The following is a 121,896-nucleotide window of genomic DNA, read 5'->3' on the forward strand; positions in this document are numbered from 1 at the left end:
TGGAGGCCGTCTTGGGCTTAGTGACCATGATATGATAGAGTTCTTGATTCGTGGCAAAGTAAGGAGGGAGGTGAGCAAAACCACTACCATGGACTTCCAGAGGGCAGACTTTGACCTGTTCAGGACACTGGTTGAGAGAGTCCCTTGGGAGACAGTCCTGAAGGGCAAAGGGGTCCAGGAAGGCTGGGCATTCTTCAAGAAGGAAGTCTTAAAGGCGCAGGAGCAGGCTGTCCCCATGTGCCATAAGACGAACTGGCGGGAAAGATGACCGGCCTGGCTGAACAGGGAGCTTTTGCTGGAACTCAGGAAAAAAGGAGAGTTTACCACTTTTGGAAGAAGGGGCAGGCAACTCAAGAAGAGTACAGGGACCTCGTCAAGTCATGCAGGGAGAAAATTAGAAAGGCAAAAGCCCAGCTAGAACTCAATCTGGCCACTGTTGTAAGAGATAATAAAAAATGTTTTTACAAATACATTAACAACAAAAAGAGAGAACAGGAGAATCTCCCTCCTTTACTGGATGCGGGGGGGGAACATTGCCACCAAGGATGAGGAAAAGGCTGAGGTACTTAATGCCATCTTTACCTCAGTCTTTAATAGCAAGACCAGTTATGCCCAGGGAATTCAGCCCCCTGAGCTGGAGGACAGGGACAGAGAGCAGAATAAACCCCCCATAATTGAGGAGGAAGCAGTTAATGACCTGCTACACCATCTGGACACTCACAAGTCTGTGGGGCTGGATGGGATCCACCTGAGAGTACTGAGGGAGCTGGAGGAGGAGCTTGCCAAGCCACTCTCCATCATTTATCAGCAGCCCTGGTTAACAGGGGAGGTCCCAGATGACTGGAGGCTTGCCAATGTGATGCCCATCCACAAGAAGGGCTGGAAGAAGGATCTGGGGAACTACAGGCCTGTCAGCCTGACCTCAGTACTGGGGAAAATTATGGAGTGGTTCATCTTGAGTCTGCTCAAGAGGCATGTGCAGGCCAACCAGGAGATCAGGCCCAGTCAGCATGTGTTCCTGAAAGGCAGGTCCCGCTTGACCAACCTGATCTTCTTCTATGACAAAGTGACCCGCCTAGTGGATGAGGGAAAGGCCGTAGATGTTATCTACCTGGACTTTAGTAAAGCCTTTGATACTGTCTCCCACAGCATTCTCCTAGAGAAGCTGGTGGCTCATGGCTTAGGCAGGTATACTCTTCGTTGGGTAAAGAACTGGCTGGATGACCAAGCCCAGAGAGTTGTGGTGAATGGAGTTAAATCCAGTTGGCAGCCAGTCACAAACGGTGTTCCCCAGGGCTCAGTTTTGGGGCCAGTTCTGTTTCATATCTTTATCAATGATCTGGACAAGGGGATTGAGTGCGCCCTCAGTAAGTTTGCAGATGACACCAAATTGGGTGGAAGTGTTGATCTGCTTGAGGGTAGGAAGGCTCTGCAGAGGGACCTGGATAGGCTGGATTGATGGGCTGAGGTCAATTGTATGGGGTTTAACAAAGCCAAGTGCCAGGTCCTGCACTTGGGTCACAGCAACCCCATGCAACGCTACAGGCTTGGGGAAGAGTGGCTGGAAAGCTGCCAGGCAGAAAAGGACCTGGGGGTGCTGATTGACAGCTGGCTGAACATGAGCTGGCAGTGTGCCCAAGTGGCCAAGAAAACCAACAGCTTCCTGGCCTGTATCAGAAATAGTGTGGCCAGCAGGACTAGGGAAGTGATCGTGCCCCTGTACTCAGCACTGGTGAGGCCACACCTCGAATACTGTGTTCAGTTTTGGGCCCTCCAGTACAAGAAAGACATTGAGGTGCTGGAGCGTGTCCAGAGAAGGGCAACGAAGCTGGTGAAGGGTCTGGAGCAGAAGTCTTATGAGGATTGGCTGAGGGAACTGGGGTCGTTTAGCCTGGAGAAAAGGAGGCTGAGGGGAGACCTTATTGCTCTCTACAACTACGTGAAAGGAGGTTGTAGTGAGGTGGGTGTCAGTCTCTTCTCCCAAGTAACAAGCGATAGGACGAGAGGAAATGGCTTCAAGTTGCATCAGGAGAGGTTTAGATTGGATGTTAGGAAAAATTTCTTTACTGAAAGGGTGGTGAAGCATTGGAATAGGCTGTCCCAAGAGGTGGTGGAGTCACCATCCCTGGAGGAGTTAAAAAAACATGTAGACGTGGCACTTCAGGACATGATTTAGTAGGCGTGGAGGTGTTGGGTTGATGGTTGGACTAGATGATCTTAAAGGTCTTTTCCAACCTTAATGATTCTATGATTCTATGAAGAAGAGAGTGGTGCAACAGGTACAGTGTTTCCAGCGACTGTTACGCGTGGATAGGGGGAAGCTAGCTGGTATCATTCTGGATGATGTTGAGTCCCTGAGGTGTGGTCTCCCCATGGACGTGGTGCACGCAGTCCAGGTGGGAGTCACCTGGTACTTTCAGAGGCCTGGGTGCTTTCAAGACCGTTGGCCTCGCAGACAATTCAGCATTTGACTCCATGATTACAGCAAAGGAAATACCTAAGAACATCAGAACAATGAGCAAGAGGTCAGTGCCAGGCCCTGACCACCTAAATCTGAGGGATTTGATTGAAACAGATCCCCAGCATGTCCAACTAATGGAACTTTTTAACCTGTGGCTGGTGTCCAGTATCATTTCAGATGTGATGAAAGAGTGCTGTACAGTATTAATATCAAAATCATCAATAATTGGCAGCCCATTATGATCAGATTGACTATCCTGAGGCTGTTCTCAAGAAGTCTTGCAGCCTGGCTGAACACCAGCTCCGCAGTATAGTCTTTGTAGACTTGGCTAAGGCGTTCAACTCAGTGAGCCATTCTGGGTATTAATATCAAAATCTGCATTGCCAGAATGACAAAATAACATCAATAACTGGTGGCCATTATGATTGGGTTGCTTATCCTGAGGCTGTTCTCAAGAACCTTTACAGCCCTGTTGATCAAGGTATGCCCAATCAATTTGTGACAGCGGGGCTTTATAAGATCACCTGGGTGTTCCAAAAAGCTAAAACTATTACAACTACTCATTCATTGTGCCAAGAGGGAACACTAGGCCCTCTGTGTAGCCTCTGTGGACTTGGCTAAGGCCTTCAACTCAGTGAGCCACTCTCGTATTCTAATGTCTCTTGGCTTGATGTCTATCAAGCCAAGTAAAGGTTCTTATATGATCATCAACTGTCCAGCATGGACACTCAATGGCACACCCCTCAATATCAATCCTGGCAGTTCAGAGAAATACCTGGTTATATTGGGTCTGGCTGAGATGGAGTTAATTTTCCCCATAACAGCCCTCATAGTGCTGTGCTTTGTATTGGTAGCTACAAAGGTGTTGATAACACAGCAGTGTTTTGGCTACTGCTGAGCAGTGCTCACACAGCATCAAGGCTGTCACTCCAACATTCCCCCCCTCAACAGTAGGCTGGGAGTGGGCAAGATCTTAGGAGGAGACATAGCCAGGACAGCTGACCCAAACTGACCAAAGGGATATTCCACACCATATGACATCCACTCGGCAATAAAAGCTAAGGGAAAGGAGAAGGAAGGGGCAGCATTTGTTATTTACAACATTTGTCTTCCAGAGCAACTGCTACGCGTACTGAAGCCCTGCTTCCCAGGAAGTGGCTGGACATCGCCTGCTGATGGGAAGTAGAGAATAAATCTTTTGTTTTCCTTTTGCTTCTGCACGTGGCCTTTGCTTTTGCCTTTATTAATCTGCCTTTATCCTGACCCACAAGCCTTTCATTGTATTTTCTCTCCCCTGTCCAGCTGAGGAAGAAGAGTGATAGAGTGGCTTTGGTGGGCACCTGACTTCCAGCCAGGGTCAACCCACTATACTGGGCTGTGCTGGTTTTGGCTGGGATAGAGTTAATTTTCTTTATAGTAACTAGTATGGGGCTATGTTTTGGATTTGTGCTGAGGGCAATGTTGATAATACAGAGATGTTTTGGTTGTTGCTAAGTAGTGCTCATACTAAATCAAGGACTTTTCAGCTTCCCATGCTCTGCCAGGTACACAAGAAGTTGGGAGGGGACACAGCTGGGACAGCTGACCCCAACTGACCAAAGGGCTATTCCATACCATATGATGTCATGCTCAGCATATAAAGCTGGGGGAAGAAGAAGGAAGGAGGGGACATTTGGAGTGATGGCGTTTGTCTTCCCAAGTAACTGTTACGTGTGATGGAGCCCTGCTTTCCTGGAGATGGCTGAACTCCCGCCTGCCTATGGGAAGTAGGGAATGAATTCCTTGCTTTGCTTTGCTTGCATGCGCAGCTTTTGCTTTATCTATTAAACTGTCTTTATCTCAACCCACGAGTTTTCTCACTTTTACCCTTCCGATTCTCTCCCCCATCCCACTGTGGGGGGAGTGAGTGAGCGGCTGTGTGGTGCTTAGTTGCCAGCTGGGGTTAAACCATGGCATGGGCCTACATGTAGACCGATGGGTTGGACTATCAAAACTTGAACTGTCAGAGAAACTACAAGAATGGCTGAGGCAGATTGAGTAGGTTTTACTGAAGTCTTTTGAGAAAGTAAGTATCTTGAAAGGATTTACCATGCCACTGTTGATTTATCTGGTAGACCATGCCAACATGAAGGCCTTGTACCTCCAAACCCTTCACTTGGCTATTTGATCTGCTGTCAAGGAGTGGTTACATCTTCCTGCCTGTACCTGCGATGCCATCCTATATTCCAGCATGCAGGATGGCAGTACTATCCAGCATGCGGGATTAATCCCAAGTGTGCAAGCCAGTTGGCTGCATCAGCTCTCCCACTCCCATGATGATGTTATAAAATCAGTAGTTCATCAAGAGGGTATTGAAGGTGGATTCAGAAAGTTATGGATTGCTGTGGAAGGAAGGGAAGAGAAAGTACCATAAATTTGGGATGTTAATGCAGTCATGGTAATCCTAGAAGTTGCAAGCAGTGAGGCCCCAGCCTCTGAAGGGGAGATCCCCTCTCCAGTGGTCAACTTTCTGAGACCTAGTAATTGGAGGAAAGAGGATTTTTTGAACTGGACCAGGCTGCCATGCCAGGGCTGTGGTATTGTCAGCTTTAAGAAGGATAAAATCAGCAACAACTGGATTGAGTGCTATAGGGTCATTCCCAATAAGAAACTTACCATAGCACTACAACTAAGACCAAATGTTAACACCACAAGTGAATTTTTAGCACGGGATAGACAAGAATCTCAAGTTAAAACCTGCTGGCATTGTCAGGCTGAAAGTGAGACTTGCTCACCTATTATTGGGTACTTCCCTACCTTTTAATCCTGACTCCAGGATTAAAAGACATGATCAACTTTGTTCCTGCTGGCAGAGGAAGCTCAAAAAAACCCAGTAACGAGTGGTGTGCCTCAAGGGGGTCCAATACTGTTTAATGTCTTCATCAATGACATAGATAGCAGGATTGAGTGCACCCTCAGCAAGTTTGCAGATGACACCAAGCTGAGTGGTGCCGCTGATTTGCTAGAGGGAAGGGATGCCATCCAGAGGAACCTTGGCAGGCTTGAGGAGTCCTGCACCTGAGTTGGGGCAAACCCCAGTATCAATACAGACTGGGGGATAAATGGATTGAGAGCAGCCCTGTGGAGAAGGACCTGGGAATGCTAGTGGATGAAAAATTGGACAGGAACCGGCAGTGTGTGCTTGCAGCCCAGAAAGCCAACCGTATCCTGGGCTGCCTCAAAAGAAGCATGGCCAGCAGGTCGAGGGAGGTGATTCTGCCCCTCTACTCTGCTCTGGTGAGACCCCACCTGCAGTACTGCATACAGCCCTGGGGTCCACAGCACAGGAAAGACATGGACCTGTTGGAGCGGGTCCAGAGGAGGGCCATGAAAATGATCAAAGGGCTGGAACACCTCTCCTATGAAGAAAGGTTGAGAGAGTTGGGGTTGTTGAGCCTGGAGAAGAGAAGGCTCCGGGGAGACCTTGTTGCTGCCTTAAGAGTCCCTTCCAACCCAAACTGTTCTGTGATTCTATGATTCTTCCACCCCGCCAGCCCCAATGCATTCATATTTGTCCGTTCATTCCTGGGATAATGGGGCGGGTTTCCATGAATTAGGGTTACCCCTGCCCTGCTGCCTGGCAGAGCCATAACCTGTTGCTTATTTTGCCAGCCCCAGTGTATTACGAGTGGTCCCCACCGTGTGCGCCGTGCAGGAAGGGGCCTCCTGGGCCCGGCTGGCAGGCGATGGGGCACTGAGGGAAGGCGCGTTGGCCTGGCGGCGGTGGAGTGCGGGCCCCCTTCGCCCCTTCCCCTCGCCCTGGCAGTCACCGGTGGCCGGACCTCCTACCCCTCCATCCCCTCCTTGTCCGCAGAGCCCCGAGGCCTCCGTCCCACCAGCCCCGCCATGCCAGACGTCCTGTGCCTGCACGGTGCCCTCCCTGCCCCGTCACTCGCTGCCCGCCGGCTGCGGGGCTGTCCGGGGAGGCACAAGCAAGCACAGCGCCCGCTTTTCCCGGCTTTCCCTTTCCCTGCCCCATGATTTCTGAGACACACCAGTGCTTCAGCTGGGGTGAGGCGTCCAGGCACTCCCTCCCCGCTTTCCCAAGCCACTGTGGGAGCCACCGGGGCTACCCGCCTTGCAGGTCCCCGCACCCACAGCCAGGCAGGCACCCGGTCTCCCTCTCCCTCAGTATCCTTCCTCCAGAAAGGCGTTTCTTGCTGGGACCTGCCGACTGCAATAAATGTTTTGCACCAAGAGGTTATGATTCCAGTGAGAAAGGCACCCAGATTCTGTAAAGTATCATTTAAAATACTACTTATTAGAGCTAGCAGTATAAAGAAAGAGAATAGTATAGTAAACTTTACGTCCCTTTAGATGCTGGGAACCCCGAGTTGTGTAGCACAGACGGGCCTCCCATCTACGCGCAGCGTACCGTGCAGACCCCATCGGTGGGAAGGATTAGCCCATTTTGGTCATCCGAGCTCTTACAGGCTTTCTTACAAGAAAACAACTCTATTCATCATTTCTACTGTCAAACAGAGAGGATGTTCACATGAGAACTTGTTGCTGCCCTGTTAGATGAAGGCAAGGCCTCGCAGGTGTGTAATCGCTGGTGCCGGGTGGGAGCTGCCTGCAGGCTCCTCCGTGACCATCGCCCGGCTGAGTCTGTCCTGCACTGAGGGAGATGTGGGGCACGGCACGGGCCTGAAGATGATGCTGTACGTGCAGCACAGCACAGCACAGACCTGGGTCTACGCAGGTTCACTGTTACATGGATCACTGACTCCTCAATGTGCAATGGTCTTCCGGTTAGGATCACTGCAGGAACCCATAAAAGTAGTCTGAGATCTCCATCAGTCTGGATACATTTTGAAAGAGCCTCACATTAAGAGCAGTTGTTCTCTGTAGCGGAGGATTTCGGATATTAGTATGGAGTATGTTGCTCATGCTGCTAAGGTAAAAGTCTGTAAGGAGTCCCTACGCTGACATTTTGACAGTATAGATGGATGGATCAATCAAAGTTTTATTATCTAAGAGAAGGGGATTGTACGGAGACAGGTTAAATGAAAACCAGTCAGCAAGTTTTAATGTTCAAAACGTCAGTTGGAGCTCAGCTGGAACATGATCGATACCTGCCATGAAGGAGTCTTTGGCCTACCAGGCTGCATCCAGCTTCAAAATGAAAGAATCGCTAAGATTTATCTGTCATGCACAGTATCTTCTTCCAGAGGTTCTTAGTTACAAGACATCCTTTGATAACAAGATTGCTATAGTCTGACTACTAATTCCACTAACGTCTATTATAAACTTCAGAATGATGCTGAAGTTTATTGAAATTCTCCACTGGCTACATAATAATTGTCTTCATTTATCAACAACAAAAACGTCTCTGTCTTTTAATTTTCTCGTCCATGGATATTCCTCATCTTAGTGTCCTTGCCATTTCACTAGTTGCTTTGTAAAAGTTAATTTCTCTAATGAATGGAGCTGTAGCAAAGAGTCACTTGTGTAGTGTTTGGGCTAATTTAAAGCTCCACTGAGATGGTCAGGGGTCAACTCACAGGCCTCACTGCAGAGCAGACCTCTCTCAGCACTACCCTTATGTCCCTCACCTCCTCCTGTCCCACAGGACCTTGGGATGCTAGCATTGGCTTACACAAAGCTCTTCTGCAAACATAGCAAGCAAGTTAATGTCTTCAGAAAAGAGGAGAAATAAACAAGGAAAGCCAAGAAAAACTTTTCATGGAAAGTTCATGAATCATGCTTACTCCATATAGCAACATTCAAAGCCATTGCTTTCTGAGGAGAGCAAACATGACCTCTTACTTCATCAGCGCTGTGCTCTAAGAAGGATCTTTTTGACTGTTCTGCTACCCTTGAAGTAAACATGACAGAAATTGTCATTCCCCTTGTCAGTCAGAAGAACCATCTGGCACTACATTAGAACAGTCTTCTATTAAATTCACCAGCATGCTAATTATAGGATGACTAGCGAATGGTTAAACTGCCAGATGCTATGAAGATATATCACTGTCTTTTTACATGGTTAGGCAACATTTAATTAAACCTGCAGCTGCTGTGTCTGCTTTACCTATGAACATATCTAAATTGCATTCACCTGTGGGAAAGATGGAGCTGCTGTTGTCTTTCAAGAAGAAAAGCAGCTTAAACGCAACTTTGCTGAAACATACAGCATGTATACACGTGATTTAATTACACAGGCTGGTAATTTCATCAAAACCAGTTCCAGACTCTTCCACTTCAGTTCTCTGGATTGTGCTCCCTGATCCTTGAATAATCTTTTAGCACTCTTGCAAGCTTTGCAAGCTGAGTTGTTTTAGAGGCTTCAACAAAGCCACATTAGAAATGGCAAGATACAGCCACAGTTAGTAGGATGTCTAACAGATGATCCTGCTACTGCTTCTTATTTTGAAATCCCTGAATATGTGGAAACAGTCTACAGCCTTTTACTTTTCCTCATTCTAAGGAGTCTTTCATTCAGAAGATACCAAAGAGGCTAAGTGACCTTCCAACATGACACAATAACCAATACTGATCCCAGAGTGTTTAGCATTCCCATGAGGCTGCTTCTTTACTGAAATGCTGAAAGGCAGGACCCCACAGTTCTCCTCATTTGGGATGTGGCCTTGGCTGAAGCCTGCAGAGGATGATTTTCAGAGAGAGTGTAATTCCTTTATTTCTGAAAGTGTTTGCACTTGGCTCTACTTGGTATTGTAAGATCTAGAGATTACATCTGGAAAAATGGTATTTAGGGATCTAGCTAAAGTCCAGCCTCCATTCAGTCAGGTTTCGATTACCCTTCCCTTTTTAGTGTTTAGGAACCAGATTTCAGAAGGGTGTTTTGTTCCCATTTAATACTGGGCCCGTTGTCTGCTTGGACTCTTCTTAGAGTCCATCCCAAGGCACAGCCATCGAGGTGACCAAAGATGCAGATGGGCAACAAGCCCAGATTCAGCTGCAGAGCTCGAGACCCCTCCATCAGGAGCTGTGTTGGATGGGCAGCACCCTTGGCTGGACATGGCCTGTTGCTCTGTGTTGATTGCAGAAGGTGCTTCATGCAACTGAAATTTCCTAATGTGCTGAATTTTTGCAGACTCCTTGGCATGGTTTTGGCCTGGGCCCACAAGCACTTTTCCAGACAATTAGTGAGCACGGGAGTTACTAAACTTCAAAGAGCAGTGCCAATAGGCAGACTGGACACGGCCATGTGTTTTGGAGGGTAAAGGATTTGAACAGTATGAGCGTAGGTCATTTTGTGCCAGTTGACCATTTTGCCACAGCACTGTCAAGAGTAGAAAGAAATTGGATACTGGGAGGTTATTTAGGAGGTACCAGGGACATGGGCTTTAGGGGACAAAGCGGGAGTTTAGAGCTTCTACAGAGGAAGTCATAGTTTAAATAATTTCTCTGGTTTTAAAATCTGCTTTATTTGTAGCTTTCTTCTTCCTTTGCTAGCATCCTCTTTAGCCAGTTTTCATCATATGTGTCTCATTAGGCACATATGGCCTTCCTTCTTGGGCACAAACACTGACAATGTCATCTACATGATGGTTACCTCAGGGTTAGATGCTGGTAACACACCTCATGTAGCTAACAGCTGAAATCCGTGCAGAATATTTGGGAGTATAAGATATTGGTGTCTCAGGAGCTGTGTTCAGTGCCTCAGAATCTGCTTGGAGTTTATGGTGTTTGCCTGGGAAAGCAGAGAGACTATATCTGTGGTCTTCCTTTGCAGTTTTACTTATTCTCTGTGTTTGATAATTTGGATTAAGAGTGTCCTGTCCTCTCACATACTCAGTTTTGTGTGCACAGTAAAGTCCTCTGTGGACTGGGCCTGAAACACCAAGAAATGGCCTCTCTTCAGAAGCTCTAGGACCTAGAAACTAGGAAAAGCACAGCACTTGCAAAGTGTTATATTTGATGGCTCTGGGAATTGTTCCTCTTTTCCTTTTGAAGGCAACAAATTTGCTGACTTTCCAGGCACACTGCAAAAGACATTTATGTGAGAGGGTTTTCAGAGGCAGTAGAGACATGCTTTCCAGCTGACAATGGAGGTATATAGCTGGCTGACTGAACAGCTGAGGTTTAACTTAATGGTATTTTTGCATAATTTATTATGGCAGGTCCATAGAGCCTTGGGAACCTATCTTGATTATTTTAATTTTAAATAAATAAATAAATGATGGATCATTGAACAAAGTGGCACTCCATTTCAGGAGATGAACCTGAGGCACATCAAAGGCAGGCTCTCAGTGCCAGAATCAACTGCAGTTTTACAACTATGCTAAGCTATGCAATTATCTTAAACCGCAGCAATCCTGTTGGATTTGCAGGGGGAAATTTAGCATCAATCTCCTTACGCAAAACAAACAAACAAAATCAGCACTGCATTTTCATATTAACACAGCACAAGGCAGTGCCAGAAGTGAATTATCATCTATGTTTAGAAGCGCCACTGCTGTGCTGGTTGCCTCACAGATAAATAAAAATGTATATTTGTTGGTCTGAGGAGTTGGGTCTACGCAGCACAACAATGACCTGTAGAGATTGTGACCAGTAAGGTAACTCGGAAGAAACTTTGTCTAAAGCAGTGCTGGTTAAGTCAGCATTTTACCCTGCTGCGGTATGCAGCCCTCCTGCTTTCATTCGTTGTTGGCCCCAGTTTTCCGTCCATTTACCTACCCCTAAGGAAAAAGGACTGGAAGAGCTAACCCTAAGACAGATAAAGGATGATGAAGGCAGAAAACTGTCCCCAGGGCTAGAAGACAGGAGACAGCAACAACAACAAAAAAAGAGGTGGGTGGCAAAAGCACTGGGAGGAAAAATTAAACCAACCCAAAGTGTAACATTCCTTTTAAACCAATGGGGAGACACAGAAGGCAGCAATGCAACAGAGATTAACGATGGCAAATCAATCAATAAATAAATAATGATATTGCCATTACACATCACTCAACAGCATTGATCATTGTCAGAGAGAGCAGAACTTCTCTGGAGTTTCCTTCTCTCTTAGCTGGGCTGGAATCCAGTGGGAGAACAGAGTTAGAGGCAGCTTTCATTTGAAAGGCATTTTATTTATTAGCCAGGCAGAAAATCCTATTAAAAAGAGAGGAATTTCCATGATTGTACTGCAGTATTCATTTTCAAGTATTCTGCCAAAAAATTAGTGCGTAAGATGAAACTATAGTTTTGGATGGGACCTTGAGCAGGAGGTGGGGCATACGCTGAGTTCCCCGGGAGAAGTCCCAGGAGGCACTTTGACTTGAGAGACATAAGATTCCTTCCTTGCCAGATATATGTATATATATAATATTTTTTTTCTGGATTAAACTAACAGCATCTGATGGGAATGTCTGCTTCCTGGCAGGGAGCGAGTGTGTGCAGTGTTGGATATGATTTGTGTTACTCCCTTTCTGCTCATTTGGTGACACTGTTCTGGCTCAAATAAGGTGCTGACTCCTGGTATGCCAGTACTGCTAAATAAACATGGGGCAGGGAGTGAGCCTGAGCACTGGACTGAATTTTTTGTTTGGTCACAGGCTGGCCTGACCACTCCAATGAGGTTTTTCCAAGACAAAGCCCAGGCATGCTTCTGGGGAGAGTTTTTCCCAGCAACTCCTCCCAGAAGGCACCACAGATGGACTTGACCCTCCAACATTGACGTATGTCCTCATGCCACACACTGGTGTGAATAAAACAACCACTCGCAAGTTCATGGTGTTCAAGAGCTGAAGAGCAAAGTTTGGATTATTTCAGACATTTTAAATGAGCAAAAAGAAAAGAAGGAAAAGACACACACACACCCCACACCCCCCCCAAATCATGATTCTGTCACTGGAGGGGCACCAGCAGGGTCCCAAAGGACATCCAGGGAGAGGATGGGGTGGATGTGCTACAGAAGGGACATGCCCTGGGCAGAGTGGATGTGAGACAGTCTGTGTCACTCAGGGAGAGGGACCAAAACCTCTGTTGGTTTTGTTATTTTTAACAGTGTGGACATAGCCTTTGCCGTCTAGCCTTTCAAGCTGAGATAGTGGAATTCAGACCCTCCTCCAGATGCCCAAAGGAAAAAGCAAATATTGTTTTCCCATGGAGAGCATCAGACAGGTATAAATCAGGGCAGCTGCCAGGAGCTGCACATCCCAGGTCAGCACCGTCTCGCAGGCAGAGGCACGCTGCCCTGCCTGCCCCTAGCCACGTCTGGCAGGAGGGTTTTGCAAGAAAAATAGCTGACAGATCTATTAGACCCTTGCCGGCACAACGTGGTAGATGAGAGATCTCATCTGGAAGCTCTCCCCATGGAGAGGCTTTCTGTGTTGCAACACGCAGCATTCACCTGAGCAGGAGGGCTCAGTTTTGCAATGTAAATGGACCAAACTTTTTCACCTTGAGCACCTTGCAGGGCCACAGCATGGCAGAACCCCTACAAATGTGTACCTCCATGATCTGTTAGCCTCTCCCATTTTGATTTGTACCTTCCTTTGCACCAGACGTGCTGTCAGTTACTGCTTCTCAGCTGCAGGGTGGAAAATTCCAGCCAAAGGGGACATATCTTCTATAAATTGCTTCATTCAATCATAAAGCACTCATATGACCATCTCACAAGATATTTTAACTGGAACAAACCCAGCAAGAATAGTCATGTAGAGATGATGAGGTTTTAACTCTGTAGTGCCATGACCTTTTAGCCAATGGGAAAATGCTCAGAAAGATTTCCTTGGGAATTTATTTTCCTCTTTAATGTTGCTAATAGCAGATGTTGATAATAAAGATTAACCTAGGTATCTCTAAATAAAAATGGCATGCCCCTACTTGCGATTGACTTGCAGGAAAACTGGTCCAAATACCTTTCTAGATCTAAGGACTAAAAGAGAAATACAATATGCAAAATAATTATTATAATCCATCAATTTCACTGAAACAAAGGAGAACAACAAACTATTATGATAGTAAATTGAATCATAAAATGGCAATATGCCAAACTGTATATCAGCTGTGTCTTTTTACTTGTCTGTTGGCAAAATAAAGAGGATTAGGGGAATGACTCATCTGTTGATTGGAAAAATCTACTTTAAAGTTGCAATGAAATTCGAACAACAACATTTAATAAGCAATAACTCACTGTGCAAAAGCTTCTGTTCGCTTACAGCTCCGCTCCCCAGCTTGTAAACTGTGGATGCTCTGGAGCAGCAGAACCAACCCAGTTCTGATGCCAATTGCTCGTCACCAGGTTGTGTCTGCTTGTGTTTGCCACGGTCCTAGTAAGTGGGGTCATATTAGCAACAACAAATAAGTGTGGTGTATTTGCATAGGGGCAAATCCTGTTTCTGCTGTAGCTGTCAGTGACAATTTTATTCCTGGCTGCAGTGCAGTCAGGGTTTTAATCTTTCCTACAAGTGTTTTCTCCCCCTATATGAAGTCTGGATTCCTCCTATACTGAGCTTGGATTCATAACGCATCCGAAGTTGTGGTTTTAAAACTATCCGTGGCCACCAAAGTGATGCCTGAGCTGTAGCAAAGGCGGTGGGAAAGATCGTGCTGTTCAAACTCAGACTTCAAAACCCCTGTTATCGGAGCAGCCAGCAGGTCCCTGCCTCACAGGTGCTGGTGGGGGCTTCCAAACCGTGCAGCAGTTCTGGGCAAAGCCATCAGTGCCAGGGAGCTCCTGGCAAACTGCCCTTCCATCATCTCATCTCTACCCTGGGCTCATTCAGCCCAAGCTGCTGCTTTGTCTTCATCTTGCAAAACCCTGATGTCACCAGACACCTTAGCAAAGCTCAAACTTCACTCTGCTCAGCAGTCTGGTGAGGATCTAGGTAACAGGTTTGTATACGTGCTATGTGGTTCTGCCTCCAGTATGCATAATTGCCCTGTGTTGGTGTTTGGCAAGTGCCATCTGGTTTTCATTTTCTTTCACAGAATAATTCATCACCTCCACCCCCACAGATTTACAGTGCAACTGCCTTTCTGCTTTCAAGACAATTTCAGCTACACTGAGTGTGTTTTGATTTATTTTAACTGAACCCAGCAGACACTACCATCAAATCATTCTCCTTTGAATTAAAAGGAATTTGATTTGCAAATTTTAGCAAGATAGGACTACTCATAAAATCTTAACTGATAAAGTAATAAGAAGCTAAGGAGATGAAAGGACCAACCATAAAATAACTCTGCTCACCAGAATCTAGGAAAATACTCTGGAGAAACATCTTAAGCACAGTAAAACCCATCAAAGCTGTATAAGCAATAAGAATAATAGTGAGTGATTAGAAGAGGTGTAGAGAGGAGAACACCTATTGTAGCTCAGTACAGGAAATTATTTGTTTAATACTTCTTGTTGTGACTCAGATTACTATTTCTGTTTGCAAAAGACTGGAAGCATCTTTCATTAAAAGCTATTTTTTGAATCTGACACTGTGAGGGGACACTGACCCATTCTGTATGTGTATCTGTGTACAGGCAAGGCAAGAAAAAGAAACTTTAAAGCTAAGAAGGAGCAAAAGATAGAGCTGATTACAGGAGTAACAAAACCGAGTAACTGACAAACCAGGAAGAATGTTTTTATTGTAGGTTCTTGAGACTTCCAGTGAACAGTTTTCTCCCCGCCACTTAAGCACATACACTGGAAATACCATCGGACATAGCTATAAGGAAAACTGTAAAGAGAGAATAAGATCCAAAGAAGCAGCCCACCTCTGGTGACACTGATTATTTTCTTTCTCAGTAACACCAAAAGCCCACTCTGCATTGTAATTTTATGTGCTCCTCAGCTCTGTCTTAGGGTTCACTTTGCACAACAGTTATTTTCATTGCGTGATATTGTGTGCCGAGGTATTATGAATTATGAACAGGATTACCAGGTTGAAGGGACATTGTCAAAAAACATTACTTTGCATGCACATACACACATTAAAAACCTTATTAAGTCTACTAACTTAAGCAGGCAAAAACCTAGGAAGTGTCAGAATTAATGCTGTGTTACCCTAAATCTGTCCTTTCCCCACATGCATCATGGCTACAATCTTTAATAACATGATTGCCAATTTATTGTCTCCCCAGGGGCTCCTGTCCTATTCAGTGTCCTCTGCTGGATGCTCCTCCTCCAGCTCCCCATTCCTCGGACATCTGCAGGCTCACTGCACTGCCAAATATCCACATATTTTCCACAGGAACAACAAGTGGAAATTATCTCATGCAGAGGACATGCCCTTTGCTGAATTTAAAGCCATATTTAGTAGGAAGGCATTACAGCTTCTCCATGTTTTACAATTCTTCTAAATAAGTGGAAAACAGTATACTTTCTTAGAAGTCACTGATTCCAGCAGAATATAAAACAAATCCATTGCATGGATGACCTCAGCCTGGATAGTTCAACTTCAGAGGTCGAAAGCAAACAAAAAGAGCATCTAATAAAGGCACATGTTGGAAACTTTCAGCTTGGTGACACGATTGGCTTTACCTGTCACACAGCTCGTATTTTCATAAGCCCACCGTAGTCCCTGGGAGTTTCTTCAGCAGCCTTTTTGAAGAAGAGGAACAGGACACCAGAGGCTAGGGCCTAACACTTGTCCCCAAATAAGACACCTGCATAAAACTGGGAGTAGAAGTTGTCCAGGGTTGGTGCTGTCCCCTTGGGGTAGTCCGTGGGTGAGTGGGGTTGCTGCAAAGCAAAACCACCTGTGTTGAGCACCTGGAGACCTCTCCAACAACTCCAATGTACCTCTTGGCAGGTACAGGAGCAGTGGCCAGCTTCCCATTTTGTTTCATTCCCTTCCTTTGTGGAGTGAGCAGGAAAACAAAAAGTAAAGGACCAACACAAGGCTCCAAGTTTGCTTTCACCCACTTAAAAAACTAAGGCCAGGCACTTAAACCAACTGCAGCAGATAAAATAGTCTTATCCCATAACAAGAATGAAACAACCCAATCCTATTTGTCCCTCAGTTTCTGGGTTGCCAGCGTTGCTTCAATTTTACCCTTCATCCCTCCCCCACTGCCTTTGATTATATATATAAAAGGTTAATAAATTCTCTGCTGAATTTAAAAAAGCGGCAGCATTTGCATTTTGAACACTCAACCGTTCAGGATTCAGCCCATTTAATTATTACGCTTCAGAGGATGTATCCAGTTTTGCCACTTGCCCTCGCCTAGGAGGCACGGGCTGGCGAGGGATGAGCAGTGGGATTACCGGCCACTCAGCCTGCTGGCGTTTATTTAAATATCACCAATTGCCATTCCTGCTTTGGAGCCTAATCTACACTTCAGATTTGAAACCGCTATCCCAGGGATAGCTCTATCCCGGCACTGGCTCTTTAAATATAAGCACTGGTAATCACATTTAATTTGACTAGGCTTGCATAAAGCTTTGTCTAAGAAAAAGGATACGTTTCCAGCCTGTCTCATGGACTCATAATTTCATTAAATGCCACCGTGGTCTACTTAAATTTTCAATGTTTTGTTTACTTGGATTCACCTCTAACCACATTACAGTGAAAAATAAATCCTTCCACAGGCTAACAAGTATGTTTATAATAAAACTTTTTGGAAGGTGCTCAGAATTTCCTATCTCTTAATTTTTCCAGTGTTTCCATTATCTGTAATGTGCTTATGTCAAGCTCTCTTGGCAAAGCACAGGCTTTCATCTCATGTATTGTATAGTGACAAGCATTTTTTTTTCTTTTGAAATAATTATGGGGTTTGAGATTTTTAGATCAAGCTGCAAATGCTTCTTCTCCGATAAAGATTTTGGGTCAAGCAGCTATTATTCCTGTCTTATCCCAGATGAAATTTCCCCCAAGCAAAACAGTGAGAACTGAGGATGTCATAAAATCCATTAAAACTCATACACTGGAATTAATGCGGTGAGTTAGATGGATGCAATAGCATCTCTTGGGACACCTGAGCTGATCTAATGGATCCCTCACACCAAAGTGAACCTCCGTTTGAAAGCGCGGAGGTTTCAGGTTGGCTCATTTGTCTTACCGAATCATGTATTGCTTTTCTTTTACACCAGCCCATTTCATTGGCAATGGCCTCCAGGGCAAGGGCTGTCTTTGTTGCCTGTATGTACAGTGCAAACACCACAGGGAACTACTGCTGATATTGGGTGGCTTAGGCAGTTTCATTGCAGAAGCATTTGTTACCACTCTTCTCTCCCAGCATGCCTGTGACCCAGACTACATCAATAAAAATTAAATAAAAATAATATACACGTATATGAATGTTAGATTATATACATATATTGCATCTGCTACATATACCTCTCCTGATATGTCTATCTATATACATAAGTGTATGTGTTCGCGTTTAGGAGATGCAATACATACAATCTAGAATTTGTAACAAGACTTCTGTTTCTTGAGCAAGTCGAGATTTGCTGGGGCAGATGATATCCTTTATTATACCTAGTGAGATAGCTGTTAAAAAAAAAAAAAATTACACAAGACTTGCATACCCAAAAGCTCATCTCCCATTTTAAACTGCCACAACTGCGCTAACGAGAGATACTATTTTTTCCTTGCAAATGTTGCCGTGCTTGTGTCTGCAGATCATTATGGGTTTTACAATGGCAACGTGATTGCTTCCTCTGTTGGAGAAGGAAGGTGGTGCTCAGAGAGCAGCCGTCATGACTGAAGGGCCCTCGGGTTCGGGGCAGAACAGGAAGGGCACAGGGAGAAGCAGACGTGATGCACGAGACCTTACACAACTGCTCCACGGGGCTGCACGGGTTTCAAAGCATCTGGCAGCCTTCCTAGGACAGCCTGGTGGCCAGCTCTGCTTTAGAGGTGGCCTCTCCAAGAGTGCCAGCGAGTCCACCTTTTCGGGAAAGCTGCAACTTTCTTTGCAATGGTTGGTTAGGAAAAGAGACTTTTTTAACATGAGTCACTCCAGTGCTGTCAGGGTTTCCTGACTTAAGATCTGTCCTCCTCTCCCATGCACTGCCAAGGAGCTGTGTGCAGGGATGAAGACTTGTGCATTGCTAAAAACTGCATGGGGATGGAGAAACAGTGACCAGAAAGCAGCAGGCCAGAGAGAAGGTACGTACATGCTGGGGGCTGTGTGTGGCAGCCCTCTGCAGCTGGCTGAGCTCCAGAGGTAGATCCACACGGGGTGGCTGGGCACAGGGCTGGCTGGCCATGCTGGCCAAAAGCAGCGGCCATGCAATTTGGCCGCGTCCAGGGAGGCAGCGGCTGCCACGTGCGCACAGAGACCACAGGGTTATGTAGGCACTGCATGAAGCACTGGACCCCCTGAGGGGCTTCCTCCTCACCAGCAGCCAGGGTGACCCTCTGGCTCCTGGGAGAGCTGGGGTGGGCTTCCCAAATGGTGCGCCGGCAGGGCAGCTGCATGCCTGAGCGCTTGGAGCAGGGAGGTGGAGGCACTGTGAAAGAGTTATCTGCTATTAAGAACAGCAGCTTGACTCTATTAATAGCAACAGCTTAATTAATAAAAGGTGTTTAATAAATATTGGCTGTGACCTGTGTTTCCTCCTGACTCAATTGTGCATAAGAAAGAAGGAAATTTACAACAAGGAGATTGGGCAAAATGAAAATCAGGAGCTCCCTGCTGGGCCATGCATCCCCATAAGAACATAGGCCAGCATTTCAAAGGTGCCACCTTAAAAGTTACCCCAAATATTTTTAATTCCTCCACCTTGTTATCTGTCTTGCTTCAGATTCAAACTGTCTTTCTCCTGTTTTTGTCTGGTAGCATCATCCATCAAAAAGCCCTGTTAAGGCACCACCCTGGAGGCATGTCATGGTAACCCTTAGGTATAGTATAATCTCCCACTCTTATAACATTTTTCTATAGTTTTTATTCCTAAAAGCTCTGAAATTAGACTGGGCATGAAGTAAGATGCTGCAAGCCTTAGTAGAGAGCTAGTGTGGAACACACTAGGTAGAACTACTCCCCCCTCTTCCTCCTGACCTCCACGTCTCCTTCTTAATTGATTAAATACACATTTCCCCTATAAGATTGATACACATGTTGAAGCACATGCCCCTAACATGATGATATCTTCCTTCCTTTCTCTTTTACAGCATCCCTGTAGAGATGAATATGGGTATTTGCTTGCAGACCAATCACCCACTGCTATGAACGTTGCAGCTGGGACATATAAGGAGGCCCAATTTGGGAGCTAACAGTCCTCTTCTGCCTGCTGGTTCTAGCTACACCCATGCACATGAGAAAGAACCAGCACAGCCGTCAGCATTGTGTCTTGGCTGGAAGTTAGTAAGATGTTTGAAGGAGCACCTTCATTTTAATTCCAAGATTTTTCAAGTGCTCTGATCTTTGAACAAAAATTAGCCTACACTTGTGCTACCTCACATTTATGTCAGACCATGGGTGATGATGTGTTACAGAAAAATCCAATATTTTTTGCAATTTTGTTACCTGATCCAGCAAGTATAGTGCTTTTCATCTCTGGGACAGTAGAACAGACAGTAGGTCCCACAGGCAGCCAGGGCATATACCTTGGGGAGAACATCAAAGCTGTCCAAACTGAAGCAAGGGCAACTCCGGCCTCCTTTGTCAAAACTTTTGATTTTTGGTAAGACCAATGAACTGACTTTGGGACTGTATGTTCTATTAAAAAGTACCTTCAACACTAAAACCTTAGGATATTTGCAAACTCTTACCTTCCTTTCAAGCTAACTTGTCCTGCATAATGGACACCACACCTTTATTCTCCACCCCACCTTTGCACACCAGCAGATTGTATGTCCTCACCAAGTTCTGAAGCCAAACTAGTTCAGAGCAGCAGTTATAGGGAAAAAGGCACGTTCATGCAGATGCCTTAAATGATGAAATGCTGATGATACCAAAGATGGTAGCTGGATAGAGCCAAGGACATTTAACAGACTCTTCTTCCCCTTCTCTCTACTATTTCTAGTTCCACTGTAGCCTTCCTGAGATTAGAAGGGGGAAGAAGAGCCAGAATTGCCTGCAGTTTTCAAAATGAGCATGCACCAGGAATTCACATAATTACATTGCAATGCTTTCTGTTTGATCATCTGATACTTTCCTAGTACGTCCCATTATTCTTTGTTTTCTGACTGCTGCTGTGAGTTTGGAAGCTGATATTTTCATAGAACCATCTTTTACGAGCCTGGTATCATTTCCTAAAGGGCAATACATATCAAAGCTATCGCATACATAAAATTAGATTTCTTTGTACTAATTGTACCTGATTTTGTATTTATCAATGTTATATTCCATTTGCCATTTTATTGCCCAGTCATTCAATCTCATGATACCCTTCTGCAGCTCTTTGCAGCTTTTGTTTTTACTAGCCTGAGTAGCTCGGTGTTGTCAGTAAATTCTGTCCCTGGCTTCTCAAGTCCCTTTCCCGATCATGTATCAATATATTGAGCAGCACAGAACTAGTTTTTAATATAATTCATTTATAATCTTTTAATTAATAATCCATAATTATCCCTTCTTTCTTATTCCACACAATTTCTTTATGGACACTTGGCAAGAGACGCTGTTGAAAATTTAAGCAAACTTTATTAGTCAGATCATCCTGACATATATGCTCAGAGATTCTTCCAAAGACCTGTAACAGATTTCATGGTTGTGTATCCAATATATATATTTTTTCATTATGTCAATTGACAAGGTACAGCCATCAGTTCTATTGGATCTCTCCAGAATCCTCACACACAGGTGTGGGTTTAGCTTTTTTTCTTTCTTTAAACCATATTTGCCATTTTTTCTTTCCTCTGGTACTGACAAGAGGAAATGGCCTCAAATTGCACCAGGGAAGGTTTAGATTGGGTATTAGGAACAATTTCGCCACCGAAAAGGTTGTCAAGCATTGGAACAGGCTGCCCAGGGAAGTCCTTGAGTCACCATTGCTGGAGGTATTTAAAAGACATGTCGATGTGGTGTTTAGGGACATGGTTTAGTGGTGGACTTGCTAGTGCTAGGTTAACAATTGGACTCAATGATCTTAAAGGTCTTTTCCAACCTAAACAATTCTATGATTCTAAGGCAGGTCTAAGCAAAAGTTAGTATTTCAGAAGTCTTCTGAAAATACTGAATAATCTTAATGAAATGAACACCTGCTAGCAACTTACCAGTTTGGTTTAATAAGCCATTTACTGACCTTTCAATTTCAGCCAGATCTTTTGATTAAGACACTGTCAAAAAATGTTAACAGCATGGAAAGTTTCCTAAGGACTTCAACAGCAAGCACAGATAAAAACCCCAATATCTATTCTGGTCTGTTCTTCCAGGAGGGTTCCTTTACACCTTGGCCACTTAGTCACCCAAATCCTTTGAAAACTGTCACAGTACTGTACTGAGAGGTAGGAGCAGAAACAAATTCAGCCACATCAAGTCATGGGGAGATAGTATTATTCCTGTACAGCACATAGATAGGTTTAGTGCTGGTAGTTCTGATATCCAGACTTCCTGTCACGCGGTGAACATTCTTTTGGATTTGTTTGTTTTTAATAATAAATGCTATGAAAACATTTTGAAATTAAAGCCTTACCAGTTTTCCACTGCAAGGCAAGTTTTCTGATCTCTACGGTTTAGACAAGGAGTGGAGCAAGAGATGACTCAGTCATCATCTGTAAATGACTCCATGGGGGATACGAAAAAAAAATTCCCACATTAGACAGATCTCTAAGCTAGCTGAAAACAGAAAACATGAGGTTGAAGACAAACGAATCCAAACTAAACGTAAAGCCTTCCCTTTATCATTATGTTTATTGACTACTAGGAAGGATTAAAATATATAGAACTTAGTTATTCAGGAGTTAGATTTCTTAAGTCGTAATTTGTTTGTAAGAGATCCCATCATAGCTCAGACAGAATTAATAGGTTCATTCCTGATGTAACTGGGCGAAGTTTTTAACCTCTGTTTTGCAGATCCAATTACACAATCATATTTGGTTTCCTCAGCCTCAAAATGTGATCTTATGATAAAGTATGTCTATTCATATCTCATTTGTATCAGTGTTACTTTGGCTTTAATGCAGTAACAAATCATCCTGTATGCATAAATTAATATGCTCCTACTTTCACATTTCATACAAGCAACATGACTTTGATGCTTTATAAACAAAGACTCAAATATTTTGAATCATTTACCTGAAGAAAAGTCCGTGTTCAAACTTTTTGATGACAACTGCTGGCAAATACAATTTTTGCAGATGCAATCCCCAAAAAAGTAGAATAAAATAATAATATGAAATCAGAGCAAGGTTTTTAGACAAAGGCTGAGAAAGGAGAGGTAGAATAAAACTGGTGAATCAGATTCAGTAAACTTAGATCTAATCTCACTCAGGGTCACCTCTGTAGGAAAATATAATGACATTACTCTTTTGGTATAATTATGCTGCTGCAGTTATACTATTACAGATTATTATGTTTCCAAAGCAACATATCAGGAGTAATTCCATTGAAATCAATGACATAAGGAATAGAAGAATCAATTCACCATACCCAGTTGTCTCTGGACACCGAATTACTGATTTTTTTCCTAGGAAAAACAATGGAAATAAATAAAAGATGGTCATAAATCTAGTAGTAATAAGCCAAAATGACTATAATACAATTATCTGCTTATGTTTAAAGCAATCTATTTTGAAAAGAGAAAGGAAATCCGGAGCATTTAATTATCTTTGTTGACTTACTCCAAATGCGCAGAAATTACCAGCTGTTTACATTTGCTAGTATATAGCCACACTGCGTGTGCCAAGCATCAGCAAGGGTTTGGTGCCCTCTTACGTTTTATACAGGCAACTTCAGTGATTGCAAACACTTCTTGGCGATCGATCACTTGTAAAAGCTTCTCAGGTTACAAATTGTTAAGAAAGTGTCAACTAAGATAACTAACTACTTAATGCTTCAACAAGGTTAATAACCACTTCAAGGTGGTGAACTTACTAACAGTAATGAGCAGACCCACAGACATACCGGTGCACCTTCCCCCTCAGCTTTTATTGAGACAGCTCAGCGTCACTAAACTCATCTTGCATGGCACAAACCTCATTCAGGCTTCTTTGGTTTTGGCCATACAGATATTGTTAATCAATTGCTGACTACGATAACACAAAAAAAAGGCTGGTTAGCATCACAGAAAAATCAAGATGAACTGTATTAACAGACCTGGTCTTACCTCCTGGGAATGTAATCCAGTTAACAATCGAGGTACTTACCCAAAGAAAAGGATCAATTAAAACAAAAACAAAACAAAGAGGTTTGCAAAGTTGGAGACATCAAAACATGGAATATTCCTATTTCCTTTACTTGGATACTCCAGTGATTACTTCTCACACTTTAAAAGTTGACACCTATTAAGTAAAATTAGATTTTTGGGGGGTTCTAGCAATCACCTTACTTTTTCTTTCTTGTCTCGTTAACACTCTTAGTATGTTATTTTTCTTCTTGTGCAAGTGTTTCTAACCCACAGAGAAGTCCCTTCTTGATCTTCTAAAAACTAAACAGATTGCTTGGTAAATCTTTACTGGAAATAAAACCTGATTCTATATCAAGAATTGTTTTGTTAGTTTGTTTTTAATTTCCCTATTAGCATCAAAAGGGTATACAGTTTGGTTTTTTTTTTATACTTGGCACTTATGTAACTCATCATCCCATTTTACTAATTACTCAGAGGAAAACATCTGGGAGAGATTTATGTGCCTTTTTTTATATATAAATTAGAATGCATAAGAGATGGGCCACAGAAATAGTAATGTATAAAGATAACATGAAATTTTAGATTACGTTTGAATGTTGGTATCAGAAATTATTAAATCCTTATTAAAGTGATGAAGACCCCATATTTAGAAAAATAATCCATTGCAACGGAATGCATTGATATTAGTACAGAAATAAAGCACCCAAGTCTTCCATAATGGGAAAGTCTCAATTTATTTTATCAAATTATCCTAGTATGCAATTTTTCAGAAATCAGTTTCAAGATGATACATAAGAAAACCTTCAGAGAATTAGCAAGTTAGTGCACAAATCAATCATCATCTCAGTCTGGTCACAGACGCAGAGGTAAAAAGGAGTCTAAGCATCTCATATTAGTTAATAATGAGCATCCCTTCTTATCACAGATACCCAAATGCCTAGAGGAGGCAAGGCACATTTTGGCACCATGGCCTACTTCAGTAAAGCCAGACAAAACTGGATGAATGCTTCCTATTTCCAGAGGCTGCAAAATCCCATGTAAAAAGAGAGTTGAGAGCAGATCCATGCAGCAAACAGAACCTTGTAGAAATAACTTATTCATCAACATCCAAAAGTGCACTACTCCTTTACTGACCACAGAAGCATGCTCCCAGAGAGCTTCAAGTCCAGTTTCAAATGGATGTGACAAAGGAAAAATAAATAAGGAGAGGATGTGCTGAGGAAGGATGGATATGCCTGGACCCCTTACACCACCAAAATACTACAATATTATTAACTATATTTGAATGTAATATTTTTAAAAAGAAATCCACCTTGTGTAGGTGAGAAATAGCTAAATTGCACACAGAGCAGAGATCCCTGAGCTAGTGGAGACCTAGTTAGAAACACACTGCAAAGCAATGTGGACGTATCCATCTAGGTCTAGAAGAAGTACTGCTACTTTTTCAGCTAATAAATATTGCTTACTAGCTCCATTCAAGACCATGTGAATGATGGATCATATTTACTAGTGTATAACCCTGAAGTTCTGGTTCTAAGGCTTGCATGAGGGCAGCCAGGTTCGATCTGTTGTTATTTGGATGTAGCCAACAACAAAGCATTCATATTTAGTACATTAATCTCACATAGTACTGAAATCAGGCCATCAGGCCCCACAGCTGAGTTACTTTCTACAGAACATATGAATCTGACTTTTCTGGACAGTTTTCCCATCTGCTGACCCAGAAATTTGTGATCCTAGGTTGAAACCTGCCAAATAAAAATGCATTTGCTTTTGATAACAATTACTGAAGTGGATATTTCCCATCAGAATAATTCCATTTCCCATATTCCCTTTCTAAGGAAGTTGAAAAAAAATTGCCTCTCTTAGCTGGTAATTAGCTTTAAAATAGTCCACACAGTAGATTAAGTGTGTGGAAACAGCAAAAATCCTCCCAAATGTTTTGAAGAGCTAGTAGATAAATATGAAATGTGGGTCCACAGCTTTACAGAGGTAATCAGTTATTCACGGTCTCATTTCTGCCATGCCATTTTCCCCATCCTATTTTCCTACACCCATTTCCCTCTGTGCTATGAAGTGAACTAACTTCAAATCTTGTAGCAACATGTAAAGAAAACGGAACCACTCTGGATTAGGAATGGAGAGAGAGAGCATTTTTTAGGACAGAGCTTGGAGACATCTGCTAGATTATAGTGTAAGAAATTTAACTCTAGACATTAATGGAGTTGATGAAGTCTAAGTGCTGGATATAAAACAGTTAAAAATCCCTCAATCAAAACAGATGCACTGCTATTAACTGACAGAGCTTCAACAAAATTGGGAGAAAATAATGTGTCTCCCAGTCCCTAATGCTGATTAAGACTTTCCAATTTGTTTATCTTGAGGAACTTAAATGAGCTGAACTTCAATATGTTCCACTATGAAATCTTATGGAACAGAAAACTCATGCTGATATAAATGAAATCAGGTTAAGAATTGATTTAGTTAAGAATCAGTACTCGGCTGCTGTGCACATACTTTTGATTTAGTCTGAAGTGCCTGATATCAATTTCTCTTAAGCTTATTACAGACTTTACCACTTAAGCACTGAAATCTAAGTTTTCAGCTCTAGCTAATGTCATTAACCACCTAAGGCAGATGCCAGTATCAGCACCGACACCAGTATCCAGCAGCATCTTATTCAACATCATAATGCATCTCTGTATTCAGTGTTGGGCAGCATAAGCACAATGATTCCAAAAAATAAATGAAGAAACATTAAAATAAGGTGCTCGCTTCCCAGGAAATCATTTCTACACTTCTTTCAGACAGTTCTGACCTTCATTTAACAACACACACAGGCTAAGTAGAGGAGTCCCAAGATGACACTAAACATTTAAGAACAGCAGCTGTGTTTGTAAAGTTTTATATAATAAAATTAAGATGTTTATCAAAGTCATTTTACAATTGCCAGCAACAAAAGCAAAAGCCACCATAGCATTACTAAAAAGAGTAAAAGCTCGAGACCGAGTATTTCTCCAGGACTGCAGAACAGCTAGGACAGATTCTTAGCTCTACAGTTCTGCAAGCACTATGTTGTGTGCTTGTCTAAAGAAACACAAGCTACAGAAAACTCAAAGAAATGTGGTCATAGGTCTTGTATGTCACACAGCTTGTGCCATGGCAGTTGTGGGAAACCATCAGCTTAGGGGTATGTATTTTTGTACTTGCTGGGCTCCAATCTCTGCAACATAGACTGCTCCACTCTTCATGTCTACATCCACAAGGTGTGGTTTGGTTTCATCTGCCAGCTGGACTGTGTTGACCATAACACAGTCCCCAATAGAGCCAACCGGTGGTGCCGCCAAGATTGCTAATCGGTTGATATTCAGCTGAGCTACAATCAGGTATTTGTAATTGGCAGTAAATCTGTGAAAGACAGAAACATATCTTTGAATTATGAACTCCATATGACATCTCATTTTAACACAACCATGCACTGTAAAACAAACAAAACCTCCTTAATAGTCAAGGTTTTAAACTAAATGCAGTGAAACATTGAGAATTAACTTGTAAACCTTACTCTACATGTTGCTGCTCCTTGAGATAGATTATGCTACAGAAAACTCATTCAAGACAATCTCTCTTCCTGTAAAAGCTGCAACAGTAAGGTCAACAACACACAACTTGAAAATGAAGTTCCCAATCCTGCACTCAAATCCATGGGGCTTCTTATAAAGCCAAGATTTCCCTGTCAAGATACAACTATGCAAGATCTTTGCACATGCTTAGGGCCCAGCACCCTGTTAGTTAAACTGGTTAACTCCTTGTCATCAGGCGTTAAATATCAACATTTTAATTCACCAGTAAGAGTACACCTTATTTATGTAATTGCATGCTTCTAGAAGAACTGTTCAACAATACCTGACAGAATAGGGTCCATCTTCTGAAAAACAGCTGCTCCAAGACCCAAGCCATTCCCCTGTGACTTTATCAAAAACCTGTATTCTTTTGTTGCCTCTGTCTGCAACCCATACCTGTTAAGAACAAATATCATGGCTGTTCACAAGTAGAACAAATCAAATGCATTAGTTTCTTACATTAGAAAAGTATCCTGTAGTAAAAAAGAAGTACACCTTGGAAGAACGTTGTTGCAGAGGTGCACAAATGTACCTCCACATTCAAAACTAAAGTAGATGAATTCCACATATAAAACAAAACCACCACATAGTTAAGATACACAAATTATATTATACTACTTTAACAGAGAAAGCAGTGCCTTCTCTTCATTTTTGTGGCTATGCTATGGATATATTTAGTAGGATTCTGCCCCCCCCCCGGTGAGGACATATTCCCACCTCTTTAATTCTGAAGATACTGGTCTGTCACCCGCTAACAATTTGTTTTTCAACAGTAGTCTCATTTCATGATCTAGGCCTATGATGACTGCATCTGCAAACACTCTGATATGCCTAATACTACAATAAATATTGAGCAACTTAAACACTAAGAGCATTTTCAGCATGTTTTGTCTAATCAGTTTTGTGGAGCTTATCTCTGTTCCATCCTGTGCTAACTGGGTTCACAAACACTACAAGCCAGCAATACCATTAGACAGTTCCAGTGAAGGCCTCTCTTGTACTACAATCATTGCAATTTTAGCTGTTGACAGCTCGTCAGTCTGATAAGTAAACTTCATGACTTTTCTGGGATATCACCCGAAAGAGAGCAATAAACAAGTTGACCCGAGATCTTTCATCACTATTTTTAAATGAAAGACTACTACAGCAATCTCTTAGATTTCTTAGGAATTGACAATTATTTCTAACCTAGGCTGATGATCAATACCACATTGGCAATAAAATTGTAGCCCATCACAGTTGCTGTCTTTGAAGGTATACATTCATGGTTACCCTTCAACAGAATGTGGCCATGTTCCTCCTCTTCTCCCTCCCACCTTGCCAGTTTTGGCAGAGAAGTGATTTTTATATATGCTTCTTATTCTGGTTCAGACAGCATCAGCAGAATTAGCTCAAACCAGTTATTTAAGATGTTTTAGTCAAGCAATCTTATTTTCCCTGAAACAGATTAAGGAGCGACCACATAATTCCTCTACAAGAGCAGCAGAGCAAAAGCCAGACTATGATTAACACCTGGCAGAAGCAGACTCTTGAATGCCTTGAGCTGCATGTAGAAAAGGACTGATGTCCACAACCTAGCTAGCGCCTTACTGCCATCTTAAGCTTATTTGGAATTTCCAAATGTGAAATTAAAGTCCCCTGAAGAAATGTAAGTGCTTGGGTAGATATTTATTACAGAACATAATTCTCCTGTACTCTCACAATGGCAAACTGTTAGAGACTGCAGGAGGAACAGTTTGCTGTTACATGGACATTGACAATGTAACTGGTCAGAACCCTTGTGTTAACCTTGCAGCCAACTACTTCAGTAGGATGTGCAGTGCGAAACGTCAGCTTATGACTACTATCACACTGAAAACTGTAACCCACATAAAATGACCCAGATCACAACAGTTCAATTAAAAAAGAAATAAATTTTTTTTTGTTCAAATACATGTAAACAAGTATGTCAGAAGATGGGAAAAAAAAAAAATTCTCCCTTTATTTTTTACCCGTCCAAAAGGATCCACTGTTACACTGTGAGGAATCTTGAACTGACCAATGCCGGTCCCATTTGTTCCAGTCATCCATATCTCTTTGTAATCTAAACAGTGAGCACCAGCAAAAATAAAAGTAAAAAAGTCACAGTAAGAAAACAACAAGGAAAATAGCTTTAAGTCATTCCCTTGCAAACTTACTTTGATTAATTTTTAAAAGGTGGAATTTCTAAACCCAGGCTTTTTAAAAACAGTACTCCCGATACATAAACCCAAGAAATACTGGAACTACTACAGGAACTACTGGATTGTTATTAGTGGTTTCAGGATTATGGTTACAGAAATGTAGCCACTAGTACACAAAAGCCATAGTCCAATGCTCTGTTAAGCACTGTGTTAAAAAAAGAAAAAAAAAAAAATATATAGAAGCAGTTGGCTGATTATGATACTCGTTTGTTTACTATATTGATTTTTTGCATTTGTTACCTGGCAGTTTTGAGTCAGTTTTGGGTTTTAACAATTTACCATTTTGCAAACCAGATATTAGCAAACCAACCGTTTTATGATGATAGCGCAAAGGAGAAATAGTAGCTCCTCCACTTTTCCCCAACTGCAGATACGCACAGACTCCTCACTCACAGCTCTAACCAACACTGACCACCTAACTGGGGAATATGAGCAAGCTAATTAGAATCATGGAATAATTTAAGTATAAAAGATCTCCAGACACTATTGGGTCCAACCTGCTTCTCAAAGCAGGACTAGCCTTGATAACAAATCCAGCTCTGAGGTTAGATCAGGTTGTTCATAACTCATCAAGTTTTGAGCATCTCCAAGAGTGGAGACTGCACACCCTCTCTGGGCAAACTAGTTACTGTCTGATCACCCTCACTGTGAATCTTTCCCTCCAAAAACTGAACTGGAATTCCCCCCTCTTGCATCTTTTGATCAATGTTCCTCATTCTTCACCGTGCATCTCCAAGAAATGTGTGGCTCTGTCTTCTCTATACCCTCCCATTACTGACTTGAAGACAGAGATAAGAATCCTCCTTAGCCTTCTCTCCTGAAGACTGAACAAACTCATTCTCTCAGCCTCTTGTCATAAAAAATTTCTTCTGAAGTGACAAGCAGTAAAACAGCACCTGATCTGACAAAGTCTTCAAACTAATGTTAAATGACAGCTCTACCTAGTCCTCGCTTAAAAGTATTCTCAAGTTGTGTTATTTAAAATTCAATTTTCAATGGTCAACTACTGCGGAAGTTCATTTTTCCATACCGTTGGATAGTTTGAGCAATCTGTTATTCATTCCTCCATCTCCATCCACAACATAGATATCTCCGCTTTCCTCTACAAAGATCTCTGCTGGTTGGTCAAATTGTAGGGGAATCAAACTTGAACCAGCATTACCTGGTGTGCCCAAGATCTGCATTAGTTTACCCGAAGGGCTATACTGTTTCACGGTGTGCCCATATTTATCTGAATTAAGAAAAAAAAGTACAAAAATATCTTAAAGCAAAATGTAAGTATTACAACTGATTACAAAGATTAAAAAAGAAAATCTCCTGATACTCACAAGTGATATTAATAAATCAAACAGACAAAATTCTATAGTGAGAATATGACTGCGGGTTAGTAAATCCATAGGCTACAACAATATTCATCCATTGTATTAGGGCCACCAAACCTAGGACAGAACATAAGTCTAGCAAGAAGATTTTTTTTTCCCCCAATACTTCTCCTGGGGAAAAAAACCCGACAAAACAAACCAAAAGAACAAAACAAACAAACCCCCCCTTGCTTACTAAGTTCAGAAGCTATAAGCAGACACACAGCACAAATCATGAGCCTTCAGAGTATTTTGTGCAGCACCTGAGAAGTTTGTTCATGGCAAGAAAAGCACAAATCTATCTCAGAATTGTTTGAGAGACTTAAATAAATGAGTTGTTTAAAGTAGTATCTGCAACATTAGCATTTTCTTCCCCACCTAATACTTCTCATATCACCACCATGCATACCTTTTCCAACATCTGTGATCCATACTGAACTATCTGTTGCGGTGTTCAATACAAAGATACCATGAGGCATTTCAACTGTATTATTCCAGGAGTAAAGAAAATAGCCTTCCTCTGAGAATACAAGTACCTTTGGTACATTATCTCCCCTCTGAAAAGGCAAAAACCAGTCTATTAAGAAAACATGTTAAGCAAGTAATCATATTTTTGAAAATTCCTCTTTGTAAGATTTTTTCAATGTTTCATGAATCATGAGAGTCTCCTAAGACTGTCTGCTAGATCTCATTTTTTCCAGCTAGAACTGAGAGAGAGAAGGGTCTAAGTTTAGCATGCAAAACCTTCCACTCATTCTAGACTTCCAACTTAAATCACAGAGTCCAATTTTCAGAGCAGCCAAGCTCCTGCAGCTATCTTGGTCTTCATTTTCAATCATGTTTTCGTGTTCTTGCTGAAAAATATGCCAAGTGTAACACAGGTATGAAAAACTGTAACTGTATGTATTAGCTGCATGGCACACAAGTACTCATACCGTGCTTTATAATTAAATCCCACCACTTTCCATGGAGAGAATGTCTTAGCCCTGACTTAGGGATACCAATGCATGGAACTGGGTAAAGCAAATAATTGAACTCCAATTACTGTAACTGGCTGAAAGAGCTCCGTGGTTTTTATTTCATGGGACAAAGACTGAAAGAGTGGAAGGGGACTAGTCAGTTGCCCTAGAAGCACAGTTTACCTTACAGTTAGAGAAGAAGCTACTGTAAGTCAGTTAAGTTGGATCATGCATTCATACCACAGAAATTTAATGCTTTTAAAAGTACGGTCCCAGAACTGCTTTAAAAATGAATAGAGCAGAGAGAACTATACTTATATTTTCACTAATTTTGATACAATAATTATTCATATAGATGTACACACACACATATATATCTTAATCTAAACCAGATACTTTAAAGGCAAAAATACACTAGGTTAACAAGGAGAGAAATATATATTCTCACTCACTTGTCCCACATAGACCAAACCATGAAGAGAATCAACAGCAACACAAAATGTTTGACCAGTGAAGTATTCTGGAATTTTAGGCCAGCCTATGTCCAGCTTGTACATCTGTTGCTGTCCCTTCCAAAGAAAGGAGTAATCAAATGCTTTTAAAACCTGAAAATACAAAAATAAATATCCATTAGCAGTTAAATCCCATGATGGTGGGATCAGAAGAACCAGCAGTAGAAAGTAACTTTGTACTGAAGCATCATAAATTGATTTGTTCAATTTAAATTAAGAAGATAGATAAACAGAAATAGGCTTGTAGCTAGGGTTTTGGACTGCAAATAGGAAAATTTCGACAAACTGGAAATGAGCTAATGAAGTCCTTTGGACTGGGGAGCTCTGGAATTAGAAGGCAAAAAACGCACCCTGAAATTTCTTACATCGAAGTTGCTATTACTATCTGTAAATCACACTCCAAAATGAGGAAAATAGTAGAGAAGGTTCCAAATGCAACAGAATCAATAATCACTTCAAGAAGATATGAAAATAAGAAAAATCAGAATAAAGAAAATACAGGTCAAGAAAGAAAACTACATCTTAGAAATGGGGAATTGCAAGATACCAGGAAGAGCAAAACTCAGGTCAACGTATGCAGTTTAACAGATAATGGAAAAAAATAGTCTTCCACCTTTTTGTTCTATTTTTCCAGCAGAAGAATGGAAGCTAAGCACAGCTGAACTGCGGCAAGTACTGGATGGAGACCTAAGCACTGAAACGGAAAGATCAGGCTAGAACTAAGAAGTAACAAGTGGTGACCCTTAAGGACCAGGGCCATTTAACACTTCTGTTAATTGCCTTGCCAGAAGTAGGGGTAAGTTGATAACAGGGAACTACGAACAGCTTAAGAAAGATTAGACTGCCATGAAGGAAAACCGAGAGTAATTAAGCAGGCAGAAAACCCGACAGTAAGAAGTGCAAAGCTATTCACCCACAGATTATGAAGTTTTTCCTCGTCTAAGCAGAGCATACTGCTTGGAACCCCCTGAAAAAGAATCACCCAGCCTACGCGTTTATCTCAGAAGGGCTGTAAAGTCACATAAACAAGCCTCCCCCTAAAACGACGTAAGCCAGAAGAGGCGCGGGAAGGCACCAGGACAAACCGGGGCCCTGCCCGCACCCCTGCGGGTCCCCGCGCAGACCGAGACCGAGACCGGGGCCGGGGCCACGGCCACGGCCCCGGCCCCGTCCCCGCCGCCCCCGGGCGCGCTCCTCCCGGCCGGCCGCCGGACCCCTCCCCCGGTATTTGTCTTCAGGCAAGAAGCCGTAACCGGAGGGCTTGCACGCAGCTCGGCCACCGGGCTGGCCGATACCGCGGCCCGGGCCGGCTCTCACGCTCCGCCCCCTCCCTCAGGCTGCTCGCCCCGGCCGCCGCCCACCTGCGAGCCCCACAGCAGGGCCAGCAGGGCCAGCACAGCACTAGCCATCACTAGCCACGGCCCCGGCGGCCGCTTCCGCCTCATGGAGGCAGGGACGGGGAGGGGCCGCCGCGCCGCGTTGCCATGGCAGCCACGTGACCGACCCGTCTCCCGCCGCCGGCTGGCCCAGGAGAGGCGGGACTCGCTCCCGTCGCTGCTTCTCCCCGCGCCGGGCTGCCCGCAACCGTGCCGGCTCCGAAGCGAGCGGCGGCAGTGGAGAGGCAGGCCGGAGAGGGCGCGGCGGCGCCCCGCGGAAGCGCTCAGCGTTTCGGCGCGACGCCCGGGGGCTGGAAAGGAGAGACTGCGGCTCGGGCTTCCGCCACTTCTGCGCAGGCATCGTTGTTGTCGACAGGCATGGAACGGGGCCTTCGGCCCGCGCTGTGATGTCATAGGAGCGCGACCGGCCGAGAGCCAGGGCCGGCGGAGCGGGGTGCCCTGTCGGTGGCTGCGGGCTCGGTGCCGCGCCCTCGCTTCCCGGGCCGCCTCGGCCCACTGCCCCGCGTTCCTCGGCAGCCGCTCGGGAGCACCTCGGCCTCTGGCCGCCGGCATCAAGGGGTGGCGACGCGGCGAGCTATGGGGCGCGGGGGAGCCCCGCAGGCGGGCGCGGGCCGGCCGGGCCTCGGCGCCGCGTGCTGAGGGGAGCGGCGCTGCGGGGTCCTTGCGCGGCCGCTCCGAGGGGCCGCGGCTGCCGCCCCCTCCTGCTGCTGCCTCGGCCTCCCTGCCCTTCCTCTTCCTTCGCCGGCGAGAGCAGCCTCGAAACGGGCAGTGAGCGGGCGCGGGTCTCCTCCGAGGCGGCGAGCAGCAGCCGGACGTCTGCCTTTGTCTCTTGCGCTGTGTCCAGCATCGCAAAAGGCGTCAGCGCTGAATTCGCAGGGGCGAAGAAGATCCCAGGCTGCCTTTCTTGCCCTGCTGCTTTTTTTTTTTTTTAAATATTTTTTTGTCCTGCATGCTTAAAGACTGTCAGTAAAGTCTTTGGCCTGGATATTTTCTTTTTTTTTTTTGTTTCCATGTTTAAGTAGCTGCATTGAATGAACTAATAAAGATGGATAAGAAATCATTTGAAACCGTGCTGGATGAAATTAGAAAGGTAACTTCTCGTTTTGCATGTTAGCTTAACCATTTCATGGTAGAATATTCCTCTTGGCGAACACACCAGGTTCGGTGTTTGTGTTCTTTAATAATGACTTCAGGATTCAATAAAGGCTAAATTTCGCCTCAGTGTGAAGAGCTATAATGGGGTGTTGCTGGTGTATCCCAGTTTTTGTATGTCAGATATAACAGTGTAAAGCCGCTGTGACATGATTGCTCTTTTTGAGGTATTTTTATTTTCTCAGAAAACTGAGATTGAATGTCCAGACTCCTGCCACTGAGCTAACAACATGTACTTGAAGGGCGTTCATTTGAAATAAGCATTTGAATAAATTTATCACAGCGTTTTCACTGTCAAGGAAGATGAGGAAGAAAAGCCAGAATACCCAAATATCTCTTATTTGAGGGGAGAGGCTGCGTTTTCTTGGCCTGCCAGGGATGAGGACTTACACTGTGAGGTATCCACCCTTTATATGATGGTTTAGGAGATACAGCACACAAATATGACATGAGAGGGCTGATTTCTAAGCTGCACTCTGCTGTCCTTGCTCAAAGCCACCTCTTGCACAGCTCAGCAGTGTGTGCGCACCTTCATCCGGGATGGGAAATCCTGGGTTTTGATGCGTGCTCTGAACTGTGCTTGTGCATCTCTTGTTAAAAACTCACTGAGCAAAATGCCTACTGGTTGTGGGAAACAGAGGTACAAACCTGGGCTTCCCGATGTCTGTCAGGTGTCTCGTTTCTTAGTGCAGAGAGGCCTGTTTTTAACAAGAAGGCTAGAGGTTAGTGGTTGGGGCAGTTCCCCAAATGCTGGAAGTGGAAAAGGAGATGGAAAGAATCAGAACCTCTGAGATTGATGGTTCCTGTCTTGCGTGGGAAGTAGAAACCTGGGATGACATATTTTGCTGTAGTTAAGCAGAGGTGATTTAAGTGTCACAGTAGAACAGTTATGTGTCCTGCTAAAGCTGTCTTGGTGTGAAACTGAAGGGCTTGTTTCGGATAAGATTGCCCTATGGCAGGAAAGGAATCCTTAGCGTTTTTGTAATAGTTGTGTTTGTTACGATGGGTTGTCTAGGAGAGGTCATTTCCTTTATTTGGACTTGGGTGCTACAGAGCTGAGTTTCAGTTCAGCTTCTCTTCAGTGTGAGATGCAGTGATGGCTGCAGTTGTAGTATTATTATTTTGGAACATATTGAGGTATAAACCGCTGTGCACAAAAGCCCCAGTGATGAGTCTTTGTTATCACAACTGCACTTACTAGAATTTTTGCATAAGGTCATGGTCATAAATTCTCATTTATAAAAGAGATATGTTCCATGCTGTGTAACCAGCTAAAAATGTGACAGCCTAAGATATTTCAGGGTGTGGACTTCCCTCCCAACCTAAGAATTTTTATGGAAAATCTGGGGAAAAAATCAAGGAACAATTTGCACATGAATACTTTCTCTGAGAATTGATGGTGGGAGGGAGTAATGTTTCAAATATTACTACTGCAGTGCGGCCCTTCAGAATACGCTCAGTGATTACTAAAGACTTCAAACAAAAGGGGTTTTGACATGTGATTTTAGGCAATTATGTTTCCTGCGTGCTATCTGCCTGTATTCCTGTAAGCCTAACTTACTGTTGATCTAAGGATCAGTGTTCCGCTGTGTTAATAATAGCTGTGCTGTTCCAGTGTAATGTTCATTTTCCAAATGCTTATTTTGTATCTGTGTTGCTAGGTCCTTGTTTAAACTTCATTTCTAGCTCTGTGGTAGAACCTTCTTTATTATGTGATTCACAAGTCAGTTCTGTTGGTCTGTTCCGTTTTCAGTTCTACAGGTAGCAGGAGCAATTATTTAAATGTCTTAATGTGTAGCTTAGTTGTCTTTCCCCATATATATTTATTATTATTAACAAAATAAAGGTGGGGTTTTTTTTCATAAGTATACATAGCAGTGCTTTCTGTTTGTGTTATTATTATGAAGTCATTCAGTTGTTGATTTAAGGAGGAAGAGTGACATTTGTTTTCGTAAAGAAGTTGCTATGTGACATACCAGGCTTTTTTCCAAAATCTGTGAAGGGAAGGAAGGGAGAGAAGAAAAAATGAGCATGAAGAGAGAAGTTCTTTTTCCTCTGTGACTTCAGCGTGTCTGGTAGTGTTGGTCTCTTCATGAGGTACAGAAAGGAAGGGGGTTGCGTTGAACAGTATGCGAGTGGGTTTCTGTGCACCTGTGGTACTCACAGTCAGGTTGCAGTGATAGAGAACTTCATGACTGTCTCTGTGGAGGGACAAGGACAAAAAAAGAAGGAATAGGGGTAGGTTTTAGGGCTGTTAGGAAGAAGATAGAAATGGGTGTGTGGGTGAAGCTGGAGGTGATTTGAGAATAAGCATGAGAGCTAACAATAGATGGGGGCCTTGGAAACTGGGGAAGAAAGGTGTGTGCACCAGTTTGGGGCAGGAATTCAGCTGTTACCTGTCTTCTTTACATCTTGTACCCTGTATCAGTGAGCTGGGTATAAGGAGGGGGAGAAGCCCTGGCTATTAGTTAGCCCACGTGGTTATCAACAAAAATGTCTTGCCACTTAAGTAAAAAATGGTGGCCAGTAGTGTGTTAAACTACTCTGCTTCCTTTGTTTTGTATGATTGCATATCAATGTTTGGCCTATGGGAAGGTAATGCTAAGACAACATCACCTCTGGAGCAGTCTTTCTTGTAAATTCACTGAAGTAAGATGCTTTGCTAATTATTTTACATGCAACATATGAAGAGATTATATGAATAATGAAGTGTATCATCTTGTTTAACATAAAGTTGATGTAAACCTTAGAGGCAAAAGGAAGAGAGATGATGATGTTCTCTCACTACAGTTTCAAACAGCAAAAAAAAAAGGCAAAATGAAATAAATAAACAAGTAAGTAATTTTTTTTAACAGAAGAATTAAATTACATCTCTGCTTTTCATTGTTCTCTCAATTATCTAAGGAGTATTCTGTTTCTTAGAAATATTGCAGTGTAATTGATGCAAATGTCACTTGGTAAGGTCAGGTTTTTTTAGATTAATAGATTATTCTAGCAGATGATTGTGCTATAATTATAATTTTTGAGGGACTAATTATGCGTCTTTTTTTCTGTATCTTCTAGGCTGTATTGACTGAGTACAAATTAAAAGCTATTGAATATGTTCATGGATACTTTTCTAGTGAACAGGTAAAAGTCAACACTGTCATGGGTTTAATGGGAGCTATTGGTTTTGTGTATTTAGTAATACAGAAAGACAGTGTCTCCAGTCATACTGAAGCTGATCATATTAGCGTTTTTATTTATTAACTGAGGAGATTTAATTTCTCATTATTATATCAAAATTAATCTGTTAAAAATAGTTCCAAGTTATTTTGTTATCAAAATAATTACATTTTTGTTCCTGTTGTGTGGGGAAAATTGGAGAAATTGATCGTCATGGAATTCAGGGTTATTTTGCATGTATTTTCTAAACTGGCATGTAGTAATGAGTATCCAACTTATTTTGGTATTACGTAGATTTCTTTTCTTGTTTCTTTTTCTTCTGTTTTTTTTTTGTGTTTGGTGAATATGCTGTTTGCAATACTGAAGGTTTATAAGCTTTTTCAGAAAGACTTAATTTTTTTATTCTAATATTGTGGCAATTGTGCTATATGCAAATATATAGAGAGGAGTAAGTATCTATTTTAAATATTTCCATAGAAAAACTTAATCTTATAGAATTTTTAGGTGCCTACTTAGAAATAAAAAGAACATTACATGCTGGTAGATACTGATGTAATCAAACATCACAGACACACGCATGTTTTTTAGCAGTGTACCACTATACTCCAAAAATGGAAAGATCATATTGATGCTGTTAGCAAAATTTTTTAATATATATAAAAGATTAATTGAAGGCCTTTCTGTTGCAGGTTGTTGAGTTACTGAGATACTTTTCCTGGGCTGAACCACAGCTCAAGGCAATAAAGGCTTTACAACATGTAAGTTCTTGTGGCATAATCTTGTAGAGTAAGTTTGCCCTCTTAATCTTCTTTTCATTTTGTGATGTGTACTTTTGCAACTGATGGATTGGTCTACCCTTTAATCTTCAAAGTTACCTCTTCATCTCTTTCTTTTTCAATGGTATCAAAATACAAAATGTCATACTTTTAACCAGGGTATCTTTTACCTTCCTGTGTATCACAAGAATAGATGTAGCCGTTTTTAACTGTTAACTTTCCTAATTTCTCTGCATTTGGCAAGTGCTTTTTGCAGTTCCTTGTTCAGCATTTAGCGCATAGAGTCTCCTTCCCAGTGGGAGGGAGAGAATATTAAACGTTTACTGAAATACGTGATATGAAGCTGTAACTGAGTAGCATTCTGGGTTTAAAATAATTGTAGTGTCTTATTTTATATACACTTTTTTCTTTCTTGCTTACTTGTCAGAAAATAGTGGCAGTTCCAGCATCAAAAATGGTTAATATTCTCAACTGCTTCACGTTCAGCAAAGATAAACTTATTGCCCTTGAAATCTTAGCTTCGTAAGTATCTCTTGTGTTGTATTTCCTTAAGCTGTATTGTTTTTACTAATGTTGCAGTATATAAAACTTAAGATAATTGTAGAAGGAAACGCTGTGGCCAGTTAAGGTAAAGCACAAATCCATTATTGATAGGGCTGTAAAAAGAAGAATTGTAAGTAGACATTGTGCAAAATTCTGTAGTTCGTCTGAGTCTTGAGCATGCTGCTATGTGGGCTTCTGCCTGTTGGAAAACTGCCACTTTGCCAATATTTTCACAGTGGTCTTCAGATCTTGTAGAGAATGAAGAGGGCCTTAAGCTTATTTCTGCTCACTGAAATGTAAAAGACTTGAGACCAGAGTGTTCTGGGAATTGACCCTTTTGCATTTGAAAAGCCCTCTGAATATTACATATGTAAAGATGAGTTAAGTAAATACATCTCTTAAATTGACACATTTGATTTACAGATCTAATGTCTATAAAAGATATATAGATATTCTAAATGTATGTTTACACGGAAAGTTGCCTTTTTTTACTGAACGCAGCTGCTTCAAAGGATCTACCTTTTACCTATGTTTATATTGGAACTCTTCTGCCTGGTTTAGGGGATTTATTGTATGAAGTGTTGTTCTGTTTTGGGTTGGGGGTTTTTTTGCATTAAGTGTGTCTGCCTTACATATGAATGCTATGTATTACAGCTAGCTTGAACATTTTGGGGTATATAAATTCATTATATAAATATCCATAAAACAAATAAGACTGGGGATATAGACATGATCCTGCTTTCAGAGTTGAGCATTAAGAAGCTGTATGGATGCTCCTAGTCTCTTTCAGACCAAAACAAAATGGTAGCCTAAAGGAATTTCAGTGGCACATTAAACTAACTTGTTTTGCTTCTTCAAATCAGATTGGAACTCCTAGACTCTTTAGTTGCTACACTTCAACTGATGTGGGGGGAAAGCGTGGTAACTTCTTTAGCTGTTGAATTTCTGCAGTACAAGAGCATAATAAGAGAGTCATGATATAGAAAACCTAACCCAAATCTATGTACTATTTACTTCGCTAACCAAAACTAGAGAACAAAGCTGAAAGTTCATTCACATTTTGATACCATTCTTTGTGGTGTTTTTCATGTCTTTGTTCAACATTCTGCTGGTTCCATTTCTTCTAATATGCTCCTTTGAGAAATCCTCCTTTTTGGGGCTGTGTTGTATTTCCAGTAGTTTGGATGGAGCAGGTAGTGTTTGACAGCAGTAAAGGTGCTGTGATCAGGGTTTTGAAAAAGGCAGGCAGAATCAGGCATTAGGTTCCTTGTACTTGCACATTTTGTTTTTGGTGTGTCCAGTGTTATTTTTGGGAGAGGAGCAAGGAGAAAGGAAGTGTACTTTCTGGAACTGTGTGAGGGGTTTCACTAGCTCTGCAGAACATGAGAGAATTGCCAGGAGTTTGATCTTTTTCACTCTGGAGTAAATAAGATGATAATTTGTTTCTCTACCAGTCTAGCAAGAAACAGCAGCGAACTGAGTAGCTGCTGATTTTCTGCTGTGCTGGGAACTATGTACTAGTAGCAATTAAAGCTTTCTAATAAACTGTTGTGATGCAAAATTCATTTTGTCAACATAGTTATTTTTGCCATAAAGTTTAGCCATTGTTGTCCATTGTTCCATATTTATCTTTAATTATAATATTCCGTATTTATATTTAATTCTAATACCATGTTTCACTTACAGGTATGAAGTCCATATTTAAGCCTGGGGTTTTAACTTTAATATTAATAGTAATATTATCATCTGAACTAATTATGGTTTTTTAATGTACTGTTGGGTACTGGCTGAATAAGTGTTGATCACTTTTCAGTAGTGCATTATTTCTGATAAGCATATGGAATGGCAGTAATCGTCTGTCGATGCCTTTATTTATAGCAACATTGTTGATGCTCAGAATTATCGCCTTATTGAAGATCTGTTCAGGATTAATATGTCAGAGAAGAAAAGATGCAGAAGAATTCTTGAACAGGTAGTCAAGATACTCTAGTATCCTTGATTCTGTCAAATACAGTATTGTTTCCATCCTTATGATCATTGTGGGGTCAGGACTTACCATGAAGACTGCTGGGAACTACTGGTGGAAGACAAGCTGAAAGAAGCAGCTGCAAAAAGATAAGAGCTATGTAATACATGTGCAAAAAAAGGGGAAGTTTCTGTCAGACATTAGGATCATATGGAAGAAGGGGCAGAATTGCAACCAATGCTGAAGGAAACAGTCTGCATTTGTTTTAGAGAACATCAAGTGCTTAACCCCAAGTTCTGTAGAGGCAGAGGTGATTTGAGTACAGTTATTCAAAACAAACGGGACTTTGGCAGAACCTCACACTATTTGGGCTATTTAGGAAGAAGATTTGAGACAAAGCTTTGAATCGTTCCATGTAGGTTGAGTCATGCAGTCTAAATGTCATGAAATAGTAATTAATTTCTTTAAAGCATTGAATTTGATAGCAAATAATGTCCTTTCTTGATTATCTTGCAGGCTTCAAAAACGGGTTGTAAGGCTCCTCATGCTATGATATCATCCTGTGGCATGATTCCTGGCAACCCTTATCCCAAGGGCAAACCAAGCCGCATAAATGGAATTTTCCCAGTAAGCATGATTCTATGCTCTTTTTTTTCACAGCATCCTTGATTTAGGATTCATTATAGTATAACCAAAACCAGTATTCATGTACATGGAAGGAGTGGAATCAAAAGAAATGTGGGCTTTTTTTGTATTACCCCATTACACATTTATAGGGAACTTGCATTATTTTTATTTGCCCATTCTTTCTATGCTGCTTCAGGTAACGATTACTGCATAAATAAGACATTGTTCATAGAAGGGAAACACTGTAATCTCCAGCAATATTTGGCAGAATTGGGAGAGGTGTAAAGAGCCTTACTTGTAGGTTGATAACATGACCTGATATGGTCACTATAGTACTACTGCTAATCTTAGTGTAGTTCTTGAACAACCATGTTAAGTATTTCCTGTGAACACTTAAGGGACTGCAAAATATAAGTTATCGTGTCCACAAATCAAAATGCTGAATTCTAATTACATCAGAAACATGGACTATTTAATATGCGTCTCTTTACAAAAGCTCAGTGTTATAAACCAAGCTATTGGAATGCTCTTACTTATCATTTTACAAGCCTAGAACGCAGTTTCTTTTTCCTAACAAACATGGCTAAGTATCACTTTTGGAATATTCAAAAACTCAAATGTAGTTTAGAAAATCAAATATGGCAGAAATTCTATAGCAAGATTTACTTCTAAATTAATACTGAATAGTTTAATTTTCTTTTGTTTCAGGGAACCCCTATCAAAAAGGACACAGAAGAATGTACTAATGAAGGAAAGGGAATAGCAGCCCGTATACTTGGACCATCCAAACCAGTACGTCTAATAAATGAGTAAATAAATTAAACTTTAAGAAAAACAAAATCCAACCGCCAGCCAATTCAATGAGGCTTTTGTATAAAATGCTGTTATGTTGCAGGAAGGCTGTAGAGCAGCAATTTAAACAAAGCTAAACTTCTATAATAAAGATAATATGACCTAGTATTTTTTTTTATTTAACGTGAAAAGAAGCTCTGGTTTATATCTGTGGGGGATAAGATTCTCTAGCAGATACAATGTATGTGCATTTCAAGGTAGAATTTAAATTACAGTAGCAGAAGACAAACCTAAAAGCATTTTTAGTAGTTCATCATGAGCTAGTGGAAGTTTTAGATACAAATATATGCATTTTTTTATTACAATCTCTGAGGGTTTCCCGCATGAACATAAAAATGCCTGCATCTTGGAAACTTGAATTACAGCAGTACCTTAGAAGTAGGTTCCTGTTTCTTAACAACACAGCTGATCTGTATTTCAAAATTTTTACACATGTGGGACAAACTTTCAGTGAACCTGGTACTATTTTGAAGTATTGTCCAAATGTTTTATTTTTACTTTTATTATGAGATGTTTCCCACTAAGCTGTATTATTTTAAAGGGACAGGTAACTGCATAAGTATTTGTTAGTTTTAAATGTGCTAAATCTTTAAAATGAGAAGTCAGTCCAAGACTGCAGAGTATGAAACCTACAAGGCAGGAAGGAGTTCCCTTACCCACCTCTGTTCAGTGTTATTTTAAAATCTAAAGGTATACTAGTGATGTTTGTTTCATTCTTTTCAGAAAGAGTGAAATATTTGCAGTCACTATGGATATTATGAAGAAATTTGCTATCAGATATTTTTCCAGTGAAGAACAGCTGTCTGTAGTAGTATCTGAATGTTAGCTATTTGTCTGAGAAACATTAGGTAATGCTTTCACTATTGCTTTTTCCGTTTGTTTTTTGTTTATGTAGGCTCCATCAACCTACAATCCACACAAACCAGTTCCATACCCCATCCCACCATGTCGGCCACATGCAACTATTGCACCAAGTAAGGCTTCTATGTGTTTTAGCTTGATGCTATTGTTTCATCCATTTACCTTTTAAGTAATGTGTCAAGTGTCAGTTTCTCTGACCACGATCATATCTGAAATTGGCTTGTGCTCCCTAAGCATGCTCTGGGTACTGGTTTCTACCTCTTCCTGTCATGACTGCAGAGTTGACAGAAAGAGGAATATATTGACTTCTTTTTCCAACATCCACATCATAAGGAAAATTCACAGTCCTGTTCTGATGACAAAATATTTCATTTATGAGAGGCATTGTGCATGTTAGACAAGACTAGGGCTGTGTCTGTTGTAATGTTTGACCAAGGTTTGGGCTTTGGCTTGACAAGTCTGTTGACTTGTTGCTGTTGTACCAAATTTAGGATATGGTCAGGCACAGCCCTGAATTGGGTGGAAAGATAATCTGTTTTTCAGTTGAAGGGGTAATCTGTTTCTCAGTTGCCTTCAGCTTTACTTTCTCTCCATCACAATGGGGAGAAAATGGTTTCCTAAAAGAAAAGTTTAGGCATGTAGATTTCAGTCTCAGAAGGGACATAGTGCTTGCCTTTTCCTGTGTTTGGTCTGACTATTCCTAGCCTTGTGCCTCAGGTAAGACTGAGTCTTTCTTCATAAGCTCCTCTCTCTTTGCTGCATTAGTTGTTTGATTCCAGACATTTTTGGAAGGGAGCAAGGCAATTGCCATTTCTTCGGAAGGAGAGCTTGGAGTACTTATGTAGTCAGACTCTGGTCTTTTTGAGCAGCAGCTGAAACCTTTTCCTAATCTTGCCATTCTGTACTGCAAAACAAGGAATGCTCTGGCTAGGAAGCTGGCTTTTCACTGATGTTAGGGATTTCAGGGAGTTTTTAAGGTATTTGATAAGAAAGTGTGGTAGAGCTCTTAGCATGCATGTTGAAGGGTGAGTCATCTAACCAACTTGATGTCTGCAAGTCTCTTTATAGTCAGTTTGAAAAAATGGGCACTACTAGTAGCTAAAGTAAGTCTGATGGTTTGTGCCCTAGAAGTGATTTGCTCCCCAGAAAGCATACAGGAAACTTGCAGACTAGCTCAAATTTATATTAAATAAATCCCATCCAAAGTAAGTTAGGGCACAAAATTTGGGCTGTGACTGGATGTAAGTGTTGGTACATTTTAGGATATGAAACAGCTTTTGAGGTTGTGGGGCCTTATTAGGCTGCAACGTGGTTTTTAAAAAAAACTCTTGTGACAATGGAACTCATAACTGATGCTATATTTATAGATATTAAAAATGTGTTTAACGAGATTGCAGATGCTGACCTGAAACTACTGAATGTGACTGTTTTCAAGCAATAGGCAGAATGGTCAGAATGATGTTTTGTTTTCTGCCTCTCATATATATTGGTTTAACGTTTCCTTCCTGAGTGATGCAATGATTGTTAGTTACTTTTCTGATTTTCAGCCAAGAGTTGTCATGCAAGAAATCTTAACGTTAGGTAGAACTATTATGAAAGTGTGAAATCAGAAAGGATTGTGTATGACAAATTACTGCACTTTGAGTATTGTTCAAGTGCTACCTTTTCCCATGAAGCATAAGTTCTTATGCTTTTATGAGCCTAAAATATTAATTCAGGACCACTGTGAAGTGTATTTATAGTCCTGTGATTTAAATTCTGATGTTCTTCATCAGAACTGTATACCACAACTATGTAACAGTTTGAGTTGCTCCAAAGAATAAGAGAGGAAAAAAGGTGGTTTTTTTATATGTTAAGTACAGTAAGCATTTTATATTAAAATAATTTTCTAACCCACTTGAATGTCTTAACATTTAAAGAAATATTGAAGAATGATAGATTAAGTATTTGAGAAGGGACATTTTTCTCTGAATTTTCTGACTAGTGTTGGAGGGCTGGTCATGGTCACTGGTGTATGTTTGGCTCTTTTGTTTGTCAAGGCTTTAATGTTAAAGGAAGAGTTGCAACAGCCTTTAAGTTAGGAATAGAAAAAGGACAAATGATGCTGCAGACACTCTGAATCACTCCTGCCCTTTGAGTTTTTCAGGCAAAATGGAACTGAAAGGAATTGAAACCTGACTTTTTCAGGCTCTTTCAAGAGAACTGCCCTTACTAAAATTTGGATCACAATGCATGGCACTCAGGCAGACATTGGCAAAAGCCAGCATCCAGCCTGGATGATTAACTGGTCTGGCTTTTTGGTGAAAGAATGTCTTACAATCTTGAAAATGTTCTTTTAAAGGAAAAAACACTTACTGGTTCATTTAGATATGGGTTCTTCTGACAACTGAGATGTGTATTGCATTTGTTTTTGTAGGTGCTTACAACAATGCTGGCTTAGTTCCAATGGCTAATGTCATAGCTCCAGGCTTAGCAGCTCCTCCGCCATACACTGCTAATCAAGTGGTATCAGGTAAAGCATGCATACCTTTAAAAATGTTGATGGTATTTTTTCTAATTCATTGTCGTAAATGGATCATTCACTGCTGGAGTTTCATTTGCTTTTAAATAACAAGCTGTTCTCTGTTTAGAAAATGAGGACCTTTCCAGCCAGGCAAAACCTTCCCAAAATCAAGGTAAATTGCAAATCCACAGGGGGATTTTTGTGTTGATTGTATCTTTGTTATTTGTTCAGAAAATGTAAACAACTTACTTGTTTAGTGGGGTTTTCATAAGCTTCTAAGTATTTAACTACTGTTGGAATAGGATCCCTTGAGAGTTGAGAAAAAAAATCATCTCAGGCCTTTGGTATTTCGAAGCATTGAAACATTAAAATTCAGTCTTTTGTTTTAGCTCATTAAAGTTTTATATTCTTCAGCATATAAGTATGTGAGAAATCATGTAGAAAACTAAATCAAAATATTCTTTGGAATGTAGTGCACTTCATTAATATCTTTGCAGTTGTAAAACTTGGGACATCTATTTGAAAACTCATTCACATTTTAATTTCATATATTAGTTGCAATGGGAAGCTAGGAATACAAGAGAGGCAGATTCTTTGTTTATAGTTTGTTGAAATCCATGTGTAGAATGTCTTATCCTAGACTGATACATCCAACTATGTCTACCTGCACTTTTGTCTTATCCTTTAAATTCCAATTGTTTTTGCAGAAGAGAGAGTTGGGCTTTTTTTTTTTTTTTTTTTTTGTCTCTATTTGTGTGGTACTTTGTACACTTTTGATAATACTTTGTTAGGTTTGACAAATAGAAACTGAGAATCTACTGACTATTGAGTCAGGCATATTAACAAATACCTGAAATAGATAAGAGGGCCATGATAAATTTAGCTCCTGTAAATATTTCTAGAAAAAAAAAGTTATGTTTTTTCTTTTCTCCTCTATGGCCAGGGATGGTTCCACAGAAATGTTTCAAAGAATCACTTTATTCATGTATACCCCTTTAAGTGTGCATGTATTTACAAGGTAGTTTGTACAGCTAAATTAATACAGTGTGAGGAATAAAATCTTCTCTTAGGAGGAGAAATTCAGTAACAGCTCTGGCTTCTATTGCAGCAGTATTTCTCTGGTGATTATCTTGGCTGTCAGGATTAACAACTGTGATCTTTAGGAGAGTCTTCAGCTTGGAAACAGGATAAGGAAAGGACAGAATCCAGAGCCGAGCAATCTGGGTCTAGGATTTTGGAAAAGAATAACGTAAAAGGAAATAGTTTGTTTGCAAACTTGCTAGTTTTAGAGTTTCAAGATACATAAAACAGGAGTTTGTCATATCAACTTAGGTCCAAGATTTTAAAGATTCCGTTTTTGGGTTTGTGTGTGTATATGTAGAATTCGGGCAAGAGAGAAATCTAAGCTGTTACAGAGTTATGGGTGATGAGTTTGACTGGTTGGATCAGTAATTTGCTTACAGTTGAACAGATTATTTTAAAAGTAAAATAAAGTATGAGGGTTGTTTGAGAGGAGTTATTAATTAACACATTCACATTCCACAAGTAACTAGACAGAGTCATATCAAGGCTCTTGACATGCCAGCGTTCATAAATGCAGCTTCTTTCCATTAAACCTCACATCACCATTTGCAATGTGCCTGCCTGTTTTCCTCCAGCTTGACTCATATCTCTTTGACTTACTTTGTAGGGTTGATATAAGCTGATATTCCTAGTGGCAGGGGCTTGCTTCAATTATAGACACCTGACTTCAGACTTACAGAAATATTTGTTGATAAGGTCAAGTGCCAATGTTAGTTTAATACTGTAGTGTGATACATGAATTTAAGTGTACCTTCTTAGAATCAAAATCTGAAGGAAACACAGTGAAGAGAATGACCTGATTTTGAAGGAAAGAAAAATACCAGCACCTGAAATCAGCTTTCTTCAGTTGTTGACTAAACTTCTCTGAAATCATGATACATTGAATTAACTGGTTCTGAAGGAAATTCTGACCTTCAGTGAGAGTGGATGCAGAGGAGCCCAGGTGATTTGATGCCAAGGGAATATTAGATCTGGTTTGGGTACTGCCAGATGTTAGGGACCAGAGGGAGGGTGTTTACCTGTATCACTTAGACATTCTTATGGAGTGTATTTGAGTGTCTAACTGTCTTGCATGAGATCATGAAGAGGTAGCAGATATCATTTTAAAGAGGAGTGGTAGCCTACATGATGTACAGCTTGTGATGTGTTTGTACGTACCTTTTTGTTTTGTTTTCATAGGCTCCAGTGTTAATTGTTTATATACAGACATTGTATGTTAGCTATTGCCTGTGTATCATATTTTGAAATGCTGTATAAAATGTGTTTGTGTTGATTTCAAACATTTCTGACAGTTTCAAGTATTCTTACCAGTTTTGTTTCTTTGCAGCTTTTTCTGCACAAGCGAATCAGCTCTTTACTCCTCATGGTTCTAATCCTTCAACACCTGCTGCTACTCCAGTCCCTACCCCATCACCTGTCAAGGCAATAAGCCATCCATTAGCACCTGCAACTCCACTCATATCTGGGATGAACATGTCTACCCCTGTCCTTCCTGTTTTCCCAGGACAGGTCTCCTCTTCCATCCATACATCTCAGCCATCCACCCCAACCCCTACTGTCATCAAATCCCTTTCATTGCCTGGTGTTCCTGTCACATCTGTTCACAGTGCAACCTCTACCCCTATCCCTGCAGTTTTTTCTGGGCTGGCTTCTATACCCACTGCTACGCCAGCTCCGCAAGGTTCTTCCACGCCATGTGCCACACCTGCACCTAGTGAAGCTTTCGCATCTGCTACTGCACCATTTGCTGGCCTCCCGTTCTCTGCAACCTCTTCAATTGCTTCCGCTAATAATCCCACTCCATTGTCATCAGTTTTCGCTGGCCTCCCTTTGTCCTTGCCTCCCAACGCCCAAGGGATTTCTAGTCCTGTTCCATCTACAATTGCTAATTCTCCTGCCACTACCATTCCTGGTTCGCTTAGCTTACCTAACCCAATTTTGTCTGTCTTAAAGGGATTTCTGACATCAAATGACACTTCATTAATCAATTCATCTGCTTTACCTTCTGCTATGACAAGTGAGCTTGCTTCTTTATCTGCTCTTGCTAATCAAAGCTCTGACCCTCCCACTTCCTCTGTCAACAAATGTTATACTTCATCATCCACCCCCACCCCACAGCGTTCCTCCACACCTGGGCTGGCCATTTTTCCAGGTCTTCCATCCCCATCTGTGGCCAATTCTAGTTCCACTCCTCCAACATTGCCTGCACAGTCACCTTTAACCACTTCACCATCAATTATGCCAGTCAACTGTGGCTCATCAGCCTCCCTCTTGCATGGCACAAGCCCTACTAATCCTGATCAGCAGCTCTCATCAGCCCCAGCTGCCACAAGTATCCCAGTTCTGGTCAAAACAGAACCCATGAGTCCTACCCTCTCGGCCTTCAAAGGTCCTTCTCATTCAGCTGGCCCTTCTCATGGCACTATAGGACTGTCGGCGCTTGGGCGTGCATACACCTCAGCAGCTTCAGTGCCAGTCAGTTTACCCAGTTCCCTGAATCCAGCGCTATCAGGTCTCTCCTCTTTGAGTGCTCCTCTAAACAATTCCAGTTCTCTGGCCTCCATTTCCCTCGCCCCACATGGCTCCTCTGCTTCCATTGCCCCTGTGTTCAATGGACTTCCTCCTTTTACATCTCTAACCAGTAACTTTGCTTTTACTGGTAATCCAGCACTTACGCCACCTGTCACTCTCCCAGGGTCTTTGTTAGCTACTCCGTCTACAACCGCTTCAGCCGTGTCTGCCCCTCATGTGAGTTCCACCGCCGCCGTACTCTCAGGACTCGCCGCCTCAGCAACAGTCTCTGCTCCACCCTTCTCGCTTAACTTGTCCAGTGCTGTCCCTTCCCTTTTTTCTGTTGCCCAGGGACCTCTGGGATCATCAAACCCATCCTTCCCTGGTTTTCCTGTCTCTAACACACCCTCTGTCACTCCTGCTCTCCCTTCTTTCCCTGGCCTCCAGGCATCTTCTGCAGTAGCAGCAGTTGCACCGTTGCCGGCAGCTGCCACAGCCCCATCTCCGGCTCCGGTCCTGCCAGGGTTTGCCTCGGCCTTTAGCTCAAACTTCAACTCTGCACTTGTTGCACAGGCTGGGTATGTTTCTGTTTCTGAAGGAGGTCACAACCATTTCTTTTTCTCTTGAGTAAAACACTGATTTTACTTTAGACGTAGAGATTATTTTCACTCATAGTTAGTAATTACAGTTAATTTTTAAAGTTAGTTCACCAGTAGATTTCCACCTGTCTTTAGAAACTGATAGAGTAGTTACTAAATAGGTTGTCCTCGGTAGTCCCCATTATGACAGTCTAATCCAGTGAGGTGCTGAGTGATCTTATTTCCCAGATGAGGATACTTGGCACCTCCTAGGCTTGTACAAGAATGGATTCCACGTGGGCATCCATTGACACATCCAGGTAATAGCAGACAGTACCTTAGAAGTTCCTATGTTTTAAGGAAGTACTGAGCATTAACTTCAGTCCATAAAGTTTTTTTGTGTGCAAACTGTAGGCACAGCCGAGGTACAAAAATTTCTGAGTTCCCCTCTTAGGTGTGCTCCAGACAGTCTTGGTTTGTGTGTGCATGAATAATTTGTAGGTGGGTAGAGACTGGGCTTCTGTTTGGAAATTCTGGCCTTTATGAGGTTTAGAAAAAGAGGTGCTTTTCTAATTTATATAGACATAAGCTTAGAGAGAGAGAGAAACATAGGATATAACACGATGTAGATGTTCCTAATAATAGCCGCATCTTGACATTCTTTCAGCTTGACTTCTGGACTACAGACACCGGGAAATGCAGTTTTTCCTGGTCTTTTATCTCTCCCTGGTATCCCTGGCTTTCCCCAAAGTGCCACACAGTCTTCCTTACAGGAATTGCAGCATAGTGCGGCTGCACAGTCAGCACTACTACAGGTAACGTGCCTATTTGTTAATACTGTTTTGCTTCCAGTAATCGTTTGAGCGTGTACTTGCGTGTTAACTTCTTGGGATTAGTTTAAGTCAGTAAATTATTAAAACCCCTAACCTGTTTGAGAACTGATTACAAGGATGATGATAAAGAACAACTCATATTAACTTCTTACTCAAGGCCAATGTACAATGCTTCTGGATGTTATGAATGTGATTAAACCCTTTTTGAAAACTCTTTGTAAAATGGGGAGGAGTGAAAGAAAAAAGACATTATAGTGAAATTTTTGCTAGGTTTGTGTTAAATCTAATGAGCTGGCCATGTAGTTGCAAAATTTGTGCTCAGTTCCAGTCATTTTAATATGTAAAGATTTCTGTGGAAAACCACTTTGTTGTGAGTTATGTGCCTCTCTACACAGACAATCATGTTGTCCTGAATTTGTGTCTGCTGTGGTTGTGCCTTTCTCTTGATAGGTCCCACAAATACAATTGTTGTAATAGAAGCGTGAGGTGGCTTTAGGTAATGTGTAGTTTCATTGTCTCTCTTGTCCATGAAACAACTTGTTTCAGTCATCAACCTACATAAGTTAACTAAAATTATCATCAGAGTTTGTATTCAGAAGTTTAGTTTGCCTGTTGTTAAAAACGGCCTCTGTAGATTAAGGATTCTGGTAAGAAATTTGTCCTTCTCTACAGAACACTAGAAGAGGCAGTTGAGTGTCTTGAATTAATGTTTTCTCTCTTCTGTGACACATCAGTTTTTGAAATGCAGCATGTGTCTAAGTACTGTTCCATATGCAGAATGTTGTCAGATATCTTTTGAGTATCAGGGGAAATAGATTGGAAGAAGCGAATTACTTAATCTAGGCCATGCTGCTTTTGCAGCTCAGGAATTTATTTATTCTGTAGAAATCTATATACGCAGATTGCATTGAGGAAACATCAGTTTTATTGTTTACAAGTTCCAGTCACTAAAATTAACACTTAGCTCCTCGAGCAATGAAGATAAAGAAAGTTCAAAGTCAGTAAAATACTACAGCTCCTGATTAAGCTATGCCTTCCAAATCAGCTGTGGCTTACTCCACTGGAAAGTAAATGCCATTAACGCGTCTTCATTTTTCCTCTTAATCCAACTGCTTTCCTCATTCTCTGGTATTTCAGAGCAGTAGTTGCACTACAGTTTAACATCTGCGTATAGGTGCATTGCTTGTCTCTGTTCTTTGCACACTTCAGATTATACTTTGGTTTTTTTGGCTTGAGTAGGACTGGTACTGTGCCTGAAATTTTGCTTGATTTAGATTTTGTTTGTTTCTTTGTTTTTATCAGTGCTGTTTCCTAACTTCTTCTCTTCCTTGAAGGCACATTCTGCTTCTGCTCTGGAGAACTATACAGCTCAGCCTGAAGGTTTTGCTAACTATCCGTCAACACCAGGAACACCATTTTCATTGCAGACAAGTCTGCCCCAGAGTGGATGGCAATAAATACCAGACATTTTTAAAGACTGCAGTGGTTGCTTGACAGAGCCTGATCCTTTTCACTTTGAAGGCTGTCTCCACATTAGTGGGAGTGTGGTCTGAATTGGGGAAGGAGGAGGAAAACATGAGGGTAAAATGATTCCAGGAGGCTGTGTCAGATGTCAAACCTAATTTGTGATTGCGTTTAATTGATTCAGGGTCTGAGCCTGTAAATTGCTGAGCATCCTTGACTCTCCTTTTAGCTTATGAGTTGAATGTTTGGTGTCTTTCAGGATCAGGAACATTCAAACAGATGCTTATGTAAATAGAGCAATTGGCTGTCAAAATGAATGGGGAGAACAAGTATACTTAATAGTGTGTATAAACACCTATCCTTCTGTTATGTTTTGTATGGTATATGTGGTTAATATAGAATGAGATCTAGACTGAAACTAGATGCTTAAAGCTGTAGATGATCTTTCATCTAGACGCACACTTCCTGTGTGTGTGTAGATCAAGGTCAGTTTATGGTTCTTTGGATCTTTTCTTCATATGTGTGAGGATCTCCTGTTAGCATCAGCAGTATGTTAAGGGGAGGCTAGATCAGAGGGGTGTGGGGGGTTTCTTATGCTTTGAAATACTGTCATGGGCTTGCTGCTGAATTGAGTACTCCTTTGTCTGAATCTGAACAGGAGAGCTAGGAAATGATGCTGTACTGTATTTGGGTAGAAGTGGACTATGTTTTACTGGAGTATGGTTTAGCTAGCTGAGAATATGTCTTTCCAGAGTACAGAAAAGCATTTTAATTTGCCTCTAAAATAATGTTCCATAACATTCTCCCTGCCCCCACACCTCTCTGTGAATGAAATAATTGTACTGCGGATAGGCTGCCTATCCGGCACTTTTGACTGCAGACTTTTGTGAATGTTTACAGACATGGGTCAAGTTCTTCTCTCCCTTATATTCATAAACTCACTGGTTCTCTATACGCTTTTCAGCTATAAACCACAACTTGATGGTGCTTATGTTATGAATGTAAGTGGGAGCAGAATTTGGACCATGGATTTTTTAGTATTTTTCCTTGGAAAATGTACATGATTTTAAAGGCATATAGCTAAATTAACTGTATTGGTTAGGAAGGGTTATGATGCAGCATATAGAAAGGTCTTGCTTTGTTAGTGAAATTCAGTTGTGCACTCTTATAATAACATTAGTACCTGTGGCAATGTGTAACACATTATTGAATACCATCTATTTAAGATAAACTCTTGATCATGTTCTAGAGACAATAGAGATGAATGATATTCAATCCTGTGATTGAATTAAAACGTAGAGGATACTATACTACTACTATACTGTAGAAAAGCTCTGCACCTAGAGTTCTACTTTTTTAAAGATGAATTCTGCTGGGAGATGTTGCTAATGTATTTTCTTTCAAGATGTGAACAAACTTTTTTAGAACATTAATGGAAATTCCTGTATTGGTTTTTAACACAGTTTTTTTAAATAAAAAGTTTACAGTCATGGCAAAAAGTCTTTGCTGACTATTTACATATTTGCCTAAAATACAGATGAATAAACTTGTTTTTACTAAGACACTTCCTAATGTTTGATCTTGCTTATGCTGTTTCTTTATCATGCAGAATTATATACTGAATTATATAATTGGTTTCCTAAAGAGTGGCAATAGAAATATCCTATGAAGTGCTTAGATAAAGAATTTAAATAGTATCCTCGATACTTTGTCAGCAGTTGGGTAGTCTTGCATTTTAATAATCAAATTTACATATTACTTTAAAGATCAAGCATAGTGCACTTTTACATTTTTAAATTTTGTGAAATCTGTTGAATTCTAATGATTCTCCACTCTGAACGGCTTTTAAAATCAGTGCCTTGTATCTTGACTCAAGAAATCTGTGGAAAAAATCTCTGCCATCTTTCATGATACTTTCCTTCTCATTATTTTCATGACTTGTTCTTTGTAGATTTGTAGAGCAATTGGAGAAGGAGAAAATAAAAATATAGGTATCTTCTCGAGCAAATTGGCTTTTGTCCCAGAGATATGAATATAAAACAGTTGAAAGTCAGTACGCATTTTGTAACCTTACTGAGGTGCTGAGTTTGATCTCTGATTTGAGTCCTAGTTTCCCCATCAAGCAATCAAAGTTTAAACTAATCCACATTGCCTTGTAGTCAAAAACAAGTACCAGATATCAGCTGTTACGCAGTGTTTCATCAAAAAGTAAGCAGTTCGTACCTCTGTTTCTGAAAACATCTATTGAATGGTCATGGGGTGTAGGTTGTTTTTTTCTGTCTGAACATTAGACAACTCAAAGATACGTAAGAGACTGTGAAGCCCTGTTTCTCCAAATGAAAATAGGTGAGAAGTAGTGAATATCCACTGTATTAAATGCTATTCTCCTGAAACAAGGTACTTGCTAAGTGGTGTCTAGCCACTTTACCTTTACCCAGAAAAGAGTATTTCATGCACAGATAGTGTAGTTTTACATAGAAGCTCATCATCAGTGTTAGACAAGTGAACAAATAGGCTAAGAAGCGTTAAACTGTCAAGTTTTTTTGTTTAGAATGGGCTCTCTGGTTCTTAGCGAATCATATTGAACAGGATTTTGTAAATTGAACTTTCCAGTGGTTAGGATTAAGGTGAGTTTCAATTTCTTAACTATTTCTCCTGATGTAAAACTGTTTTTTATTAATTTTTTTCTCTTCAGGAATAAAGTCTGTGTTCTGCATTGCAGCAAACTCCTGTGACCCAGCCTTGGAATTTCTGAAGGGGGTGACTTGTCCTGAGCTCTTCAATGCTTACTTGAGCACCATTTTTAAAAAGCCAAGGAGAAGTCTGCTCCTGAGGCAAACCATGCTGGATCTTACACTGAGCCTGTGCTGGGAAAGGGCTGTTGCTGTATGACTTAATTCTGGACTAACTATGATTTTTTCATTGATCAAGTTGCCTGTTACTGCTATATTTCAGCTATGTTGACAGACTGCAAAGATAAGGTACAGTGAAATGTTCTTTGAAATAAAATTTTATTTGGAACAACTAAGAACATATTGGGATTGTGTTTGCAAATACAAGTTTCAATATTTCTTTCAAGTGCTTTAATTGCAGCTGTACTGAATATGAGAGAGCAATTTTCTGTCCTCTTCTTCCTCTGATTTGCAAGTGAGTGTTGTGAGCTTGGCTGGGCCTGGAAGGCAACTTGCCATGGTATGAATGTTCTTACTTCTTGCAAATTGCCTTCTTTTCGGGATTGAGATGGGAGTGATCCTGTTTGATTGACTGTCTGCCTGATGACTGTCTCTAATATTTACTCATGCTCTAGTGAAGTGTAACCAAAGGGGTGCCTCCTGTCATCTCCCCACCTTCAGCTATTGAAAGCTGATGCCATCTTCGCGAGGAGGAGGAGCAGTATGGGGATGCTCCTACAAGCAATAGGATGGTACTGTTAATCTTCTCTGTGTCCTGTCCCTTCTAAATTTAGATCTGGGGGAGAGGAATGACGAGCCTGAAGCAAATAGGCTAGTGTCTATTCTGGGGGCAGAATTCAGGGGCAGGAAAGGACTAGACTGAGAAATCTTTAGGGAGTGGCCAAAGCCCAGTGTATGGGAAGGAAAATAGTATGGGCCTAAAAAGGTCAGAAAAAGACAAACTGAAACCTACAACTTTGTTATATGCAAATCTCATGTGAGGACTGCCTGATGACTTCTTTGATACCTTTGGGACTGGTATTGTTTAGAAATGTCTGTGTGTAAGAATTCCATTTCTGGTTTTAACAAACATTGAAGTGGGTGCTGGGTCTGCAGGATTAAGTCTCTGCAATTGGATACTTTAGGGAAATTGTAAAGAACTGGTGCCATTTGCAGATGTAGCAGTGGGTGCAGAGAACTGTCGGAGAATGGACTCCTTACAGGTAAGCACCTAATCATCATGCCTGACCTGAGCCTTTGTGCTGCTTTTGGAACAGAAGTTGAAGGCTTTAGCTACATCAGCACACTGTGGAAATAGCTGAACTGCCACCGACCCGAACCACGTTCATCTAATGTTGCTTCTGCGTCAATAAGGCCTGCTAATGTGGCTTTGGACTCTAACTGGTTTTCTTTGTGGTACTGCCCCATGGCACAGGGCTGTGCCAGGCTGTTCAGCACCAGTGAACTTGCAGCTTGTAAACTGCTTTGCTCCAGAGCCCTCATGTATTTTCTTCTCTGAGTGTTTTGTAGCACTTCAGGACACCAGTTATCCACATGCCCCAGTATAGCCCCAAGGAGAAAGGATTAAGATTGCCCTGCCTTTGACTTCAAAATTTGAAATGGGGAATAAAAGTGCAGCTGAAGTTAACATGGAGAAACTAATACAGTGATGTTCCTGAACATAAAAGAAAAACACCATCTGCTTTAGTCACCTTTCAAGGGATATATTTACAAGCACCTCAGGGAATTATCAATAAACAGCAGGGAGCAATTATTTCTCTTAGATTTTAATATGTTTTGCTCATCTATCTGATGGTATAAGCAGCTGTGTAGATTGTGGCATTCAAATGGCTTGGAATAAAGTTTTCAATAAAACTGAGTTGCTCTAAAATTAAAAAAAAAGATGTTGGGGTAGTGTTACATGTTATGTTTTTGCTTCTGAAATAATTAAAGCACATTTTTCTAACTGCTCACCTTTGCGACCCTACTAGTAGGCATCTGTCCTGAACGGGTTTGATCTTACAGTTCAGTGTGAGAAGCCAAATAATTAGGAAAATGCTACAAATGACTTCAAATGGATATTGTCACATATTTGGGAGGGTATTGCAATAAGCATGTCAATCCCAGTTTTGCAAGCTGTTCGTGCTTATGGTTTTCACTGTGATTTAAAACAGCCATTCAACGGTGTAGTTTCCTCTCTCTGAAGCTGAAAGAGGGTTCTCTGGGAAGCAGTCAGCTTTGAATGACCCGTCTGGGGCCAATGTGATTACTGGCAGGGATGAAGACTTAAGTGAATTGAAGCTGGAGCCAGATCTTCAGCGATAGTCTAGATGATGGATGCCCACAGAAAACAGCCATATAATTAATGCAGCTATGTGTCAACCCCAAATTACATACGAAAAGCCACCTCTCATGTTTTCTCAAATAACAAGCAACAGATTTGTGTCCTTTGAGAAGGCTGCTCTCCGCTGCTGCAGCCTTCAGAAATGGCTTAGGCTGAAATGCTATGCTTGGTTTGATTGTCAATATTGAAAAGTGTTTTGTGAAAAATATTCTTGTTGGGGAAAATTTTAAGACTTTGGAGCTGAAATGCTTCTGCTGTGGTTTTTAGGTTATCTAGCATAACAGTGTTCAACCTATTGTGATGTACAGTATCAAGAAGTGTGTAATGAGCTATTCTACACAGCACAGGGACCTCACTTGGAAAATTATTTATGTTTCTAGTGTTTGAGATCTGAACAGTAGCTGAGCCCCATAATATTAAGAGGTGTACAGCAGAGGAGCAGTCCTCAATCTGTACCCCCTGGTTTTATAGAATCATTTAGGTTGGAAAAGACCCTTAAGATCATCGAGTCCAACCCTAAACCTAACACTGCCAAGTCCACCACTAAACCATGTCCCTAAGTGCCATGTCTACATGGCTATGTCTTTTAAATATCCCCAGGGATGGTGACTCAAGGACTTGCCTGGGCAGCCTGTTCCAATGCTTGACACCCTTTTGGTGAAGAAATTGTTCCTAATATCCAGTCTAAACCTCTCCTGACGCAACTGGAGGCCATTTCCTCTCGTCCTATCGCTTGTTACTTGGGAGAACAGACCGACCCCCACCTCACTACAGCCTCCTTTCAGGTAGCTGTAGAGAGCGATAAGGTCTCCCCTCAGCCTCCTTTTCTCCAGGCTAAACAACCCCAGTTCCCTCAGCCGCTCCTCACAAGACTTGTTTTCTCTTCTCTTTCTGTCTTGTCTTGTTCTTGTTTTTTCTCTCTGGTGACAGATATTACTGATTCATAGAAATAATTTCCAGCTTGGATTTTGTGGGGTGTAAAACCAGCTGGGCCCTTGCCCTTGCATCCCCAGCCAGAAGGCAGCCACAGAAGACCATGGAGTTACATCAGAGACAACCGTGATCCACAAGTCTTTGTTTTTGTAAACATCCCCTCCTCACCAGGGTTACTGACTCCCCGAGGGCTCTCGTGCAAGTGGGGATTTCTCCTCTCGCCCTGCCTCTCTCTTCAGCGCCTCGCATGAGCGCTGTGCTGTTTCAAGGTATGCTGCTGTCTCGTCTGTGAGGGTATCGGAGCTTCCCTCGAATGGGATGGGTCCCCAGAGAGAGACGCCCAAGAAAAACAACACAGAGCATCTAATTGGTAAGCCTTGCTTTGTGTGTGTGTGTTTTTCTCAATAAAAAGGAGCAAAACTAACCGAACAAAAAAAGTACATTTGAATCCAGGCATTCATCATGTCTCCCACATGGGCTGGAGATGAAAATTCAGCATCTGCCACTGTGAGTGACAGAGCAAATTACCTCATACTGCCCTGCCAGCACGCCCCAGCATCTACCTTCCGGCAAAAGCACCCCACGGGCTAAAATGGCTGATTCAGCTGTTGATACACTCCTGTATGTAGGAGTGGGGTGGAAAGGGAAAAATACGAGTTAGCTAGGGAAGACAGAAGAATTTTTCAGCCCCAAAAGTGCACTTGGTGTGCTTGGACTTGTGTGATGAGCACCCAGTGTTCTCTGCAAGCAAGGGAACTGCTGCCAAACCAAAGTTGTTACTGGCGATGTGTGCTGTTTTCACCATTGTGTCTGGCCGTTAGCGTGGATAGTACAGTGGGACAAGCATGAGTCTCGGCAGGATTGATTTGGGGTGCTTGTAGAAAGCAGGAGGGTACACAGTGGTTACAAAAGGCTGAGGCTGCTCCATCTCTCTTTGTTGCTGCAGGAGACCTGGGAGATTTTGCCCACCGTTCTTTATATTCTTCACAAGACAGCTTGAACATGAGCTTTTCATTTGCTTTTCAAGTTTGACAACCACGTCATGGTTTTGTGTATCAAGTGTGCTCATGATCATAGAATTGTAGAATCATTTAGGTTGGAAAAGACCTTTAAGATCATTGAGTCCAACCGCAAATGAGTGTGTCAAGAAAAAAAGAAGTGAATCTTACGAGTGTCCTGGAGCTTTTCCACAACTGCTGATTGATGAGCTCACATTTAGCAGTGCATTGCAGCTCTTGGTTTGCTCTAGACTGTAGACCCAAGTGAGGTTTTTGGTGGTTGTGACTACTGTAATCCGTATACAGGCATGGCAAAACCAGGTCACTGATATGTTGGGTTGTGACTGATCCTCGTTCTTCACTATTGTGTTTTTCTGAAGTCTTCCATTTGTCTTGTGGTTAAATGGTTTGAAACTTTGGGGTAATCTGAAAATATTTGTGGTGGTTTTTTGAGGTCTAGGTCTGGATTCACTATTAAAAAGGCATACTGTCATATCCTGCTTTTCTCATTGGAATCTACATTGGCAACAGGATCTGTAGGGCAGTTCTCATGGAGAAGGATTCAGTTGTACTTTGTCAAGTTTTGGATGTGTGCTTCTTGTCCACAGTGGTGATAAGGGATATCTTAACCTATCTCTTCTGAGCTGCTTGAATATCAGTCTGAAGGGTGCAGGCATTTGTTCCCAGCCATTCCCTACCATCTGTGGATTGTGTCATTCCTACCGGGTATCTTCACAGTGGTCTCGGGTGAATGATGGCAGGTGAAGTTACAATCCAAAATTGCTTTTGAAGAGGTTCTTCATGACCAAGTTTGGCACTGGAGAAAAATATCTTCAACTATTTTTATGTAAGCTAATAATTTAGGTGAAATAAAGAGAGAGGAGAACATTGAGTTCTGCTGAACAGAACATCCCTTCGTGATTAATTTCCCCAGGCTTCAGATAAGGAATTCTGAATGATGCCCATTCCACAAGTTTCCTTGATCTCTTTCCACTGAAAAGCCACCTGACTGCTGGTACTTCATGTACCTGTTGTAGCCTGACACACCACTAGTGTAACGTGAAGAACACTGTGTGGCAAACAAGCAGCAGTGAAAGCGTTAAAGGTTTTCACATTAAATCTTAGAAGTCCTGTCTTCAAACACATGGCCTTAAGGTTTGCATGGTAATTTACTCAGGGGAGCTCCTCAAATCTTTCCTACCGCTGATTGCAGCATGGTGATGATACCTCATTAAACAACCAGGGATTTAAAATTACTGTTTGTTGGAAAGGGTCAGGAAGAAAGCCAGGCTCCTGGTGCAGCAATTCTGTGCCCAGCTCTCGGGGCAAACAGTCAAAGGGAGTCCTGAAAGTTGGCCCCCTCTTGGACACAAACGATTGTATGTGTGAGTGATGAAATCTGCAGCGGGGACCTCAGAAGCAGGAAGGGAAAAACTGCAAGCAGCAAAGGGCTTGGTTGTAACATCCAGGTTTGCAGTTAACCTGGCTTCGTTGCCAGGATGTGTAGTGCAGCTATGCACCCAAGAGAAGAAAGAGCTGCAGGAGGGCTGTGTTGTGTCTCCTACGCCCGGGTGGCTGCGGGTTTTCTGACAAACCTGTCAGTCCCGCTCTGCTGGTCTGTTGGCTTGTGCCTTACAGATCAGGTAGCCTTACGCCGTTTTGCTGTGGTGACAAGTGTTTTCTCACAATGTATGAAATGAATTGTTTTATTTTCTATTTATCAGTTTCTATCTGCCTATGAATTTTATTTGATGTCAGAAATTCCCAGTGCTGCCCTGTACCTTTGAGGTAACATATCCAAAACACGCTGCATCAGCATGGGGGAGGTTCTCTGAGGAGACCTCTGAGCCTTCGTCCCTGTCTTCTGCCTCTTCCCCTTGCAATGGGAAACGTAGGCTGTGGCAGTCAGCTTTACATCTGCTGATTGATGCTCATGCCTGCAAAAATCCCCTTCTGGTCCAAACCTAGCAGCCAGGCAGCCCTTAGGACTAGCCCACCCTGATGCTTCTGCTTTTCTTGTGACTCTCCTGATCCAAGGCATTTCTGCATTTAGCAAAATTCAGTCAACCTTGCGGTGCTCTGTCCTGGTGGCAGGACTGGCCTGTTTCACTCCTCGCCCTCTTCCATGCCTCTTCTGTGAGGACCTCAGCAGTTCCAGCTGCTCTTCAAAGAGCAACAGCCCCTTGATCACCTTTCCCTTACAAAGATCCTCCCAAACTTTTAGTCCTTGAACATCTCACCACTGCTTTCCCTTCAGGCTGTACAATAACGAAATTATTTTGATATATTTTGATTTCATTATAATGAAATAATGAAATTTCATTATAATGAAATTTTTGGATGAGAAGAGCTGAAAACAGTGAGAGAACTGCTCAAAATGCACGGGCGTGCATGTTGACAAACACTGATTTTGAAGCTTGTGGTCCAGAGGATGAACTGGTCCATCAATATTCCTCAAAACTTTCATCTAAAGACAGTAGGAGTTCCCCTCATTTTCCTTATCACCTGTTTCATACAAACTAAATCTTTTGCCCCAGCTGTGGCATGCTGGCAGAGATTCATATCCATGGATACTCCACCCAATGATGTATTTGTCCTTCACAGCTGCTAGCTTTGGCAACGTTTTTCATTTTCCTTCTTTCTTTCCTGTTGCAAAATGTACTTTCTGAACCTTTTAACCTTTGGGGCAGAAGGGACATAAGGTTGGATGTTTGATCAGGTGTTTTACAGCTTTCAGTGAGCGATGGGAAGGAGGTAAGAGGGAACGAGTCTCTGTGGACTTTGCAGTCCCTCATGATTGCACTGGGCTAGATCTGTATCCCTCAGAGAACTGTCTTCAAAATTTGCATTCACTGCTTTTCTTCCTTATTTTTTTTCTTATAGCTGACAGGCGGGAAGGAATTGGTGTGTGTGGCTGGATCCTGATTTCTCTTTCTTTCCTCCTGGTGCTTATTACATTTCCTATTTCCATCTGGGCATGTATCAAGGTAAGCTAGTGAGATTTGGGGGACATAAAGAATGCTCTATGATCATTGTTGTTACTTATGTTTATTGATTTGTTGATTTTGTTAAAACAAGGCACTTTACATTCACTTTTTGGAAATCGTAAGGGCTTGTAGCAAAGATGTGGTCTGGGACCAAGAGATGCATGTTCTTCCACTGACTTTCTGTATCACCACAACTTACTCATTTAATTTCTTCCCATCTCAACTTCCATCATCAGTTAAACTTCCCTGCTTTACAACAACACTAGGAGAATAAATATACAAACTTTTCTGAAGAACTGATGAAAAACAGAGTAAGTCCCTGCGTTGAGGGACTATACAACCTAAACCCACAGTCCCTTCAAGGTATGAGCATCATATGATTAATTTAAAGCACGTTTTAGGAGTTACCAGAGTGATTGCCCTGAACACCAGGCCTTGAGTAGGCCTAATACACTAACCAAAGTAGTTAGGTAGATTATCTGAGGTGAGACATACTTTGCCCACAGTTCCTCTGAGTGTAGCACTGATGTTGAGAGTTGTGGGTAGCCTCATTAGATCAGTGGCAACTTTCATATTTGGTCTGCCTTGTAAAATATTTTCAGGGCCAGAGTCTGAGTTTTTCCAGGAAACTATGAGGTCAGGAGAAGGCATAAAATGCCTAGTGACTTGCAGCTTTGTTGGTTCCTATATTATTTGTACTTTTTTCACATTTAATACAGATGCTAAAGATTAAAAAAATCAGTTCAGAGAGCAGGAATAGAGTTAGTTGTAAAACTCTAAATTTAAAATATTTTCCTAGGTTATCAGAGAATATGAACGTGCTGTTGTATTTCGGCTGGGACGTATACTGTCTAAGAAAGCAAAGGGACCAGGTGAATGCATGCAGTTTTATTCTGTTAAAATGCACTGTTTTTATTTTATTACAATGCACTCTGACCACACAGAGAATTGCAGAGGTCCATTAAATCCTTCTCCATAGCATAGGGGGGGATGAGATGGTCCTCTCTGCTGCAGTCCATTTATCTGCAGGCTGTTTGTTTTTCTGAAGAGAAGATAAAGCCATCCCCGTGTCATAGCACAACACTGAAGGTGAGGACCTTGATGCCAGGCATGGCTTTGCTGTTAAGTAGGTTGGACAACGGAAGGTTGAGTTCATGCTGCAGGTGCTGGTGGGGGACCAGGGAGGTTTAAGTGCAGTCTTCAGCTCTACTGCAGACTTTTTTGGGTGACTGTGACCACTCTCCCTGTACCTCACTTCCAACACTGCTCATTGCTGCCAGCTCTTTAGCTGTCTTCTGCTCTGAAAATTGTAAATGTGTCAGGGCAGGGACACTCTGCATCTATACAGAGTTTGTTACAGGCACCTAGGATCAGGTTACAAAATCACAAATACAAACCAAACCCAACAACATCAGGTATTTGCATTGGTGCAGTTACCAGTTCTGTGCAATGAAACTGGGCAAACTGGAAGTTGAAATAAGAGGAAAAATCCTTTCCAGATACTGTCTTTCCTCTTGCCATGTGGCAATAATAGCCATGTGGTCCAAAGAGCAGCTAGGGCAGGTGCAGAGCTCTTCTGCATGGCTCTGGGCACCTAAGCAAGGTGCTGAGATTAGAAAAATGGTTTTATCAAGTCCCCCTCTCTAGCGATGGGAGAGTGGGGACTCCGTCACAGGACAGGTCAGATCTTAGAACAACGTTCCTAATGTGGGGGTCCACAGGTGGTGCAGGAATCTGGGCCTGGGAGATGTCTTTCCTGGGGGCACACATACTGTACCATAAATGGCTTCTGATCTAAAGAGGGGAAACTAAATAAAGGCATAAAAGGAGTTTTTGTCAGAAGTCTCATGGCAGATTTGAGACTAGAACTGTAATCTGGCCATTCCCAGACCAGAGCCCTAGGCTGTTAAGCTCCAATAAATTCATGTTATTTGCAGATATCTGCATTTCCCTCTGTTATTTGAAAATGCAAAACCTTACTGTTGTCACCTTCCTCAGCAGAAAGGACAGCTGTAGTAATAAGGTGGGCTCATTCCCCACCCTGTGGATATTTCCATGTGTTTACTTTGCACAGGATACCTGGCTCTAGACTTAGCTTTCAGAAACAAGTGTTTCACCTAGTTATTTTTATTTTTCAGGTTTGATCCTCATACTTCCATGTACAGATACATTTATCAAGGTTGATCTTAGAACTGTTACCTGTAACATTCCTCCACAAGAGGTAACTATTCTCTAGCAGCCATCTAAAACAGAAATAAAATATAGAGCTGATTTGTGTCACAATCAAAATGGTGTTTTATAGTCTTGTAGCTGTGAGCTACTGTACAGAATTTAGCTTATTTGCTGTATCTTCTGACTGCCAAACTGCTTACAAAACTTCTACTTATGAAAACCTGCACATGCATCGTTGCAAACCAAGCAAACTCCTCTTGCTGATGTTCAGAACTGTGAGATAAAAGATAAGGGAAGGGGGGGTAGAACTGCAAATGGGAGTCAGAGAGGACAAGAGAGGAGAGGCTAAAAAATTCCCAATTGTATTGTTATTCTACACATGGAAATGAAGCAGTAGACTAGCATAAGATATCCAGAATAGAATGTCCTAATAAAATTGGATCTGACATGCAGCTCGCCATTCACAAAAGCCTTCAGTGATGTTGTGGCTGCTGCTCGAAGGTAGGCACACCCTGCACGTTTCTTGAAAGGCAGGTTATGTATGGATAACAAATCTCTTTAAATTAAAAGGGATTAGCAGACAATCATCCACAAAACTCAGATCCAAGCAGGAATGGGGAGTCGTATCTTTAGGCATTTTATTGAAAAACATTGACTGAAGAATTTAGTCTGAAGAATCAGTTGCTGAGCAATTTCTGTCCTTCTGGAAAAGTTTTGGTTCCGTGTGGTACAATTCTTCTCCACCATGGTACAATGCTTCTGCTGGTGGAGTTGGCACTGCTGTCTCCTTCCTTACGTGGAGAGAAGTGCAGGGTGGGGCGGGATGGCCCCAGGACCCCTTTGGCCCCTGGAATTGCCCATTGTGTTCCCCAGGAGCTGTTTCTTGGACCGTTATCTTTCTGTAATCACAAAGAGCCTTTTCTCAGAGTGCAGGTTGCAGGGGTGCACGTGATGGAGTGAAAAACGGCTCCCCCAAAATGGAAGGCTGGAAGGAAGATGGTTGCAGTACTTGTGCTGTACAAGGCTTAGCAGCTTTTGGCAAGGCTTCTGCAGCTGTTGGCAGGGCTTCCATGAAGCATTTACTTGCAGGCAAAAGATGCTGAGGAGGGAAGAGGCAGCGGAGCATCATCAGTGCTCTGCTGAGGCCAACTGCCTGCTGAGGCACAGGGGGCTTGTCTGGCAAAAGATGACACAACTCCTCTATGAATACTTAAATATTTTTCAGAGTTTCTTCTCACAATTTCTTGTGCTTTGCTTTTCACTTTTGTTTTAATTTGCTGGTGTTTCTTACAAATACATTGTTTGGGGGAAGTAACACAGATCTTTCAATCTGCATGCAATGTATAAAACCAGTAATGGCCCTTTCTACCAGAAAGGAAGAGGATAACCATCATTTAGTATTGCAGAAGAAATTCATGCAGGCTATGAGATTCACTTACTGTTGAAACAGTTGTCTTAAAGGCTATGTACAACATTTTGCCCTGGTTTAAACTATTGGTGATGCAGAATAACTTCCTTGAAGTTATTTCTCAGAGGAATAACAAAGAAAACAAATTAAATTCTTAATTTCCTTGAATTATCAGGGCCTTTTCCTCACTAAGGGGAAAAAAAAATTCCCCTTCCTTGGCAAGGGGTGTGTTATTGGATCCTTCTCTAATTCTGCACATTTATCCAATTTCTCCGATGCAGATTCTCACAAAAGATGCCGTTACTACCCAAGTTGATGGGGTGGTGTATTACAGGATCCACAGCGCTGTCAGCGCTGTTGCTAACATCACTGATGTCCATTCGGCTACCTTCCTCTTGGCACAGACAACCCTGAGAAATGTTCTGGGTACACAGAGCTTGGCTCAGCTCCTGGCAGGTCGTGAGGAGATCGCGCACAGTATTCAGGTAAATCTGGCTCTCAAAATTCACTGACAAGCATGGAGATTTGTTCTGGGAAGTAGCAGATTCGAAATAATCTCTTTCTTTCTTCAACAATGATAGCAAAATTTTCCTCTATGTTTTTTTTCAATTATAGATCTCATTGCTTGGAGTCAGAAAGAGTTATTCTAAAGGTATTTCCCCAGGTTCTTGTAGAAGAGTTATTTCCTATCAAAAAGCAATGAAGATTCTGAAATTACCCATTGAGTTGAATAAATCTGTTTAGTCTTTGTACAGAGGCTGCTGCAAGCGGTGAGAAAGAAGTCTACTGCTTGTCGGAAGCTCTATCTTGAACAGACCCTTGATTAAGGTTTAATCAAGGCAGGGCTTGTATGTCCTGTCATAACAACTAAGAGTACAGGACCGAGTTGTTTTATGCTTTAAAATGCCATCTGTTTTTTTAATTTGGCAGCCAAGGAGAGAGCAGAGAAGAAAGCCAAAACCCGATTTACTCTTTTCAGTCAGAGAAGAGACAAAGCCAAATAAAAGAGAAAGTGTACCCCTTTCCAGCCAGGACAGCAGCCATGGGCAGAGCCGGGGCACAGAGGAGCGTGCCAATGCTGCAGGGCTGTGCTGTGTCATTCACCCGTAGTGTGCTTTCACATGCTTTTACAGCATCGTGCCGCTTTAGGAAGTTGCAGTAGCATTACATCGTAAAAGGGAGAAGTTTGGTAAGTGCCCACCTAAAGAAAGGATGGGGAATCATAGTTTAGGAGACAGTAGAGAAGCCACACAGGAGACACCCTGTCTCAGACACTGGTGTTGATCAGCAAGAGTTTCATAAGGTTGCGGTACCCGCCGTACGCACACCACGTTGGATGTTAGTGCCCCTGGAAGGCTCCGTCTTTCTGTTGTGCAGGTTTACATGCTGCCTTTCCTTCTGTCCAAGCGGCAGGGTACATCGTGTGGTTTTCTCTCTGCCATCACTGTGCTCTTTGTGGTGGGTTGTGTGTTTGTCCCTAAGGCTATCCTTGAGAGTGCCACGGAGCAGTGGGGAATCAAAGTGGCCCGAGTGGAGATCAAAGATGTGAGGATTCCTGTGGCCATGCAGAGGGCAATGGCAGCCAAAGCAGAGGCTGCTCGAGAAGCAAGAGCTAAGGTGAGACCCACAGCAATGTCTACCTCCAAGCTCCCATATCCTCATCCCAGGCATCCAAGTGCCTGTTTGTTTTCTCCTCATTGTAAAGGGGGATTTTCCTCACTATGGGCAGCATCCAATGTGGTTTCCATTTCTCTTTCTTTGCAGATTGTGGCAGCAGAGGGAGAAATGAATGCTTCTAAAGCCCTCAAGCAGGCCTCCATGGTGCTGGCTGAGTCTCCGGCAGGTCTTCAGCTGCGCTACCTGCAAACGTTAACAACCTTGGCAGCAGAGAATAATTCCACCATTGTCTTCCCTCTCCCTATAAATATGCTTGAGAGTTTCGGGCAGAAAAATAGAGGGGGATAGAGACTGTTCTACACTAGCTCCTTGGGCAGAGAGATTTAAAGGGTTTCCCAGGAAGCAAGGCATTCCAGATGATTACCAGAATTAAAGTAGAAGCATACTTTGGTCCTCTGTACCAAAAATAAGAGTAAAAATAGTTTAACAACTACATATAGCTCCCACATTAGGAGACTGCATTTGCAAAGTTCAGGCACTAAGCAGTTTCAGCTTAGACTCATCTCCAAGTGAAATGGAAGAAAATATGTAAAATGCAATAAAATATGTAAAATGCATGTTAGACCTAATGAAATTTTAATGATGCTTTCACCACATTTTACAGAGTCTTGAGTGTAGCAATTATTTAGTGATTTGTCTGCTAAGCAAGAACCTCTGAGCTCTTGATGTACTCCACACAGCAAAAGGGTCAGATACTGGTATTTAACTCAAGTCCTGTGGAGTGGAAAAAAGGATTTGGCCTATAACCTTAGAGGTATTCTTTCATAACTATTAACAGAATTACTGGATAATTGGTATGTCAGTAGAACAACCTATTCTTTATCTTACATGAGTAAAAATTAGCACTTTCTTTACTGACCTTGGCTGGATTTTGCCATATCACTGACATTTCTATAAGCTCTGTAATAAAAGGAAGAGAATGTATGCCCATGCATTAGTCACATTTCCTAAATCTGAAAGCTGGGTGTGGTGGGTTGACCTTGGCTGGATGCCAGGTGCCCACCAAGCCTCTCTATCACTCCCCTCCTCAGCTGGACAGAGGGAGAAAAAATATGATGAAAGGCTCGTGGGTCGAGCTAAGGACAGGGAGATCACTCACCAATTACCGTTGTGGGCAAAACAGACTCAACTTGGGGAAATTTAGTTTAATTTATTACCAATCAGAAGTCAGAGCAGGATGATGAGAAATAAAACCAAATCCTAAATGACCTTTCCCCCACCCCTCCCTTCTTCCCAGGCTCAACTTCACTACTGATTTCTCTACCTCCTCTCCCTGAGTGGCACAGGGGAATGGGGAATGGGGGCTACAGTCAGTTCATCACACGTTGTCTCTGCTGCTTGTTCCTCCCCACACTCTTCCCCTGCTCCGGCGTGGGGTCCCTCCTACGGGAGACAGTCCTCCACAAAATTCTCCCACGTGGGTCCTTCCCATGGGCTGCAGTCCTTCACAAACTGCTCCAGTGTGGGTCCTTTCCACATGTGCTTTCCACAGGGTGCAGTCCTTCAGGAACAGAGTGCTCCAGCATGGGTCCCCCACAGGGTCACAAGTCCTGCCAGCAAACCTGCTCCAGCGTGGGCTGCTCTCTCCATGGGGCCACAGGTCCTGCCAGGAGCCTGCTCCAGCGTGGGCTCTCCACAGGATCACAGCCTCCTTTGCAAGCATCCACCTGCTCCAGCATGGGGTCCTCCACGGGCTGCAGGTGGATATCTGCTCCACCGTGGACCTCCATGGGCTGCAGGGGGACAGCCTGCCTCACCATGGTCTTCACCAGGGACTGCAGGCGAATCTCTGCTCTGGTGCCTGGAGCACCTCGTCCCCCTCCTTCTTCACTGACCTTGGTGTCTGCAGAGTTGTTTCTCTCACATTTTCTCACTCCTATCTTCCTCTGCAGTTGTGCAGTAGTTTTTTTTCTCCCTTCTTAAATATGTTATCCCAGAGGCGCTACCACCATTGCTGACTGTCTTGGCCTTGGCCAGCAGCGGGTCCATCTTGGAGCCGGCTGGCATTGGCTCTATTGGACATAGGGGAAGCTTCTCGCACCTTCTCACAGCAGCCACCCCTATAGCCCCTCCACTACCAAAACCTTGCCATGTGAACCCAATATACTGGGGCAAACCTTGAGGAAAACAAATTTTCCTATGTTAATTTAAGTATCTGTCTTTCACCCTTAGGAGGTTTCTTATCTTCCTTTGCAGATGTCATGAAAACAGTGGTGCAGGTTTTCATAAAATAAGCCTTCCCCACCCTCCAACCATGCAATGCTTGGCAGCTGAGTGGGGCACATCATTGCAGATATCTGAGTTCAGCTACCATTATACCTGAGTTTACAGCCTTCAAAAACAGCCGGGTGGTTCACAGTGCTGGCACACAGTGATGGGCTGTCTGCTATGAATCTGAAGGTTCTTATGGAGCAGCTGTTCTGGCAGGTGCTGCTGCCGTGTAGTGTCTCCTCCACACAAGGCTCACTGCTGCCCCTCCTATCCCGTAGAGTCATTTGACTCCAAATTAACCAGATCAACATGGACCTATTAATTATCATATTGTTGATACAGGCCCTTCTTATTTTTACTGCAGTGTAACACAAGCAGTCCAGGTTGCAAATTTTTGCACTCAGTAACTGCTGGCATGAAGACAGTGTATGAGCATCTGAGGATGGTGACCTGTTCAGCAAACACAGCTTTTCATTGCAGCTCTTCTCTGCCTCAGACACGACTGCCAAATGGCATTTTGCTGGCAAACTAAAGAAGTAAAACCTGTATTTGCAAGTCATCTACTTATCAGTGTTATCAAAACATTTTCTACAGACTTTCTTATCCTAAGAAAAGGGATGTTTTGAGTATTTTTCATCGTCAACTTAGTTTGCCATTTGTAGAAACCTTTATAACTGTGACAGCAAACCTCCCACCTATTGCATCTCCACTACAGAGCTGTTTGCATAGCCACAGAAGCAGCAATACTTCAGAAAAATGCAACCACAGATTGGGTCAGGTTTTTTTTTTTTAAGTAATGGAAATTAATTAAACTCTAAAAAAAAGAAAAGTTTGAAAGATGTGTGACGACAGAGTGCAATTAAAAAGCACTTCAGTGCCCTCAGTGAGCTACCAGCACTAACTAGCCTGTGCAGGACTCCTGGGTCAGGCACAGTCCAGTTGCCCATCCCTGATGCTGGGCCAGTTCCAGTTCCAGCTTCGCAAGTGTGTATGGGAATCCTGCTGTGGTACAAATGGGGTCATTCATTCCCCTCCATGAAGACTCACCATTAAAAACAGAAATTAACTGATGTGCTGAAGCATGAGTGCTAGTATCTCTTTCAGGAGCAGTGTAACACAGGCTGTACTTGGTAAGGCCGTGAATGCCCAGTCTTCTTTCTGACCCATGCAAATTTCTTGGCCTCTAATGTCCAGTGACAATGACTGCGGGAATTAATCAGCTCTGCAAACACAATGATTTTTCGTTTGATCCCCTGCAGGATAATTGCATATAATGGATCAGGGAGACAGAAAATCCTGCTCTCTCTTCACCAGTGGCAGGGACAATAAAAACAATAACTAGTAGAATAACTGCAATTTTTGTTGTATTACCCCCACACACATACATCTACAAGAAGATACCCCATTCAGCACAACAGATAGCAACAGAAGCAGCTCTGCAATGTTTCAGGTGCCACTGTGATGTACAGGCTTTGCAAGAAAAATTTAGGAAGGAGATGAGTGTCAGTCGCATAGATAGGATATGGGGAGAAGAGCAATTGTTCAGAAGAGGCACAAGCCTTCAGGCGTGTTCATGAAGTCCTGCAGGTGAACACAGGCTTGCCGGTGCAGGGTGGTGTGGCACTCGCTGTCATCTGGAATTTTCTCTATCCAGGCTTGTGCATCAAGGAAGTACTGCATCCTGAGTGGAAGTGGGACAAGTAAAGGAGGTGAGTCACTACTGCTGGCATGGAGCAACAGGAAAGTGTAAACCCTGTGAGGTTGCATCCCTCCACTGAGGCATCTCTGAGATCAGGAGGAGTTACGCTAGCCAAGAAACTTGCCTGAAACCTAGTTCCACCAGCAAGTTAACTGAGCTTTGAATAAAGTTTAGGAAAAGTCAGTGCCAAGATGGGACAAATCTAGCTGTACTTGTATTTTGAGTGATGCCAGGTAAGCTTGGGCTAAGTTTCTGTTAGACTTCTGTGGACTGGCACAAAAAGCCCCAGTGAACACCAATGGGACAGAGTGAAGGGGCGTTTAGTTTCAACAGAGTATCCCAAAATGTTTCCTAATTCTCTGTGGTGACAGCCTGTGTAGCTTCTGGCATTTTATGACTGGACTGGAGAAGACTTCAGAGGTTATGCCTCTGCTGGGATACTTCAGTCTTTAGCAGGCATCTGTTGAAGCAGGCCCCTGACTTAAGCACGCCCATTGGTGTCATATAGAGATGGAGAGAGGGGGCCTTCTAAGGTTTTAGGAAGTGGCACTTACAATTTGATGGAGATGGTCTCCCTCCTAGAAGCTTTCAAAAGCACCACCTTTCTCCAGGTAAGCACAGGCAAATTAAACATTTAAGATGTCTTCCTCACTGAATACTTAGAGTCAGACTAAATTCCTCCTCAGATAAATTCCCTTTTTTTCATTAAAGTGTGACAATGAGAAATGAGAATAATGAGCTATTTGCACGTATGATATAAAAGAAGCTTTGAGAGCTGCTCTTAGACACAGTCCCACCCATTTCTTTTGCAAAGACAGGAGCTGTGTAAGGCATCTGCAGTAGATGGAACCATGTAGCATTTCCCATTTTTCTTTTCTAGCTATGAGTTTTTAACTCAGTGGAGTAAGGGCCAGATTTTAATTCTGAGAAGTGTGGGAACCAGGCTGTGCACAGATAGATGAGCTGATAGATTTGGGTGGCTCAGCTGTTCCCCACAGCTTGCCTTTTGCCTGTGGAGTGGTAGTCTTTCCATTTTAGTAAAGCCAGCAGAATCAGTCCCTAGGAAAGTTGGCCCTCCCTTTGCTTTCTGGAGGTATTCTAATAGTTTGAGTATCCTCTGGATTCGTGGTCCACAATAGCAGCTGCTGCTGCTCAGAAATCATTGCACTTACTTGTTGTTGCAATCAACCGTTTGGCCATCTTTCCCCATGAGGAGGTACCGTTTGCCAGTGACCATGTTTAAATTGCACGTGGAGCGCGTTAGGAACTGTCGATGGGCACCCACTTGGATGCTTTCATCAGTAGCTGTGGCATGAGAAGAGAAAACCCCATGAACTTTTCTAATACAGAGTAGAACTGTAGCCCACAGGGCACAACCCCTTCTGATCATTTACTCCACTGCTAAGCCAAGGTAATATTTCACTTGAGGGTTGTGGCTTGACATTGGAGTAAATGGCCAAGCTGTGGTTGGGTATTTCCTTTAACGTTACCTGACAAAAAGTAAGCCATTTCTGTCTTAGCTGGTTTTCTTGGCCTCCTCAGTAGTTATTGAAGGACCTGTTTTGCTATAGAGACCTTTCAGGCCTTAAGGAGTCTGTTCAAATCTCGGAGATTGAAGGAAAAGCCAAAGGAAAACCAAAATATGCTATCTTATGTTTCAGATTGCTCAGGCTTGTAGCGGTCTTAAAAGCTGGCAAACTAAAGTAAAATGACTTGAGGCTCAACAATGCAGCAGGCAGTATTAAAAACTCACTCTCCTTAGCGCACCTGATCTGAAAGTCACCGATTTAGCCTTTATGCTATCCTCTCCGAAACTGATGTGTAGGACATGCCCTTGGTGATCTCCACATTAAAATAAGTTAGAAGATTCTGGCCTGGATTTTGTCCCAGAAGATTATTCATTCAAGAGCTGCACTGCCCATTACAGAAGTGGGCATCCAAGGCAGAAGAGAAGGGTACTCAGGTACTGCAGTGACATGAGAGCTGGAAAGATGCTTATTCATGAGTCTAACCACAGGTCATGAGGATACTGTGTTGTTTGGCTAGAACAACAGTTTTCAAAGTCCATTTGAAAACAAAATGCAAATAACAACAATGTTCTAATTTCTTACTCTCTTTCTAACTATAATGTGAAATGTCATGCAAAACTGTGGTGACAAATTCAACATTAAACCACCTTAAATTGCAGGGAAGACACCACAGTCTTCCTATCTGTTAGCAGAAGCTTGTGCAGCTTCTGCTCTCTAAATATTGTATTATAAGTATGGAAAGTCTAGTATTCAAAATAAAATCCTAAGAGTAGAATAAAAACCTGAAGTAGAATATTTCAACACTAATAAGATTTCAGAGAATTTGATGTAGAGTGCTAATCTGTACTAAGTAATAAGTACTTAGAAACCTAGTACTAAGACCTTTATCTATTTGCTAGTTAAAACTTGCATTAATTTTACATATGGTACTTATAGGCCAGAGAAAAGTAAGTCTTCAGTATTGTATGCTGTTTTACATCTGCATTTTTCCAAAGAATAATACAGTACTGTAGGTTTTCTTATATAACCCAAGACCTTTCTATTGTTCCTATGCTATATGGTGTACTGAATTTTAATTTTGTTCAAGGAATGCAAAAATGGATCAGAACTACTTGAGAAAATGATGATGTTATGCGTCAAGTTAATTGTGCTTAAATTACCATGGTGTTTCTCGGTTCACATGCTTCACAAATGGCCTAACACAGTCCAGACTCTGGCGTTCATTAGCATTTGAGTTATTACTTTAACAGGTTATTATGTAATTTCCAATTCTAAGTCTCCAATTAAAAAAAAAATATATATAATATTCTAAACTATTGAAGCAGAATTTAAGGGAAAAAATTACTTCAAGTTTTAGAATCTATAATGGGGGGGAAAAAAATATTCTGTGCTATTTCGCATGGGCCATACTGTTCCCCTAAAGGACTCATAGGACAGCATAAACGTTAACACATGCACTAATTCTATTAAAAATCAAAGTAATCTGAGGAGTGCACATCTGCAAAATTCTCTTTTCCTGACTCCCAAACACAAATAAATGTTTCCGTCTGTCTTCTGAATGAACCCTTTATTTGCAAGGATTGAGACTGAAATAATGCCAGGGGTCCAGAGAATGAGAATTCACCCTACTAATTCTCACCTACTCTTGGTGATGGCAACAGAGACCAACCTCACTCAAAACAGCCACAGAAAATACAAAAGATAACAACTCTGGTTCAGTCATGAGCTGATTTGGATGCAACGCCTTGCTTTTTCTTCATCATCATGGCTTCATGCCTCTTCCCAGCCTTTCCCAAGCCTGCTGAAAGCCTACTGATGCTTATAAACTGCATCAGACAGCACAAACCAAAGGGGATTTTAAAGGGATCAAAAAGAAGGAGGTGGGAATGGGAGAAGTCATCTCTTCCCTTCAGCTTCAGGTTCAAAGGATATTTCTCTCAGCTGCCAAGAAACAAAGAGTTTCCAGTGCTTGCCTACGAGTTGTGAGTACCAATGTGTTGGGGCCCAGAGCTCTAAATCCTTTTAGAACCTGTAGGTTTTCTGGAGGGATTAATGAAACTTTCCATCATGGTACTGTAATTTCCAATAGCTGGTGTTTTGATCACTAGGCAAATTAACATTCCCTTGCATATGGAAAGCCCTGGGTATGACCGATGCTGTCTCTGGACTCAAAAAGTGTGGACCTGATTTTCCGGCAGGAACTGGACATTGGGCACAGATCATAAGTTGTGTGTGATGAAGTACTGGGTGACATTGCCAGTCCCCTGGGCAAAGATCAAAGGAGTGAGATAATTATTCTGTTCCAGACAGGGAAGATTTTGAAATCTTTGAAGTTGCTTTTTACAGGCAATCTCTGGCTGCCAAACTCGAAACTGACAACCACATGATACCACAGTGGTTGAAGGCTGAGATGTCAGCTGACAGCCTCTCCAGAAATTGCTTTGAAGAATATCAGTGTTCACTGATGCTGCTGATAAAGTAAAGTTCACATGGGGACAACTGGGATGGCAGACCTGCAAAAGGACATTGTCTGAGCAGTGCAAATCTTTACACTGCACCTAAAGAAACAGAGAGAAAGGTCCTCTTTGTTGTTATCACAATTATTAAATCAAAGTTCTAGAAGTTTTCCTGTGTTCACTGACTTCAGGCAAGTCATTGTGGACAACTCTTAGCCTGTTCTGCAAGGGTTGCAAGTGCTTAATAATGAATTAAAAAGCCCTTCAAATCTTCATCTAGTATCAGAACAGAGGTCAGTGGATATGTCCACAATAGAAAAAAATGTGGCTCAGTAACAACAATCTATAAAGTGAAATAGTTGACGCAGAAGACCTAATATCCACACTATGCATGTTTTTGGAGGGTTTGTCTTAGACTAGCTCCAGTTTGGAGCCATGGACTGAATGCAGCTGGAATGTGTCTTCTGATTTAGTTTCATCTGAAAGGATTGAAGCTTATGTTCTGTGATTGCTGCACAATGTGAACCAAAACAACGTACCTCTGAGCTGAACTGAACAGTGAGGTAGCTGCACCAAATGAGCCTTGCAAGAAATAAGTCTTCTTGCAAGCCTAGTATAGAAGTATATCTGACCCTACTTTCTATAGCAAGAGAAGGCATCTGCGTGGCTCATACTGGCTAACATTTAATCAACCTAGTTTTCCTACAGGTGAATAGAAGGAGCCAAACATTTTACTTACTGGCTTTAAGGATTCTGTGGATTTTGGCCTCATAGTAATCAAAAACATTCTTCTGTGTACTATTGAGGAGCTCCACCTCGTACGCTGCAACAGACAACAACGGTGTGAGGCCAGATGGAAACATGAAATTGCATCCAAAAACTGAAAAATAGGTATGCTTTTACCAGATGTCTATACAGAGGCCAGTGTACCATCTATTCGCAAACCATGGGGGTATGAAAGACAAGAGGATACTAATCCTGTATACCTAATATGCTTTTAGAAAGTCAGGTATTAATCAACAACCTCTAGATTTGTATTCCTTTTGTGTATTTTTTTAAAAGAACCTCCTATATGATTAGGTTTTCACTTTTTTTCCTGTCCTTCTGTTAGCATCTAACTTACCGAAGCTGCTGAAACAGTTTTCCTTCAGTAGCTCTTCCAACTTTCCATCCAAAGAAGAGGCCAGAAAGGCAAATTAACGAAGGAGAAAATATTCGTCTAGCTCCTCAAAAGGAAGAGCATGCCATGCAAAGCCTACCCTTTATCTCCAACCTGTAACATTAGGGATGTAGGGGATGGTGGTGCTCACACCATGGGTCTTTTCTAAACCATGTAACATAATGTTCATGCTTCCTTCCCCCAGCATCCCACTGCATCTGTCTGAGGCCTTTACTTTTCCCTTTCACCCCCCTGACGACTGCAATAGCACATGGCTTCATTTCATCTCCTTAGCCTCTAGGCCAGATACAGAAACCCTACTCATTTCAGGAGAGGTCTGGGCATATAAAATTACAAATTTATCCTTATTAAAAAGAACTATGTTTAAACTAAATCAACAGTTGTCTTTCATGCCTTACCATAATCCGCAATAGGGTGGTAGCAGACAAATCTAAAGCGCGTGGTTTGTTTTACGGCTTTACTGAAAGTTGATCTTTGTCTTGGGCAGGGACCTAGAGTGAAGAAAATAAATTATACATCTGCCTCTGTAGGCACTGGTATTTAGATAGATATAGTTTACACATGCTCATTCACTCAACATTATAACAGAATAAAATAAAACGGCAGAACAACTTTCCTAGAGATGCGATGGAGGGTTTTTACATACGTATGCACTGTATCTTTACAATGTATACATACGTATACATTGCATTCAACTATCAAATCAGTCCTGGATATCTTAAAAATTTTTTTTTCAATTTACTACTGAACATACTAGAGGATGCTTTGTGTCCTGTATTATGCATTCGGATAATTTTAATGGTCCTTTCTGGGCCTAACAATTCTCATGTTAATGGTTCATAGAAGTAACTATCTTCTTTTAGACTGGTCTATTTAATCATTCCTTACCTTCTGCACACTGGCAAACATTGGCGTGGCACACCTTTGAAAGCATGGCGCTGTGCTTGGGAGCACTGTAGAATATGCTGCACTTTCTGTCTATGGAGAAGAAACAAAATGGCTTGTCTCAGAGAGCTCAGGTGGGAAACCCTATGCAGTAGAAACTACATTTGCAGCCCAACTTTTCCCTGGTGCAGAGAAGCCAGAGCACTAAGGGGTTAGATGCACATCAGCAGTCCACAAAGACCTATAGCCTACGCACCTAGAGTACAGGGATCACCCTGCCTTTCAGCTGGGCAACAACCTGGGTTGTTGCTTCTGGCTTTTTGTTGTTGTTGTTCAGTTTGTTGTGGGGTTTTTTTTGTTTGGGTGGTTTTTTTTAAAGTTATACTCTTCCCTTTTTTGTTTCCTTTGAAAAGCATCCATTTTAAAAACATCTTTAGACCATAGAGCTACAGTGAGCACTGCACTGTTTCAGAAGAAGGAGATAGGATCACCAATAGTTAGTGGTTTAAACCTAGTGTAAACTGTCTTGGATCCCTCAGCTTCAGGCAAAGTAGAGATTTGACCTAATTTTCAAATATTGTTTACATAACTCTGGCAAATGGGGATGATTTGCATTTAACCTTCTTTGAATGGGAAACGAGACTGGTTCCCCCAGCAAGCACAGTACATAAGCTAAACCTCTAAGGCTGCCTATCTTAAATGCATAGAAAGACAGCCTGACCAAAAAGTGTGAGTGGAACATGCTTAAAAGCGTCATGAGAAACTGGAGCTGAGGAAACCTGATTTTAAAATCCATGAGTGTAAAAGTTTGTCTTTTCAGTCCATTTGCAATAACAGACTCTTCCTGAGAGGATCTCTAGTTAGATGATCTTAAGCCATGGTAATAGAAGACAGTATTCGAGGCAGGTTACTTTAACACTTGACAAAATCATATGGTTTCACACACTACATCAAAACCACATTTCTATAGACTGGAGTTTGTTCTTGAGGGTCTCTCTTTCAATCAGTTACGTATCATTTTTCTGTGCCCTTACCAGGGTTGTAAAAATCATAAAGGACAGCATTTGCTGGCTGAACCAAGCCCATGGGATTGATTTGCTTTGCCCCAAATGATATGCAATCTGGGTCCGGTCCGCTTGTGAGCTGGAGGAGAAAGGAACAATAATTATGACGCGTAAACTAACTCTCCCCAGCCAGTTCCTTATTCATTTGTGCCTGTACTAGCTGTTGAATGCTTGTTTCTCCTGGCATAGGTGAGTTATTCCTGATAGCTGTAGCCTCAACTTGAAGAAGGCATTTCCTTCCGTGATTTTATTGGGAGATTTTGTGGATGAGCTAAGCCTGGTAAACGTAGTTTTGTGAGATGTGTGGAGGTCTTCTCTGCCTGAAACTGTCTGGTCCGGACTCACATCATCACTAATTTGGGGTTTACTTTTCAGCTTTTGCCTAAAGCCACCTTGCACAGGAGTAATGGGTGTACTATATGTTCACAGCCTATCCTGTACCCGGTGGCCACCAGTTTATACACTTTGCTTAGTAAAACGCTAAGGTCAGGGACAGCTCTTGACCTATGTTAAATGCACAAATTATCTAGGACAGTCATAGCAACAATAACATTTACATTTTTTCATTTGTCTATTGTCCTATATTTAAAAAAAATCATTGCCCTGTGTGTGCTTTCTACAGGGACCCCCCTGCTTTGGCTGTGGGGGTGAGGCAACCCAAGTGGGTGCAGGGTGGAGTCATTATCCAAAATATGGGGAAATATACACAGAAAGTAGGGGGTTTGATGTTTACTTTTGTTTGTCACTATATGGATTTTGATCCAGAAATACTGAACTTCACATGCAAGGTGTCCATGTGGAATTTACAGGACCACCAGTTAACACTTTGTTAATCTTGGATGAAAAGCATCTCTTCTGGCTAGACAGGATTTCTCTTGTTTTTTGGGGGGTTTTGTTTGTTTGTTTGTTTGTTTGTTTGTTTGTTGGGCCAAAGCCCAAATGTTAAACATGGGCTGCATCTCCTGGAACATAGAAAGCCAGAGGGTGAAGGTGCATGTTTCCCTTCTTCCCCTCTTCCGCCCTCTTTCAACCGAGCTGTTCAATAATAACATATGACAAAAATCACAGGAAGGTAATGCAGTGTGAAAAACAATAATGATTAGGTTTAAAAGAAGTCTATATATGCTATCTGAAATTGCAGAGATTGGAAAATCATTGGGTTTGCTTACCTCACCAAAGTAGAGCAAAACTTTTCCTTCCTTGTACTCATAGTGCTGAATGTACTGGTCTGAAGACATCACCAACTGCAGGAAAACAAACAAACAAATCAAAACAAAAACCTAGCATAACAGGAACACCTTTGCTACCACCCTCTATTTTCTGGTTTGCTTTGTTCAGCTGTTTGCTTTACTCTGCCCTCTTTCTTCCTCCCTAAAGGACACAGTCCCTGAGAGCATGAACCTGGCCAAACCTCCCTTGACCAAGCAGGCTCCAGAACCCAAAACTCTGTAGCCACCTTTGCAGAACGCTGTGCCCCATCTCCCTGTCACTATGCCCTGCCAGCAACCACCTGTAAAAGATGTTCTTGCCTTCCCCCCTGCAAGCACAGGACACACTGTCCTGGACACACTGTCCAGTGGGGACAGCAATATGTGTTGGGGACAGCAATATGTGTTGGGGACAGCAATATGTGTTGGGGACAGCAATTATGTGTTGGGGACAGGCATGTATTTATGTGCCCTGCTGAGCCTTGCCCTAATTTCTGTTACAAGGGACTAAGAAGACTGAACTCTGTTTACCACAAGCTTTTGATTTCTTGTATACATTCAGTGAATATTTTATCAGAACAAGAATAATGAAAATATATCTATCCAAAATCTGCTTTCCCTTCTTTATTCTGTGGACTTTGGAAAGATTTTGACAGACAAATTTTCTATAGAAAAGGCTATAAAAGATTGCACAGAAAAGTGTGTTTCTAACCTGTTCGAGATCCTTTGTGTCAGGCTCCAAGCCACTCAGCAGAGAGAGATCAACCAGGGACATCTTTGGTGCATTGGAACCTGTGGACCTTTATAAGGGAGACCACCAGCAGTGAACATCTGCACTGAACAGTCAGATTGCTTCGAAGAGTTTGGCTCTTCAGGCTTGCTAATGGTGAAACAAAACATTCTGCTCCATTTAGCTTTCCTAAGTGGATTTTAATTTGAAAATTAGCTGCCTACCTCATTAAGAGTCATGAGGCAAAATTAGTAATCTGAACTAGTCAAATGATCATCCAAAACCCAGGTATCTTGCCTGAGCTTGTCATCTAGGCTTTCTTTATAGCTGATAGGCAGAAACAATCACTGTCAAAGGACAGTTTATCCCACCATAAGAGAACTGTTGAAGATAGGGAAGGTAAACAGCACTGACAAAGTGTCTGTTCTCTACTACCTAGAGACTGGAGATAGGAAACGAGTTTATCCAAATTCTTCATGGACAAAGTCAAATTTACATCACCTTTGCTGTCCAGGGCAAAAATCCTCATCGCTTTAACTATCCATTAGGTATATATATTGGACTTCCAATCTTTTCTACTTCCACCTTCTCAAAAATCAGGTAGTTGTGTCATTGCTGGAAAATGAAGTTGTTCTGTGCTCACATAGGGTGCCTTATCATAAGATATTCTGCATACACTTAGCGGTACTTCAGAAACTTTTGTTTTAGCACTCTCCTTTCCCCATAAGGGATGTACCACAGTGCAGGGAAGAAGTATGGTGATGCAGTCAGTGCCTTCAGTTTTTCTCCTGTGTCTTAACTACACCAAAGGGAGCTTCACATTATTGTTTAACCCTAACATTCAGCCTAACATTCAGCTTCACCCTAACATTCAGCAATGTCCTGCAGAACAGTGGATCTGATAGTTGATAAAAGTTACATAGCAATTAATGGGGAAAATGATACTTCAGCCAGCACACAATTCACTGAATACGTTTAACTAGGGAGAATGAAACCTGGGAATTAGGGTAACTCCAGTCCTCCCCTGCCATTGTTCATGCTGCTGTCTGGGAGGGGGAATAAAAACCACTGCGTCCAAGGCTTTGTCAAAAGTCAGTGGAAAAGCTAAATTCTACTGGGAGCAAAACCTGCTTCTGCCACCCTACACCTCTCTAGAAGGGGAACTCAGGACAGCCACCACTTTGTGCTTCTGTGACCCTTGCCAGACTGTGAAAGGGAGCAAAAGCAGATGTTTCAGTGTTATTCTGCATGGGGTGATTTCTTTCTCACTAGCTCTGCCCTTGCCTACTTCTTGATTGCCACAACAGGATATCACTTCTGCCTCCTCTCCTCCCCCAAATAGTAGTAGATATATTTTATTTTTTATGAGGCCAGAGTGTGACCACAAAGGAAGTAACAGCAACTCTCCAGAAAACAATGAAACTCTGTGTGTTATTACTGTATTCCAATTGTATCTACTTTATTTAATAAAAGACTTCTTTCAAATGATTAGCCAGCCAGGCGCTTTAGAGTCTCCCCAGAGTTTGATGGGGCAGAATCTGCAATGGACATTTGAGGTCTATGTAAACCATCTAAACCTAATACATTGTGTGGAAACTTTTTCTCCTGCCATGGGAGAGAGGACGCAGACTCACCATGTATGCATACTCACAGAAGACCACCAGGTTGGATGCCGAGCTTGAGGATATGAAGAAGGTGACCAAGAAGAATTACAAACAAAAATGAATGCATTTTCTAATGAAGAGCTGATCTTGCAGACCTACCTGACACAGACTTTGTACTGCAGCGATTCTGCTTTACTGGGAGAGATCACATCCCTTTTCCTTCTGCTGTGGATATCAAACCACTCTATTTCAGACAGTGGCTCTAACGCTTTCCTTTCTGCAGCAATCAAGTCCTCATAATCATCGTTTTCATCAAAGTATTCCGCTTCTGGAGATGACAGACATGGTCAACCATGCACAAATTTGACTGAGGACCTGGTAATTTGGCTCCTTTTTCTATAATGATAAATACCAGTGGGCAGTCATGCCATCTCTATGGGTTTTATAAAAGTTTGCTGTACACCATCTCATCTAATTAATTCAGAATTAAAATTTTAGGGATAATTATAGTAAGAATAACCAACAGATCTAGCTAAGAATGGGGTTTAGGCTATGTGTAAATATGTAAAGGACAATCCCTGCCTCCAAAAGTTAACTATTCAAACAGGAAAAAAAATGCAGACATAGGCAGAGAGGATGATGAATACACACTTCAGGGGATGGGAAACACAGTCTTGCTCATATGAAAAACCTATGACAGGTCTGCCCCAAAGAATTTTTAAGGCCACATGGTAGGTCCCTTATTAGCCAGGGAACTGAGCTGGGTTTTCCCCTCATGGCAGCCAGGAACACCGCAAAGGGAGTTTGCCTCGCTCTCCTCCCACTAACAAAGGAGTGTTACTAATAGTACCTGTGTATCTGTTAGGTACCCTCTGCACCTACAGTCACTCATTTATTAAACTATTTAAAAATATTAATAAGCTGAATGAAACAATAGCTAGGCAGAGTTCATAGACCTCTCTCTTTCCTTGTTTCATTCATTTATTCCCATTTTCCAAGGCTGGAAAGCCATTAAGTATCATTAGCAGCTGGCCAAATGCATCACCTTTGAGACCCAACCACTTCCTTTTTCACTCACCAGAGTACTTAATGCTCCCTTCCATTTCCACCGTCAAAATCAAATCATTACATGTGTTGTTCTTCAGCTCAGAAGACCAATACACTTTTAATATCTAAGATGAACACACAAACAGCAAACCACTATAAAGATCATTTAAATGACAAGGGATTTACTCATCCAGGACTTCAGCAAATGTTGATGGGACATGGGAGTGTGGAGAGAAACACCAGTCTCCCAGAGGCACAGACTAGTCGCAGAGGACTGTCATGGGTATAAGCAGGAGATGTGTAAATCACAAATGGTGTGGGACCTTTGAGATAACTCTCTATTCCCAACCACAAAGGGGTCTTTCAAACTCCATCTGCCTCTATCATCATTGGCATTTCATGAACTTAAAGTTAAAAACAGGAGAAATTGACTGCCCATCAAGGCAGGCTGTAGGCCCTGAATTTTAGAAATTTGAAGGTAGGAACACAAAGGATGAAGCCATGGCAAGTAATTTCTCACTATGTTTTCAAAAAGGTATTAAAAGAAGTCCAGTTCAACTCTGAATTTCTGATTTACAGCTTACACTCATTGTTCCATTTCCTCTGCCGTGTACAGACACTTCAAGTTTTCTCCCAAGTTCAAACTGCAAACCAAGGAAAAAAAAAAAAAAAAAGATTTAATCTGTGCTCAGCATTTGTTCTATTATTTTCCTGCGATCTTGATGGTCTTCTACGCTTTCACCCCTCAGAACTGGGGTAGGGAAAACCTTTAGCTATGGAAGGAGTTATGAAACCTCAAGTCTCACAAGATTTTTTAATGTCCTGGGCTGGTGCACCTTACTCTGCCATTCTGGGGCCCAGAAGACATATTTTCCAAACTTCACTCTCCCCTCTGTAGCCTGGATTTGACGTTTTCACAGGTCCCAGCACACTGTATCAGACTATTCCCCTTCTTCCTCGTTCCCTAGCAAGACTTGGGATCCTGGTTGCTCTTCACTATTGAGGGAGATTCACATCACCAAAGTCCTTGAAGAGCCAGGAAGGGGCCTCTAAAGTGTGCTGCTAAGCATCTGTTGATTTTTTTTCTTTAAAAAGATTCTGTTGTTTTACAGATTAAATTATTAAAAAAATATTATAAGCCAGCTACAACATGATTGTTTAACATGAGAAAACCTAGGCCAGCTGATCCAATGTTTCTCCTGTTTGAGGAAAAAAAGTTTGAAACAATGGATGGTTGTGTACCTCTAGCTGCTTCTGAATAGTTTCATCAGTATCAGTCAGAGTAATACTGTAGTCTTTTTGTCTTCCAGGTGTTGCCAGTTTTACAGTCAGGTTGGTGGACTCAGTGTTCAATGACTGTATGCTGTATGCTGACAGAGCTTCTAGGGCCACCACTGTGTCCTAGGTGAGAAAGAAATGCAAAAAACCTAACAATTATGCCAGGTTATTTCAACAATATTTAAGATGACATGATCAGTCAGCTGACGCTATTCTTCAGTTTTATGTTTCTTGCTGCTTTGAAGTTCTCCTGTATCTGTCTGTTCCTGCCTGCACAGACTATTTGTTTCATTTCCCAGCTTCTTCTTTTAGCATTAAAATCCTAAAACCACTGGAGTTCTGACCTTTGATTATCATAAGTCTTCATAAAGACAAAGAATCTTTGCTGGCTTATAACCATTTTATTTTATCCCATTTTTTATTAATGAGCCAAAATCTTTAGTGCTTCATGCACCAGAGAAGTTCAGGATTAACTGTTACGATGCTTTCAAATCTAAATGAAAAAGTCTTTATGGGGCTTCTGTTTTCCTCCCTCCCCCTGAAACTCCACTCAGACTGGTGGTCAGGCACCTGTGTAGAGCAGTATCCTCCACCGTAGTTCCTTCTTTCCGTCAGCCACGTAGCAATAGGCCTTGCATACTCCATGTCTTTCAAGAGCAATGTTTGAAGCAATGCATAGGCAGTGGTTTCCACTGAGACTGCATCGTTGCCATTTCCCCAGTAGCGCTGCTGCTTTGCTGCAAGAATAACTCAATCTAGAATCCCCTTGGTAAAGGCGTTTGCCCAAAATTACTATTGTTCTACACAGTAGATATTTCATGTCATAGCGCTGAGGAGCCACAAGACACTGATGCTGTCATGAGAGCAACAAATCAGTTGGGAAGCAGAGATAATGGAAAAGGAAAACCACAATTTTCAATTTTGACTTATCCAGCCGTCACAGTCTAATGATCCCATTGTACAGTGATGTCCATCTGATGGAGTGATAGCATTGTGTCTGGTGGTCCCCAAGATAATAGTATTAATTACACCCATAAGTCCAGTCTTGATTAAGGAGAAGCATATTCCCTATGCTTAAACTATGGCTATTAAACCATAATGTATTTACCAAAAGAATTGGGAGAAATTAGTAGCATGGCAGTGCAGCCACACAACCAACTGGGGCAGCATTGACCACAGCCACACACCGAGGGGGAAGAGGTGGCATCCATGTGGAGCTGGAACAAAGCACTCAGAACTGGCGGGGGCTTTTCCAGCTCGCCTACTTTCAAAGACACCTTCCTTCTTGATCACAAATCCAGTTTGAACTACTCCCGTATGTAGCTGTTCATTCCTATTTACCTATCAAAAGTTTATTCTTTCTCAGCTGGCTTGGACTTTTCTTTTTTTAATGCACTTTAAGTGTGTGGAAACTTTGGTAGGCAGCAAGGGAAGCAAAAAAGTAAATGACTATTTACCATGGTTTTGTTCCAATTCCAGTATCAGATAAGATCACAATCCAAACTTCACAATGCTAAGTTGTTACTTTATAATGATATTAATTATACAAATTACATATTACAATTTCAACATTGAAATATTTAATTATGTAATTTAAATAATTAAGTATATTTACACGTATACATACATGCTTCTATAAAATTAAATGGTCTTCATTTATTTGAATTTGTTTTGTTCATATAAGAGTGCTCAAAGTGCTTTAATTAGGAAAAGCGCTTTCTAACTGAATTTTTAAGAATGGTTATCAGTACCTGCATCAAAAACAGAACAGCTCCTTAATTTCTCTTTTGCAAACTGGGCTTCTTCAGTATCAGACTGCACAAGTGTCAGAGCATAAGCAGTGATGGCTGTAGAATAGCAGTTAGTATTTTTTGAAAGTTGATTTTTCATGTAAGCCACTGCTCCTCTAATCACCTGTACCTGTGAAAAGAGAATGGATCCATTTGAAAAGGTCATTCAGACTTACTAACAGTTACTGCTGGTGAGAGTACCAGGAAATTAGAATAGTTCACTGTAGTAATTTCTGAGACAATTTTAGTAATTTTTGCTTAGTGATTAAAGCCATTGATGATGGACTGCGTAGCTTGAAATACTTTGTTGTACATTAGGCCACGGTATCTTTTCTTATCCACCACAGATATAAACAGACTTTTACCTCCTTACTTGCAGTACTTTAAGATAGTAGGGTGGACATGCCATTGTGCAATAGCCTTCAGACTTAAAGATAAACAGTCAGGCTTCCTACCACATCAGATGACTCATAGACCTGTAGAGTCTGTTGCAATGCTATAGTTACAAAGGCTGTCAAAGCCAAATCCTCTTCTGCTGACCCAATGCCACCCTGAAAGATGAACCATGAAAAGGAAAAGTTAAATATACATGTATATGCTTATGATTAAATTTAGAAAATCACTTTTCATGAAGTCAAGGACCTTCTTGTCAAACCATCTGACCACAAACCTTGTCGTTTTACCTTTTAATTTTGCTCAAATAACTTGTGTCTGCCTAAAGTATATCCTCTACAATGGCAGCCAGTTTGCATTAAACAATGTTGAGAGATTAGGAACCCACTATGTCCTTCAGCTGGTAATCAAATATTTAATTGTTTAACTTATAGTGAAAAATCTACAGTTTCTCATTGGAATATTCATGGCTTCAATTTCCAAGAACTAGTGGTTTGGGTTTTTTTTCCATGTCTCTGCTACTCTAACACACAGAACTTTTCTCCTGTAAAGGTATTTCTGCACTATTACTAGATCATTTCTTATTCCTCTTCTTGATAAACTAAATACAGTGCCCTCATTAGCTCTTTTCCCTGAAGATCTACATTTTCATTCCTATTCTTTGTGATTCTTTTGCTCATGCTCTCGTTTGACAACAACCTTAGGATCTTCAACAACCTTTGACAACAACCTTCTTCACTTAGCCCCAAATGTTTATCCTTAGGAGCATAGGCTGTTTGCTTGCAAAGACTTAAGCGTCTATACAAAATTATCATGCACAGCTCCTGAAGCAGGTGTAAAATAGAAAAAAGTACCTCAGCATGAACACAAGTCAAAAAAACCTTTGGCCAGTTCTTGAGCTGTTTTTTTTCCCCAACAGTTTACATTAACTGTGGAACTGGCTGTGATGGTTAAAGCTTCACTAGTGATTTCACAAAGATCATTAATAAAATCAATACATTTTTTCCATATAAGATCACTACAAAGGTGTCTGCATTTTCAATGAACTTTGGAAGATGTACATTATTTTCATATCCTAGATGCATGGACAGTGTAATAATTTTGTGTTTCTGGACACTTATAGGGGATGTTTACCCTAACATATGCAATTGGAAATTCTGATTAGGTATTGAGATTTTTTTTTTTTCCCCACCATGGCAGTGGTTATATACGGAAACAGGTTACCCAGAGAGACTGTGGGATCCCCATCCTTGGAGGTACTCAGCTGGACGTGGCCCTGTGCAATCTGATCTAACTAGACCTGTTCTGAGCAGGGGTTGGACTAGATTATCTCTGGAGGTCCCTTCAAAACTAAATTAAGATTCTATGGCTCTATTGCCTTTGGCAGTAAAAGGCATAATTTTTTACCAAGCACAAAGATCTCAGAATTAATTTTCTAAGTGTTCTAGAGGCATAGGTCAGCTGCAAAATTATCTAAGACTGGATCAAAAGATAAAGGTGGTGAAGTGCTAGCTATGCGTCTCTAACCTAACAGGCGTTTTAACAAATTCATTTTACATTACAGATTTTGTACTTCTTACATTACAGATTTCTCTTCTTTAGATACATTTCTTGTTACTTAACAACTCACAATATTCCTTTCAATCCCTAGCAGCCCTAAATGTGCAACAGATTCTTCTAGATATGGATGACTTACCTGCATAGTCCTGTCCAATACTGGGTGGTGGTCATGGAATGAATCATCTGCCTGCTGTTGATTAATCAAGTAGGAAATCGAGTTGCGTATGTGACTGTCTTGGACACTAATGTATTCTCTGCACCTTGTGAGTACTTTAACAATGAATGCAGTTAACCTGCACAAAAGAAAATGTTCCAAACTTGTGCTGGCATATATTTATAGAAGAGTATATTGACAGGAAAAGAAACATACTAATTTTGTACATAGACTCATATTCAATACAGTGCACTCACTGGAACCTAGTGAGTTATCATTCAACATCAGCATGAACATTTCTACTCTGTGGCAAATGCAAAATAAAATAGTATAAATCAGTATAAATCTCCTTCATCAAGGACTAAACATGCTCAGAGACTTACATGGCTGACTATCTGTGACAAAAGTATGCAGGCAACACCATGCCCACCAGATTTTGAAAATCCATCCCCCCAGAAAAGCTTTTGATGCATCAAATGATAATATTTTGGAAAAAAACCCCAACCCTGAAAAATACGCTTACTTACCATACACTACTGGGGGTTGTTTTAAATGCTCCATAGGAGCCATCCACCTTCTGAAACTCAAGCAGTCTAGTATAACCTGCATGAACAGGACAGCACATAACTGTTCAGAGAATACACATATTTCTTGGGCATTTTCATACATCACTTGAATTAACATGGACATGTTCAGTATTGACTAGTGGAAGAGTACATGGAGGTGTTCACTGGTACATTAAGGAGGAAATGACTGGGTCAGCAGGCCTTTGACACAGAAAAAGCACTAGGCTTAGAAGGTGCTCTGTCTTGTTTGACTTAACTAGGCCATGAGAATAACCTGAAAACTGCAAGTATCTATAGTTAGAAAGCATTTTCTGTGTAGTGAATCTTGGGAAACTTATTTCCCATTACTGACAACTTTTCAAGCTGTTGACTTTATGGTGCATGGTATCAAAAAATATACAAAACATCATCTCTTGGATCAGGCATAGGCTTAGAAATCATGAGTTGTGTGGTCTCTGATCTTGACTGGTATTATCTTGACAAAATCTGTATCATAGCCACATAAGTCATTTTCTACCCCAATGAACTTCAATAAGAATCGATAAAAGCATGATATAGGGACTAAATGCTGCTGATAATACCAAATACTCATCAGCAGGATCTCATGTCGCTTTAGGCAATCTTAGATAAATAGGCAAAGACCTCAATTCAGCAACTGTTAGCATGTTTTTAATCTCTATTTATACCCTTATTTTTCACTGATGAAATGTGTCATGTTATCTGAAGATCATGGAGACAGGTGCATTATATTGCTTTATGCCATGTGCACACCATTACAGTTAGAAAGATCAGCTGTACCTGCTACATTACTGATAACTCTTGGGCTCTGTGCTAGTGCCTGTGAGCTTGAACACCTCCACTTCCACATGCTGTGGTCCTGGCTTTGCTGTACATTTCACACCAGCTTTGGATCATGTCTTGGAGTGGGCTCTTCAAGAAGCAGCCTTGCAGCTGTCCTCTCCCTAAGGAGACTCCCTCCCTGGGTTGGTCCAAGACTGTTGGAGTCATTCTAGCTCATGTAATGAATACGGAAGTGTGGAAGAGAAAGTCTCAATATCATGATTACCATTGGGAGTTTCCTTAGAGATACTCCTCTTGCCAACTACAGACATCTCCAGCAGAGATGCCTACATCCCAGCCGGCCATCCTAAGCACTGTCTATAATCCATGGGGAGAAATAAGAATTTTTAGGACATGATTCATCGTGATCTATTTTGCACATCTACATTAGGAGGAAATGATCAACTGGCCTTTGCTGTCCATTTACTCTGAGAAGAGTTGACATCGATCAGCTCAGATTTTACTTTCTTCTTCTAAATGAGGCAAGAGAGGGGGTGGACTGTGAATGTCAATACTGTACAATGTCAGATGTAGGCAATTAGTCACCTAAATCCCCCTCACCAGTTCTGTTTCTCATGTCTGTCTGCAGATTGTCAGAGGCATTTCTGCGTCGCTGTGTTAAGACGAAGCTCACTCCTCTGGCAAGTAGCCATGGCTAGTGTGCAATGCAAAAGGATAACAAAGACTGTCAGTTGGTCTCTGTTGTTTTTTTTCTGTTTTTTTTTTTTTTTTTTTCTGCATACCTTTTTCAATCATGTTAATGGCTTCCTCCTTCCGTTCAGGACTAAAGTTCACCCACTGCTCACTGGCATCCAAGTACTCAATAGCGTAGACTGCAGGGGCCATTTTCACCATTGTTTGCTCTGCACAGCCTGTGGGCACTTGAATAAGTTTCTCAACTCCCGTGAGACTAAGACAATTTTCAACAGGCTCGTCCATAATATTCCCTGTTGTAAAAACCACAAGCCATAGTACATATTGTATTTAAAGCTGGTTGGTGTAACATGAAAAAAGGTGATACTAACTATAGGTTGACACTCCAGCATGGCCTGATACTTCTCATTATTAAACACTATTTTCAGCTTCTTAAGACTTTGTAAAGCTGGACAAGAGCAAGGATGAGGTACCAGGCCCTGGGAAAGCTGGAGAAAGGGGCTGGGGCACTGAAGGAGGATGGAGGAGAAAGAGTCCTGAGGCTACTGGAGACAGGGAAGCAAGGAAAGGGGGAAAGACAGGTGCTTCAGGTTTAGGCTGGAAAAGTCTTGTCAAACCAGACCTGATCCTCCCACAGAGGGCAAAAAGATTGTGCCTTAATCATGCCAAACATTTTGTGCAGAGGTTTTTGTTTGGTTTTTTTTTTTTTCTCTCTGCAATTTTCTCATTTGATGAATTCAAGCATCCCTATACTTTAAAACAGGGATTTGAAATGGAAGCCTTTGTGTCAAGAATGCATTATTTTACATTTTCTAGGAAAAAATGTTTTTATCATTAATAAGAGTACTTGCTAGTAGATGTTTTTAAAATACATATGCATGAGTATATATATGTATACGATTATTTGATTAAATGAATATATGATTGTACCTATCTTCTCTTTAGAAAAACAGAACTCTCCAGAACTTATACATCAGAGTCTGGTGTCCTTAGTTCTGAAGACTAAAGTGGATTTCTACAGACCTACATGCAATGTGGAGTTATTAGAGAAGGTGAACTATTCCCTTCTCCTCTGGCCTTCCCATAAAGTTAGCCTGGGCACAGTGAGGCAGGACGGACTGCATAAAGCTATTATATCCAATACAAGTGAGAAGGAGTAATTAAAAAGAGGAAAGGTACTGGATCAGCCTTGGGGCTGTTTTGTTTTGTGACCTGGGCATGTAGCACAGAACATTTGAGTCATAGCAGAAAAACTAGGAGGGAATGGAGACTCAACGTTCAGGAATGAGCGGCACAAAGGGGCATGTCTCTTGTCACCTATGGAGAAATTATCAACAAAAAAATTACATTTACCTTTCAGGCTAACAAACACGTGACTATCAGAACCCGGTACCATATCAGATGGTCTGTTCAGGTCCAGTGTATGGGACTTTACTGCAAATAAATAGTAAATAGAGATCTACATCCAGACTCTTTAAACAAAAAACATACAATGTAATTTTAAAACATGCTTTTCATTAAACATCTCACGGTTGATGGCAATTATGACAGAAATGTTATCAGAAATGTTAAATGTAAATTTATGAAAAGAAATATACTTATCTTTCTTAAATTGATTTAATTTTCAATCATTAGCAATATTTTTTGGCTTGAAATGAGGCTTGTTTTTAATACCTTTTAAGACCCATCAGTAAATGGAACAGATGCCTACTTAATATTTAAAGAATGCTACCTTGAAACACAGAAGTAATACAAATAAATTCTAAACATTTAGAATTAAATTATTTTTCTGTCCTGAGTCTTTTGCTATGTATTGGATGAAGAGATCTGTGACAAGTTCTGGTCAACCAAAGCAACGTTTGTACGTCAAGAAGTATTTCACTACACCCATCAGATATTCACATCAGGCTTTACACCCCCTGTCCCTACCCCAAACCTTATCTGTATCTAATTCTTTTGTGTAACTTACAGCCACTGCTAATGCAAATGGTCTCTTCTTCTCTCTGTAAAATACCTTCAGCCTGTACAATTGAGGAAAGAAAAGTCAAAACTTTTGCAAGCACTCACACTTGAAATTAAGCTGCATGAAAGCCGCAATCTCCACCCTTGCACTAGACCAGCAGGTGGCAGAAATAAGTTATTTTGGAGGAAGACTTCTCTCCAGGTAAAACTGAAGCTTCAAATCAGAATTTCAGTCTCCCAATTGAGATGCTAATAAACTCTCCTGACTTTTTTTGTTATTATTGACATATTTCCCTGAATGAAATTCCTTTAACCAAAACTAACCCAGAAAAATAAAACGTCAAAGTTTATTCTCAACTTTGTGAGCTGTGCAAGTCAAGTTCACAGGTGGACTCACTTTTATAAACCTCTTATCTATGAAATCCACCAAGTTCTGAGTTCATCTTGTTGGTAAAACTTAAACTTTTTTTCCTTCTGATTTCCACACATCCCTCTTCCTACAGTTTCTATTTTAATAAAGCTATTTTTACAGACACTTTTAGTGTTTTGGTGTAGCATTGAAGTCTGAGACCATGTCTACCTCTAGAAAAGTTATGGCCTGTAACAAAAGCAGGTTCCTGGCATCCCATGCCTTATCTTTACCTACATGGCTATCCCCTGACATTAATGGTGCAAGGACTCATATTTGCACTTTTTGTGTGGATTGAAAATACCCCTCAGTGGGCTACTTGGGTGCTGTAATGAGTCTGTGCTGGTCAGTGTTGAGTCTTGAAAAGTCATCTTTTCTAAAAGGCTCCTCCTTTGCAACATTTTGAAAGAGAATTAAGGTATTAAATAATCAACACAATATCTTTGTTTGCCTGTATGTGTTTTATGCAATTGTTAAAGAGTGAAGATCCATTAGCTAGAAGGAATAAAATAAGGTTTAACTTTATGACTAGCAGAGCGTATTTCCTTCTCAAAATATTACTAGATGGACATCTTCAGTCTTGGCTTCATAAGGGAAAAAGGAAGCAGGTGGAAGTTAAAGATTACAAGATGGGCACTGACTGCATGAAGGAAGCTGTTGCTAGCTCATGGGTAGAAGGATGTCTTTTTGCCTTAGAGAACAATTCTTTCCGTATACACTACACACAAGCCCAACACAGGGTTAAATTTCTTCCCCATGCTATAGCTCAATCCTTGCTGAGAAACAGGTTTCCTGAGATTGCTTCCAGCCTTATCTTTCTACGATTTCAATCCCTCCACAAGAGCTCCACACTTAGTGAATGTTATATTTGACAAGAAACACGTATTTGTGAAGTGCCTGCCCTCAACTAGTTATACCTACCAAAACTTTGAGGTTCTTCCTAATGCTGTCACTGAGCCTAGAAACGGTGTCAAAAGCAGTAATAGTAATTGGAATTTCTCCCACAATCAGAGGGACAACCGAGAAGTAGGCTGGTGTTGCAGAGTTCCCCTTAGCCACCAGTGTCAGCTGCACAGCCTTCTCCGTCGCCTCTGCGGTGCACAGCCCCTTCACTGCATCCATCGTCACGGTAACCTGCAGGAACAAGGCAATGCCTGTGATCAGGCTTAGTGCATCACCGCACAGGAAAAATACGCCAGCTCCACCATGTCTGGATAAGAATGGGAAATGAGAAAAAGGTATAACAGGAGACTAGCTTTTGCTTAAAAAAGAAATAGCAATGCAGACATTTTGCAAGACAGAAAGTGTTTTTCACTTTGCTTCCCTGAATCTACTATTCTCCATTTATAAAATGGGAAAACTTTTTCACCAAGAAGTGATCAAGTGCTGGCACAACTTTTCCGAAGAGTTTGTGGACTCTCCCTCCTTGGAGATATTCAATATCTGACAGGACAAGGCCCTGAACAACCTGCTCTAACTGGATCTCTAAGCAGCAGATTGGACTAGAGACCTCTGGAGGTCCCTTCTGGCCTGAATTGTTCTATAACCCCATGGTCTGTTAACATTCACCTACGTTGACTAGGCCTGTGAAGGTAAATTGGCTAGTATTTCTTCATTACACTGAATTTGCAATATAGTTTTGGCCTATCCTTGAACCACAGGGAAGTAAAAAGGAGAGTACATTTTATACAGCCCAGCTCTACACCATTCAACATAGTTCAGAAGATGCTGGTCAAGCAGAGCTGGCTGAGGGATGGGAAGAGATGCAAAAAAGAGCATCAGCCTGAGGATGATGGAGGCCCTAAGCCCAGTGACAACTGTGGCCATATGCAGAGCTGGGTAGGTGTCACATGCAGACAAAAAGTGGCCTTGCATTGTATGCACAAAAAATTTTGTGGCTAACATATTGGATTGTGTGATCACAATTTACTTCTGTATCTTGTGTACCTGCTTTATCAGCGGCTGGGTGTTGCCCAGATTGGCAGGCAGCAAAAAAGTAGCTGGTTGCTTCAATGAAGGGGGAGAAGATGTACCCAAAGACAAGGAATTTGGCTGTGTAATACAGTAAACAAAATCTGTTTTATACAGTAAGTTTGATTAGTAAGTACAACTGGATCCTGTCCTTGGGGAGACTTTCAAAATGGGAGCATCGTGTCTGGGCCATAGGAGGGCATTGAAAGGTGGCTGGGTCATTTACATTAAATTATTATATAGCTACACATCTAGCTAGCTAAATGTGTATAGCACAGCAGTTGGTGGTAATACTACCTGGAGATCGTTGGGCAGATAGTTGTAAACCACTGCTTTTATTTCTAGTTGTTCATGTCGTCTGACTGAGTATGGTAATCTCAGGGATACAAAAAAGTCTTTGAAAACTGCAAAGGTGTGGGGGTCAGCTATGCAAAATCCTGGGATGAGAAAAAAAACAGAGTTGAGAATTACACACTTAACATCAGCTGATAAAAAGTTAAATGTCCAATCAAAACTCATTGCCTGGGCTCCCCCAAGGTCAAGAGCAGGAGAGGTAGACAGGCATATCCAGAAAGCATTTCAATTCACCTGTGCTAGCGACCTATCTCAAGGGTAGGTGATTTGCCCTCTGGAGTCACTGCCATGGTTTTCGATAGGTAAAATTTGGCAGGAGTGTTTGTAGCTTTTGTGAGTGAAATGTGGCCCAGCTTTCCTGCAAAGGCCATGTTTAAAACACAATGACCTTTCCTTGCTTTCTGTAAACACACTCCATGCCCATCACTGCACCCCTGCATGAGCATCCCTTTCCAAAGGGGAGCGGGCAGTACCAGGTCGACCCTTTGTCCCCCCTGGTCCTGGTCAATCCCCAGGAGCTCCCAGAGAGCAGCACCTGGTAACCTGGGCTCTCTGGTGCCCAGCCCTTGCTGATCCTCTGCTAGTCTCCTGGCACTCTTCTCTTCTCTGGCTTTCCAGAGACCACAAACTTTCATGCTTCTCTGAGATGGCCAGAACTCACTCCCAGAAATATTAAAACAAAAGCAGTGTTATTACTGCTGCCTTTCTTGTGGCTTTCTGGCCATGTGGAAGCTAAAATTAGATGGTTTATCTTTTTGATAGAATAGGAGACAGTTTTGATTGTATAATCCATCCTCCTTCAGAGCCCATTTCATGTTGTTTTTATAAATATATATCTATCCCTTAAATTCTAGCTGTGCTTTAATATGGCATAAAAGAGAGGAGAAATGTCATGATCAAAACACTTTGTGTTTTTCAGTACAGACTGTCTCATTCTGTCAACATAACATTCTGTCTCTGTTTTAAAAAATATACGTTCTCTATTCATCCATACAAAAAAATAAAATAAAATACCCAATACTTATACCTTTTTGGGGAGATACGCTTATTGCCTGAACTTCCCAGGTAGTTATAGAGTCAGGAGCAAAGTTTGCTACACTAAGAAACACAAAATAAAATGTATTAGGAAGGATGTATAAAATGTAAACATTGTCATTTGCTGAAGTTTGAGTATTGTAAGGGAAGAAATATCCCTCAGTTGTGGAGGCAAAGTACTTGCAAATATTCTGAAGTCCTCTGTATTGGATAACATATAAAGCTGATATTTATATGCATTTTACTGTACATATTTAGACATATTCACCTAGTCAGGTAACCCAGTACCTATGGTTTCCAGGGTTTTTCACTTCTTCAAAATTCCACCACCAGCTCTCAGGAAAATAACTGCGCAAGTTGACAGAGATTTCATCAAACACTTCTTCATGGTCATCATAGTCTGTAAAAAAAGAGTGGGGTTTCTATTCTGAAGTCTTTGGCTGCTGACCTTACACTGTCTTGCAGGGAGTCAGTTTGTCAGAGAGAAAGCAGCATGAAAAATACTCTGAATGAAAGGACTTCACCTGGGTTTCATCTTGTGCATTAAAAACAAAATGCTGAAAAAAGAGAAGCAATGACCAAAGATAGTAATTGAACAAAAGGGTAATTTTTCTGTCCAAGTTCAATAACTATATGCTGCCAAACAAGAAAATTGTTCCCCTTTAGTAACGTGTAACAAAGATGTTCCCACAGTCCCACTTTTGTGACAGAGCATGAAAGGGGAGCTCTGAGAAAAGTGGTAGCAGAAATTACACTTTGAATATGGTCATTTTCAACTTTTTTTTTTTTTTTTTGATGTGTGTGTGACATGAGCTCTTGTGTGATCAGAGATAGGCTTCGGGGAGAAGAAAGGAAGAAAGAGACAAAATTGTCCCTGGCTGAAGTGGCCCCTTCTCATCAGGTAGTGTTTTGGAGGTACTTGGGAGGTACTGTAACGATAGTACCACTAATAAAATAGTCATGAATCCGAGATCACTCAGAGCCCTGAACACAGACAACCACCCCCTTCTCCGCTCTGCTGTTTGCAGCCTCCCGGGCTGCAGGCAGGGTCCGACAGCTCCTCTGTAAGGCTGTCCTGGGGCCAAAGGTGGCTAAAGCGATTTCTTTTCTCACCCCAAGAAGTTGTCCCGTCCCACTCCCACCTTCACAGTGTACAGTCATGAAGATGCAACGGTGTGTGGGTGCTGCACTATACCAGGCTCACTGAAATGGTGATGTGAAAACTTCCCCCCTGGCCCCACAGCATTAAATGCCCCTTAACCCTCCCTTGTCACCATATGAAGGGTATTTTTCTTTAGGCAGTTGCATGCCACCATTCTTTACATCGTGCCAAGCCCACTCTGATCCTCCGCTTCGCCTCCTTCCTGAGGGCTGTGGCTTTCTCACAGCAGTCCTGGAAGGCGTTTCTGCATTCGAGGGAGCCAGCCACCTTTGTTAGCCTTTTAGCACAAGAAAACTTCATGGGATTTAATTTCATTCCATCTTCACAGCATTTTTGTAGATCAGTGTTTAGATATTTGCTGACTGCAATATAATTAAAGACCAGCATTAGTGCAGTGGAAGTAGCAATAAGCGTAAAGGTGTTCATCATGCTCATTTCTGTCATTCTTTGCAGTTAATGTCAGTTGCTGTTGCAACAGTCTACCTTCACCCAGGGACCTGTTCTCTATCCTAAAAACAGTCCACAAACACAGGAGGAAAGCATGGGCCCTATGGCATCCTAGATATTCTATTCTAAGCTTTCTCTTCAAATTCACACAGTGAATTAAAAATGCCTCCTTGGCACACTGGAATTAGATATCTTGATAGAAATAACCATGGCAGTGTTCTCATTCTTGAATAAAGAGACCAATTTCAAAGGAAGATCCCAGCTTCAAGCCTTCATGCCTTCTGGAAAGGCAGTATCAATTTGTGTAAACTTTTTTATTTTTTAATTTAGACCAAATATTATACTAGCTGTTCTCTTAATTGGAGCACAAAGTACCAGAGCTGGCACAACTTCAAAACAGAATGTTAAGGAAAAAAAAATAGGCCCTATAAAACAATCTCTGGCCACACAAATAATTTTGCAAAACTTTAAAGCCATGACTGATTCCATGACATGATATCTAGTAGAAGTACTTCATATTTGGGATTATAAAATGGTGAATTAGTTTCCATTTGCAGCTGGGCCACTCTTTGTTTTTGGTTTTTGAGTTGTTTTGATAGATGATGCACCAGGTCACACAGCATGGTATACACACTTGTCCTACGTTATGTCACAACGCAAGAACTGGGACTATGTATATCTTGGTATCCTTTACTATCCCATCACTTCTTGCCCCTAGATCCCAGCCAGTTCCCTTTGCCTCCCCCTGCTAAGCCTTTCAGGCCACCCAGATGAGCAGACATACCAATTCCTGATATTTGCTTCTGAAAATCCAAAGATCTCTTCTGCCTTCTGCTAACCTGGAGGCATTTATAGCCTGGGAAAGCAGAACAGAAGAGCTTGGTCATGATACTACGGCAGTAACAACCTGATCATTCAGGTCATTCATGAAAGACCCATTTTAGGACCCATCTCATTCACAGGAGATCCACAGTTTGCCGAGTTACCTTACAGCCCTAGCCACCTGCTGCCCGCCCCAGCTGAGCTGGACACCAAAGGACCAGCAGCCAAGATCTGGGCTGTCTGAGCTGCCAGCACCCAGTGGAAGAACAGAAGAAGAAAAATCCACAGGCAAGGGAGATCTTACAACATCATGATAAAATGATTCTGATTTTTAAGCAGTCAGCCTCCCCAGATCTATAGTGGTCTTGTACAAACATCTAAAGTAAAGGACAGATTGCACTTACCTTCCCGAATATTGGATTTAATTGTATCTGATAAAAAGGCCAGACCAACATCAGTAAAAACTTGAACACTATCTGCACCACCACCTGCAGAACATCCAAGATCATACGAATTCATAGCAGTAAACACCTGCCAAATAAAATAGCATAGGTGGACTGTACACCCTTGCAAAATGTTTTGTTTTTTTTTTTTTTAATATATATATATATATATAATTATTGTAGCCTTTGACTCGCGGAAGCAAGACAAACTGGTGGTACAAGCTGCATTTGGAAACTGAGATTAAAGCTGAGGGATGTTTTAGTTGGGGAATGCTTTCAAGTAATGCTTTTTTCATTTCCAAACTTGTCTGCTGTAGCATGGAAATCCCCAAATTAAACATATAATTCATCTTAAATAGATCCTAAATTGCAAAAGCAAAAACATTTTCAAATTTAGCAAAGCTGTGATTAAACAATTAATAGCCATTAATTACATTTTGATCCTCTCATTAGTCATGGAAAATTTTGCTTGGCTAGTAGATATGATATTTTCTTCTTACAGGTATCTTACTTTTTTGGCTGTAAGCTTATTTTTCTTGTTCAGAATAAAAACTGCTTTATCAACCACAGCTAAGGCAACTGTTCCTGCATGGTCTGTTTCAATCAGCAAATTGACGTTGTCTGTTGGTTTGTATATCTCTTGTTCTGTTCTCACTTTAATCTAAATAGAAAATATTGAAACAAAAATGTCACATTTGTTAATAAAAAGTAAAGACTCTTGGGGCAGGGAATACTGTTAGCTGTGACTGTCAGCAGTTAGAGGCTGGGGGATGGTCCTGTTTTGCGGTGTTTCTGCCTGGCATCCTGCCTTTTGGAAGATGTAGATGTAGATATCTCCCACTGGAGGACAACGCGGGTGCTTAAAAAATGTGTCTGTGGAGGATATTGAATGCTGCCTTTCAATGCCACTTAGGCACCAATGGGAATTAAAAGTATGTGTAAGGGCTTTGCTGAACTAGGGTCTTCAACATCATTTTCCAGTGGAAACAAAATCACCATGAAATACAGCAAAAGACTAATTAACATACAAAATTAACTGACTTACACCAGTCTGTAATAGTACTACATCCTTTCTATCTCATACATGAATTTTTCACCATGACTGAGTTCAGATCTGGTGCATATCTGATGTGGACGCTTCAGTGGAGGAAGTAGCCATGCTGATTATGATATTAATAGGGAATTATTAACAGAAATGCGAACTTGAATGTTCCTGAGTTTTGTCATCTTATGAACGAAGAATTGGCTTGTGTGTTAGAGATGGATAATTTTTCCTGCAAACTTTTTTCCCAATGGGCTATCAACTTATTTTTCCAAAACAAACATTTTCAGGGGTGAAAAAATCATTTAAGATGGCTGATACTTTTCAGCAGTTGTATTGCATGTTATTGGAAAAAAAAGTTCTTATTTTTTCCTTTTTACTTTATGGTACCAAAAAAGGAGGAGGAGGAAGGTGAAAGAAAGGCTTAGTGGGACTCCTGTTTTGTCCACACTTCATTTTCTAAATGTAAACTTTTTTTTTTTTAAGTGCTTTTAAAGTGCTAAAAAATCTCAGAAAATTACTTTTAACAGGAATGAAAAGCTTGAAAATTACTTCAAATTCCTTTTTTTAAAATTTTCCAGTAAATTGCTTCACTTTCTTTCATTTGCTGAACCACACTACAAAAACACAAATTTATAAAGAGACTCTGTCCCTCAACAATTCTGATGGTGTCTCCCTGTGGTCTTCCAATATATAGACACTTGCAGAGGAGGATTTATCTGTATGAAACTATATTTTTCATCTCTTTGAGGCACAACCTGTCCTGTGGAAGAAGGCTATCTCTGCCATCACTCCTGGGAGCCTTTCCCAGTTATACCTTTTAGCAAGAATCCTGACAACTCCCTTTTTCAATAAAAGTGAAAAATTACGTCATGTCTTTCACTTTTTAACCCTAGGCCTGCACTTGCTCTGCTGATAATCCATGTTTTTGTTTTTACTTCAGCATACAATAACAGAAGCTAATTGCTTTGAAAGTACCTTTCCTTCGCAGACATCCATAACATCCACCCATACAGAATCGGCAACAATCTCTTGACGGCCCTCATTCGCAATGAAGTAGTAAGCTAAAAAGCGAAAGGCAGGCACCATCTTCTCGGTGATTTTAAGGTTTATTATTTTGTTTGAGGAGGAGACCCTTCCCAAAAGCTCAGCTTGTCCCTTTGCCACAACCTGCAAGGCAGAAAAACAGAAATCAAGTATTTTGAATACACATTATACTGGGCATTATATTGTATTTATATATACATATATAGAATTTTCTGAGGCCATTTCTGTTTAAAATTTATTGTCTTCTAATGACACCTGATAGTTTTAATTCCCAACCTGCGCACCAGTAGCCTGGAGAAGACAAGCACACAGTGCCTCTAGCACAGAAGCATGGTGGTAAGCCTCGGCTGTGCTGTTCCTGTGGCCCAGGTTTAAACACAAATCTACTTCCCTCCACCCACTCTTACAGCTTGAAAAGGAGGTCCCAGATGGCAGTCTTATTTTTGTCTTCTACAGTAACAGGTCATCACCTCCAGGAGGGTATCAGCTTTATTTAATCTGTCGTCAGAACTGAATCTCTCAGATGGTGTGGAGGGGTTGGAGCAGGAGGTTTCACTCAAAAAGTATTATTCAGTGTAAAGTATCATAGCCTGGCCCTTACCTGATTTCAGCCTATCTTGCACTATTTATTTCCTTTCTTCCCATGTTATGCTAATTATATTCATGTTTGTCAGAGGAGTGGAAAACAGACACAGTGGCAGGACTGATATTGCTCTTCCCTGAACAAAATACATGCAGTTTTCCTAAATGCACAATCAATGGGCTTCAGGAAGAAAAAAAGCCATGGTCTGAAACAAAGCCTGGTCTGAAATCCTCACTGCATCCATTTAGGTGACCAAGTTTGGGAGAGAGCCTCACCGCTGAGCTCCAGCAGTGTCTCCCACCACCCCTCCCACTCACCCTGCCTGCCCAGCACCGCGGCTTCCTGGACCCCAGCAGTGGCAATTCCAACCCTATGCTAAGTCATCCAATTAAAATAAAACCCCAAACCTAAATTTAACTCCTAGGTATACAATTATTCCAATATATCAGAGTCCTATTAAAAATAAATGGGAACTGGTGCCCATAGTGCTTATCAACCTGGGAAATTTAAGCTGACAAGGGAAATTATGACAAAGAAAGGGAGAAGGGGATTTAGACACATTTGACATTCAACAGATTCACTCCTGGAATGTATCCATGAACACATTTGTCTCCTTCAGCAAAATAAATACTTTGCATTCCTGGTCCTAGGCTGAGCAGGATTGTTTCCTGGCTTTTCCATCTATAGAACTGCTTTTCAGGCCCAATTTCAGGATGCTATTTAGGGCCATAACAGCCAATGCCTTCAGTGATCCTTCATGACATTATTTGCTGGAAATAACAGTGACCTACCTGTTAGCTAATATCAGGTGCAGGTAATATAGAGCCATGGTAATATAAGAATCATGCGTTATTCATGAAATAAGCAATAGTTAACTACAGAAGGCATTTTCTGCGATATTTGAGGTGCCCTAGAATACAACTAGGTTTTCTAGTTGCAGGGACAGAATCTTATGTATATGTACGATCTGCCCACAAAAAGGTGGGCAGTTCTGTAATAGCTGAAAAAAAGGTCTTTATAGGAATCAGACCAATAAAAATAATATTTAATATTGGCTTATTATGAGGAAAGAGTACAGATTAGAAGGAATGGGAAAGAACGAGATCTGGATTAAGAGAAATCAAATTGTCAAAGATATCATAGAAGTTATCTGTCTAGGATTTCAGCTTCCAAGGCTGTTAGTTTAGTATTTTTCAAAAATACCCACATAATTATGCAGACGAACATTACCCCATATGGACTTATTTGCTCTAGACTGTATTAGAAACTACAGACTAAAATTTGTACTTAGTCAAATTTTAGTCTGTAGTTTTCTAAAAAAGAAAAAATTATTTTGTCTTTCTACAAAAGAAAAATTTACAAAGATTTATATATTACATGTCCCAAAACATACACAAATATATAAAAACAACAGAACCATAGAATTAGTTTCTGGAAAGGGACCTATGGAGATCTCTAGTCCAACTGTCTGCTCAAAGATGAGCCATCACCAGCGTAAGATTAGGTCAGATGAGGTTTTCTCTAGTTGAGCGTTTAATATTTCTGAGAATGGCAATTCCCTAAACTCTCTGGGGAACCTCTTCCAGTATTGCATTCATCACTAGTGAAAACATTTTTCCAAAATGAACCTTCCAGGCCATAATTTGTGGCCTTTGACCCTTGTAATATTGCATGGCACCACCTAAGATAGTTTGTCTCCATTATGTCTGTATTTCCTCTTTAAGTAATTTTGGGTTGCTATTAACTCAGTCTTAGCCTCTTCACCAAACTGAACAAGCCCAGTTCCCTCAACCTCTCTTGGTAGGTCAGGTGTACTAGGACACTGATCATCTCGGTTGCCCTTTGTTGGATGCCTTCCAGTTTCCCATGTATTAGTAACTAGATAGACATTCTGGGTTGTATAATTTCTAAAAGAAATTACTGATATGCTACTATTCTGTTTACCATATAATAGAAATAGTCAATCTTTCCACTGCCAGACTGATGAATATCATTCAAGGTGATGCGCAAGGTATCTCCAGGTGACACGACAGTATGTGGGATGCTGATGCTGAGGTAGTTTCGGGAAGCAGACTGATATCTTTCAGCTCTGATACTGGTTTCAGGTGATTCTAATTTTTCTTTTCCCTCTTCAGCCTTTACCTGTCAGGGAAGAAAAGGACAGAGTGAGTAAAGTGTCCCTCAGGAGACAATATAGAGTGTCGCCCTTAATTCATATCTTGCCAGGTTATTCAGAAAATGCTGGGAAGTGAGATGAGTCACTGCTTAGACCTCATTAGCAGAACCTGGCATCAAAAAATAGGATTTTCATTACTTTACCCTCTCACCCTCTTTTGTCTCCTGCTGTATTTGCATTTGATATTTTTCAGGCTTGGCTCTTTCTGAATCAGAATCAATGGCTCAAAATCACAAAGTGATTTTGTACTTTGACAGCCTTTTTCCCTTTTTATATTGCGCACATAATTGAACTCTCTGAGCGTCCAGATGCAACCTACTGTCTGTATTGCTCAGGACTTTTTCCTTCACTGTCTTCTCATCATTTTCTGTTACTTCTCATGGTGATATTCCTTACAGTCCCATTCCCATCCTTCATGCCAGGAAAACGCACATTTGAACCACAAAAAAAGCACCACTACCACCAATGTATGTCCTCCCACAGCTCCAATGTACGAGAGTATCCTTCACTTCAGTGAGACATCCCTCAGGCCCCTGGTCTCTCTAACGTATCTTACACAAGCTGGACAAAGCTGTGCAGATGGTGTAAGAAACCATGTTCCACCCTCTGTGCTAATTTAAGGAAAACTGATCATCTTCACAGTCATTTGTAATTGTCTTATGAGCTGTTCTCAGAGGTATATTTTAAAACATGGATGTTTCAGTTTTCTTTACCTTTATTTGAAGCATCTGAGCATCTCCAGGGATGTCGAATGTAAAGGGGATTAGACCCTCTTTATTAGAAAGTGCAGTCTTCTTCATTGGGGGTTTTCCAGGCAAGGTAACAGTAGCAGTGACAGGTAGAGAGCCAGCAGGAGAGCCATCAATCAAAGTGACAGATGCCTATTGGAAAAAAATGTTTTTCTGCTACTTCAAGGAAATACCTGGGTTTAAAAAATGCCCACAAACAAGAAGCAATTATTTTTATAAACTGAGAAGAAATACAAAACTGTACATATTAGTGTTTGAAAATTTGAGCTTTGAGAGAAGAGGATAGTCTCAGAGGATTGACTCAGTCTGGACTCCAGTTAAGGTAAAAATCTGTGAACACAGTTTAATAGCTGCCCCAGATTATCACTTAGCACCTATTAGATCTCACCTGATCCCAGAGATATTTGTCTTTAACTGTTACAAGGTACGTTTCTAACTTTAACTCTTCATAGAAAACTTTGTAGAAAAACTTGAAGGTATGAAATTTAAAAAACTCAAAGACTTAGATGCATTTTTTAAAAAAAGACAATACCCTGTTTTAGTTTTCAGAATTTAAATTTGATATGGGATTAATTTGATACAACATTATTATTTTAATCTTTTGATATGGAAGTGAGGAAGAGACTGGTACATGTTTTACAAAACCTTGTAGTGCAACAGTGCACAGATGACTTCCAGAACAGAAACAGCATTTTCTAGCTTGTTTCCCTGCTCAGGCTCTGTGTGTACAGAAACGAGACGAACCAGACACACAAACAGCAGCTCTGTGTTGGACCTATCCCTGAAGGTCTCTGTCCTGCAGAGCTCCCACTGGATCGGATAAGGATTTTATAAACAGGGCGGATACAAATCCCTTGCTATGGAGGCACACGGACACAGTCAACTAAATACTACATACCACAACAGAGAAGGAGGCTCCAGGCACAAAATACTTTTTGGTGTTAGACAGATCAACAACATAAGGAGATTTCACAAACTTCACATTGCTGAGTTCCTCTTCCCTCATCTCACCACCTGTTAATATCAAAGAGTACGTGTTGCTATGGGAGCAATAACTATGTACTTGCATATTACCATAGCATCCATCATTTCTGTTTTCAAGATTAATTGCATTTTTAGCAGCGTATATAAAGAAAACTGAAGTGTGATCCCTCCCCAAAGAGCTTTAGTACTGAGAAGAGGAAGAGATGGGTGCAGGTGGATGGGGAATACAACCAGAGACAGGCCAGTGCAAGGGCAGTGCGATGTGTGCAGTGCTCCAGCAAGCTGGGGCACTGGCAGGTGTGTGCTCTCGACGGCTCACACATGGAGACCTGTGAAGTGGTTTGTTACTCACAACATAAAAATTCCCCTCTAACACATCAATCAGAACAATGTGCATGCAAACACAGAGCACACTGGTACCACAGGAGCCACTGCAGCCATGCACCTCCCTTTCCAAGCTGTGGGGGCTTCGTTCCTGGGGGAAGGCTACATCAAAGTCCAACATAAAAGTCACTTGGAATCAGTAGGGAGATTTGGACCTTAGATCTCTAATTTTCTGAAAAAGTTGTTTTTTTTTTTCATTTTTGACTACTGTTAAGAGTTAATATTACCTAATATCATCTTCTGCAACTTTACACCTACAAGACAGCTTGAGCATCTGCTTCCCATCTAAGATTCTTCTAGTTAAACCACTCATTCTTCTAGCTAACTTCTAGTTAAACCACTACACATAACTACTTCTAAAAAAACCAGTTACATGACTTGCTTCAAACTAAGTGTGTTTAGAGACATACTTTCAATGTCCTTATTCTCCACTTTAACACTCCAAGGTTGAGAAGTGTCAGTAAAGCCTTGTCCTGTCATACATATAATTAATAGCAAACCCAGCAAGTACACAAGTGTGGAGGCAGCCTGCCTGCGGGGGAAAGAGGAAGCGTGCACAGCGTGGTAGAGACCACGCCACACTGTGAGATCTTATGTCCATCATGCTGGTGTGGTAGCAGAAGGTCTTTCAGCCCCTTTTGTTCTTGCAATAAATGTTGCAGAAATAGTGTATGTGAGTACCTATAATAGATTATACTAAAGAACTGCACATCTGCAATGCATTGGACTTAATTTTAGGATTCTAAGGAATCCTAACTAATGTTTAGGATTTTTAGGAATTTTTAGGATCCTAGTAATTCTAAACTAAGTAACTAGACTCCTTCCACAGCCAATGGGAACAGACACCTCTAGAGTGCAGTTCATCCCATCCATTCTCTATACTGACAATACAAAGTGCCTGAGCACCAAGCTCTGACTAGATACTTTACTTTCAGGTATGTAAAGTAAAAGGGATCAATCTCCCTATAAACAACAGGAAAAATCTTGCCCATGTTGGAAACATCAGCTTTGTTGCAGATTCAACTTCAGAAGTCAGCACTGAAGTTGCACCTCTTACGTTAGCCTCGTATGACTAACAATAACACTTGCTACAACTCAGATAACCCATCGACCACTGCATCCAATTCAACTCAGTGCTCACTTGCAGGTAACTCTAAAATATCTGGGGGCCTACTCAATGTGCTTAGCACTGGTGTGAACGAATATCTACACAAATCCCTTGTAATGATCTGTAGAAATATTTATCTGTCCTCTAGGAAAACAAAGAAAAACAGCCACTGAAAAACTTCTGGATAGGCATGCTCGAGGTTCATGTCCCAAATGAACAGCAAGACCAAGCTATTTGGACTATATTGTACTTGTGCGTATGCCAAGTGTCAGAGCCTGATAAAACTGCGGGGAGGCATAAGAGGACAAGCAGGACTTAAAAGGGCTAGATCTTCCTCTGCACCTCACCGTGGCTGTAGTACATATGCCTCACCTTTAGATTGACAGCTTAGTCAGGTGAGGAACAACGCAAGCTAAGATACCAAGCTCAACTAATAACTTTGGATGTATGGAAGCAGTAGACATGGCTGAGGCAAGTGCTCAAACAAGATCTCAGGGGGAGCAATTTATTTGCATTCATACGCGTGTCTGGTGCCACTTTGGATGGACTAGGTTATCTTAGATATCCTCACACAGCCATTTAATATAGGACAGACCCTATAGGAGAGTACTTACAGGAGACGTGAGCACTGCTGGAGCAGCAGTGGAAGACCACACAGAGCTACATAGGACATTTAAAGTGGTACTGGACATTTGTGTTCAGATAAGTGAATCCCACCCCAGATAAGTTTGTGCACAGAAGGGGGTCAGATGAGACTGTCATACACTACAGCACAAATAAGCTTTGCAGATTGGTCCAGTGGGACAAGGTTTCCCACACAAGGATCCCACTAGAGAAAGATCAATGTAAATATTACAGACTGTATCAGCTAGGGCATAGTGTACTCACTTGCAGTTTCTACAGTAGTAACAGCAACATATAAATGAAACCCTTCCAGAGTGGAAATACTCTTTTTAAATTTCTCTTCCAGAAGTGATGTATTTAAAGTAACTCTTCCTTTTCCATTTTGAATCTAAAACAAAAGTAGAAAAAGTGACAGCCCTTGCTGGTTTATTGCCATTAAAATTAAAAATTTGTTGCTTATAGTATGACTACAGTATTACAGGGATCTATATTTCAGTGATTTCTGACAATATTCAGCTCACCTGGGTTAAATCAGAATAGTTCCACTGAACTCCAGTACTTACTGATAGCTGTTGTTCGAGGCCTGGAAGAAAGACTTTTTTCTCATTTTCATCAATTATGCCAAATCGCACATATGCAGCGCCTTGAATCCCTTTCCCATAAGAGTGTCTTTGGAAGCAAGAAAAGTGAGGACGTGAATCATTACATTAAATCATCGCATTAATCATCGCATTTCCAGTGCAACTAACTGAGAGGCAGTTCTTATGAAAATTGCTTAAAATTCCAGAACTAATAACTGCGGGAAACAACAGTCAATATACCAAATAACTGTTCATTACATGCATGGCCAGTTCTGAGAAATAAGTTCAATTATGAGGAATTCCATATGTTGATTTTGATGAAAATCAGGCAGGCCTGTGTAGCACCACTAGGACCTTTTCCAATAGACAAAAGAACGGTATCCAGTCATTCAACCCCATTTTTCCTCTTAAATAATTATGATGTTAATGAGTAGTGAGGTATATATGAAGGAGTTGCACAGCCCATAAACTCAAAATTGAGGGCTGCAATAACATAAAAGAGAAAATTTTAGAAAGGATTAAAATATTAAAGCCAGTTATCTGATATCACTTCATATCACAATATCAAGTAATCATGATTAAAGCTAATAATTATTCAATAGAACCAAATAAAGAAGTGAATATGAGCAAGAGGAGATTAGAAGAGTTGAGTTTGTTCATCCAAGCAAAAGGGGGTGGATACAGGGTTCTGCGTGCTCTCTCAAGGGGCGCTGGGGAAAGGAGGGATCAGCACCGTCAAGGCGAAGAGCTCAAGGAGAGTGGGCAGAAGACCAATAGGGTATAAGCTGGCCAGGGATGAATTTAGACCAGAAATAAAACCCACTGGAACTGGGTGGGGGCAGTGTGTGGAAGATCAGTCTTCCACTTGGATACAGTGCCAGGGTCCATGCAGCAAATCTAGCGACTGCACCCTGTTTGGACCAGGTTAATTAAATTAAATTAGAGCGCAGTGCTGGCTTGGAGGATACAGCTGGCTGGCACAGCCCAGCCCAGCCCATGCCCACCCTACTAAATCCCCTGTCTTCCACAGCAGGGTGGCCACATGCAGACCTGAGGTGGACCTTGGTCCGTGCTTCCTCCCAAAGAGTTTCCAGGAATTGTTTGGGGAGTGCTGTACGGCTGAGGCCAAGCCCGTGCCATGCACCGGCTGAGCCATCAGCAGCCAGTCTCTGGGGCTCAGGAACCTTTCCTGGAACTGTTTAATTTACTACCCAGGTGGCTCAAATATCTTTTCTGGTGTCATGTTCAAATGCAGACAAAGGTCATACTGTATGATAATAATTCCTCATATAAAGAAAGCATCTAAGAAATAATATCTCAAAAGATATTAAATAATGTTTGAGTATAACAATAATTTGTTTGCTGCTCTCAGTTTGGAGGGCTTTCCAGAGTCAAACACAAGATGAAACACAAATGGTCATGGTAGTGATGATACTTTAGTCACATGCACTCACGTAGTTCAATGCTAATATTTAATGCCTATTTCACTAAAGGCTACTGTAAGCCAAATTACTTACAAGGTTAGTTACTGTCAGTGCTTAACAAAGTCACAAACTTTGGTTGTATAGACCAGGCTTTTTTTTTTCTTATCTGTATATTATATTAGCAATTTCTATACCTAGATCTTTCCTCCCTTCTGTATTGACTGTCTTCTCTCTGCCATCCCCATCAGCTACTGAGATAGACACAAACTATCCAATGGTGACTTATCACTAAGATATTCTTATACCATTCAATTATGTGTGTGTTTGTAAAAGGCAACACTCAAAGGGGCTTTGCCTAGAAAACTTAATGAAATACCTTGATAAAATTAAACAAGTTATTCTGTAGAATCAGTAACTTATTAGAATCTAAATTCACTGCTAAAACATCTCCCAAAAATGTTACATGTGTATATTTTTGTATTATTCAAAAATAATTCCAACCACTAATAGTCAAAATATTAGAAGTGAATGGATACAATAAGCTTTACAGGCTTCAAAAATAAATACTGATTATTTAATAAAATATACGCAGTTCACTTTCCACTAACTTGGGTATCATTACTGTACAGAAAATTTGCCCACTGTTTAACACTAAATACATTGAACCATACTAGCTACAATAACTCTGTGTGATCCTATTTGTGGTTTTGCATTAAAGAATCTTAAGGAACATGGTGAATCAACCTCAAAAGCCATGAGGTGCTGACTTATTTTTTAAGGAGCTGTTCTTAGTGAACGTCTGACATTACTTGCTGATACTGTGTGTTCAACTCTCTGCTGACACATCAAAATTGCCCTGAAATAAATCTGAGCTTTTGTCTAGATAGGGAGAAATAAAGAAAATAACTATTTCAGTGTTTAGATAATGCAGAGTACCTTATTTCAGGAGATACATTTCTTCCATATCAACTATCCAGTATGTTTGGCAGTATCCTAAAAACCTACTCAATTTGATAGTATTTGCTAATATTATTTTCTGATCTTTAAAGATATAAACAATTAGGAATCCACAGAAACAAAGAAAATAAAACATGAGCAAAAAGGTGATCAGTCTCCTCACTCCTTTGAAACTGAAAAGATTTCTCCCAACTATGAGAGAAGGCCAAGCTGCCTTATCAAGTTCTAATTTAGTCACCATAGGGACACTAATCCAGATGTCTAAATTTTCATGCAGAGGTTCTTTGACTTCAGAGGACATAAATTTCTATTCAAGTGCAGTATTAAGTTTGTTTTTGCCAATTTCTAGTATATTGTTTTTCATGAAGGAATGTCACATACTCTTTCATCAATATGATACCATTTTCATACCATGATTTTTTTTTTTTTTTTGCACCAAGTCATCTTTAAAACAGATTTAAAATCTAACTGTAAATCAAATATCTGAACTAATGCCACACTGAACCACTTCACTTAAATGACTGGCATGTAGATCCTGGACTTACAAGTCTCATATAAATATATCCTGCCAAAGTCATCAACTCTAGTTGCATGAGTGGTGACTTCAGTGAAAAAGAGATACATCGCTGAGTCTCCAGAGAACTTTTTGATTTCTCTCTCCATCTTCCCAATGTGCAAGGTGGCCAAGATATTTCTAGTAATTTTGGATTCCAGCTGAGTGGTAAATAGAAGAAGAACATTCTCCTAACAGGCAGTTGTTTAGAGAAGTTTCAAGTAAGAAACTTGAAAATTCAACAGCCGAGAAGGCTTGATATATGTTGATGAGCCACTATTAGATCATAGAGCAAATTTAGATCTGTCAGTGTGGGATCAAAAATACCAGAGCCACACAGCACAAAATACTTATTCAATCTAGGTTCAGTCTGATTCTTCCAAAATATTTTGATGGGTTAAATTTTCATTGCCTGACTTTCTAAGTTACTCTTTGTTTGATGCCATTCTAATTTGATATGGGATCAGGTGTAGTTTATTCTCCATAGAGCTCTGCCTTGTGGTTTGGCCAGTCTGACAGCTTTGTAGCCATGTCTCATCCAGATCAGTGTTGTACTACTGTGCAGTAATGCACATGTCTGTAGTGATGGTCATGGAAACTCCTCTGATTACCTGTATTTATTCACCTGGAAGCATTTCTGCATAAAATCATTACTCTCAAATAAGCACTTCACAGGGCCTTCAGAAAATGTCATACCCAAACTTAAATCCATCTCTACTTGAATTACATTAAACAGCAATATCTGAGGCTTTAGAATGTTTCTAAATGTTTAAACCAAAAAGTATAAAGAAAAACAAGTTATCACTTTGCCTGGAACCTTACCTAGCAACACAGGAGAACCCTAAATAGTCACCTTTTTACTAGCAAACTAAAATATTCAGAAAATCTTGTTCCATTTTGATCACTACCACGTGGACCTAGGTAGCATTTTACACTGATGTCTCAAGTTAGTAGTGGAAACAGAGAGTATATAAAACTAAAGTCAGATTCAGGTAAAGCCAGAAGCTGGTTAACTGTTAATGACAGAAAAAGGAAGAAGCTGCAAAGGTCATTATCTACTTATCTGCCTCCTAAAACAGCCTCGCTGTGAGCACACCTACTTTGCCTCAATATCAAACACAAAGTTTTCATTCCAGATGTGGTAGTATGGCTGAAGTGGGATGAGTTTGACTTCAAAAGATGGAAGTTCTGCATGAAAAAAAGAAGACAAAAGGTCATGACATGCAAGTTTCAAACATACCTTAAACTCCTGGCATGTGGCAACACCCACTGAGAGGATGCAGCTGGACTCAGAGGATGTTTTACTTTGAATCAGCAGTGCACTTCTGAACCAAATCTCCTGATCATCTTCCCTATTCTTCTTTGCTTCACATAGTGCAGCAATCTTCGAGCACACAAAATTGATTTATTTACAATGAAAAGAAGCCAGAAGATAAGCTCTAACTGCTAATGGGCATTAAGTGCCTTGGACTAGAAGCAGTCTGAAGTAAACCCACCCTGCAATGGGTTGATTGTGGACATGAGGTCCTCGGCATCAGCTGTGTCACTCTGCAATTTGCTCCTATAAAGCCAAACTATTTGCTACTGTAGATCTAGCCAGAGTAATTTGCTCCTGGATGTAGGTGTTTGCAGAGGATGCAGTAATCTCTACTATTCTGTTACATCTACTAGCTAAGGTAAAACCAGTTTTGTTAAACTGAGATTTTCATATAATCCTGAGGTTTTCTTTTGGCCTTAAAAAAAACCCAAAGCACCCCACACTAAATTTTACAAGAAAGCATAATTTCAGCACAAATAAATCAAGCCGTTTCTTACCCCAAATTGTTAAATTTCTACATTTTTCCTTTTTCTGCAGCGCCCTTACTTTTCTTTAAAAAAGCTTCTCTGATTATAGGAATGACTCTAATCAACTTCCAGACTGAATTCTACTGAGACAAAATAGGTAGCTTTTTTTTTTTTTCATTCTAGTCTTCACTGAAAATTTTAGCCATAATTGCAATGATTTTAAAATGGAGCTCATCTCCATTTTTTCTGCAGTAGGAGAGCCTTTCCAAAAAAGGATGTTTTGTGAAAAATGTTAAAGTTACTAAATCTGTATAAAAATAAAGGTTTGCTTTTTTTTTTTCCAAATATAAGTGGACGGCACACCAGAGTTCTCCTTCTGAGCATCAGAGATAGCAATGAGGTACTGAAACACTATGAATCTTGTCCTTAGTACCTAACTACAACCAGGTTTAATCACTGCAGTACATCTTTTAACACATAGAGATGACTTCATATATTTATAATGCAAATTAAATATTCTCTTACCATAATTTTTAACTTCAAATTCAGCAGAAACATTAGACATGTCATGTTGACGAAACCAGGCTTTGATTTTCCAAATTCCAGGCCTAAAGTTCAGATTCAGCAGAAAATAGCTAATTAGGATTCCACAGATATTTTATGATGCTAATATAGTTGAATTATCACTAAGTGCTAATATTTTCCTTACTTTGATTTCATCCCAAACTAATTTATTAATGGATTTCTCTTTGCTGGGAGGAGCCAGCAACATATTTCCAAATGTCCTAGGAAACACTCAAAAAGACTTTATGAGGAAGTGCAAGATAACATATTTGCAAACCACATGTAACATGCACTGCCTTTGAAAAGCCCTCAGAAATAGAGAACTCATCATATATTTCTTCACTGTGATGTCAAAATCAATCTAGCATGCAAGAACACACTGAATGTTAAGTAAAAGCTTGACTGTTTGAAATCAGAGGTAATTAATTACATTTTGCAAACTGAGCCCTTACAGAAGTGCTCTCCTGAATGTAGTCATATGGTTGAGCAGATATTTAAGCAGTTTGCTAAATTGTTCCTTACCAGGATAAATGTTGCTAATTGCAGCTTATTAACATTAAATTCTGGACTCATCTCTCCAAGATGAGGTGCTTAAAGGTAAAAAGATATTAACCATAGGCTCAATCTCTGCTTCATGGCGAGAGAAAGACAATTTTGAAAGCTAATTCAAGCAATTCAGCAGTTAAAAATCTTAAGTACTTCAACAGGTTAGGGGGATGAATCTGGATGGTTTGATCCTGCTAATAGGAGGTGGGGTTAGTCCTTCTCACTTTAGACATTATACAGTGGGGTCTTCCGTCTGCATAGGTCCCCTCGGACTCCTCTACAGGCAATGGAGAGAAATAGACAGCGCTGAGACATGGTACCTCTCATCCTGACATAGGCATCTGAAATAGGTCAGATGAATCACAGCCTAAATATGTGACTTTCTCTCCAGTGTCAGAGAAGGGAGTGTGGGGTGACCAGCTCAGGTGTAGACCCCTGCACGGCAGGAGGTTCCAGGGCTGGCTCCAGAGCAACCATGCACGGTTCCCTGCTGTCACTCGCTGACAGTGTGCTGTGGTGCTTCCCGGGTGTCATCAGAACAAAACTGTCTGCTTTATTGCATCTCCTCTTCTAGAGAAATGGTAAAGCAGACAATACACAATAAGAAAAAAAGAGAAGAGAGGAAAACAAGGGAGCAGCGCAGAAAGAAGGGAAGGGACAGACAAGACTCTTGTTTTAGCTTGAAGATAGTTCTGCTGCCAGAGACATTTTGACATGTGAACTGTTTTAATGCACAAGGCACAGCAGTAACGTACTCGGCAACATCAGGTATTTCAAAGGTTTCACCAAACACTGCTTTTATTTTCCGGTCTGACTTTTTAACCACCATTCCTTTTGAATTCTGTTGAGAGAGAGAAAACAAACATAAAATTATAGTCCAGGTGTCAAACTTTTACATCCAAAAGCTCAAGTTCATATACTAGTCCAAAGGAAGAGAAAATGCTCTGCTTACTTTCCTACTTTAATATTCATATGTTACATTTCCCTCCATGCTCCTGATATTGGCCAAAAATGACGAGACATATCTCACAATGTGTAAATACTGATTTCTGGAGGGGAGTCATAGCTATAGTTTTACTCTTGGATCTTTTGTGGAAGTTTTTCATAGTTTCTGTGCTGAAGAAGCACTCATTAACAGTGTTTCTTGTATACTTACTAGTACAGCAATTGTAACTGTGTCGTCTGTTGGCCTCATAGCATTGTCCAGAATGAAGATCCTGTATTTTACTGTTTAACAGAAGAAGAAATGTGTTCACATATTTATTTCTGGCCTTTCTAGATAGTAGTTGTTACATGCTCTAAACTGAGTTACTGAATTTAGGATAAAACACTTTCTTTTAAGGAAAAGAAGTCTGAGAAATTTCAAAAAGGAATTGCATTCTTCCATAGGCTTTGCATGTTACATGACCGAACAGATACCTTTTTGAAGCAAATTCCGAAAAACACTCAGGGAGCTTCACTCACTTGACACTTTCCGCAGTCAAGGCCTGCAACCAAACTCAAGAACTTTTTTGACTTCCCTCTCTTGTTACTTAATTAAGTTGTTAAGTAACAAAACAGTTGTGGCCTTAAAGTGCAAAGGGTACTTATTGCTGGTGTTGCAAGCAGAAGCAGTAGGAGGTTTTTTGCAAGTTTCTCACAATTTTGTTTTCCAAAGGAAAGTCATTATTAAGCTTTTTGAACAAAAAGGAGCAGATTTTGTCTGGCTCCTGTTAGAAGAGAGAACGACTTTTAGACTCCAGTGGCATTTCTACATGGGTTGCTGCAATGTGCAGTGCAGACCCTGCAGAAGCTCTGGCTGCAGAAGGTGAGTTTAAAATCTGGACTGGCTGGTAAGCACAAAGATAGCTGGGGTTAAAGAGAAAGATTTACACTAGGAAGGATCAAGTAATTATTCCTTTTTCTAATCATGCCCTTGTAACACCTATATTCAATATCTGAAGTGCAGCATTTCTATTTTCACCTTTGGAACTTGGTGTGTATATAGGCTTATCTGTCTGAATAAAAATGTAGCCTTTCTTGGAAGACAGGAGGATGGGAATGCTTTGAATGGTCTCCTTATAAAGCTCCCTGCTTTCGGTGACTAGCAGAACATGTGGCTGATTACTCTTCTTGAACAGATCCTGTTGCAGAGTCCTTGGCTTGACCTGAAGAGGACAAAAGGAAAAACCGCACAGAGTCAGATATGAACCTGGTAACTTTGCAGCCACAGAGCTGAGGACCAAAAACAACTGAAGTGCTTAAATAATTTCATTAGCACCATTCAACAGAAGATACTCAATTATGTCTTTCTTACTGGGTGTTACATCTTTCTTACTGGGTGAATATTTCTTTTTAAGTAGAAATACTATCTAATCCCCCGTTTTCCACCATACAAACACACATTCTTCTGTCCAGTGGCAATAACTCAAGCCCAGTGACTTTTCTTCCATCTACATGCATGTTAGATTCCAGTTACCATGTCATCTGGTAGCTGTAGCAGCATCCTGTAATCCTTCACTTGCTAAAATCTTTGCTATGAGATTAGAGCTTTACCTCATGCAGGTTAATACGATGTTTCTAAACATCACGCTCAAGAGGAACCCGATTTGAAAGCTCAGCTTTTAGCTTTGGGAGTAATCAATCAGAGCTAAACGGAGTTTTGCTGTGGGCTGTTTTGCAACCAAATAGTCCAAACTAGTACTCCTGAACTGAATGCTGCCAGACTTCAAAGAATTATGTCAGAAGCAAATGATGTGAAGTGGGATTTAAAGAGGAATTAATCAATTTACAGGTTTGCAGAAACATCACAGGCTTTGATCTGAGAGACTGCACATTTTTAAGGGTTTCTCCTGTTTTCTAAAAATGGCCACTATGCCAAAGGCATGAATGCCATCTTAGTTTAAGAGATGCAGCACAACCAACAGTGATAAAACCATTAAATGTTTTTAAATTTAATTTCATCACTGATCTACAGTGATGAAAAGATCTTTCATCACCATGTGATGAAATCTTGAGCTTGCTTTTTGGGCACAAAAGAGCACTCGCAATCAGCCCTGTAATTATATTAGGCATTGTTTTATTAGCTGGTTGGGTGAATAGGGTGGTGCTGTCGCTGGAATTGGTGTTCTGTCATCTGTCTCTAGGGATCAGTGTTGTTTCTGTTCCAACATATTCCTAGTACAGATTATGAGTTTTTTATCACCAGATTAAAACATTTACGTCACTATGATGGTAGACTCACCATTACTTTTTTCATCTCTTGGTAGTTGTTGTTTTGGTTAAGGTTAAAGATGATCCTCTCTGATAGGAGCTGATTTTTTGTCTCCTCTTTGAAGTATGCAGTAACTTGCACAGGGTGCTGTGCTCCATGGACTTGAACTGTTATTGTCTCATGTGTGCCCAAATGCACCACATTTGGGGCAGTAATAAGAAATCTAAATCAACATAGAAACAGATTGTCCAGCATGTAGGCTGATTTTTGCATAATACAAGAATGTCCAACCAATAAGAATTTTAAAGAAAAAAACAGATTCTCACAGAACAGTTGAGCTTGGGACCTGTGGAGATCACTAGTCCATCCCCCTTGTTAGTCAGAGTAGAGGTTAAAAGAAAACAGTTTCTCTCTGACTGATCCCCAAATTCTGAACCATCATATTTAAGTCCTACAAAAGATCAGTACCTATAGATAGGAGAGAAAAAAACCTGCAGTATGTCCCAGGGACTGCCAATGCCATTTATAGCCTGGTTTAACTCAGAGAAAATTCTATAAACTCAACTTTCTGGAAGCAAAACCAGGCCATGCATTAAGAGACAATGAACAACTATTCATAAATACATATTTGATACTACGAAGTCATGTATCTTCATGTACTAGCACCTACGTTATGCCAGCTTATGCTCTAATATGTCAGGAGGTATCAGTTTCCTATATAACCATATGTATGGGGTTTCAAGTAGCTGATCTTCATTCAGATGTCACTGCTTGTGAAATGCTGCTAATGAGAGACCACAGCCCTGGGAAGGGCTGAGTTGGAGGCTAAAATGGTTGGCATTTAGTTTTTTCTCTTTATTACTTTCTTTTATTCTTAACTCTGCTCTGGTGCTTCTTGGTAATTAATTTCATGACCTTTAAAATGTAGATCATCATTCTTGTCCTCTTCTTTTCAAGTATCTTTTACACAAAAAAGTCAGAGAACTATGTGAAGAACTATGTCTTAATGATATAATGGCACATACACAAAGAACAGTTCTGAGCTCAAGAAAGCTACTTTTGGAAAATGATTATTCTGCAGAAGACTTCTAAAATGAAAGGTAAATGATTTTACCATTATTAGAACGGGTTGGCTGAACTGTCTCTTTTTTACTTTTTTTTTGTGTGTGTTTCTTCCTTCTTAAATTTATAAAATGAAAATTGGGATATAGAAGTATGGGAATAAAACTGGTATTTTTTTCAAATGAAACTCAAATTTACTTCCTTTTTTTCTGATAATAATCATGGTGCAATGTGAAAACAGAATAAAAATAATCTCTTTCCTTCCATATGATTAGTTAAATGCATCATAGGTGGTCTGAGTCTTCACACAAACATAGGGATCTTGGGAAAGAAAAACAGAACAGCTTTCAATAAACATTAAAAAGTTTTATAATTTTTACCTATACATTTGTGAAAATACTTTCTAACGTTTCTAGTTAACAATGAATGATGAAACTTGTCTTTCAGTTACATCTGCCTTCATGCAATGCTTGATCCTGATCTTTATTGTTTTCATGTGTCCAATTATCTTCTCTAATTCATTAGTCAGGCAGGTTTGGCATCCATATACATTCAAACACTTGAATGTTGAGAAGAAAGTTTTCATTTTAAGTTGTATTCATTGTATTTTCTCACTGGCATTGAAGGGGTTTTACTCTAAAAGTGTCACTGCATCACCCACTCAGGATCTGTTGGCTCTAGCAAAAGGTGGCACAAGACCTGTCTTCACATATGGAAAAGAGAGTGCAATGCTTGCTCTCTGCCATAGCCTACGGAAATTTAGGGTCCTTTTTTTTGCAGTGGTATAGTTAGTTGTTTAAAAGTTTACCTACGCAATAGCTTGGACAGACATGGTCACTAGCCTACTCTGCCCATAATCTCAGCTAGCCAGACACAAGCCAGATCTGGTCTCGAAGCATCACGATGATATTTTCCTGACATAATGTTCAGTTTCATATACCTAATACATTCAGCACTTTGTGTTTCCCACATCCAATTACCTCAGAAAAAAACTATCTCAGTCCACATTTCCACTAAGATTTTATCACAGGTGACAAAGCCTGTGGTTTACTGAAGATGAAGTGTGCCTCAAGATACAACATAGGCACCCCAATATCAAGTTTCTATGGGGCTGTAGTTTTCATGCTGATGTGGACACTGGAGGTCAAGACCAGACTGCAGGCAGGAGCCTGCACCTGGCTAAAACCTCATAAGAAGAGAAATAAGTATTTGGGGCTGGAGAGAACCTCAAAGGTGGGCTGACATGGGAGGGGAGGAGAGTTTGATCTGACTGCCCAAATATCTCATCAAAGCTCTCTGGCTATGGCAAGTACACTTGATCCTGGTGGGAACAAAGCAAGAGTCTCTTCTCCTGTACCTCTGCTCTACGGATAAAGGTCAATTTGAAGGACCTTTAACATGCTCCATAGGTTTTCTCAAAGAGCTACATCTATTTCCCAAACCCAGGAATTTGTCCAACTAGAAGAACCAGTATCAACATCTGTAAATCTCCACTAAAATAGAGGATAAGTACAGAAAAATCCTGAAGCTCTCCCAAATGTGAAACCTTTGCTTTCTGCAATGTGTAAATCAATTACAGAAAGGAGAGTTATTCTTTCCCAAAATTTTCCAATCAGGTAAATGTCATAAACTAAAGATGAACAAGCAGCAATAACAGCATGAACATCATGCTTTAGTAGGACATTTTTAATTATTTGTTACTGAGTGGAGATCTCTCCCCTTAAAAGTGCCTTAAAAGGGCAGTTTTAAGCTTTTTACTTTTTACCTATTTAAGGTTACACAAGTTTTCAGTGGTCCAAGAAATGGGCTTTGTTGAGTCTCTATCCAGACCATTAGCATTTCCTACTTTCTCTTTCAAGGGATTTGTTAGGAGTGAAGAATTAATAATAAAATGTACTTACGATGGTGCTTGCTGTGTATTGGACAACAGCGAACAAAAGCTCATCAAAAATACCAGCCTTTCCATTGGAAAACTCTACAACATCTGCAAAACAGAAATACCAAACAGCCACTGTCAATCTACCCTTGAGGTGCAGGTTGTAAGAAATGGGCTGATGGCACATTGCAGCAAAGAATATTACCCATCCTGGTTATTTATTAATAACCTGCAAAACCGTGCAACCAATAATGATGGACATGCTAGTGATGCACAAATTAATAGCCTGAAGCTACCTACAAATTAATAGCAAATTAATAGCCTGAAGCTATTAATTAATAGCACAAATTAATAGCCTGAAGCTATTAATTTGTGGGGCTATTAACATTCTGGACTAAGCCACAATTTTACATTTGATTATTCATTCATTCTCTTCCCAGCTTCAATATTTTCACATGATAGCAACTAAAACTCACGTGCAGAGAGAAGTTTTCACAAATACTGAAAAGGCAATCCCAAAATCAAACAAGACACCATGGCTAAAAGAGTGGCTGTAAAGCACTTCTAAATGGGGACAAATGCAAGTGACAGGTCCCTTCTCTATGCCATTACTTAACTCCAGGCATCTCTGCGGTCCAGCAAAGGTGAGAGAAAGCTCCTTCGGATTTAGATAGCACCAAAGGAACTGTGCTGGAAATCTTGCTGTACAGCTCAGTCGCAATCTTGTGCTTAAAGGCATTCATCTGCTTTAACTTAAGTGGAAATAAAATTAATGTCTCTGTCTGAGTTACTCAGCCCAATTTTCTTTTATGGTCAAGACAGAGGGCTTTTCCAGAGGGTAATTAGTCTCATCTTGGCATAAGCACATAAGATGACTCGTCAGCTGAAGGCATTCCAGACTGCAGGAAAGACACACAATTTCTTAAAAGGCAGGATACTCAAAAACAGGGGAAAAAAATTATATCTGAGGAATAATTGTTTGTGCAGGAACCAGTTTTGATTACAGGCAAATGAAAGAACAAACCGAAACTCTAATCGGGTCTCATTTTTGCAAGCCTTTACTGGATTGTTGTCTCCCAAACATAATTTTGTTGACTTATGAGAATGGAAAAATGCCCATCTGATTTACAGGCAGGTTAAATCCCAGGAGTGATCACATGGCTGCCCACAAGTTCTGGGGATAAACTGTCCTTTAATACAGCACATTTAATTCTGTGTCTTTAATTATTAGCAATGGATGCCTTAAATGAGCACTCCATTATTTTTAAGGTGAATTCATGCTCACAGCAAGGGCTCACTGCCCACAGCCATGTTGCACTGTGAGGGTGAAGGGACCTCCACCTCACCCCACCCCTTGCCTAAGAGACATCCCTTGCCCTGCTTTTCAGATGTAAGCAGCTCCAGCAAGAGC

At 41.1% G+C, this 121,896-nt stretch overlaps 4 protein-coding genes across 7 annotated transcripts; 2 read left to right on the forward strand and 2 right to left on the reverse strand.

Annotated features, from left to right (window-relative positions):
* Nucleotides 1–24,339: 24,339 nt before the first annotated feature.
* On the reverse strand, nt 24,340–34,097 carry NHLRC3 (NHL repeat containing 3). 2 transcript variants are annotated; one of them, XM_072850314.1, is made up of 7 exons: nt 33,654–34,097; nt 32,233–32,385; nt 31,231–31,378; nt 30,491–30,691; nt 29,230–29,321; nt 27,522–27,634; nt 24,340–27,026 (listed from the first exon to the last, which is right to left on the reverse strand). In XM_072850314.1, exons 1-7 carry the CDS (start codon nt 34,080–34,082, stop codon nt 26,798–26,800), a joined length of 1,365 nt encoding a protein of 454 aa, XP_072706415.1. In that variant the 5' UTR covers nt 34,083–34,097; the 3' UTR covers nt 24,340–26,797. The 2 variants fall into 2 exon arrangements, with proteins under 2 accessions (XP_072706415.1, XP_072706416.1); XM_072850315.1 differs by lacking the exon at nt 33,654–34,097 and adding an exon at nt 33,206–33,597.
* On the forward strand, nt 34,053–55,442 carry PROSER1 (proline and serine rich 1). Of its 3 annotated transcripts, none has more exons than XM_072850312.1 (13): nt 34,053–34,779; nt 37,905–37,970; nt 38,696–38,764; nt 39,210–39,304; nt 41,204–41,297; nt 41,808–41,918; nt 42,627–42,710; nt 43,666–43,744; nt 46,048–46,143; nt 46,262–46,306; nt 48,545–50,306; nt 50,974–51,121; nt 55,299–55,442. In XM_072850312.1, exons 1-13 carry the CDS (start codon nt 34,735–34,737, stop codon nt 55,302–55,304), a joined length of 2,700 nt encoding a protein of 899 aa, XP_072706413.1. In that variant the 5' UTR covers nt 34,053–34,734; the 3' UTR covers nt 55,305–55,442. The 3 variants fall into 3 exon arrangements, with proteins under 3 accessions (XP_072706413.1, XP_072706412.1, XP_072706414.1); XM_072850311.1 differs by lacking the exon at nt 55,299–55,442 and adding an exon at nt 52,474–55,269 and having other exon boundaries at nt 34,061–34,779; XM_072850313.1 differs by lacking the exons at nt 34,053–34,779; nt 37,905–37,970; nt 38,696–38,764; nt 41,204–41,297; nt 55,299–55,442 and adding an exon at nt 52,474–55,269 and having other exon boundaries at nt 39,218–39,304.
* A 2,880-nt stretch (nt 55,443–58,322) lies between these two features.
* Nucleotides 58,323–68,377, forward strand: STOML3 (stomatin like 3). The gene is made up of 8 exons (XM_072850316.1): nt 58,323–58,404; nt 58,550–58,922; nt 62,434–62,537; nt 63,337–63,409; nt 64,676–64,758; nt 66,399–66,602; nt 67,600–67,734; nt 67,882–68,377. Exons 2-8 carry the CDS (start codon nt 58,871–58,873, stop codon nt 68,080–68,082), a joined length of 852 nt encoding a protein of 283 aa, XP_072706417.1. The 5' UTR covers nt 58,323–58,404; nt 58,550–58,870; the 3' UTR covers nt 68,083–68,377.
* A 3,170-nt stretch (nt 68,378–71,547) lies between these two features.
* LOC140648508 (complement C4-A-like) lies at nt 71,548–120,578 on the reverse strand. The gene is made up of 41 exons (XM_072854627.1): nt 120,511–120,578; nt 117,578–117,770; nt 116,318–116,501; nt 115,511–115,581; nt 115,110–115,195; nt 113,770–113,852; nt 112,560–112,647; nt 108,508–108,613; nt 108,209–108,332; nt 105,743–105,858; nt 104,809–104,976; nt 103,864–104,061; nt 101,268–101,459; nt 99,759–99,908; nt 99,209–99,335; nt 98,767–98,838; nt 97,697–97,897; nt 96,662–96,773; nt 96,366–96,436; nt 95,282–95,421; nt 93,935–94,147; nt 92,612–92,663; nt 91,996–92,076; nt 90,732–90,935; nt 89,110–89,185; nt 88,565–88,721; nt 86,931–87,026; nt 86,437–86,605; nt 85,256–85,422; nt 84,650–84,808; nt 83,992–84,051; nt 83,439–83,532; nt 82,520–82,688; nt 80,739–80,826; nt 79,988–80,062; nt 78,789–78,897; nt 77,758–77,847; nt 77,268–77,360; nt 76,429–76,512; nt 72,877–73,009; nt 71,548–71,686 (listed from the first exon to the last, which is right to left on the reverse strand). Exons 1-41 carry the CDS (start codon nt 120,573–120,575, stop codon nt 71,548–71,550), a joined length of 5,055 nt encoding a protein of 1,684 aa, XP_072710728.1. The 5' UTR covers nt 120,576–120,578.
* Nucleotides 120,579–121,896: the final 1,318 nt, after the last annotated feature.

Source organism: Ciconia boyciana, chromosome 1 (assembly GCF_034638445.1).
Source record: "Ciconia boyciana chromosome 1, ASM3463844v1, whole genome shotgun sequence".
In the NCBI taxonomy this organism is placed as follows: Eukaryota; Metazoa; Chordata; class Aves; order Ciconiiformes; family Ciconiidae; genus Ciconia; species Ciconia boyciana.

Bases quoted from the DNA above. Each gene is read 5' to 3' on its own strand.
- NHLRC3 (XM_072850314.1), bottom strand. From the start codon at position 34,082: ATGACATCACAGCGCGGGCCGAAGGCCCCGTTCCATGCCTGTCGACAA. The intron at 32,386-33,653 runs GTGGGCGGCGGC...TTGTATTTTCAG, and splicing joins CCCTGCTGTGGGGCTCGCAG to GTTTTAAAAGCATTTGATTA. The intron at 30,692-31,230 runs GTATGCATGGTG...TTCTTAATTCAG, and splicing joins GATCACAGATGTTGGAAAAG to ATAAATATGGGCACACCGTG.
- PROSER1 (XM_072850311.1), top strand. From the start codon at position 34,735: ATGGATAAGAAATCATTTGAAACCGTGCTGGATGAAATTAGAAAG. The intron at 37,971-38,695 runs GTAAAAGTCAAC...TTTCTGTTGCAG, and splicing joins GATACTTTTCTAGTGAACAG to GTTGTTGAGTTACTGAGATA. The intron at 50,307-50,973 runs GTATGTTTCTGT...ACATTCTTTCAG, and splicing joins GCACTTGTTGCACAGGCTGG to CTTGACTTCTGGACTACAGA.
- STOML3 (XM_072850316.1), top strand. From the start codon at position 58,871: ATGGGTCCCCAGAGAGAGACGCCCAAGAAAAACAACACAGAGCATCTA. The intron at 62,538-63,336 runs GTAAGCTAGTGA...ATATTTTCCTAG, and splicing joins CCATCTGGGCATGTATCAAG to GTTATCAGAGAATATGAACG. The intron at 67,735-67,881 runs GTGAGACCCACA...CTTTCTTTGCAG, and splicing joins CTCGAGAAGCAAGAGCTAAG to ATTGTGGCAGCAGAGGGAGA.
- LOC140648508 (XM_072854627.1), bottom strand. From the start codon at position 120,575: ATGGAAAGGCTGGTATTTTTGATGAGCTTTTGTTCGCTGTTGTCCAAT. The intron at 85,423-86,436 runs GTACTGATAACC...TTATTCTTGCAG, and splicing joins CTGTTCTGTTTTTGATGCAG to CAAAGCAGCAGCGCTACTGG. The intron at 73,010-76,428 runs GTAAGTAAAATG...CTCATGCCACAG, and splicing joins CCACAGAATCCTTAAAGCCA to CTACTGATGAAAGCATCCAA.